The sequence below is a fragment of the Leptodactylus fuscus genome, chromosome 2 (assembly GCF_031893055.1).
Source record: "Leptodactylus fuscus isolate aLepFus1 chromosome 2, aLepFus1.hap2, whole genome shotgun sequence".
In the NCBI taxonomy this organism is placed as follows: domain Eukaryota; kingdom Metazoa; phylum Chordata; class Amphibia; order Anura; family Leptodactylidae; genus Leptodactylus; species Leptodactylus fuscus.
The window spans coordinates 272,984,583-273,128,761 of NC_134266.1; the positions used below are offsets into that span (position 1 = coordinate 272,984,583).

Here is a 144,179-nt window from a genome sequence, read left to right on the forward strand (position 1 = left end):
GGTCCTCAGCTATAGGTTTTACAGCATATTATATAGATCTCTATATAGAATTTTTTGAATTTTTTTTTTTTTTTACAACTTTAAAATTTTTGAATTTTTTTTTTTTTTTATAATTTTTTATTTTATTTTGTAATGTCTGCCGGGGTAGTAATGAGAGGAACCAGCCCCTTAATTCCCTTTATATAACCCCTCCCCCCCTCCGTAACACAGACGCAGCAAATCGGCATATTGCGCTGCAACGTGCCGTGCCGCCATCGGCGTGGGAGAAGCAGGTATCAACGGATTACTTCTTAACAATATACAGATCACTGAAGAAACCAATAATTTTTTTTATCACACATTCCTATGAACACAGTAATATACTGTACTAACACATATGATAGGAGTATTTTACGAGGACTTGCTACGAGCCTCTGCGCGGGAGCTGGGAGCTACCTCTTAGCGCCTCCCTAATAGGTGCAATCTTAGGCCTGTTCCCATGATGTGACGAGGCGCTCATTCTGACACATAAACACGTGTCAGAGTCAGCACTTCAAAACAGAATCCCATTGACTTCAATGGGTTCCGTCCTACGTGCTACACATTGAAATCAATGGGAGGCCTTTTAACCCATTGATTTCAATGTGTTACGCGCGTTAAACGGAACCCATTGAAGTTTTGAAGCGCTGACTCTGACACGTGTTTGTGTGTCAGAATGAGCGCCACGTCACATCATGGGAACGGGCCCTTGTGGCTGGATCACAGCAGTGGTTACCGGCAGAATGTCCGTCTAATTTACAGATACTTTTTGGGAGTTGGAGGTCACATGGCACGGGCTGCACCAGAAAGACGTTCGTGACTCAAGAGCTGACCGTTCCGCAGACTCCAAGAATTTATATATATTAAAAAAAAAAAATAAGAATTGAAAAAAAAAAATAAAACTGATATATTCACGGATGCAGTTGCATTGGAGGAAAAAAAAAATTGTACAAATTTTTGTCTTTTCCTCCTTTTCGCATTTCCCAAATTTAAAAAAAAAAAAAAAAAATTTGATGTATAAACGGTACAATTTTTGAAAAAGGTGTATATATATATATTTTTAAAAGTTATTGAGAATTTTCTTCATATACTTTTTTTTTTTTTTTCAGGGATACTGATGGGTGTAAAGAAATAACTAAAAATCTATATTTCCAGTTCCTATTTTTCCCCACAGCCTTGAGCATCTCTGAATAAAGAGATGTATATAAAAAAATTCTAATTATCTTTAAAAAAATATATATAATAGTAAAAAATTCGATTTAGAATTTTTTTTTTTTTTTACAATAAATTTGTTCACGGCAGCTAAAAATGGAACAGCCCTTTAAAATTCCTACCTTCAGCTTGCAGCATAATTAGGGTTAAGTTCAGATGTGGCAAAAATTTGCATTTGGCAATGCCGCAGCAGAATCCACGTGTGAAATTGCAGACTTGATCCAATTTGATTTTGTAGTGCTGAGGATACATCTTGGATTTCACTCTGTATACTGAAGGCCCTCGGCGTGCTGATTTGTCCACTACGTACCAAACCTGTCCAAAATTCTGCCACATGTGAACCTGACCTACGGGGATTAAAAAAAAAAAAAAAAAAAAAAAAAAAAAAACCCACGAAAAAAAAAATAAAAAAAAAAAAATAAAAAAATCACAAAACCCTCAAATATCGAAATTAGCAGTAGGCGACAATTCTGCATGGAACGTACCGCTGTGATCCTTTGCACGTTAGACCCCATTAGTGTCTGATAAGGGCGGCTACGATACAATTATTAAAACCAAAAAAAAAAATCCAAAAAGGCACAAAATGTCCCAGATATGTTGTGTCTCTCTCTCTCCCATCCTTCAGGGTCTTGACATGCACAAGGTGCAGAAAAGTTTTAGGGACCAAATGACTCATTTGGGCCGGGACTGTAGCAGAGATTTTGGATGCCGTTGTTAAACCAACGTAATTTCCACATCTTCTGTCTTTTCCGGGGGGCGCCGGTGAGCTTGTGTAGGGGGAGGAGGGGCCGCTCGAACCTGGAATATAAAAGTAAAAAATTACAACCCGGTTAGGTCAAAAATTTTAGTGACTCGACCATCTTCTGGCTTCAGCCGGCTATGGATGACTCCAATTTTTGACTCAATTTCCCCTTTTATAGCTATAGAGCTTAAATAAAAATTTCAAAAATTTGAATTTCACAAAATGAAAAATTTCCTAATTGAATGCTGCAGATAGCCTTAAGCCTTACCGGTCGTAACTTGCTCTGGTATCCGTCAGTAGGGATTCGCGGTGGCTGCGATGTGGATGGGGATTCTAGATTGAGATTATTTTCTGGAGAAAAAGAAAGAAGTTCAGAAAACAAAAATGTTTAAAGTTTTCAACCCATTCATAGATTTTACCAAAAATGGGCATCAATGAAAAGTGTATTGAGAAAAAAAAAAAAAAACAATAAAAACACCCCTTCCCGAAAATGGAATTTATTCTCTACTTTCCAGCAAATTAATATGTTCTTGTTTTCATATGCAAAAAAAAAAAAAAAAAACACCCCAAAACCTAAAAATTTTATATAGTGTGATCCAAAAACTGGAGATCTCTCAGGGTTGCCAGTATCATAACTCTCCCCATTTTTTTCCTAGGGTGATACAACTGGATTACCAAAGGAGATCTATACCAAAAATTTTAGCACCAGGGCCCACCACACGATAGTGAATTTGTATATTACCCAATACCCCCCTACAAAAAAGAAAAAAAAAAAAAATTCACACTGAAAATTCTATTTCAAAAAGTGTTAAAAATTCCATAGGCAATTTTAATAAATTCCATAGGCAATTTGAATTTTTTTTTTGTTTTTTTTCAGAAGGTTGTATCAAAGCCTTACCAGTCACAGAAGATGGAGACCGTGGGAAAAATAGGGAGTTCCTCTTGTCCGGACTGAATATGGGGCTGGTGGGAGGCTGGTCATACAATGGAAGTGGTGGGAGAGAATTCTGTGGCTTCGGGGAAGGGGATACCTGTGGTAAAAAAAATTTTAAAAAATTTCATTCATTTTTTAATTGAATGGGCTAAAAAGTGTAAATTTTTGGCCAGAATTTAAAAAACAAAACAAAAACATTGTTTTTTTTAAAGAACGTACAAGTGATTCGCGTGAACTCGTCCACAATGTCAGTGATTTACGTCTTCTCGTACCTGAATGTCTTCGTTCCAATGAGCATCGCCGTTTTCTGACCCGCTCAGCTCTTCCACCAGGACAGAAGGGAAAACGCCGACGCGGCCGTTGAATTCCCCCTCCCAAAATCCATCATCGTCCTGATTTTCCTTGTTCAAGATCCGGATGATGGCTCCCTCGGGGAACGACAGCTCGTCTTCTGTTTGGCCATCGTAATCGTAAAGTGCTTTCACAAAACACACTACGGGGGAGGAGAAAACGAGAACAAAAAGTAAAAAAAAAAAAATTGCCCAGAGGTGACGTAGAGGAATTATCAGGCGACCGCCATGTTGATCTAGTACAGATATCAGTTATGAGGCCTCCCCTGTCTATTGGTAGGAGGTAGAAGCCAAGTTTTTCCAAGCCTTACCAACCCATAAATAGGAATTTCAAAAAGTCCAAAAATTTTCTTCAATTTAGAGTGAAATGACATTTAAAAAAAACCCCCAAAAAACAACAACAACAAAAAAAAAAACTCTTCTAGGCAGGTGTTTATGGTACCTACATTAAAAACCTTCCTCTCCTGGTCTTCTATGGTATTGGAGATCTGGTTTGTGTTTCACGGGGGAGTAGGGGAAGGGAAGGTGGTGGTGGTGGTGGAGGGGGGTTGACACCACAAAATCTCTCTTAGGGCAGTGGTTGTAGGAGGTGCAAATGTAGCAAATCTAACCAAAGGCCCTAAAGATGGGAGCGCCCCGGTCTTTACACCAAGAAGAAACTGGTCAAGAAATGAGACTCTGAGGGTGGAAACTGACTCCTTTTTTCACCCACGGGGACTCCCCACAAATAAAGGCACATTCAGGGGGCTCCGACGTAAACAGACTTTGGCCAGACCTGTCCCCTTAGAACTAACAGTGTAGGGATCATCTGAACTCCCACAATGCAATGGAACAGGAACCACCAGAATGTTGTAAAGATTTAGAAAGAGAATGGAGAAAGGAGACCCAATACCCTCAGGCTCCATGGGTGAAGACTCCTCCCTTCACCCTTGGGGACTCACTGGTGGCAGTAATGACATATAACCCCTTCCTTGGAGCTATAGCTATGGTTACAATGAAGTTTAGCTGGGCATTGTAGTTACCGCTCGTGTCGCCGTTCATGCTCCCGGAGGCCATCTCGGCGTCGTTAGAATTACTGGACGTATGGGATCGGTTGTCTAGGGCGGCCAGAGACTGCAGCATGCTCAGGAGGCTGTTGGATGTCGGGAACTGGAGATATTTTTCAGGGACGTAGCCCACCTGCCCTGATTTATTTCGTGCCTGAGAAAGAGAGAAGACCACTCATCAATGGTGACACAAGAAAGAGTGAATGCGCCCCCTGGGGGGGACCCCACATATCAACCCAATTATAGACACCAAGATCTTGTCTGAATCTCCTAGTGTCTGTCTATTCTTTGGAGGAGAACTCTAAGCTTGGGAGGTCCTTAGACCACCAGAGCAATTCTATGACCTTCCAAGTGCAAAACATTAGATCCCTCAACATTTTGGATTAGGACTTGGTCACATCAAGATACACCCCTGACTCCAATAGACCCCACTCAAAATACCAAGAATGGTTCCCCGGTATAATACTGCATGGCCACAGGCAATAAACCAACATGGAGACATTGAACGCAGACTGTAGATAACGCTGCCGGGGAATGTTTTTGATTTTTTTTAGGATTTCAGGAAAGAGACTGACAGCAGCAGAAACCATCATGTACCCAAACGGATACCGGTATCCCTGGCAAAATTGTTGCAGCACAGTGATGGTTGGCGGTAAAATCTCAGATCTAAAGTATGGGAATAGGAAGGTTACAAAAACAAAAATCAACCAGGAACCGATCCAAAACCACACGCGGAAAAACAAAAAGGCCTCAGTTGCCAAATATAAGACTGATCCTTGCCAAGGTAAAGGATTCGTATTGTGGGATATATTGTACCGCCCCTCGTGTACTTTACTTACATGATAAGCACTAAAAACCGCAAAAACAAAAGTAAACTTTTTGAAGTTCGAAGATATAAATTTGTTAGATTACAAATCCAAAGATTGTAAAATGTAATGAATACAATCTATCTCCATACAAACTGCCCCCCAAAAGGCAGAGGGTCCCCCCTTTCACATCACTAGACTGTATATTGGAGGACGGTCAAGTGAGGTGAGGACCTCATACTTTTAGGTAGATAATAAACATTTCAACAAATTCAAAAATTTCTAAAATAAAAAAAATCTTAGAGAAATTACCTTGACCCAGTCTTCCATATCTCCGTCCTCTATCACTTCGAGCATCTCATGTTCCTCTATGGTCAGCTCGTCCGGCTGAGAGGCCTGCAAAGCAGAGAGGGGAGAGGTCTTTATACTCGAGAGGTTTATCTGGACGGTTTCCTGCCTTGACCGTTCCTCGGCCTTGTGACGCCATCTTGGAAGACTCCCCTACCATCTTACTGACCGGGACATAAATTATCAATTGTTATTTCCTCCATTTCTGCAAACCCAACAGAGTGCAAATCTTAAAAAGAGAACTCCCACTTTTTGTAGAACTTCCACTTTTTGTCATCTCCATTTTTGGAATTCTACTCTACAGTTGGTTCCGATACAAACCAATGTTGGCTTGGTACTAAAAACAAAGGGAATGGATCTGACCACCTTCTCTGGTAGCAGGATGGCCGCCTCTATGACCCCCTTACCCAATGGTTGACCCTTCATACCTGGTAGGAGTAGATGACTTTACAGGTCAGTGGATAATTCCTTAATGTTCCTGAAGGACTGGAGCTGCTGTCATCAAAAGCGTCCATGCTGTCCTCAAGCTCCTCCCCATCCTCCCTGTCCATGTCTGCGCTCCCCTGTACATAATCATATGAAAATCAAAAATTAACCAAAAAAATTCCACAATTCTGCATCAGCGACTCTATACAATCCAGGGCATCAATTTTTGGAACGAAATATCAGCGCCCAAGATCCAAAAATCACAGGACAATTCATGAGCATGTGCTAGATGTTTTTGAACACAGATTTCCAAAACACATTCTTGGCTTCTCGAATCGCTGCCGAGCGGTCGGAAAGGTTTCTTCACCTTGGCCGCTCACATTCTTGGAGATTTCCCTTACAATGTGTTGCTGCTTCTCGTGTTAATCTCAGAAATATGCGGCTGCTGAGAGGCTCAGAAATTTTTTGGAAAAGAGAGAAGGGCAAACCACAAACCAAATAAGTAACAGTCAAAACAACAAGCTTGAAAATGGAGAAGAACTGTGGTCTACAGCCTGTGGAGAACATGGCCGGGCGTAGCTATAGGGGGGACCTCAGCCCTTCGGCAGCATAAGAGGACACCGGAATTATTGAGGGCATCTACTAAGTTGAGGTTGTTACAGGGGCTTTATCAAACTTTATTTAGATTACGAGGCAGATACATTGTCTACCGGGAATGTTCTTGGGACAAGAACTTGGCCTAACTCTGTAAGGCCAGAGCAGATGTCATTGGATGAAGGTACGTTCCATAATTAATGGGCAAGTGTACCTTTTATCACCTTCTTAAACATTGAAAGATGAGAAGAAGTTCTTGAAAATGTCCTTCAGCTGAGGCCTACAGATCCCTATGATGGTAGGATCTTGGCCCATAGTCATTCACAAAGATTTGTAGCTGAGGCTCATGAGCTCAAAGGGACTGTTCACCCGTAGCTGATGGGCACAAGGATAGGGTTCCACCGAGACATATGAAGTTGTTCTTGATTTGAGGCCTACATATCACTATGATGGAGGGATCTTGGCCAATAACCCCTCAAAGAGTTTTTGTAAGTGAGGCCCCATGAGCTCAATGGGACTGTTCACCCATGAACATGGCAGATGGACGCGAGGCTAGAGATCCACTGAGACATTAGAAGAAGTTCTTGGAGGAGTCCTTGATTTGAGGCCTACACATTACTATGATGGACAGAACTTGGCCAATAAGCCTTCAAAGAGTTTTTGTGACTGAGGCCCATGAGCTCAATGGGACTGTTAACCCATGAATATAACCAGGAACCCCCACTACATTTTAGATCTAGATATCTCTGAAGATCTCCACTCATTGTCTCAAACCAATAATTTGAAGTCAAGTCCCCATAATGTTACTGAAGAACTGGAGGGCTATCCTCCAAAAGTAACTCAAAACTTTGTTTTGTGTTGAGAATGACACTGCCCGAGTAGCCATGATGACCCAATATACTGTTATTGGATGGCCTCCATTGGGTTGAGGGTTCTGGGGTTCTCCAATGAGGCTCGTAAACTCGTAAGGAATACCATACAACCATGATGGCTCTCGAGTCTAGCAGAACCTTGTCCCAACTCCACTAATTATGGTCTTGCTCCTCCCTAGACATAACAACCAATGTCTGGCAGATATATTTGGAGATTTTTAGGTTCTGCCACTACTTGGGAAGATAATTAAAGAATTTCACTTTAATTCAGGGTTAATGACAAAGTAAAGAGACCGTGATCCAGCCGGAGATAACAACCCGCAACTCCCTGCAACGTGGTAATTCGATGACAACTATAGAAAACCCATCTCAGATGCCTCCAGTATGGGAGAGGACACCTCATTAACCCCTTATTGGATATGTATGTAAATCCTGAATGTGGGGATTACTATTTATTACACCATGTGCAAAGAGTGTTCATGTGTAATGTATGTACACAGTGACTGTACCAGCAGAATAGTGAGCGCAGCTCTGGAGTATAATACAGGATAAGTAATGTAATGTATGTACACAGTGACTGTACCAGCAGAATAGTGAGCGCAGCTCTGGAGTATAATACAGGATAAGTAATGTAATGTATGTACACAGTGACTGCACCAGCAGAATAGTGAGTGCAGCTCTGGAGTAAAGTACAGGATAAGTAATGTAATGTATGTACACAGTGACTGTACCAGCAGAATAGTGAGCGCAGCTCTGGAGTATAATACAGGATAAGTAATGTAATGTATGTACACAGTGACTGTACCAGCAGAATAGTGAGCGCAGCTCTGGAGTATAATACAGGATAAGTAATGTAATGTATGTACACAGTGACTGCACCAGCAGAATAGTGAGCGCAGCTCTGGAGTATAATACAGGATAAGTAATGTATGTACACAGTGACTGCACCAGCAGAATAGTGAGCGCAGCTCTGGAGTATAATACAGGATAAGTAATGTAATGTATGTACACAGTGACTGTACCAGCAGAATAGTGAGCGCAGCTCTGGAGTATAATACAGGATAAGTAATGTAATGTATGTACACAGTGACTGCACCAGCAGAATAGTGAGCGCAGCTCTGGAGTATAATACAGGATAAGTAATGTAATGTATGTACACAGTGACTGCACCAGCAGAATAGTGAGCGCAGCTCTGGAGTATAATACAAGATAAGTAATGTAATGTATGTACACAGTGACTGCACCAGCAGAATAGTGAACGCAGCTCTGGAGTATAATACAGGATAAGTAATGTAATGTATGTACACAGTGACTGTACCAGCAGAATAGTGAGCACAGCTCTGGAGTATAATACAGGATAAGTAATGTAATGTATGTACACAGTGACTGTACCAGCAGAATAGTGAGCGCAGCTCTGGAGTATAATACAGGATAAGTAATGTAATGTATGTACACAGTGACTCCATTGTGTAAATTAATACTATATATACACAATGTAACGTAATAGACTATAATAAAGGCAGACATATGAAAGGGTTACTCTCCACATTCCTTGTAATACGGAGCATATTGGTGCGGTATGAGGCAGCCAGCTGGAGAGGTGACAGACATTACTTGCTGTTGTCACAGGGAGATGAGACAGACATAGCAGAGTGCAGTGCGACAACCGCTCTGGAGAAACCTGATCCAATGCTCGAGGCTGAACAACAACAATCAACAAATGATCTGACACTACAGATCCCTCCACACTCTCAGAGATTACTATTTGTATTCTGAGGAAACTTTCCTCACCTAGTGATGGTAGAGCCTGTATAATCCTCCAATCACAACCAAAGCTGCATTCTGGCTTTATTATCATTGTCTATGCTGACTCAGTTTGTATAGTCCATCCTGTCCAGTCTTGAATTTTAGGAGGGCACAGGTGTACAATGTAATACTGACTCCATGTGAGAGCCTGCGGGATTATAACTGCAGCTCTGGATGTGACTGGAGTATACAGATACATTATAACTGTTACAGACATCTGATTCTTAAGGCGTGAAACTTCAGAGCTGAGGTTCCTATTATTAGGTGTGAATAGGGACTGTACCAAGTGCGAGGATCCATTGTTGATCATGGTGGGTAGACTGGCCCATCGCTCGTTCTCCAGCTCCTCCATCACTTGGTTCATGGCGCTCTTTAACCACGTGTCCACTGACACCCCAATCTGTCTCAGGAGGTCAAGACGAGCTTCTGCCTTCAGCTTGGTGATCTGCAGAGAGAACCGATGACATCATCAATGGTGTTGTTTCTTTTTTAAACATCAGCACCACGGAGTGCGCAGAATGACTGACCACATAGTAACCACACACAGAGGTGATCAAATACATAGAAGTAACCGAATCTACCGCCCCCTCATGTCATGTGACTTCTATAAATTACCCAGAGGTGACAAAACATCCCTGGGAAAAGCAGTCACCCAATCATCCATGAAATGTCTGATATAAGATCTGTACAGGCCTGTTCACATGATGTAATCTGTAGAATTATCCTACACAAACCTAATACTGTATGTCTCCATAGGGGGCAGTATTATAGTAGTTATATTCTTGTACATAGGAGTAGTATTATAGTAGTTATATTCTTGTACATAGGAGCAGTATTATAGTAGTTATATTCTTGTACATAGGAGTAGTATTATAGTAGTTATATTCTTGTACATAGGAGCAGTATTATAGTAGTTATATTCTTGTACATAGGAGTAGTATTATAGTAGTTATATTCTTGTACATAGGAGCAGCATTATAGTAGTTATATTCTTGTACATAGGAGTAGTATTATAGTAGTTATATTCTTGTACATAGTATTATAGTAGTTATATTCTTGTACATAGGAGCAGTATTATAGTAGTTATATTCTTGTACATAGGAGCAGTATTATAGTAGTTATATTCTTGTACATAGGAGCAGTATTATAGTAGTTATATTCTTGCACATAGGAGCAGTATTATAGTAGTTATATTCTTGTACATAGGAGTAGTATTATAGTAGTTATATTCTTGTTCATAGGAGGTAGTATTATAGTAGTTATATTCTTGTACATAGGAGCAGTATTATAGTAGTTATATTCTTGTACATAGTATTATAGTAGTTATATTCTTGTACATAGGAGCAGTATTATAGTAGTTATATTCTTGTACATAGGAGCAGTATTATAGTAGTTATATTCTTGTACATAGGAGCAGTATTATAGTAGTTATATTCTTGTACATAGGAGCAGTATTATAGTAGTTATATTCTTGTACATAGGAGCAGTATTATAGTAGTTATATTCTTGTACATAGGAGCAGTATTATAGTAGTTATATTCTTGTACATAGGAGCAGTATTATAGTAGTTATATTCTTGTACATAGGAGCAGTATTATAGTAGTTATATTCTTGTACATAGGAGCAGTATTATAGTAGTTATATTCTTGTACATAGGAGCAGTATTATAGTAGTTATATTCTTGCACATAGGAGCAGTATTATAGTAGTTATATTCTTGTACATAGGAGTAGTATTATAGTAGTTATATTCTTGTTCATAGGAGGTAGTATTATAGTAGTTATATTCTTGTACATAGGAGCAGTATTATAGTAGTTATATTCTTGTACATAGTATTATAGTAGTTATATTCTTGTACATAGGAGCAGTATTATAGTAGTTATATTCTTGTACATAGGAGTAGTATTATAGTAGTTATATTCTTGTTCATAGGAGGTAGTATTATAGTAGTTATATTCTTGTACATAGGAGCAGTATTATAGTAGTTATATTCTTGTACATAGTATTATAGTAGTTATATTCTTGTACATAGGAGCAGTATTATAGTAGTTATATTCTTGTACATAGGAGCAGTATTATAGTAGTTATATTCTTGTACATAGTAGTAGTATTATAGTAGTTATATTCTTGTACATAGGAGTAGTATTATAGTAGTTATATTCTTGTACATAGGAGGTAGTATTATAGTAGTTATATTCTTGTACATAGGAGCAGTATTATAGTAGTTATATTCTTGTACATAGGAGCAGTATTATAGTAGTTATATTCTTGTACATAGGAGCAGTATTATAGTAGTTATATTCTTGTACATAGGAGTAGTATTATAGTAGTTATATTCTTGTACATAGGAGTAGTATTATAGTAGTTATATTCTTGTACATAGGAGCAGTATTATAGTAGTTATATTCTTGTACATAGGAGGTAGTATTATAGTAGTTATATTCTTGTACATAGGGGTCAGTATTATAGTAGTTATATTCTTGTACAAGGGGCAGTATTATTGTAGTTATATTCTTGTACATAGGAGTAGTATTATAGGAGTAGTATTATAGTAGTTATATTCTTGTACATAGGAGCAGTATTATAGTAGTTATATTCTTGTACAAGGGGCAGTATTATTGTAGTTATATTCTTGTACATAGGGGGGCAGTATTATAGTAGTTTACTCCTAGAATATAGAGAATATGTAATGATACTAACACTTGAGTAATGATGGGAGGGACTTTAATTAGTAAAATGTGTATTTTCCAAACTCTTATTGTACTTTCCTCATTTTGCACTTCCATTATTGGGATTATTACGTTTGTGTTTTATCCTCTGATTTGTCCCCAATGAATGCAGAGACTCAGTGCGTGACTACATCAGCCATTAACATCTCAGAAACCTCCTTGTCACTCCTGGGGGAGCTGCGGCAATGCTCTAATATTTCTCATGAGAACGTGAACAATATTAAGGTTTAGTAATTAAAAACACTGCAATATCCCCTACAGGATAATTCTAGAACGTGCGAGAGCTGCAGAGAGCTCAGAGTTCATAGTTCATACGAGGAGAACAGACGAGAAGTCATTATACACCTTGTCCGTGGTATTTAGATACAGGGCTGGGGCAGCAAACAATCTTTGCCCTTGATGCTTGTAATCTCTGCGCGTTTCGTGTCCCGCTCCCTCGCAGCTGCCGCAGCTCAGCTCCAGGATGAACATGTTACTAGCATGGGGTTATAATTACTTCTATTTGTAACAGCATTAATTAAAATTTAATTAAAGCCAAGTATAAGGAAACATATGTAACGCCGGAGAGACGCTGGCACGGATCCTGCGCCTGTGACAAAGGGGGGGACGACTGACACAGCCGGGGCCGTAAATTACAACAAAGCGACGAAGCTCAAGCGGGCGACCTCTAATAAAACGTTTATGGCTCCTGAGACGGCGCGAGCGGAAAATGATATAATTGCCACTTCCAGCTCCGACTTATAATTTCATACAATGGCTTATTATGTGAGATTGTGAACCCGTCTCAGGCGCTGCAGCGCAGACAGAATCGCTGGATTGACTTTTATGAGGGTGCGCGGTGACGTGGGAGGTCCGGCGACCGGGAGGTCGGTATTTCTCTATGGTGGACACAATACTGCAGAGCATGGGGAGCAGGTGACACTGCGGATCCGATGGGAGGAGTTGTCCGGGACGTCTCTTACCTAGGGGACCGCGAGGCGTTCTCTGCCGCAGAGTTAAAGGAGATAGCAACGAAGCCGCTCAGGAGTCTGAAGTTTTCTTCTCCATTCACATCTAAAGCTGCATTTAGAGTTCTGTTGCCTGACAGCAGGGCATTGTGGGTGCATAGAGACGGTACGGTTGGAGCTCAGCTATTATTGAGATCCAAGACTAAATCAGCAGCTTTGGTAGTGAATGGAGCAACACTAAATAAAATCATCGCATCCCCGATTTACTGCAGCTTGACACCATGGGGCGCTTTTATCATTATGGAGCCCATGTGCCAGTAGTGTGGGGAAGGATTGGTAACCCCCCCCCCCCTTGTGGATCAGTAATTTCGGTTTCTCACCTCTTATATCCCCCCACGTCGATACATTTATATACAGTCACATCTGCAGATCCGTTACACTGTGCCATACACACCTCCGCCTTGCGAATGCTCTCCTTCACCTCCTCGATCTTCTGCTCCAGATCCAGGCGGCCCTGCTCCGAGGCCGGGGTACTCTGACACTCCAGATCGTCCAGTAACTGCGGGAAGAGGAAGGACGGCCATGAGATGGGATTGTAAGAAGTATAAGCCTGGAAGGGGCCGAGTCCGGGGTCACTGCGGACTTGCTGTAGGGGGTACTGCCGCAAGGACCTTTCTAAGGGGCATCTGCAGTTGATACGATTGTAGAAGGAAGGTGCAGATAACGGCTATGGAACTACGTGAATAGTACGGTTATGGGGGATTCCTACATTCGACAGTGATGGGAGGGTCCCTATAGGTAACTCTTACCACTTACATGGGGAGGTTGCTACAGTCGACAGCTACTGGGGTGGAGGTCCTACACTTATGGGGCCATCTTCACTGCTATAGGGGGCTTTATGACCATCTTTATTAGTGGATCCCTACTTATGGGGTGCTACGCAGATGGCATTGTTATGGGAAGACCTGTGATCTAATAGGACATGGCTGTCTTGGTTATATTGGCCCTCAATGATGGGGGGGCCCTGTGTGCCAGTTTCTGGACTGCACCGGTCACTCATATCTATATTGGTACCCCAAGGATTCTGGCTATGCAGCGACACCCCTGTACCTACCCTCTGACTGTGGATGATGTTCTTGTGCTCCCGTGCCACCCGTGTCGCCCACTTGCGCGCCTCCTTGTTCAGGCTGTGCTCCTCCGTGGTGCCGGTCTCAGACTCCAGCTGCCGGCTCTGCAGAACCAAATAAACACATGAAGCTTATATATAATATATATATATATATATATATATATATATATATATATATATATTTACCCCCGGGGCAGGTATCCTCATCACCAAGGAGTGAATGGTCTGTGATTTACCAGAGAAATGCCATGCACCCGACACCGTGTACCCCCAGCAAGCCAAGCAAGAGATGAAATGCTGCAGAACACCACCCCATTATTATCCGCCCACCGCTGTAGCAAATGGATATAGAGGAAAAGCCATCGCCCCCCCCCCCCCAGAGGTACAAAAAGACTGCTGTTCACTGACAGCAGCCAAAGAGCACCAACGTTGTAGAACATATTATACAACTGAGAAAAAACTCAGAAGAAGTGTCAAAACCAGCTCTGCTACATTGTATGCACTCCTATGGGGCTCACCCTGTAACAAGGTCAGCTCTGCTACATTGTATCCATTCCTATGGGGCTCACCCTGTAACAAGGTCAGCTCTGCTACATTGTATCCATTCCTATGGGGCTCATCCTGTAACAAGGTCAGCTCTGCTACATTGTATCCATTCCTATGGGACTCACCCTGTAACAAGGTCAGCTCTGCTACATTGTGTCCATTCCTATGGGGCTCACCCTGTAACAAGGTCAGCTCTGTTACATTGTGTCCATTCCTATGGGGCTCACCCTGTAACAAGGTCAGCTCTGCTACATTGTATGCACATCTATGGGGCTCACCCTGTAACAAGGTCAGCTCTGCTACATTGTATCCACTCCTATGGGGCTCACCCTGTAACAAGGTCAGCTCTGCTACATTGTATCCACTCCTATGGGGCTCACCCTGTAATAGTCAGCTCTGCTACATTGTATCCACTCCTATGGGGCTCACCCTGTAATAGTCAGCTCTGCTACATTGTATGCACTCCTATGGGACTCACCCTGTACCGTCTGTATCTACACCTTGCACACACCAGTTGGGTTAATGACCACTGCAGATACCTCCTCAGCACCCAGCTTTCCCAGAACCCTGAAGAGCAGATTTTTTTTTTTTTTAAGATTGTGCAGGAATATCTTTACTTTTCCATATAGCTGCTAGATTTACTTTTCAGAGCTCTAGGAAAGCAGAGTGGACCATACCAATGACTCACAGTGCATCTGACCCCTGCTGGGACTGCTTACTGTATGGCAGCTGTAATGGTCGCCATATTGGTCCTCACTCAGCTTTCCAAGGACCAGATCAACAGCTTTCTGGAAAGGATAATTCAAGGACTTCCTATGAGTGGAGGAAAGTCCCTTCCCCCTTGCAGTGTAGACATTTGGAGGAGGCCGTGTTACGTGAAGCCCCCCCAGCGCTCGCCCCTCGCCTCGCACCAGATTTCTTGCGTTACTTTTACTGGCACCTTCCTGACAATCTTGGCACGAGGCGGCGGCCGCTTCTTGCCAGAGACTGTAAAAGGCTGAATTAACAGGATTTTTTCTGGTTTCTCGCAGCCCATAAAGGGTCAGATAACAGCAGAGGCGCTGCGTACAGGTAACGAGTGGCGACAACTTCTGGGACTGAAAGCAGCGAGACCACCGGCGCAGAGACGGGGCGCGTTACAACACTAAACAGTACCCAATGGAGGGCAAGAGCTGCGGAGTCTTAAAGGGAACCAGCCAAATTAGTCTGGGGGGAAGTTTTGTGAGTGTAATAGCGCCCCCTCCAGTACATAAAAAAAATAAGATGCAACCTTATAATATACACATACACCATCCTGACCTGTTACGTCTCACAGCTGAGGGTTTGTTACAGTCGTATCCAGTCCTGACATTCCCCTGTGATACATTTTACCTGCACTGACACATTGTAACAGACTATCAGGACAGGAGACAGACTTGTGCTGCTATGTAGTTTACAGAGGGTTAGATGCAACTGAAACAAACCCACAGCTGTGTTGAGTATACGCTCAGGCTATGTTCTCCCCACCTAACCATGACGTGACCCCCTCCGCACCCCATATAACACCGCCATACGCTCTCCCATCATCAGGATACAGATATTCCAGAGAAAACAGGAAGGCCCCGGCGTCTGAGCAGGAGCTGCAGAGTCAGCGTTTCGGCACAATGTGCGCTATCTCCATAGAGAGGAAGACCAGACCGGGAGAGAAAAGCTGACACAGACAATGGAAATCCTCCCGGATGTGCAGGGGCGATAAAACCTTCCACAACTGGATGCTAACGGTGCAAAATACCCCCCTGAACCCCCTGGAGGTCTCCCCAAGGGTCAGGGCACTAAATGGCAAATCCCTCAAAAATATAAAACCTTCAGTCCTCCTCTCCTGCCAATGGAAACCTAGAGGAACTCCAATATCAACACGGCCACTCAGCTTTTCCAGCATCCGGAATGGCAAGCCTAGGCGCTTATGCAGCTATAAGGCAGCAGAGAAGTACCACTCAGAAGCCTGGAAAGTTTGGTGCAAGTGACAATGGGAGGACTCAGCACGACCATGCATTACACTGACAGCTCATTGATTTCAATGGACAGCATGTAATTCCTCTTTTTGCCAGTGGTGGTGCTGCAGGAAAACAAGGTTTACTGCAAGGTTAGCCAAGGTGGTCATGTTGGGGGAGGAGCTGCAAGGGCATCTCTTACATTGGACGGCCTGGCACGTGCAGGCATTACACAGACAGTTCAATGAAAGATTGTAAGCTCTTGCGAGCAGGGCCCTCAGTCCCATTGTGTGAAATGACATTCTTTGTTATGTATCTGTCTGTTTTTTGAACCCTACAAATTGTACAGTGCTGCGGAATATGTTGGCGCTATATAATTTATTATTATTATATTATTAAGGCCTGTAATTCCTCTTTCTGCCTGTGGGGGTGCTGAAGGAATATTGATCACCTGCTGCGCATACCTCTGCTTATTGCTGAACAATCGTATAGAAGGCGCCATAAGGGCGACATGAGCCCAGCGCATCACTGATACGGGGCCTGTTATTATTATGAGGTGCTGCCACCTGACACCTCCCACAGCGAGAAGTCACAGCGAATCTACAATGTATCAGCCTGGAACATGGAACTTTGTATTCACAGGAATCAAGGTCGATACTAATGACAATTCCGGCTATTTATATAGCACCGACATATGTCACAAGGGGGCGCTGTATAGGGTGGAACAGATATGTGCTGACCCTGGTTGGATTTGAAGCCAGGGGCAACCGGTGACCTACTATGGAGCCTTATATGTCCGTCCCCCCCCTTCATAATTCTTCATATGGTACAACCACAGCACCCAGTTCTTTACACTAAACATACAGAGACCACACAGTGCACATATAGCCCCTATGGTATCACCACTATGGAAAGGTGGGTACATGGCTAAGAGATGGAGGCCGGAAGTGTCAGCCGATACAGGGCCCCCCAGGGGTGGGAAAGAGAATTGCAAGTATGACTGTAGTCCTGACTTTTATTCTTCATGAATCAGGAGGCTCAGGATGATAACACATACAGGCTCATGGTAAAAATAATATATACTATATACAACCCAGCTCCGCTACATGACCTCAACCCAAATAAGTCAAGAGGTGTTAGTCATGTTATACCCAAGTAACACCCCACCAGGCCATGGACGGGCGAGCGATTCTGCTGGTGTGACAGTATGTAGCCCTAGAGTTCTGCAATGGGAGATGAGCTCATCATATACAATGTATACAAAGATGGAAACAATGTATCTAAGGAGAATCAGCAGTAATCACAACGAGGAGTCACATGATCAATGGAAAGCGGGACACAGGGCGAGCGGGATATACCTTGGCTAGAGAAATTCTCATAGCACTGACAGGAGAAGGTTCAATGTCCACCAGAGGAACAGCGCTAAAACTCTGACCGCAGGAAGGACGGAAACAGAGACAGACAGACGGAAGCGGGTTAGAACATAGAGACAGACGTTACCTATAGCCTCATACACTAACACTAACTAACACAGGACATAGGAGCAGTATTATATTCTTGTACATAGGAGTAGTATTATAGTAGTTATATTCTTGTACATAGGGGGGCAGTATTATAGTAGTTATATTCTTGTACATAGGAGTAGTATTATAGTAGTTATATTCTTGTACATAGGAGTAGTATTATAGTAGTTATATTCTTGTACATAGGAGGTAGTATTATAGTAGTTATATTCTTGTACATAGGAGGTAGTATTATAGTAGTTATATTCTTGTACATAGGAGCAGTATTATAGTAGTTATATTCTTGTATATAGGAGCAGTATTATAGTAGTTATATTCTTGTACATAGGAGTAGTATTATAGTAGTTATATTCTTGTACATAGGAGGTAGTATTATAGTAGTTATATTCTTGTACATAGGAGTAGTATTATAGTAGTTATATTCTTGTACATAGGAGTAGTATTATAGTAGTTATATTCTTGTACATAGGAGTAGTATTATAGTAGTTATATTCTTGTACATAGGAGTAGTATTATAGTAGTTATATTATTGTACATAGGAGCAGTATTATAGTAGTTATATTCTTGTATATAGGAGCAGTATTATAGTAGTTATATTCTTGTACATAGGAGTAGTATTATAGTAGTTATATTCTTGTACATAGGAGTAGTATTATAGTAGTTATATTCTTGTACATAGGAGGTAGTATTATAGTAGTTATATTCTTGTACATAGGAGTAGTATTATAGTAGTTATATTCTTGTACATAGGAGGTAGTATTATAGTAGTTATATTCTTGTACATAGGAGTAGTATTATAGTAGTTATATTCTTGTACATAGGAGGTAGTATTATAGTAGTTATATTCTTGTACATAGGAGCAGTATTATAGTAGTTATATTCTTGTATATAGGAGCAGTATTATAGTAGTTATATTCTTGTACATAGGAGTAGTATTATAGTAGTTATATTCTTGTACATAGGAGGTAGTATTATAGTAGTTATATTCTTGTACATAGGAGTAGTATTATAGTAGTTATATTCTTGTACATAGGAGTAGTATTATAGTAGTTATATTCTTGTACATAGGAGGTAGTATTATAGTAGTTATATTCTTGTATATAGGAGCAGTATTATAGTAGTTATATTCTTGTACATAGGAGTAGTATTATAGTAGTTATATTCTTGTACATAGGAGGTAGTATTATAGTAGTTATATTCTTGTACATAGGAGTAGTATTATAGTAGTTATATTCTTGTACATAGGAGGTAGTATTATAGTAGTTATATTCTTGTACATAGGAGCAGTATTATAGTAGTTATATTCTTGTACATAGGAGGTAGTATTATAGTAGTTATATTCTTGTACATAGGAGTAGTATTATAGTAGTTATATTCTTGTACATAGGAGGTAGTATTATAGTAGTTATATTCTTGTACAATAGGAGCAGTATTATAGTAGTTATATTCTTGTATATAGGAGCAGTATTATAGTAGTTATATTCTTGTACATAGGAGTAGTATTATAGTAGTTATATTCTTGTACATAGGAGGTAGTATTATAGTAGTTATATTCTTGTACATAGGAGTAGTATTATAGTAGTTATATTCTTGTACATAGGAGTAGTATTATAGTAGTTATATTATTGTACATAAGAGCAGTATTATAGTAGTTATATTCTTGTACATAGGAGCAGTATTATAGTAGTTATATTCTTGTACATAGGAGTAGTATTATAGTAGTTATATTCTTGTACATAGGAGTAGTATTATAGTAGTTATATTCTTGTACATAGGAGGTAGTATTATAGTAGTTATATTCTTGTACATAGGGGCAGTATTATAGTAGTTATATTCTTGTACATAGTAGTATTATAGTAGTTATATTCTTGTACATAGGAGATACTATTATGGTAGATATACTTGAAGCTAGGGGGCAGTATTATATCACTTACATCTATGTGTTTCTTACCGTATCACTATCACATGGCTGGAACTGAAATGGCTGAGCTTTGTGAAACACTGGATTCTCCTGGATGAATAGCTGGAGGTTGTAGTCCCGCATCACCTACAAATAGTGAGACATTTAGTGATGATCCAGAGACGTCCGCTGCGGTGGATTTATACCCACACACCAGTAATATTACTGCAGGCCCATCCAATAGCGATCCATGTGTGCTGCTTTATTACAAACAAAATTCTGAAAAATGTCTAAAAGGCGGTTAAAAATAAAAAAAAAAAAGCCCCCGATATCTGTGCAGGATGAGAGCAGCGAGCATCGCCCCATGTGACCAGAACGTGATGGAACATGCAGGATGTACAGAACTGGAAAATATAAAGCAAGCAATGGCTGACTGAATCTTAGTGATCTGTGAAGTTCTTACCGAGGAAGGGAATTTCAGCTGCATGAAAGCCTGGAACATCAAAGAGGAGGGGGATGCGTGTGTTAAGTCGGGAACAAGGAGCAGACAGAATGAAGGTTGTTAAAAGGGAGAGCGGAAATAGATTTTTCATCTTATATACTCCAGTCACATCCAAAGCTGCAGTCAAATTTCACAGTTTTTCTTTACTGCCCCCTGCTGGCTCACTGTGAGTAATGAGGCACTTCTTCATAGGTGCACTATAGAGCGGTCCAATGTGTTATAGGGTGGCAGCACTGCACAGACCTGACTGACTACATGAATCAAATAGTAGATTTCTGAATGCAGCTCTGGATGTGACTGGAGTATCACAACCACAATTGCAGATCAGGTTGTGACTACAGCATAAGACAAGTTACAGGTTTCAGTATTAAGACTTAAAGAGGACCTTTCACCAACTCCATCGTCTCACAGGGGTGACTCTTCTGATTCCAGTGCAGTTGGAATGATTTCTCTAGCTCCCACCATTCCTGAAGAATCAGTGCACTTCGTATATTCCCACTAGACTCCCTAATGTGCAGTGGGTGGAGTCAGGCTGGAGCAGGAAAAGGGGCGTGACTCAGCTCTGATTGGATCTCTGAGTCACACCCCTTTTCCCGCTACTGCCTACCAACACCCCACTTGACATTAGGGAGTCTAGATCACATATCAGGGACCAAGACTTACAGCACCGATTGCTCCAGAACGGTGGGGGGGGGGGGGTACAGGAGAAATTCTAGCTTTGTCGTAACAGAAGAGCAGCTCCTATTAAAGGGATGGATATAGTAAAGTGGGGAAGGGTCCTTTATAAGTCGGAGACCACAGTTAGATAGGGCATCAAAATTTACAATAGAGCAATGCACTGGGCTGGGAAACCAGATTAGTGTCAGCCCCACAGTATTCTGACCCAGGACCCCCCTCGACCTGGTCATGTAGACCACTCACCCGGCTGGAGGTCTCCAACAAATACTGGAATGTGCTCTGAACGGCCTGACACGTCTCCAGCTCCGTCCGGCTGAACGCCATGAGATAGTCCTTCAGGTGGTCGTACACGTTACCATCCAGGGTCTATCGGGAAACAAGAGGGGCAGTGAGACCATCAGTGAACAAAACAGGAGCCCAAAGAGCAAAGATTCCCAAAAGCTACCACTGAACATGTGCCAGTCAGACTGCAGCGCCCCCAGCAGGTAGGGCCTGGGTTCAAGTGCAACCTCTGCACCACCTATAGTTGTCCCCACATCAGCAGGTTCACCCAAAATGTATTTCTATACAGATACAATTACAATAAATTCCTGCCGACACAGCTGATGGGTTTGTTACAATGTATCAGTGAACTGTGAACCAAATATGGCAGCAGCACAGAAGTCTCTTTGCTGTGACAAGGGCGTCCTGCTGTCAGAGAATGGAAAAAACCTTGGATTCCCCCACAGGATGTTCTTATAGATGCAGGTTCCTCCTCCAGGTTCGGGACCCCTCCGCCTCGTGGTCACTGGGCATGTGCAGCTCTCTTCATTCATTTCAAGGGGATTTCCAAAAAAACAAACACGCTCACTCTGCAGTTTTTGGAACTGCATCAGAAGTGAATAGAGACACATGCACGCACGCACGGTCACGGCTCAGGGGTCCTCCAACCCTGATTTACGCAATACGCGGTTGGCATCTGCATTTATAAGACATTTATGACGCCACAGCTGAGGATCTGTTACAATTGTATCCAGTGTGAGTAGTACATGGGACCAGCTCGTCCCTTGCACTGATACAATGTAACAAACTGTCTCTATTTTTGTTCATCAAAGTCAGGACCCTGGGGTGTCATGGGAGACTTCTCTAGGAAGCTCCTGGGACGGTGACCTTTGCCCTTTCACAGCTCCGTCATCTGAGCGGTGACATTACCGTCCTAATCCAGCGGGGCTGGAATCTGTAACCGGAGAGAACTTCAAACACTAGAAAAACACTGGAGAGCACCCAACAGGGGGCAGTAGAGACCACACAGCATGGCCGCCCTCAGCCTAGATCAAATGAGCGCCACCCTGCGACATGTACAGAACTACAACCCCCAGCATGCCCTGCCAGCCACAGGTACTATGTACTGAAGGCCTTTCAATGATAGGAACAGTCATTAAATTTTCCTTCAAGTAAGAGAACGTTCTCATCCAGCTGAAGGTTTGTTACAATGTATCAGGCTGCAGTAGAGCCGTGTGCCGATACAGCCTGGACGATAACACATCCACTCTTTATTTTACAGACTAGATTGAACATCAGGGGGCGCTAAAACACACAGAACTGGGCTAGGGGTGCAGTGCATGGGACTCGCCAGCAGAGGGCGCCAGAAGAATCCTCAGTATATGGGGTAGACATGTAGCCAGTGGGTAAGGAGGAGATGTATCCTATAGGTATAGGGGTGCAGATGCGGATCCAAAGACCACCCTGCTATATAAGAGGGCGCTAGTGTTACAGGGTCAGGTGACATTCTGGGGATTGGAGCATTAAGGCTAAAGGGGAAATGCAACAAAACCTTCAGCCGCGTGTGAACAGGTCTGTGAAATGGGTTACTTATTGGAATATCAACACGGTGCAATGTATTTTATTCAGATCAATGAGGTTTGTGACTTAATTGGACAAACCAGCCCCTCACTGTGACATCATCAGTGATTTAAAGATAACCCAACCCCTCACTGTGACATCACTAGTCCTATAAAGTGGGCCCAGCCCCTCACTGTGACATCACTAGTCCTATAAAGTGGGCCCAGCCCCTCACTGTGACATCACTAGTCCTATAAAGTGGGCCCAGCCCCTCACTGTGACATCACTAGTCCTATAAAGTGGGCCCAGCCCCTCACTGTGACATCACTAGTCCTATAAAGTGGGCCCAGCCCCTCACTGTGACATCACTAGTCCTATAAAGTGGGCCCAGCCCCTCACTGTGACATCACTAGTCCTATAAAGTGGGCCCAGCCCCTCACTGTGACATCACTAGTCCTATAAAGTGGGCCCAGACCCTCACTGTGACATCACTAGTCCTATAAAGTGGGCCCACCCCTCACTGTGACATCACTAGTCCTATAAAGTGGGCCCACCCCTCACTGTGACATCACTAGTCCTATAAAGTGGGCCCAGCCCCTCACTGTGACATCACTAGTCCTATAAAGTGGGCCCACCCCTCACTGTGACATCACTAGTCGTATAAAGTGGGCCCACCCCTCACTGTGACATCACTAGTCCTATAAAGTGGGCCCAGCCCCTCACTGTGACATCACTAGTCCTATAAAGTGGGCCCAGCCCCTCACTGTGACATCACTAGTCCTATAAAGTGGGCCCAGCCCCTCACTGTGACATCACTAGTCCTATAAAGTGGGCCCAGCCCCTCACTGTGACATCACTAGTCCTATAAAGTGGGCCCAGCCCCTCACTGTGACATCACTAGTCCTATAAAGTGGGCCCAGACCCTCACTGTGACATCACTAGTCCTATAAAGTGGGCCCACCCCTCACTGTGACATCACTAGTCCTATAAAGTGGGCCCACCCCTCACTGTGACATCACTAGTCCTATAAAGTGGGCCCAGCCCTCACTGTGACATCACTAGTCCTATAAAGTGGGCCCAGCCCCTCACTATGACATCACTAGTCCTCTAAAGATAACCCAGCCCCTCACTGTGACATCACCAGCAATCTAAAGTAGACCCAGCCCCTCACTGTGACATCACTAGTCCTATAAAGTGGGCCCAGCCCCTCACTGTGACATCACTAGTCCTATAAAGTGGACCCAGCCCCTCACTGTGACATCACTAGTCCTATAAAGATGACCCAGCCCCTCACTGTGACATCACTAGTCCTCTAAAGTGGACCCAGCCCCTCACTGTGACATCACTAGTCCTCTAAAGATAACCCAGCCCCTCACTGTGACATCACTAGTCCTATAAAGATGACCGAGCCCCTCACTGTGACATCACTAGTGCTCTAAAGATAGCCCAGCCCCTCACTGTGACATCACTAGTCCTATAAAGTGGACCCAGCCCCTCACTGTGACATCACTAGTCCTATAAAGATGACCCAGCCCCTCACTGTGACATCACTAGTGCTATAAAGTGGACCCAGCCCCTCACTGTGACATCACTAGTCCTATAAAGATGACCGAGCCCCTCACTGTGACATCACTAGTCCTATAAAGATGACCGAGCCCCTCACTGTGACATCACTAGTGCTCTAAAGATAGCCCAGCCCCTCACTGTGACATCACTAAGCATCTAAAGTGGACCCAGCCCCTCACTGTGACATCACAAGGCCTCAAATAAACCCGCCCCTTCACTATGACATCACTAGTCCATCCCAGATATTCCACCTCCCACACTATAGCATCACCAGATCTACCCATATAATTCAACCTCCTAATTGTGACATCACCAGATCTCCACAGATAACCGAGCCCCCACTGTGACATCATCAGATCTCCACAGATAACCCAGCCCCTACTATATGACATCACTAGGCCTTCCCACATAAAGCAGCTCCTCACTATGACATCACCAGTATCCCCCAGATAACCCTGCACCCTCACTATGACATCACCATCACCCCGGCTGTGGTATCCGGTCACCCTATGCACAGTACAGTATAATTGCCCGCTGGCGTCTATTGTACTCACATCTACCTGTCACTCACCAGGCGGAATCCCTTCACCCGCCACAGGTGCAGGACAGTTATGGGAGGGTGCGTTTTTTTTGTTTTTCTTTCTTACTCGGATTACAGGTTTTACATATAATGAATAGAATCCCGTGTCAGTCCTACTGCAGAAGGAAGAGCAAACAAACTGTGCCGTGACAAGTCGCGCTGAGCAAGTCATTCACTGACAGCGAACAGAGATCTCGTGACACGGCGACACATTGAAGAATGTATCATTCCCTATACTGAGCGCCCCCTTATGGCTGTGGTCAGGGTTACACAGACGGTTGGTATATTTAGCCATCTGTCTCACCAGCCGCAGCGGGCACAGGAAACAGGTGGGGCGCAGGGAAGGAAGGGAAGGATGGCGACCCCCCCTCCCCCCAGTGACCCCATAAATCTGTAATCTCTTCATCACTTCTAGACAATATGACTAAATCCAAACAACTGTGCGGCAGCGACAATGAGTCACGGCCAGCAGGACGTCCTATCCTTTCCTGGGAAAGTTGGGTAAAAGCAAATATAGCTCCTACATAGCTCTCACACAGCTTTCCCAGATACCTGAAAGGCAGATTTGCTCAGCAGCCTAGTTATTACATCCCACCCCCATATCTCTTTAGTGGAGCAGAGCTGCAGTGTAAAGCATGGTACAGACTACCTTACACTACACACGCAGTCCCTGATCCTAGCTGTGCCCTAACCTAGCCCTGTGTATACTGACACTATGGCGAGAGCTGGGCCCCCGGGTAGGTCACCTGTCACCCCCACCCCTGACCACATCTGGACGAGACCCTCACACTTTCCTTGCCAATATTAGAACAATCGTACGATGACATCAGCTGGCTCAGTTCCTCGCCCCGTCTCCGACCCTCCGAGTACAAAGGAAGGAGGAAGTGCGATCAGACGAGCCGCCTAAACACGTCCCCCGGCCGCACAATACAACAATGTGACCACCTAAAGCAGTGCCATTGTGTGAGTGGCTACAAAACTGGCACCAATGTAAGGTGCCCCACCCCACAGTATGTAGCGCATGGGGTACCCTCACCTTCATGGTATTGGCCAAGTCCGTCTGGTAATAGCGGTCCTGATGGGCATTGGCGGCTGCCAGGGTGAGGAGATAATCGTTCCGGGCATGGGTGGCTTTGGCGTTACATTCCTGTCTCCGAGCTTTTAACTGGAAAGATAACAAAATGGCGTCAAAATTAGAAACTCGAAACGCGTGACCCCAATGGAATTGAATGGGGAACCACATGACTATCTTGGTCTCCGTTCCCTTCTATTGGACTAATAACAGAATCATTCAAAATTGGCCCACAATAACGGACTAGTGACATGGCCGCCGGCACTCACCTTCACATTCGCCTTCTGTAAACTTATTCTAGACTGGAACAAGCTGAGCTTGGATCTACGAATACAAAAAGAAAAAAAATTAAACAATTAAATTTCAGAATAAATTTTTTAAAAAATAAGGAATTTCATTTTTGTCACTTTCATTAGGCTTAGTGGTCGGAGTGAAAACTGCAGGATATAACCAGATTCATTAAAATTCCTGTTTCTATCAAAAATTCTAAGCTTAACGATAAACACAACCCTTTTAATTGTTATTGTTATGGATCAGCCAACAACCACTTGCTGATGGTTTCCAGATCACAGGTTGTATACTAGGTGGCGCCATACGCTGCTGCAGCGCCTCTTTCTCTATACGGGAGCCCCCACAGAATATAGACGTAGAGATGGGAGCTAATCTCCAGCCGCCTCAGATCGCAGACACTAATCCTGCGCGGGTTCACTCAGAGAGTGAATATAATCCTACAGCTCCTGCATTCCACAGACACAATGCGAGGGGCGGCCGACATTCACAGGCTGCTAATCTGCAAAAGGCGGGTGACGTCAGCGCGACGCACCATGAACTGAACTCCAGCAACCGCATGCAACCTGGTCCAGAGGAGGACGAGGCCATGTAGTGCCGCACCGAGCAAAGGTAAGTCCAGGATATTGGATGTGATAGCTACTGAGCTGTATATCATCCTATTGTTGTGTGCTCTGCAACACTAACACATCCTGAGCTTCCCGATCTATGAACGGAATTCCAGAAATGCAGTAAAGACTGACACAGTCATAAGCAGAAAAAAAAGAGAGAGGATGAGAAAATGATCTACTACTACAATGCAAGACAAGCGCCATGTAAAGTGCACTCAAAATGCCAAATAAAAAAACCCATAAAAAACACAAATATTTCTACTACTTTCTAATAGAATCGGGTTTTGGCTCATCAACTTTAAAACTCCTGTTTGCTGTGAATGAAAGGAAACCTGAAGCTTAACCAGGTGAAATACCGTATAGAGGACACGAAAACGTAATAACCACAGTAAGGGCCACTGCAAAAATATAGATAAATATAGAAAATACGACGCAGGTACGAATAACACCAGTGTATTGTGGGGAAAAATCTGACCTTCAGAAACATAAGGAGGATGAGTGACAAACTTGTTCTACAAGGATAAGTCAGGCGCCACTGTTACCATGACAAGAGGGAAGCGCAATGGTGTTATATAGTAATGTCAGTCACTACTGGTAGAAACAAGATTGATGCAGCATATACTGCCCCTATGTACAAGAATATACTACTACTATAATACTGCCCCTATGTACAAGAATATACTACTACTATAATACTGCCCCTATGTACAAGAATATACTACTACTATAATACTGCCCCTATGTACAAGAATATAACTACTACTATAATACTGCCCCTATGTACAATAATATACTACTACTATAATACTGCCCCTATGTACAAGAATATAACTACTACTATAATACTGCCCCTATGTACAAGAATATAACTACTACTATAATACTGCCCCTATGTACAAGAATATACTACTACTATAATACTGCCCCTATGTACAAGAATATACTACTACTATAATACTGCCCCTATGTACAAGAATATACTACTACTATAATACTGCCCCTATGTACAAGAATATACTACTACTATAATACTGCCCCTATGTACAAGAATATACTACTACTATAATACTGCCCCTATGTACAAGAATATACTACTACTATAATACTGCCCCTATGTACAAGAATATACTACTACTATAATACTGCCCCTATGTACAAGAATATACTACTACTATAATACTGCCCCTATGTACAAGAATATACTACTACTATAATACTGCCCCTATGTACAAGAATATACTACTACTATAATACTGCCCCTATGTACAAGAATATACTACTACTATAATACTGCCCCTATGTACAAGAATATACTACTACTATAATACTGCCCCTATGTACAAGAATATACTACTACTATAATACTGCCCCTATGTACAAGAATATACTACTACTATAATACTGCCCCTATGTACAAGAATATACTACTACTATAATACTGCCCCTATGTACAAGAATATACTACTACTATAATACTGCCCCTATGTACAAGAATATACTACTACTATAATACTGCCCCTATGTACAAGAATATACTACTACTATAATACTGCCCCTATGTACAAGAATATACTACTACTATAATACTGCCCCTATGTACAAGAATATACTACTACTATAATACTGCCCCTATGTACAAGAATATACTACTACTATAATACTGCCCCTATGTACAAGAATATACTACTACTATAATACTGCCCCTATGTACAAGAATATACTACTACTATAATACTGCCCCTATGTACAAGAATATAACTACTATAATACTGCCCCTATGTACAAGAAAATACTACTACAATAATACTGCCCCTATGTACAAGAATATACTACTACTACAATAATACTGCCCCTATGTACAAGAATATACTACTACTACTATAATACTGCCCCTATGTACAAGAATATACTACTACTACTATAATACTGCCCCTATGTACAAGAATATACTACTACTACTATAATACTGCCCCTATGTACAAGAATATACTACTACTACTATAATACTGCCCCTATGTACAAGAATATACTACTATAATACTGCTCCTATGTACAAGAATATACTACTATAATACTGCCCCTATGTACAAGAATATACTACTACTATAATACTGCCCCTATGTACAAGAATATAACTACTATAATACTGCTCCTATGTACAAGAATATACTACTACTATAATACTGCCCCTATGTACAAGAATATACTACTACTACTATAATACTGCCCCTATGTACAATAATATACTACTACTACTATAATACTGCCCCTATGTACAAGAATATACTACTACTATAATACTGCCCCTATGTACAAGAATATACTACTACTACTATAATACTGCCCCTATGTACAATAATATACTACTACTACTACTACAATACTGCCCCTATGTACAAGAATATACTACTATAATACTGCCCCTATGTACAAGAATATACTACTACTACTATAATACTGCCCCTATGTACAATAATATACTACAACTACTATAATACTGCCCCTATGTACAATAATATACTACTACTACTATAATACTGCCCCTATGTACAAGAATATACTACTACTACTATAATACTGCCCCTATGTACAATAATATACTACTACTACTACTACTACAATACTGCCCCTATGTACAAGAATATACTACTATAATACTGCCCCTATGTACAAGAATATACTACTACTACTATAATATTGCCCCTATGTACAATAATATACTACTACTACAATACTGCCCCTATGTACAAGAATATACTACTACTACTACTACAATACTGCCCCTATGTACAAGAATATACTACTACTATAATACTGCCCCTATGTACAAGAATATAACTACTATAATACTGCCCCTATGTACAAGAATATACTACTACTACTATAATACTGCCCCTATGTACAAGAATATACTACTACTACTATAATACTGCCCCTATGTACAAGAATATACTACTACTATAATACTGCCCCTATGTACAAGAATATACTACTACTACAATACTGCCCCTATGTACAAGAATATAACTACTATAATACTGCCCCTATGTACAAGAATATACTACTACTACTATAATACTGCCCCTATGTACAAGAATATACTACTACTACTATAATACTGCCCCTATGTACAAGAATATACTACTACTATAATACTGCCCCTATGTACAAGAATATACTACTACTACAATACTGCCCCTATGTACAAGAATATACTACTATAATACTGCCCCTATGTACAAGAATATACTACTATAATACTGCCCCTATGTACAAGAATATACTACTACTATAATACTACTCCTATGTACAAGAATATAACTACTATAATACTACTCCTATGTACAAGAATATAACTACTATAATACTACCCCTATGTACAAGAATATAACTACTATAATACTACTCCTATGTACAAGAATATAACTACTATAATACTACTCCTATATACAAGAATATAACTACTATAATACTGCTCCTATGTACAAGAATATAACTACTATAATACTGCTCCTATATACAAGAATATAACTACTATAATACTACTCCTATGTACAAGAATATAACTACTATAATACTGCTCCTATGTACAAGAATATAACTACTATAATACTACCTCCTATGTACAAGAATATAACTACTATAATACTACCTCCTATGTACAAGACTATAACTACTATAATACTACTCCTATGTACAAGAATATAACTACTATAATACTGCTCCTATGTACAAGAATATAACTACTATAATACTGCTCCTATGTACAAGAATATAACTACTATAATACTACTCCTATGTACAAGAATATAACTACTATAATACTACCTCCTATGTACAAGAATATAACTACTATAATACTACTCCTACGTACAAGAATATAACTACTATAATACTACTCCTATGTACAAGAATATAACTACTATAATACTGCTCCTATGTACAAGAATATAACTACTATAATACTACCTCCTATGTACAAGAATATAACTACTATAATACTACCCCCTATGTACAAGAATATAACTATAATACTACCTCCTATGTACAAGAATATAACTACTATAATACTACTCCTATGTACAAGAATATAACTACTATAATACTACTCCTATGTACAAGAATATAACTACTATAATACTGCTCCTATATACAAGAATATAACTACTATAATACTACTCCTATGTACAAGAATATAACTACTATAATACTGCAGTAATATACAGTCTCTCCTGGTTGTAGCGGGTCCAGTGTGCGCTCAGTCACATCCACTTCTTCCGCCTCTCAGACTCGGCCAAGTGCAGCGCTCAATGAGTGATTGTGAAGTGGCGGCCTCCTCAGCTAACAACATTGGGCAGCGGGCACTCACTTGGCATCAATGTCGGCTTTCTCTCGCATTCCATGAGCCATCTGCTCGGCCTCATAGTACTTCTTTTTGGCCTTGGCTAAATCCTTCACTGTCTCCTGGAGTTCCGTCTGGATCTTCGTCAGCTGGTCCACGCACTGCAAAACAAAAACCCCCAGCGTGTATTATTGTAGCATCTGACCAGGGGAGGCCGATTCCCATCATCCGAAGCTTCTAACCAAATATTATGCTTGGAGGATGAGAACAAGAACGGGATTATGATAGGAGCAGCCCTATAAAAAGAGCTTACGTACATAAGCTCTTAATATATGAACTCTTACCCAGCTTTCCCAGGCTCCTGAATAACATATATGACTATTTCTACACTCATAGAAACCCCACTGCCACACATCTACACGGAGACAGATTAAGGACAGTGAGCGCAGCTCTGGAGTATAATATAGGATATAAATCAGGATCAGTACAGGATATGTAATGTATGTACACATGACTGCACCAGCAGATTAGTGAGCGCAGCTCTGGAGTATAATACAGGATAGGTAATGTAATGTATGTACACAGTGACTGCACCAGCAGATTAGTGAGCGCAGCTCTGGGGTATAATACAGGATAAGTAATGTAATGTATGTACACAGTGACTGCACCAGCAGAATAGTGAGCGCAGCTCTGGAGTATAATACAGGATAAGTAATGTAATGTATGTACACAGTGACTGTACCAGCAGAATAGTGAGCGCAGCTCTGGGGTATAATACAGGATAAGTAATGTAATGTATGTACACAGTGACTGCACCAGCAGAATAGTGAGCGCAGCTCTGGAGTATAATACAGGATAAGTAATGTAATGTATGTACACAGTGACTGTACCAGCAGAATAGTGAGCGCAGCTCTGGAGTATAATACAGGATAAGTAATGTAATGTATGTACACAGTGACTGTACCAGCAGAATAGTGAGCGCAGCTCTGGAGTATAATACAGGATAAGTAATATAATGTATGTACACAGTGACTGCACCAGCAGAATAGAGAGCGCAGCTCTGGGGTATAATACAGGATAAGTAATGTAATGTATGTACACAGTGACTGCACCAGCAGAATAGTGAGCGCAGCTCTGGAGTATAATACAGGATAAGTAATGTAATGTATGTACACAGTGACTGCACCAGCAGAATAGAGAGCGCAGCTCTGGGGTATAATACAGGATAAGTAATGTATGTACACAGTGGCTGCACCAGCAGAATAGTGAGCGCAGCTCTGGGGTATAATACAGGATAAGTAATATAATGTATGTACACAGTGACTGAACCAGCAGAATAGTGAGCGCAGCTCTGGAGTATAATACAGGATAAGTAATGTAATGTATGTACACAGTGACTGCACCAGCAGAATAGTGAGCACAGCTCTGGAGTATAATACAGGATAAGTGTCACGGGATGGTTAGAGTCTATACTATAGGCCATGTGTAATATATATTTCATGTGGAATGTATTCTCTAACCTGTTGTAAACATCAGTGTGTAGTTGGCTGATTCGGGTCTAGTGTGTTAGCACATTGTATGCAAATACCTCTAACTAGTGAGGACCAGTGAGGACAATGGGTGGAGATAATCTGATCAGTGTCTCCAAGAAGATGTTGGATGGTGCATTGTCCATAGTAGACAGGGAGTCTGCTCTCCTTGGTATAGGTGAGGGGGGAAGGATCTGTGACTCAGCCCTTCCCACCCACAGATATAGGTGTAACAGTTTTAGTATATAGTTATAGCTAGCAGTTAGTATGTGTTAGCCGGCCTGTGCACAGCTCTGCAGAGAGCCAGAATTTAGTTACAGGACCAAGGAACCAAAGCTATCATTGGATTGTGACTTCTGTGGACTTATTGTTATTACGGTTGATGTGACCGCTGCCGGCTACTAACTTTGTGGATTACAATAAATTGCTGTTGTCTCCCGACCTCTTGCGTCCGTGTTGATTCAAAAGACCATCCGGAGGAAGACGTATACCTTTGCTCCGTGACAACTGGTTGGCAGCGGTGGGATCAACAGCGGACAGCGAGATGGACTACAGCAGCTCAGCGATTAATGGAGCCACAACCTCAGAATACAGGAACTGGACTATGGCAAGTCTACAAGTAAGGGCCCGGGAACTAAACCTGAGTTACCAGGGAAGAACGAAAGAGCAACTGATGGAGGCACTGGAGGAGATGACCCTGCAAAGCGACCATGAGGAGGGCTGCCCCCAGGAGACTGGAGAGATACGGGAGTGGCAGGTACAGACCCAAAAGAGCAGATGGGTTGTTTTGTATGAGGAGGAATTGGCAGTGCTGGGGCTAGGAGCAACTGCAGAGCAAAGGAGTAGAGCATTACAGAGGGCTCAGGAAACGGAGAAGGAGGAACAGTTCTTTTCCCAGTGCCCCGCTGAGATCCGTGAGTGGGTGCTGGAACGGAACCCAGCCACAGTGGAGCAAGCTGCTTCCCTTGCAGATGAGGGCCTGACCATCAAGCCGCAGTGGAAGAGGTTGTTTGCAGAGGAGCGGAAAACTACCACAGTCCGCCAGACACCCTTCAGCCAGCCACCCACCTTTCGTGTCCGGCCTCAGGATTACAATTCCCCCTCTACCCCTGCCCCAGCCCATCGGCCTCCAGCTATGAACAACCCTGTCCCTAGACAACGACCCACTGGAAGAATGCTAGAGCGCAGATGTTTTGGGTGCGGGCGGCCTGGACATTTGCAAGCTAGCTGCCCTGCTAACATGGGGGCACGGGCCACCGTGGCATCCCGGCCTATTCACTACCTGGGAACCACCCCTAGGACAGAAAGTTTGGCCCCATTTCCAGATGACTCCATGAATGACCCATCTGTTCCACCTCCAGGGGTCTATGGGATTCAGCCTTCCGCCACACATCCCGCAAACCTTCAGAGGAAGCACTTGCAGGAGGTCCTACTGGATGGCCGAACAGTTGTTGGATTCCGGGACTCGGGAGCTTTCCTAACGGTAGCGGACCCCCGAGTTGTGCGACCCGAGGCCCTAGAGGAGGGCCCTGGCCTTTCTATCAAGTTGGCAGGGGGTACTCAAAGACGTATTCCTAAAGCTACCGTGGAACTCGACTATGGTTATGGACCAAAACGATGCACAATTGGTGTGATGAGCGGGCTGCCGGCCGATGTTCTGTTAGGCAACGATGTTGGAAATCTACAGTGCCACTTTGTGGGAGCAGTGACCCGAAGCCAAGCTCAGAGAGACACCAACATGGATCCACCGGATTTTCTGACAGATGCCAGCCCTTCAACCCTACAACTTTACCATTCAGTACCGCCGAGGGAACCAACACCAGAACACAGATGGGTTATCCCGGCAGGAGGAAATATGAGCTATAGAGACTGATGTGCATTCCCCAATTTACCTGTGTAGGCCAATTGTGTCATGCACATGTTTTGAGAGGGGGAGGGGTTGTCACGGGATGGTTAGAGTCTATACTATAGGCCATGTGTAATATATATTTCATGTGGAATGTATTCTCTAACCTGTTGTAAACATCAGTGTGTAGTTGGCTGATTAGGGTCTAGTGTGTTAGCACATTGTATGCAAATACCTCTAACTAGTGAGGACCAGTGAGGACAATGGGTGGAGATAATCTGATCAGTGTCTCCAAGAAGATGTTGGATGGTGCATTGTCCATAGTAGACAGGGAGTCTGCTCTCCTTGGTATAGGTGAGGGGGGAAGGATCTGTGACTCAGCCCTTCCACCCACAGATATAGGAAGTAACAGTTTAGTATATAGATGTAGCTAGCAGTTAGTATGTGTTAGCCGGCCTGTGCACAGCTCTGCAGAGAGCCAGGATATAGTTACAGGACCAAGGAACCAAAGTTATCATTGGATTGTGACTTCTGTGGACTTATTGTTGTTACGGTTGATGTGACCGCTGCCGGCTACTAACTTTGTGGATTACAATAAATTGCTGTTGTCTCCCGACCTCTTGCGTCCGTGTTGATTCAAAAGACCATCCGGAGGAAGACGTATACCTTTGCTCCGTGACAATAAGTAATGTAATGTATGTACACAGTGACTGTACCAGCAGAATAGTGAGCGCAGCTCTGAAGTATTATACAGGTTAAGTAATGTAATGTATGTACACAGTGACTGCACCAGCAGAATAGTGAGCGCAGCTCTGGAGTATTATACAGGATAAGTAATGTAATGTATGTACACAGTGACTGTACCAGCAGAATAGTGAGCGCAGCTCTGGAGTATAATACAGGATAAGTAATGTAATGTATGTACACAGTGACTGTACCAGCAGAATAGTGAGCGCAGCTCTGGAGTATAATACAGGATAAGTAATGTAATGTATGTACACAGTGACTGCACCAGCAGAATAGTGAGCGCAGCTCTGGAGTATTATACAGGATAAGTAATGTAATGTATGTACACAGTGACTGTACCAGCAGAATAGTGAGCGCAGCTCTGGAGTATAATACAGGATATAGCTTACCTTCTTCAGCTGCTGCTCCTTGTACAGTTTCACCGTCCTGGCGGGTTCGGAGATCAGGTTTCTATAGTTTTCGCAGATGTTGATCCTGGATTGCGCCACTTGTATCGTCCCTTCTAGGAAGGATTTCCATACTGTGTAGATGTTCCTGATAGTGAAGACACGGGTCAGCTCACAGTATATACTGTATGTGTCATGGCTATACACACAGTTCACAGTTAAATACAATCTATTGCTCTCTCTGTTATCAGCCATTTGGGGTTGGGAGAGGAGGACCGCGGTGTTCTTTAGTACAATGATCCTCTCCGCTCCCCATGACCTGGATATTGTATGGTAGAACTCAAATAAACTATCCACAGAACATCTCCATTATTGTGCTTCTTCAAGACAGTGTCGTTACAATGTATCAGCGCAGTCAATCCTCTTTTTCAAAATCCCTCAGCATAAATTGGTGGAAGCATTGCTTTGTACCCCCAGCTGTGTGAGCAGGACTAGACCGGGGTCGTTTTATTTCCCTTGGCACAGAATGTATGGAGGAAGGAGTTCCATTCACTGACAGCCAGCAGTGATAGTGAAGGGATGATACAAAGTGGCAGAACTTTCCATTACAGAGGTTGTACTGGATTATAAAGCATGGCGGCTGGGCTTGTGGGGTGTTCCCAACAGGTAGGGGTCCCAAAGAAGGACAACCTGTGACGTGTGACGGGTCAGGGGCTTCCAAGGTCATCATTGACTTGGGTGGCAAGTGAAGGCAAACCCTTCTGGTGTAACCACAGAGGAGAGCTACTGTAAAGCAAACTGCTGAAAAAGTTCCTACTACCTATAATACGCCAGTGACAGCACAGATAGGACATGACAGCTGGCCGTAGTCGCAGACTGGTCGGCCCATCATTGCTGACCTCCGATGGGCCGGTGAGCACCAGATCTGGACCATGGAACAATGGAAGAAGATGCTTGTCCTGACAGATAACGTGTTACATGATGGGGCCTGCGGGGTGCGTGTGCGGTACTTAGCTGGGAAAGACACGGCACTAGGGCGATTTGGAAATAGATTGCCCACAGTATACAATGTACAGGCAGAGATATAGCGCTATATACCAGGACATTATACAGGTCAGGACTCTTGAAGACAACAGTTGAGTCTGTGGCTCTACTATTAGGGTGCCCGCCTCTCGTATACAGGGCTCTGGGTGCGAGACCCGGAACAGACATGGATGGGGGGATCTCTATGGAACATCTTCATTCGTGCTGATGGGACTATTGTGGTTCCCCGAAAGTAGGACACCCCCTGAAAGTAAGACATGGGCTGCTATGAAGATGGGAAGGGTAAGTAGCCTACCTCCCCCCCTCCACTACACTACACTATCTACTACTGGCAGTCATGCCGGCGCTCCGCTAAGTGCCGGCATGACCGCTGGTTGTCATTAGACATCCCCCGAAAATAAGACAGGTCCTATATTTAGGACGACAATTTAATATAAGACACTGTCTTATTTTCGATGAAACACGGTACTACCTATTAAGGCAGCTGGGAGGAAGTCAATATTACCCGGGTATGGAGGTCCAACAAACCTGAACATGCCTTGGAAACATGGGAGAATTTACATGTCTGGCAGATATTACAGCACAGTCCACAAGGGGCTATTCAGGATTACATGGTGTCAGTGACGTCACTACCGGGGTAGCAGCTGCCACAGAGTCCAGAAAAGTAAGCGGCCCGGCCACAGGCGCTACCGCCGCGTTTTTTAAATTTTTTTTTTTTAAATAGGCCGTAACGGGCCCCATTTACTTACCTCTCCGGGCACGTTTCTGGCCTACTAGTGTGACATCCCGTACTTCATTGAAGATGGCAGACATCAGTGGAGAATGCAGTGGAGCCGGGGATAGGCAAGTAACATTGTTTTTTTATGTTTTATCTCCCCCATTGGGTCTCCGATTATTATACTCTGAGGTCTGAAAAGACCCCAGAGTATAATAATTGTTCATGTGTGTCCACAATGGGACATAATACTGTGTGCAGGGGCCACTATGGGACATAATACTGTGTGCAGGGGCCACTATGGGGGATAATACTGTGTGCAGGGGCCACAATACTGTTGCAAGGGCCACTATGGGACATAATGCTGTGTGCAAGGGCCACTATGGGACATAATACTGTGTGCAAGGGCCACTATGGGGGATAATACTGTGTGCAAGGGCCACTATGGGGGATAATACTGTGTGCAGGGGCCACTATGGGGGATAATACTGTGTGCAGGGGGACACTATGGGGGATAATACTGTGTGCAGGGGGACACTATGGGGGATAATACTGTGTGCAGGGGGACACTATGGGGGATAATACTGTGTGCAGGGGCCACTATGGGACATAATACTGTGTGCAGGGGCCACTATGGGGGATAATACTGTGTGCAAGGGCCACTATGGGGGATAATACTGTGTGCAGGGGCCACTATGGGGGATAATACTGTGTGCAGGGGCCACTATGGGGGATAATACTGTGTGCAGGGGCCACTATGGGGTATACTACTGTGTGCAGGGGCCACTATGGGACATAATACTGTGTGCAGGGGCCACTATGGGGCCATAATAGTGTGTGCAAGGGCCACTATGGGGCCATAATACTGTGTGCAGGGGCCACTATGGGGCCATAATACTGTGTGCAGGGGTCACTATGGGGGATAACACTGTGTGCAGGGGACACTATGGGATATAATACTGTGTGCAGGAGCCACTATGGGGGATAATACTGTGTGCAGGGGACACTATGGGATATAATACTGTGTGCAGGAGCCACTATGGGGCCATAATACTGTGTGCAGGGGTCACTATGGGATATAATACTGTGTGCAGGGGCCACTATGGGACATAATACTGTGTGCAGGGGCCACTATGGGGGATAATACTGTGTGCAGGGGCCACTATGGGGGATAATACTGTGTGCAGGGGTCACTATGGGGGATAATACTGTGTGCAGGGGCCACTATGGGACATAATACTGTGTGCAGGGGCCACTATGGGACATAATACTGTGTGCAGGGGCCACTATGGGACATAATACTGTGTGCAGGGGCCACTATGGGACATAATACTGTGTGCAGGGGTCACTATGGGGGATAACACTGTGTGCAGGGGCCACTATGGGACATAATACTGTGTGCAGGGGCCACTATGGGACATAATACTGTGTGCAGGAGCCACTATGGGGCCATAATACTGTGTGCAGGGGTCACTATGGGATATAATACTGTGTGCAGGGGACACTATGGGGGATAACACTGTGTGCAGGGGCCACTATGGGACATAATACTGTGTGCAGGGGTCACTATGGGATATAATACTGTGTGTAGGGGCCACTATGGGGTATAATACTGTGTGCAGGGGAGGGGGGGGGGAAGAGGATGTTGGTCGGGTGGGGTGGGACCCATGTCAAGAGTTCACCACGGGGCACTGCCATTCCTAGTTACGCCACTGCATGGCGTCTCGTTCTTGTAGTGAGCACCAAAGCTATCAGACGCATCACCGAGTCCAGGGCACCTTGTATTGTCACATTTGTGTTCCATCTGGTGGTAACACAGCAGGTGTGTGTGTGTGTGTGTGTGTGTGTGTGTGTGTGTGTGTGTGTGTGTAAGATTAAACCTAAAACGTGTCGCACTACATTCACAAAAGATCCCACGTTTCTATCATGGAGGACGCAGTAAAACAATCATAATCTATCTCAGAATTATTCCATTGTGTCGGAAGGAAAAGTTCAAAGAAGCAACGAAACGCAGTAAGTGCAGGTAATCCGCGGCGAGCTTTTATCTGTTATTATGTGGCAGGAAATGTAAGCTTATGGGATCCATAACAATATATTATAGGACATGTCAATGCACAGCCCAGTTCACACTCACAGGATTGCTCAGAATTTGTCTCTAACGTTCCCGGAATACAAGTATCTGGATATTAGAATCCTACAGCTCGGATAGGACGTTGCGTTACCTGTACTCGCTGCGCTCCTCCGGTTTCACTACAGGCCACTCTTTCTTCAGGTATTGGCTCGCTAACTTCTGAATGGTCTGCGGAAGGAGAAAGACAATGGATTAGAAAACGGATTGCTCTTAAAGGGGCGACAACATTACCCTTAAGTACAGTATGAGGATGGGGATACAAGTCCAGTCTATCACCCGCCATCATCTATTCTAGTACGGTATATAACATATCGCCATCTATAGGTTCTTCTGTGAGATACGGCGCCATCATCTATTCCCAGCCCTACAGAAATATTCGAACCCTTCTCTGCCATTGCGCGTCCGTCTCCGCAGCGGATTTATCTGCGCAGAATGACAGACAACGTGGTGGCTGAACGGCGGACTCAAGAAGTGTGCGACACCCAGACACAGTGTCAGCACAGACCGTATCACGTGCTATAGGCTTGGACTCGGGTACACTGGCAGATCAGCGGCACAGACACGACACCTCCATGATCCGAATTAAAGGGACGGCAAAATCTGCTGCCTGGCCAAAACATCCAGCGCGGTCAGCAGCCTCGTGGTCACACAGGCAGGAATACCTGACAAAGCAAACACCATTCAGACGGGCACAAGGGCGAAATCTAGAACCTTAATGTGTCTGCACCGTATACAGGAACTATGGAGGGGGGAGGGGTGACCACAGAGGGGCTCGGCTCTACACCCACACGAGTAACCAGAAAACTTGGGCCACAGTCCAAAATCTAACAGGTCCCCTCCTACCATGTGCAGCGAGTGAGGTCAAATGTAAGATTATATAGTACCGCACTGTAGGGAAAGACACAGAACCAACAGGCAACGACAGGTAGATATGAAGTCTCAGATGGAGCTACTGGAAAGACTACACCGCCATCTATACCCAGCTTTGTGTAAAATACGTCGCCATTTATATGGAGCCTATAATAAAACAGGTCGCCATCTATACCCAGCTTTGTGCAAAACACGTCGCCATCTATATCCAGCTTATAATAAAACACGGCGCCATCTATACCCCAGCCTATAATAAAACACGGCACCATCTATACCCAGCCTACAATAAAACACGGCGCCATCTATACCCCAGCCTATAATAAAACACGCCACTATCTATACCCCGCCTATAATAAAACACGGCACCATCTATACCCAGCCTACAATAAAACACGCCACTATCTATACCCCGCCTATAATAAAACACGGCGCCATCTATATCCAGCCTATAATAAAACACGTCGCCATCTATATCCAGCCTATAATAAAACACGCCACTATCTATACCCCGCCTATAATAAAACACGTCGCCATCTATATCCAGCTTATAATAAAACACGTCGCCATCTATACCCCAGCCTATAATAAAACACGGCACCATCTATACCCAGCCTACAATAAAACACGCCACTATCTATACCCCGCCTATAATAAAACACGGCGCCATCTATACCCCAGCCTATAATAAAACACGTCGCCATCTATATCCAGCCTATAATAAAACACGCCACTATCTATACCCCGCCTATAATAAAACACGTCGCCATCTATATCCAGCTTATAATAAAACACGTCGCCATCTATACCCCAGCCTATAATAAAACACGGCACCATCTATACCCAGCCTACAATAAAACACGCCACTATCTATACCCCGCCTATAATAAAACACGGCGCCATCTATACCCCAGCCTATAATAAAACACAGCGCCATCTATACCCAGCTTATAAAACATGTCGCCATCTATACCCAGCCTACAATAAAACACGTCGCCATCTATACCCAGCCTACAATAAAACAAGTCGCCATCTATATCGAGCCTATAATAAAACAAGTCGCCATCTATACCCAGCCTATAATAAAACACGTCGCCATCTATACCCAGCCTACAATAAAACAAGTCGCCATCTAGATCGAGCCTATAATAAAACAAGTCGCCATCTATACCCAGCCTATAATAAAACACGGCGCCATCTATACCCAGCCTATAATAAAACAAGTCGCCATCTATATCCAGCCTATAATAAAACAAGTCGGCATCTATACCCCAGCCTATAATAAAACACAGCGCCATCTATACCCAGCTTATAAAACATGTCGCCATCTATACCCAGCCTACAATAAAACACGGCGCCATCTATACCCAGCCTACAATAAAACACGTCTCCATCTATACCCAGCCTACAATAAAACACGTCTCCATCTATACCCAGCCTATAATAAAACACGTCGCCATCTAAAAAGCATAATGTTGAAAAATCTAAATTTTTTTTTCCCTTAACCACACCTAAATCCACAAACCGCAGAATTTTTGCTGCAGGTTTCGGCTATTTATCTAGTTCTAGAGATGGTGGTGACGGACGACTCACCATCGCCATTGAGAAGTGAATGACATTGATTTATGGACTAATAAATATCTGCCCCCCCCCAATAACAACAACCACCCCGCACGCTATTATGTGCTGCAGCTGTACGCAGGTCTGGCGCTGCCCAGGAATGTCCCCGCACATTGTGCTGCCATTCCACCGCCGGAGTCACAGGCCTTCTGGGCTATAAAGAGTCTACATGACAAGGAACGACCAGAGGAGACATTTATGGGAATGAACTTTAATTGAAGGATGTGAGAAGCTCCGGGGAAGCCGACAACAAGTGACTGGTGTTCCCAGGCCTGAGGAGCATAAACACATAGGCAACAGATGGGACCCAATCCCCCCCCCCCCCCCATTCCTATAAACTACAATATAGGATAGAGGATTACAAGCCATCCATGGACAAATTCTCAGCTCCATAGAAAAATGAGATTATTTTCAAATTTTCCAGTAAAATCGATTTTTTTGGCTAAAAATCTGATTAATAAGGCAGAGAGAGAAATCTAGAAGTAAAGAATTTCCTCTTACGCTTTCATTTGAGATCAATTTGAGATTTTCATTGCCTTTAATTCACTGGCCATTCAGCCTTATGCTGAAGATACGCTATAGACTAGAGCCCCGATTCAGTCACACCAGGTCATTCCCAACCTCGTACAACTTTATTAAATCACATTTTTCTACAATATTAATACAAAAATTTCTAAAAAAAAAAAAAAAAAAAAATCCTTGGAAAAAAAATAAATTTCACGTCAAGAATATATTTTACTAAATCTAAGATCCACTAAAATAGATGTTTTTGTGCAAAAATCTACTTAATAGGGCCGAGAGAGATCAAGTCATAAAATTTTTTTTCTCATCCTCTGGATTTGGGACATTTACTCAATGGGAATTGAGCCTTATCCTCAAGATATAATGAAGGAGTATTCGCCCGATTCAGTCACGTAGGTGATTTTTCCATCTCAGGCGGCTTTATTAATCAGATTTTTCAAAGAACACTTCTGAATAAAAATGTTTTTCCAAATTAATGAGGCTTTCCACATTTTTGTGCAAAAATCTGATTAAAATTGCAGAGATATAGTAATAGATCAGGTTTGTTTTTGTTTTTTGTGTGAGCCCCATATAGGGATCACAATGTACATTTTTTTTCTTTTTTTTTATCAGTATGTCTTTGTAGAATGGAAGGAAATCCACACAAACACGGGGAGAACATACAAACTCCTTGCAGATGTTGTTCCTGGCAGGATTCAAACCCAGGACTCCAGCGCTGCATGGCTGCAGTGCTAACCACTGAGCCACCGTGTTGCCCCTTGTTTTTTGGTTTCTAATTTGGGACATTCACTCTACATTACCTTTAATTCATTGGAAATCGAGGATTGAAATGAAGATCTGATACAGACCATGTAATTTCGCAACTCAGCTTTATTAATCAGATTTTCTTAAGAATACATCTATAAGAAAAACTCAATGTATATGTTATTTATAAAAAAAAATTATCAGGTTTGGATTTTCAGTGACGGTCATGTCATGGTTTAGTGCTTGCGTAAGTAATATTATGCTGACAGTGCAGGAGTGGGGGCTGAGGTCATGTCATTCCTAGGAAATAAGACGGAGGAGGCGCCTGTGACCGGGTCACTGATGTAATAACACAAACACTAAGAAGATACATAGTAACAAGGAGGTCGGCACAAGGAGCGGTCAGCTGATCCATGGAGGATAAACACACCACCTATATATTACACAATGTATCCGCACACCACTAGAGTGTCATATATGGGACATTGAGTCCATAGACCGACCTCAGGCTAGGAGAGTCATCCAAGATTACTCAGACCACTGCAAATCTATGAAAAATCACAGATGGCGCCAATGAGCGAACACGTTGTGACCAAACATTATGTATAAAGAGCGCGGCCACGTAAAAGGGGGTTGTGTATAGGGGGATGAATGTTACTGGGGGTCTGACCATTGGGAGAACGGGTGACCAAAAGCTGTCCTAAAGCTTTGTGAATGGAGCACCAATTGGTTTGTGCGAATGGCGTTCTATTCACTTGTATATGAAAGAAGTGAACGGAACACAAGTGAACAGGGGTCCATTCACAAGGAGGAGGCCGTTCTCCTGATCGCTGGGGGTCTCGGTGGTCAGACCTCCACCAACTGGACCCTTATCCACTATCCTGTACCATAATGGCACTACCGTCTCCCATCGTAAAGGGGCGCAGGCCTCTTTCATTACTTTAGGAATGATGGTGGGTCCGACCTCTGCGACCACCGCTGATCGTGAGAATAAAGGGACCAAAGGGCGAGTTTAGAGCTAGGCCCACCTTGTAGCGAATTGCAGGGCGTCCCCAAGGAGTGTCCATGGATTGGTCAGATTTACAGGCCTCAACCCGACGTGGATGAACTGAATTGACACGTTGCGCTCGGCTCTCAGCCTGGCTGGTGCAGGACATCGTCTCCTTATGACCGGTGTAGTCAGACGACTAATACGTCATCATATTGTAAAATGGGAAGACTTTGCTCTTTATTAACATATTCCACAGCGCTTTACTGACATGGTCATCACTATCTAAATATCGCCTTTAATAAGTCTTTAAACTCCCCCGAAGATCGGGAGAACACGCAGACGAAAGATGGATTCGAACCCAGGACCCTTATACCGCAAGGCTATAGAGCGAACCCCTGAGCCACACAAGAACAATCAGAAACAAAGTCACAAATATCAAAAATAGCAGTTTCGATCATTTTGAAGTTATTTTTATCCATCAATGGCATTTCTAACAGTAAAGATTTGGGGTTGTGGTCTTCTCGCTCCCCTCCCCCATATCCAGATTCTCAGACAATCGCCTCAATAATGAACGTCGTCTTGTCTTGATAGAAGGAACAAATTACCGACACATTGCAGACAAAATTAATAGATCGTTCCAATGTAGACGTATGTAAATGACCCATTATTATACCCCTTCTGCGCTCCCACCCCCCTAATTCATATTCATGAGGAAGGAAGAACAAAGAGACCCCTCAGCATTCGTGCAAATTCCTACAGAGGTAAAGTAGTGGCGGCCATGGCGAGAGCAAGGAAGGAGAGGAGAGAGTCTGGGAGGATGAGGATTGTCCACGTGACCTGGTGCTATGGCCATCCTTAAAGGAGATGGTCACCTAAAAGGATCTGCACTGGGGTGTGCAAAGTGTCCAAATGACAGATTCATCAAGTAATCCCCAAATGTAGCAAAAATCACAATCACTTCCTGTACAAGTAGATTCCCCAATTATAGTAATGGGGCGACTACAAGAGGGGCCAAAAAAACTGTAACCACTTATCTCCTTCCATTACAGATTACTGGGGCTGAGCTGAGGCGGCCGCCATGTAGGGCATTACCCCGTAATATCCACCGCTAACCCTGTGTCTGATGTTACCAAGTAATTCCTATTCATGTAGCACATAAGGGGTTAATAAGAGGATTCGGGAGAATAACCCTGACACAGAAACCCAGATAAAGTCACACAGTCAGAGGATCATTTGTTCTGGCCAGGTGGCAGCTCTGCCCGTCCATATAATGCTGCCATCCAAAGCCTGCCCACAACGCTCTTAAATACGATTATGTTAATTCCTGGTATTTCCTGCCAGATTCCCAGGAACTGCTGAATGATAGAAGATACAAGTGTCAGTACAGACAGGGAAGGAAACCTAGCGTCCTGTTATTACAGGTTGTATCTGAGGGAAGGACTACTATAATACTGCCCCCCTATGTGCAAGAATATAACTACTATAATACTACTCCTATGTACAAGAATATAACTACTATAATACTGCCCCTATGTACAAGAATATAACTACTATAATACTACTCCTATGTACAAGAATATAACTACTATAATACTACTCCTATGTACAAGAATATAACTACTATAATACTGCCCCTATGTACAAGAATATAACTACTATAATACTACTCCCATGTACAAGAATATAACTACTATAATACTACCTCCTATGTACAAGAATATAACTAGTATAATACTACTCCTATGTACAAGAATATAACTACTATAATACTACTCCTATGTACAAGAATATAACTACTATAATACTGCTCCTATGTACAAGAATATAACTACTATAATACTGCTCCTATGTACAAGAATATAACTACTATAATACTGCACCTATGTACAAGAATATAACTACTATAATACTATCTCCTATGTACAAGAATATAACTACTATAATACTATCTCCTATGTACAAGAATATAACTACTATAATACTGCTCCTATGTACAAGAATATAACTACTATAATACTACCTCCTATGTACAAGAATATAACTACTATAATACTACTCCTATGTACAAGAATATAACTGCTATAATACTACTCCTATGTACAAGAATATAACTACTATAATACTGCTCCTATGTACAAGAATATAACTACTATAATACTGCTCCTATATACAAGAATATAACTACTATAATACTACTCCTATGTACAAGAATATAACTACTATAATACTGCTCCTATGTACAAGAATATAACTACTATAATACTGCTCCTATGTACAAGAATATAACTACTATAATACTACTCCCATGTACAAGAATATAACTAGTATAATACTACCTCCTATGTACAAGAATATAACTAGTATAATACTACTCCTATGTACAAGAATATAACTACTATAATACTACTCCTATGTACAAGAATATAACTACTATAATACTACTCCTATGTACAAGAATATAACTACTATAATACTACTCCTATGTACAAGAATATAACTACTATAATACTGCTCCTATGTACAAGAATATAACTACTATAATACTGCACCTATGTACAAGAATATAACTACTATAATACTATCTCCTATGTACAAGAATATAACTACTATAATACTGCTCCTATGTACAAGAATATAACTACTATAATACTACCTCCTATGTACAAGAATATAACTACTATAATACTACTCCTATGTACAAGAATATAACTGCTATAATACTACTCCTATGTACAAGAATATAACTACTATAATACTGCTCCTATATACAAGAATATAACTACTATAATACTACTCCTATGTACAAGAATATAACTACTATAATACTGCTCCTATGTACAAGAATATAACTACTATAATACTACTCCTATGTACAAGAATATAACTACTATAATACTACTCCTATGTACAAGAATATAACTACTATAATACTACTCCTATGTACAAGAATATAACTACTATAATACTGCTCCTATGTACAAGAATATAACTACTATAATACTGCACCTATGTACAAGAATATAACTACTATAATACTATCTCCTATGTACAAGAATATAACTACTATAATACTGCTCCTATGTACAAGAATATAACTACTATAATACTGCTCCTATGTACAAGAATATAACTACTATAATACTACTCCTATGTACAAGAATATAACTACTATAATACTGCTCCTATGTACAAGAATATAACTACTATAATACTACTCCTATGTACAAGAATATAACTACTATAATACTGCTCCTATGTACAAGAATATAACTACTATAATACTACCTCCTATGTACAAGAATATAACTACTATAATACTGCTCCTATGTACAAGAATATAACTACTATAATACTACCTCCTATGTACAAGAATATAACTACTATAATACTGCCCCCTATGTACAAGAATATAACTACTATAATACTACTCTTATATACAAGAATATAACTACTATAATACTACCTCCTATGTACAAGAATATAACTACTATAATACTACCTCCTATGTACAAGAATATAACTACTATAATACTGCTCCTATCTACAAGAATATAACTACTATAATACTACTCCTATGTACAAGAATATAACTACTATAATACTGCCCTATGTCATGTTCGTATAGACTAAGCCCTTAGTTACAGATCTCTGGCCGGTATCCGCAGTGCAGTGGATCAGGTTCTTCCTTGTCGCTTCTTATTGAATTTTGGACATTACGGTTTTTCATTTGCCTCCAGTAATAAGATTAACCCCTCGTCTGGCAATTCCTACCCACAACATAAAACACAATCAGCTAAAATGGTTTATTATGAACAATTTATAATATGCCGAGGACACGCGACGCTACACGACTGTAAGTAGACAGTAAGTAACGGTAGATAGAACTATTCTTTTAACAAAATAAATAGAATAGATTTTTTTTTTTTTTTTTATTACCCAAATTGATTCTCTATTTTGTGACCTCTCCAGGGTCCTGGAATCTTCTAGTGATCAGGCAGCGCTGTTTCTGACATCAGCATCAAAAATTGATTTGGGGCTGGAGAACCCCTTTAATTTTTGTTACCCCCCCCCCCACACACACACACTACTACAGGACTTGAGTTATATTCTGTAAATCTCCCATTTTTAAAAAAATTTCAATGACACCCAAAGAGTAATTATGTGACCCCCCCCCCCTGAAAAAAAAACAAACAAAAAAAAAAACGAACAACACCGTCTGCACAGGATATCGGTTTCCTATGAACGTCGGCAGGCTCGGCCTCAGGGGCGTTTACCCCACATAGACGGGCGATCAGAGGGATCAGCAGATTTTTGGTTTTTTTATTCTGCAGAATGTTTGCACGTTGCACAATGTGTCGTTCCTGTGTAATGTGCTCAGCAGAGCGGAGGCTTCTTCAGAACATGTGTCTGACATCTGTGCGGGGTCTCTAAGAGGAATATACCAGAATAGCCGGGTGCTGCACAGACCTGCCAGGACAGATGGTAACAGGGGGAGTCTGCACCCACTAAATAGCCCCCTACCCATAATGCTCTCTGATCAGGATGTTATGTAGGATAGGCAATGGGTTGCACCCACCACCTTAGTCTAGAAGTCTGACCTGGGCAGCAACCAGTGCAATCGAAATCCAACAGCATCCGGAGGGTTGTCACTCAGCTTTCCTTGCACCCTGTGTGGCAATGCTTGGTAGTGACACATGCTCCCTGTCCACATGACTAGTCAGATGTGACATTCAAAGGCCCTGGAATCCAGAAAGGCAGCTGTGACAGTCACACTGGGCCTCACCCAACTTTTCTTGACTACTGAACGGCATACACCATGTCAGTATAATAATGGCAATATAAGTAGTTACGCAGCATTCCTAAGTTCCTGAATGGCAAAACATTATAGTAATGCATACTGCACTCCCATACCAATAGGTCACTGCAAAACTGTCATTCAGGGGCCTTGCAAAGTTTGGTACTGACCTAATTTTCCATTAATACACCGCTCACCCAGCTTTCCTTTCAAATTTCCCTTGTTATGCACAGATAAGGGAGTAGGGCATCCATTGCTGTAAAACACTGCCACTCAGGGTGCAAGAAAAGCTGGGTGACAACCTGTATCACCATCACAGAGGCCACTCAATCTGGCAAATATGCATTGCAATGCAGTGACACAAGCGCGGATTGCAAATCACATGTCATTCCGGATGCAAAGAAAGCTGGGTGATCATTCCTTTCACTATAGTTACAGAGCATAGCCAGCTTTCCCAGGGCACAGAGTGGCACATCTCACTAGTTACACATTGATATGGGAGCGGAGCATGAAATAAGGCAGATGTGCCATTCAGAACCCTAGGAAAGTTGGTTATACTTTGTAACTACAGCAAAGGGATGATCACCCAGCTTATTCCAAATGGTAGGAAACTTTCATTGAGGAATACATGTATGTATATGGACCTAACCCTTGCTATTCAGAAACCTAAGAAAGCTGTGTTGACCATACTAATGGCTGTCACCCAGCTTTCCCAGGAACAGATAAAGGAATGATCGGCGATGTTCTGCACATTCACAGCCTGCTGAGGTCAGCACATGGAGGGGCTGTCTATTAATAGCCTGGACGGCTTGGGATTGCGCAACGTCTTTTGGCATCTGGGCAAAGTTCTCATGCTGTTCGGTTATCGACGTCACCGAGATGAGCCCAGAATCCGTCATACGGGGAGGGGCGGCGGCGACCGCCAAAATCTGGGAATATAGATTCCACCGAGCAGAAACCCAACGCTGCTTGTTACATCCAGATTCCGGGAAGAAACTTTGTTCCTGGCAATTCCCGTCTAATTATATCCAGGCAGAACATCGCAGCACGAAGGAAACCAAGACTCACACCCAGCTGTGCGCCCCCTGTCAATATTTGCATGTTAGTAGAAGGGAGAGAAGTCGTTTGCATCATGTTGTGAGCTGCTGGTGTGTGCATGTGATGTATGGCTATAGGGTGAGAAATACAGCCATGGAAAGAGGAGCCGTCACCTCTGCAGATATGTCTGTGTATACTGTAATGGGACTATCCTGCAACGTCTTATAACTATACAGTGTGCTGCTCATACACTACAGCACAGGGATCCAGAGAGGTTATGTAATATGGTATACAAGGATATAGGAAAACAGCCCTTTAGAATATAACTACTATAATATATAATACTGCCCCCTATGTACAAGAATATAACTACTATAATACTGCTCCTATGTACAAGAATATAACTACTATAATACTGCTCCTATGTACAAGAATATAACTACTATAATACTACCTCCTATGTACAAGAATATAACTACTATAATACTGCTCATATGTACAAGAATATAACTGCTATAATACTACCTCCCATGTACAAGAATATAACTGCTATAATACTGCTCCTATGTACAAGAATATAACTACTATAATACTACTCCTATGTACAAGAATATAACTACTATAATACTACTCCTATGTACAAGAATATAACTACTATAATACTACCTCCTATGTACAAGAATATAACTACTATAATACTACTCCTATGTACAAGAATATAACTACTATAATACTACTCCTATATACAGGAATATAACTACTATAATACTGCTCCTATGTACAAGAATATAACTACTATAATACCGCTCCTATGTACAAGAATATAACTACTATAATACTACTCCTATGTACAAGAATATAACTACTATAATACTACTCCTATATACAGGAATATAACTACTATAATACTGCTCCTATGTACAAGAATATAACTACTATAATACCGCTCCTATGTACATAACCCGTACCACACATGCCGGGCTTAGCTACTTCGCACCCTCAGTAATACACCCATTGTAATACCATAACAGTCAGTATATTGGGTCTCCGATGCCATGTTGGCACAGTGCTGCCCCTCTGGTGTATACATGTGCTCAGGTACTTGCTGGGTACAATAGCCTCCATTTGTTGGGCCTGTGCTGATGCCAAGCCTGTATGAATGGCGCCCTTCACTGGCCAGGCCTGAAGAGGAGCCACTGACCTAAACTCTTCATCCTATGGAAACATTCCTGTGGCTGAGGCCGGAGTCTCCTCCGCGCACTGACTGCTCTCTGTCCCCGGCACACTCCTGTATTTTGGTTGGGTGGAGGCAGGATACAGCCGCTTGCTCAGTACAAGGCCCCGAGTGTGCCAAGAGACAAGCCGAGCACTGTCAGCCGGGGCGTTCCATGCCCACCAGCCATTATTTACGCTTGGCTTTAAAGCCTCAGCTCTTCGATTTCAGCTCAGAAGTTCTGTCATCCAAATATCTCCAGGAAAAATGGAGCTTTTGTTTCCCCGTGACTAAGACATACATGTGACGTAAAGCGAGGAGCCGCCCGTAACGCAACGTGCAGGACTGGGAGGAAAGTCAGAATGAAAACAAACAGCAGCAAGTGACGACATCACCCTGAGGTGACCACAGGGGGCGCTACTAGCACATATATACACCTGATAATGTGTGGCCGTCACTATAATCCAGCAATGGTTGGAGGTATTGCCGTACATAGGCCGCAGGACTACAACCATCAGGCTTCAGTTAGGGCCCTGCTGGGGGGTGTAGTTTATGGGTCGGCGGAGGATGGAGACCACTGACCAGTCAGACAATAGACGAAGGAAAGGAGGAATACACAACGGCAGGATCAGACTACACAGGGATGGTTTGTAGTCTGTTACCATTGAAAACAATGGGAGCGTATATGGTCCACAAAAGCTCCCGCGGCGTCTACGTAGCAAATCACGAGCCAAAATACTCTGTGTGAACCCGGCCTAAAGGGATCCTATCATTTAAACTCAATTTTTTCTGCTTATCACTTAGGAATAGCCTTAAGAAAGCCTATTCTTCTCCTACCTTTAGATGTCTTCTCAGGGCTGCCCTTCGGTATATAATCTGGTGTTCGCCGGTATGCAAATGAGTTCTCTCACAGCACTGGGGGCGGTCCTCAGTGCTCAAACAGCACTGGGGGTGTCCCCAATGCTGCTGTACCGCCTCCATCTTCCTCACGTCTTCTTCCGGGGGTTGGCTTCAAACTTCTAGGCCTCGGGCAGCCGACTGGCTTTAAGTGGCTGCTTACAATACTGTGTAAGCGGCCATTTTCTTGTGGCCTAGAAGTTTGAAGCCACCGCCGGAAGAAGATGCGCAGAGAGCCCATTTCTGAAGAAGATGGAGGTGGTGCTGGAGATTTTTCTCACAGCATTGGGAACACCCCCAGTGCTGTTTGAATGCTGGGGCCCACCCCCAGTGCTGCGAGAGAACTCATTTGCATACCGACATAAAACGGGATTTCTACCGAACGGCGGTGCAGAGAAGACAACGAAAGGTAGGAGATGAATAGTCTTTCTTAAGGCTATTCCTACATCATAGGCAGAGAACATTGAGTTTATATAATAGGATCCCTTTAAAACCGCCGGAGATTTTTAATGAAGATTATAGATGATGTTGCTTAACTTTTTTTTTTTTTTTTTTTTTTTTTATTTTAGATGCACAGATGAAAAAAAAATGGACATGCCCTTTAAATGAACTGTAAGCACAGACAAGTGACTCATAGTTCACCCAACAACAAGACGTCTGACACCACCAGCAGATTTCGAGAGAGGAAAGACAGGTAACACTCCATACGAAAGTCTCTGACCTTAATGAGTCTTAGCTATGTTCACGAGACAACCCCTTTAAGGTCATGGCTCCTGCTGCGTTGCATTCAAGGAGATGTAGTGCTTTCACTCTCAAACATCACGTAGATCATAGCAGGGTGTACTTGCTGTAGATCCACTAAATCAGGCAAGGACAATCGGCGAGATACAAAATTCTGCAGCCAGGTAAAGTAAACGGATTACGCAGCTTTGGTTGTGACTAGAGGAGAAGATACGATACAACTCAATATCAGGGCAAGAAATATATTTAAGTTATTGGCCACGATATACAAGTTTCACCTGTACAATTACATTCCTAGGTGGAGCACGGTTTAAAGGGGCAGCCACGTCACACGATTTGGGTTACGGCTGCAAAAAGGTCTTAAAGGGACGGTACAGAAGATCGTTCCAAAGCTGTAAAATGATCAATAAAAAGTGATAAAAAGTCGGAGTTGTTGTGTCACATTGGGTGGAGCTCCTGAGCAGCGCAGGGCTATATCTGGATCTCACACACCTTTACTCAAACATAGGCCGGGCCCAAAGTTTACATGACATCATTTATTACCAGCGCGGCGACACGTGAACCCCGCACATTCCCAGCAGTCTACGGTTACACGGTCGCCTATATAAAGAATAGAATTGTGATACAGGATATCCAAGAGCTGTTACATTGTAACATTCCGAAAAGTACAAGCCCCTCCCTCGGAGGTAACAATGCATGCCCCATATGGGGGGGTTGGAAATGAAGAGGGCACATCCTGTCACACCGCATCAACCGTAAAATCGGCTACGGACCATTAGGTCTGACCTAGGTATCCCATGTATAAATCACAGGACTATAGCATATTCTCTTAAAGGCACAGGGACCCCATATTTAAAGGGGAAGGTCAATTATTCAAAATTTCTTCTCGTTTTGATTCTTTATACATGATGAGTTTCCAAAAAATAAAAAAAAAACCCTAGACACAACCATCAGTGGTGACTTTCCCAAATAAAAATATCCCAGGGACTTCCCCTTTAAGCAAATTTGGCAACAATTATCATTGACACTGGCTACATGACTGTTACATATTAAGCCAGGGGTGATTTAGGTGCGCCGGCCCTTTAAATGGCGTCTTGCCCTCGGTCCCCTCCACCCGAGACTTGAGCAAGCGGAGCCAAGAATGACCAAGCAGATCCAGTGTGTCACTTCCAATAATAGGCGCCGGGTTCTGGCTCGGCCCGAGCTGTTGCCTTTGGCTGAAACGAAACATTCCAGCGCTGGAGAAAACAGCGTGCAAAGCGAGCACAGAAAGGAGCGGAGAAGACGGCGACTTTGTGGCTTCGGTGGCCTCTTCTGACCCCGTCACAGGGTCAGAGGGTGACATTAGCGCTCCTGAAGTCTAACACTAATGTCCTGACCCTAGAAAGCATGAAGACCCACTGGGACCTCCAGAACACTGCCACACATGGCCACAGGTGGAGTTTGGCATTACAGTTCTGCTCAGTTCACATCCATGGAACCGAGCTGCAATACCAGACACAACCCACTGACAGGGGTGGCGCTGTTTCTGGGAGAAAGCGACCACATCTTGGACAATCCATTTAATCGCCTTCAACAAGGCATTGTGAAAACATTATGTACATGACCCCCTCCCCTCTGGGGTATACACAGAGTGATACTGTCTGCAGACTCCATGACAGTCCTGTATACAGGTACTGTACTAAATATAACAGTATAGATAATAACGGAAGAATTTTCCTAACATACGGGAAATGTGACGCAACAAAGATGAGACTAAATTCCTTCCTGCATTAAATATTTACATCCACAAGAGGCCGGGGATTATAGGTAACGACATGGGATAATCAGAATGTGTCACAGGAACGAACCCTCAGTCGTAAACAGGAGCTTATATACTGACAAAGGGTGACAATCATTAAGAGCGCCATCCGACAACTTTGATAAACAGCGAAGGGGACCAGAGCTCACCTAGCCCTGGTCAGAATCAGCGACATAGCAACTGGTCGGTCATTGTCTTTCTCTCTAGATTTTGATAAAAAATTAAGCATTATTTACCACTGACCGTTTCGGCCCTTAAAGGGCACCTTTCACCAGCTCCATATTTTTGCATCTTTCAATAGGATCTGTTTTACAGATTCTGGAGCAGTTGGAATTTTCTCTCTAGCCCCCACCGTTCCTGAGCAATCAGTCCTGTTGGAATTAGCACTAACATTAGCTATTAGTGGGCGGTCCCAGGCTAAAGCAGGTAGTCAGGAACTGCCCACTTAGAAAAGAGACTAAATTACCATATCAAGCACCAAACGTATCAGCATCAATTACTCAGGAATGGTAGGGGCTAGAGAAAAAATTCCAACTGTTCCGGAATCAGCAGAGAGGCGACTATTACAGGATGCAAAAAGTTGGAAAAAGTGGAGATGGTGAAGGGTCCTCCTTAAAGGGTGGGCTTGTTTCTTTTAAAGTATTTGAGCTTAAATTATACCCCCCCACCCATAACCTATTGGTGAGTCTTCCTGTTTTCAGACGCGTCTCGGCACCTTCTGTCTGCTATCTCCGCGCACACGCACACACCGCCTTCCTTTTATTTGATGTTCAGCATATGTCTCGTGTCTGACGACTGAAATTAACACATTTTTTTTACGAGGGGAAACAAACTGTTACATTCACAACAGAAAAAGAAAAAACACATCCGAAGGTGGAGAAAAGCGAAAAGATTTTGCACATCATTTAAGGTGTCAAAAAACTTTGTTATTTTTTTAAATTACAAAACAGTATCCTTATCTGCCCCTACGATATGGAAAAGTATACATTGTAAACGGCAAAACATGTAACAAGGGCTTCCTGGATCAGGAATAAAATGCAAGAGCTACGGTGCAGACTGACACACAGGCAGCCATAGTAGGAAAGAGGATGAACAAACCTCGGGAACAGGAATTCACATCCTACTATGAGACTAGGAGTCTTCAAATGCTACCCTTTAAGCAAAGCAATGGCTGCCACAAGGAGAAGTCACCTATGTCAGAGGGTCAAGGGACCCTTAATTATAAGTTGGGGTACAAGAAGGTACGTGCCAACCTGACATACAGTTGACCTAATATTTTCAGTGAGAAGTGTAATACCTTATTTCGCCAGTGGAGGAGCTGTAGTGAGCACATGATACAGGGCTTCTCCCTGATCGCAGCTGATCGCTGGGGATTCCAATAGCAAAGCAGATTGTATTGTTTTATTTTTAACCCAAATAAATGACTAATGAATGAGCCGCTCATTCTGCGGAGACATAAAAAGACTGAACGACCCACAGAAACATAACGTATCTCTAATTAAAGCCGTCCCTGGCAGGTGACACTGGCACAGATCCCCCTGGCATGTGAAGCCGTCACTTTCTCATGGAGCCGGGGACAATCGCCGCTCTGGGCCAGAACAAAGACGGAATTTCAGCTCGCTCATAGGTATTCATTGCAGGATGCAGGAAGCAGTTTCCCCTGCTGTGTAGGTCAACAACGCTTCCCTTTATGAAGGACTCGTGCACCAGCTGAAGAACGCCAGCCAGCGCCAATGAATGCAACCAGAGAGCGCACAGACAGCTGCCGCTTATAGGTGGCACCGAGACAAAAAGCAAGAAGCAGATCAGCCAGAGGTCCACCCCCAAAATACAGACGAGGGCACCAGAGAGTGAGGACCACAGGATATAGCACAGACACAATCCAGGAGAACTATAGGGGGCAGTATTATAGTAGTTATATTTTTGTACATAGGAGCAGTATTATAGCAGTTATATTCTTGTACATAGGAGTAGTATTATAGTAGTTATATTCTTGTACATAGGAGTAGTATTATAGTAGTTATATTCTTGTACATAGGAGCAGTATTATAGTAGTTATATTCTTGTACATAGGAGTAGTATTATGGTAGTTATATTCTTGTACATAGGAGCAGTATTATAGTAGTTATATTCTTGTACATAGGAGCAGTATTATAGTAGTTATATTCTTGTACATAGGAGCAGTATTATAGTAGTTATATTCTTGTACATAGGAGTAGTATTATAGTAGTTATATTCTTGTACATAGGAGGTAGTATTATAGTAGTTATATTCTTGTACATAGGGGCAGTATTATAGTAGTTATATTCTTGTACATAGGGGCAGTATTATAGTAGTTATATTCTTGTACATAGGAGGTAGTATTATAGTAGTTATATTCTTGTACATAGGGGCAGTATTATAGTAGTTATATTCTTGTACATAGGAGGTAGTATTATAGTAGTTATATTCTTGTACATAGGAGCAGTATTATAGTAGTTATATTCTTGTACATAGGAGTAGTATTATGGTAGTTATATTCTTGTACATAGGAGCAGTATTATAGTAGTTATATTCTTGTACATAGGAGCAGTATTATAGTAGTTATATTCTTGTACATAGGAGTAGTATTATAGTAGTTATATTCTTGTACATAGGAGCAGTATTATAGTAGTTATATTCTTGTACATAGGGGCAGTATTATAGTAGTTATATTCTTGTACATAGGGGCAGTATTATAGTAGTTATATTCTTGTACATAGGAGGTAGTATTATAGTAGTTATATTCTTGTACATAGGGGCAGTATTATAGTAGTTATATTCTTGTACATAGGGGCAGTATTATAGTAGTTATATTCTTGTACATAGGGGCAGTATTATAGTAGTTATATTCTTGTACATAGGGGCAATATTATAGTAGTTATATTCTTGTACATAGGGGCAGTATTATAGTAGTTATATTCTTGTACATAGGAGTAGTATTATAGTAGTTATATTCTTGTACATAGGAGGTAGTATTATAGTAGTTATATTCTTGTACATAGGAGTAGTATTATAGTAGTTATATTCTTGTACATAGGAGGTAGTATTATAGTAGTTATATTCCTGTACATAGGAGGTAGTATTATAGTAGTTATATTCTTGTACATAGGAGTAGTATTATAGTAGTTATATTCTTGTACATAGGAGTAGTATTATAGTAGTTATATTCTTATACATAGGGGGGCAGTATTATGATTACATTCTTGCAGAATAGAGATATTGTTATATATAATGCCCCAGTTTAGGGCATTATACTTAGGTTATACTTCGCACAGTAGTCTTGTCTCTTTCCCAGTCTTCCTGGCACCATATAAACAGTATATTTTATATAACATTAGTGAGGTTTCCATCCTTGTGACTGGAGTCGCCCTCTCTGGCTGTACGGTATGACCAGTACCTGGGCTTTGTTCTTACCTGTGCGTAGTCTCTCTCCACTGCGGCCTTTTTCTGACTGAACGTCCTGAAAAACAACCCAAAAATAAAACGGTTAGAGGAGCAGCAAAATCTATACAATTAGTCAGCGGTATAGGAGCAGATTATTATATTAGCATTTCCTAAATAATAGCACCAAACATTGGTTAAATTAAATGTTTATACCCCATGCCCAAACAAGAATGCCGGCACCATACACTGCAAAAACTGGACTGAGGTGCCAAAAGGACCCAGTTTTGATCTCCCCTGGGTTAAAGAGGGCTTGGAGCTTTCATGAAATGTACAATCAAAGAAAAAGAGCACAATATCGCCATACTGTGCTCAACTAGCGGCTCTATACAAAAAGCAATATAATAATATTAATACATTGTATAAATAATTCTGCATTATGTAATTATTCAAATAATAAATACTACTGCAATACCAAGTACAAATATTACTGCTATACAATATATTAATACTGCAATACAATGCATAAATAATACCGTTATATATGATAACAGTAGCTGTGGAGTTGCCATGCCTGGGGCATATGTCATCCCATATCACCTGACAGACTGGACAGCTATAGCGGTATATAGAATCATTTTTGCACAATGGCCCCGGAGCTCCACGTTTCACCGCTGTGCACACAACGTCACACCCACCGCCACACACTGTACACAGTCATACTACAATAGAAGCTATATAATAATAAATGAGACTGGTGTGGGCGTTAGGAGGGGTATATACACCCCTATATAATACACACATATAGCTGCCTGGAAGGTAAAGGTTATGTTCACACTGGTGTTTACTGACCACCACCTAAACTGGTTCTTCATGTCCACAGCAGCATTCATCATAAAGGTTTCCACAATGGACGCCAGGAACAAGATTCTTCTGGGGGACTACAAGTCCCAGCAGGCTCTACACCACACCCAGCAGTGGAACTATACGGATAACGTAGCCTCCACAGGGGGCTGCAATGGCGGACAATATAAGTGGTCACCCAAAACCTGTTACACCTGGAAATAGCCGAGATAATAGCCCAGTAGAAAATGGAAGGATTTCTCACTGAAGGACAGGACGTGCGAGGAATAATACCGCCAAATACTTCTCTAATGTCAGGTCACAAAGTGCAGGATGGAAACACAAATCCAGATATCAGCAAACGCAGGAGCAATGACAGAAGGTCAGGGATTGGAAACGTGCTGCAACCTGGACCACAGAGAGTGCACTGAGGGAAGCCACGTACAGAGAGGGCGAAGGGGTAATGGGGGACAGGAGGAACACCCCAAATACTCAGCATCTGAAGGGTTAAACGGCGGTGATCTAAGTTATCGCATATACAGTGTCATATACTGCATCACTAATATATTGATGTACACCAAGCAGTAACTACTGCCATAGAGTACTCATTATTGTAGTTATATCCTTGTACATAGGAGGTAGTATTATAGTAGTTATATTCTTGTACATAGGAGCAGTATTATAGTAGTTATATTCTTGTACATAGGAGTAGTATTATAGTAGTTATATTCTTGTACATAGGAGTAGTATTATAGTAGTTATATTCTTGTACATAGGAGTAGTATTATAGTAGTTATATTCTTGTACATAGGAGTAGTATTATAGTAGTTATATTCTTGTACATAGGAGCAGTATTATAGTAGTTATATTCTTGTACATAGGAGCAGTATTATAGTAGTTATATTCTTGTACATAGGAGCAGTATTATAGTAGTTATATTCTTGTACATAGGAGCAGTATTATAGTAGTTATATTCTTGTACATAGGAGGTAGTATTATAGTAGTTATATTCTTGTACATAGGAGGTAGTATTATAGTAGTTATATTCTTGTACATAGGAGCAGTATTATAGTAGTTATATTCTTGTACATAGGAGTAGTATTATAGTAGTTATATTCTTGTACATAGGAGTAGTATTATAGTAGTTATATTCTTGTACATAGGAGTAGTATTATAGTAGTTATATTCTTGTACATAGGAGTAGTATTATAGTAGTTATATTCTTGTACATAGGAGCAGTATTATAGTAGTTATATTCTTGTACATAGGAGGTAGTATTATAGTAGTTATATTCTTGTACATAGGAGGTAGTATTATAGTAGTTATATTCTTGTACATAGGAGCAGTATTATAGTAGTTATATTCTTGTACATAGGAGTAGTATTATAGTAGTTATATTCTTGTACATAGGAGTAGTATTATAGTAGTTATATTCTTGTACATAGGAGTAGTATTATAGTAGTTATATTCTTGTACATAGGAGTAGTATTATAGTAGTTATATTCTTGTACATAGGAGCAGTATTATAGTAGTTATATTCTTGTACATAGGAGCAGTATTATAGTAGTTATATTCTTGTACATAGGAGTAGTATTATAGTAGTTATATTCTTGTACATAGGAGTAGTATTATAGTAGTTATATTCTTGTACATAGGAGTAGTATTATACTAGTTATATTCTTGTACATAGGAGGCAGTATTATAGTAGTTATATTCTTGTACATAGGAGCAGTATTATAGTAGTTATATTCTTGTACATAGGAGCAGTATTATAGTAGTTATATTCTTGTACATAGGAGGTAGTATTATAGTAGTTATATTCTTGTACATAGGAGTAGTATTATAGTAGTTATATTCTTGTATATAGGAGTAGTATTATAGTAGTTATATTCTTGTACATAGGAGTAGTATTATAGTAGTTATATTCTTGTACATAGGAGTAGTATTATAGAAGTTCTATTCTCATACATAACAGGCAGTATTATAGTAGTATACAGAATAGAGCTCTATATACTGTATATATAACACTATAGGTAAACAGACACCAACTAGTTAGAACATAAATTCCAGATGCTGAAGGGGAAATTTTACAAAATTCCTTCATAACATAATACGGTAATAAGCGAGTCTTGTTTTTACAGATGTGCATTAGTTTGGTTTTTTATGTAATTTCTCAGAAATCTGACAGATCTCGGCTGTCTCAGCTTCACGTGTCTAATGATTTTATAGCCTTTCCTGTATCTGCCGTCACTTTACATGTCAAATTAAAATTCCAGCTGGATTGTTTCTCGAAATATCAGGACCTCAGCGCCAAACTACAGGTCTCCATTGACCCACAGATCATTGTGGGTGCGGGGCAGAGCTGATACGGTAGTATTATGGGGTACTGTACGGAGGTATTATATATGCACTGTGTGGCGGAATTATTTGCTTATTTACATGTTTGCAGTGGGCATTGTATATATTATATGTGCGTGACCTGCTGGAGGTTCTACCTTGTCTGTTGCTCCGGGTCCTATAGTGTGAGGTACGTCACCGGCTTCACTAGCCATACAATAATGAGTTTTAGGTAATAGGTCAAGGCAAAGAAGAAGAAGGTTACACGAGAGAATCGTCTTAGGACTGCATTGCCTCACCTTGCTCCACTTATACAACCAAGACTTGTTTTTTGTGTCTTGTAGGACATGTTGGTATGACATCAATAAGACCGGAGATTTTGGCCTAGGGGGCAGCGAGGAGCAGAATGGACTCTGGGAATAACCCCGGCTCCCATGGGAATCACTGCCTCACTTATCCTTGAGGAAATTTCACTGACCTCAGTCTACGAGGGTCATCGCGTCCGCAGAACCGAAACGGATTGAAGTTACAAGACAAGATCTGCGCATCGCCCTCCAATCCTCCCACCCAGTGACCCCAATGGCCCCCTCACCCACCCAATGAAAACAAGCCGACCCGCACCAATCCATCGGGGTCTACCTTAGTCTTTGTTTATCTGCAAAATTGCTGATCCCATCTCTGCTGCCTCCCAATGGCCGAACAGGCAGAATTAACCAATTCACTTCCAGCGAGCAATTACCATAGGTCTGCAGCAATGTGACATTTAAAGGGACAGGACTTCTAATCCTAGGGGTGACATGATTGGGACGATGGGGTAAAGATTTGATGCAAGACACATCCCAAATCCTGTAAATGTCCAGCCCGTTCTCAAAGGTGGGAAAAGATGACGGAAAATTTGGTGCTGGTTATCGCCCGCTGTCGGTTTTGGGAACTCAGTCACAGGTAGGTATAGGGGACAGTATTGTTGGGCTTTGAGGCAGCTGATGACATCAAGGGGCACCGATGCAAATAATACTGGTGTTTACTTATGGGAAGGGGGCATCTGGGCCCCACGTGTAGTGACTGCCACCTCCGCACCACTATAGCCCCGCCATGCCATCGCGGGCAGTCCCGGATTCTGGGAACCAGTGACGAGTGATACTGGTTAGACCATGGACTGTGACATTGCGCTGCAGCCTCAGCTGTAAATACTTCACATTCCTGCGCTGGCTTTCTGCTCGGCCCCTTGTGTTTGCTTTACATCCGTTTCCAGTGTCAAAAAGCCAAGTCAGCGGCCAAACTCCAACCGAAAAGCAATAATGGATTTGGCAGCTGCGAGTTCTCAGACTCATAGATATCAGGTTCCTATATACGGCCTGTAATATACCCGACACTATGCCATGTGACTGTATACAGCCTGTAATATACCCGACATGCCGCCATGTGACTGTATACAGCCTGTAATATACCGGCATAATGCCATGTGACTGAATAAACAGCCAGTGGCGTAACTAGGTATGGCGTGGCGTCCTGTGGCGAAGTTTTGACATGGGGGCCCCTCCCCCTGACAGATATGGACACGGAAGACCTTGATTGATCGACCGACCCCCCCCCTCCCCGCGTGTTCTATTATGCCCCATAGTGGCCCCTGCACACAGTATTATGTCCCATAGCGGCCCCTCCACACAGTATTATGTCCCATAGCGGCCCCTCCACACAGTATTATGCCCCATAGCGGCCCCTGCACACAGTATTATGTCCCATAGCGGCCCCTGCACACAGTATTATGTCCCATAGCGGCCCCTGCACACAGTATTATGTCCCATAGCGGCCCCTCCACACAGTATTATACCCCATAGTGGCCCCTGCACACAGTATTATGCTCCATAGTGGCCCCTGCACACAGTATTATGCCCCATAGTGGCCCCTGCACACAGTATTATACCCCATAGTGGCCCCTGCACACAGTATTATGTCCCATAGTGGCCCCTGCACACAGTATTATGTCCCATAGTGGCCCCTGCACACAGTATTATACCCCATAGTGGCCCCTGCACACAGTATTATGCTCCATAGTGGCCCCTGCACACAGTATTATGTCCCATAGTGGCCCCTGCACACAGTATTATGTCCCATAGTGGCCCCTGCACACAGTATTATGTCCCATAGTGGCCCCTGCACACAGTATTATGTCCCATAGTGGCCCCTGCACACAGTATTATGTCCCATAGTGGCCCCTGCACACAGTATTATACCCCATAGTGGCCCCTGCACACAGTATTATGCTCCATAGTGGCCCCTGCACACAGTATTATGCCCCATAGTGGTCCCTGCACACAGTATTATGTCCCATAGTGGCCCCTGCACACAGTATTATGCCCCATAGTGGTCCCTGCACACAGTATTATACCCCATAGTGGCCCCTGCACACAGTATTATGCCCCATAGTGGTCCCTGCACACAGTATTATGTCCCATAGTGGCCCCTGCACACAGTATTATGCTCCATAGTGGCCCCTGCACACAGTATTATCCCCCATAGTGGCCCCTGCACACAGTATTATGCTCCATAGTGGCCCCTGCACACAGTATTATCCCCCATAGTGGCCCCTGCACACAGTATTATGTCCCATAGTGGCCCCTGCACACAGTATTATGCCCCATAGTGGTCCCTGCACACAGTATTATGTCCCATAGTGGTCCCTGCACACAGTATTATGCCCCACTGGGACGCAGGTCCCAGTCATGTGATGTCAGGCACGTCACACAACTAGGCCCGAAGCCTGTCTGGAGCCTGGGGAGGTAAGTAACAGAGCTAGTTCACATGTAAATTATGTGTAGCTTAATTTGGTGTGGGGAAAAAAAAAAAAAAGCTTCCTAAATAGGAAGCGAATTTTGGATCTTGACGCATTTTGGAGCGGCTTTTGGCAAAAACCACTTCAGAAAATGCCAACCGGTTTTCCCCTCCCCTAAAGTGAATGGACCGTAAAAAATAAGTGACGTGGTTTCCGCCTTCCATTCACTTCTATTGCTTTCCTCAGGCAGAATCCACCTGAAGAAAGGTCATGTCGCTTCTTTTTTTTCTGCTAGCAGCAAAAACGAACGCTAGCGGTCTCCATAGGCCACCATTGTATGGAGACGGATTTTGAGGAGAAATCAGAGGGCAAAATCCGCCTCATTGCCCCCGTGTAAACTAGCCCTAACACGGTTTATATTCCCTTACCTCTCCTGTGTCTCCGATCATTATACTCGGGGGTCTGAAAAGCCCCCCCCCCTCCCCCTATGGGGATTTACAAGCTGCAGTTACAGTCACATGACATTCGTGTCATGTGACAGTAGCGCCCCCCCCTCCATAATAACGTCAGTACTGTCCCAACAGCCTCGCTGACATGGGAAGCTAAATCCCGCCGTGACCCATCCCTGACACCTCCGGCCACCCACAAGGCCATTTCAGGCACCGGGCCCAATATCAGGGCTGCTGGTGATTGTAGAAAGTTATTATGGAAAATTCCAGAAAACTGAAGGTCCCGGCAGCAGTAATTGTGTTCAGATTCCTAGAATGTGAAAAATGTATCCGAGCGAGGAAAGTCAGGTCAGATTTATACACGGCGGCCATTCCTTCCCCCTGACGTAGTCCATAGGGAAAGTCTAGTGCAAAAAGATGTCTGTCATGGTCAGTCACATGGCAGATAACGGGGGGCGGTGCCAATGGGAACCAAATCTCCAACAACCACATGTGCTCCCGGACATTGACCACCATATACATTGACCTTTGCAGCGTCACGACCTGCGTTACGTTCCCACACCCATCCCAGAAATGCAACCTTACGATCCTCACAAAGTCCACTCTTCTGCAATGTTAGGAATTTTTGCTTTATGGGATCAGTCATCTCCCGCTGACCAAATACAAGTCCGGGATTGAGTTCTATCTTCTCATACAATGGTCCCCAAACCATCAACCTGCTCATCCTGGGCCTCCTGGTTCACAAAGTCTACATTAAAGACCCTTAATGTTAAAATGCCACAGAGGAGCTAAAAAGAGCCTTCCCGTCTTCTAACCAAATGACTCGGCATTATACCGATGGACCAGGCAGCTCAGGATGAGCTGGTTCAATAAACATTAAGACATTACGTCTGATATCAGTGCGATCTGCATTTTTTCCGGTTAATTATTTTCGCGTCGTCACAGCTCATTGGTAAAGGATCAGTAATGTAAGATACGGAAGGATTGTACAGCAGATAAAGGTTTATTACTAGCTATAAAAGCTGCGTAACATATCACAGTATCCGACCGCCCCAAGGACAAATACGTGTCTATGCTAAGAGATCAACGTGTCACACTGGCATTTATTGTAACCCAACACCACATGTATCAGTGCGTACTGGAATAGCTAACCTATATAAAGGAGTCACTGTGTACATACATTACATTACTTATCCTGTATTATACTCCAGAGCTTCGCTCACTATTCTGCTGGTGCAGTCACTGTGTACATACATTACATTACTTATCCTGTATTATACTCCAGAGCTGCGCTCACTATTCTGCTGGTGCAGTCACTGTGTACATACATTACATTACTTATCCTGTATTATACTCCAGAGCTGCGCTCACTATTCTGCTGGTACAGTCACTGTGTACATACATTACATTACTTATCCTGTATTATACTCCAGAGCTGCGCTCACTATTCTGCTGGTACAGTCACTGTGTACATACATTACATTACTTATCCTGTATTATACTCCAGAGCTGCGCTCACTATTCTGCTGGTGCAGTCACTGTGTACATACATTACATTACTTATCCTGTATTATACTCCAGAGCTGCGCTCACTATTCTGCTGGTGCAGTCACTGTGTACATACATTACATTACTTATCCTGTGTTATACTCCAGAGCTGCGCTCACTATTCTGCTGGTACAGTCACTGTGTACATACATTACATTACTTATCCTGTATTATAGTCCAGAGCTGCGCTCACTATTCTGCTGGTACAGTCACTGTGTACATACATTACATTACTTATCCTGTATTATACTCCAGAGCTGCGCTCACTATTCTGCTGGTATAGTCACTGTGTACATACATTACATTACTTATCCTGTATTATACTCCAGAGCTGCGCTCACTATTCTGCTGGTGCAGTCACTGTGTACATACATTACATTACTTATCCTGTATTATACTCCAGAGCTGCGCTCACTATTCTGCTGGTACAGTCACTGTGTACATACATTACATTACTTATCCTGTATTATACTCCAGAGCTGCGCTCACTATTCTGCTGGTGCAGTCACCACAAATGACCAAAGTGAAGCTTCATGATGAATACATAGCTACTCTTTTCCTAAAGCAGCGCCATCTCTGTCCACCCCTGAGTTCTATGGCTGAGCTGCAGTACCACATACACCCTGTGCCCCGGTGTGGGGCTGTTTCTTGCATCTTACAGTGCCCAGATACCAGATAGAATGACTGTAATAACTGGGCGCTATCCCTTTAACGCTGCGCCTGCCTGCTCCTTACGTCTACATTTTCCAGCTGTGTGACAGCTCTGCAGCCACCGACAGGAAGGACGAGAGGAAATTCCACTGACAGTTCCTGGAGTTTGCTTAAAACCAACTGTTCTTCCAAAATAAAGATGAGGAGGAGGAGGAGGCCGAGCAAACAGGACAGGAATCCGGCGGCGGGCGTGCTGGAATAACGTCTTACCTCATATCTTCGAGGAGATCACATTCTGCCTGATGCTTGGCTTGCAGCTTAGTCATCTGTTCGGCCTGAATGTTTTTCAGCTCTTGCGTAACTTTCACCTGAAATTGCAGAAAAGAAGAAAATTACAAAAAAGTCCCAAAAGGGATTGATGTGTCATGTGACCGGGGCTTGCGCAGCAGGACTGGTCTGCTTTACGGCAGGTGTAAAAAAATGGAGGGAATAGCCCTGTAGCCTCTCGCAGACAGTACAGGCGCTCAGCACCGATACCGCCCCCCCGTTCTGTACAATCGCCCCAATGTATTAACACACAAATTCAGAATTCTTAAAATTCTAATTTTTTAGGATTTTGTTTGTAGCAAAGAAGTAAAAGTGAGCGGCGACTCCGCTGCTAATCCCTGTTATCAGCCACACGGAGCACATGGCCGGGCTATTCCTGGAGAGAAACGTCATCCATGTACCGCGCCCTGACAGGCCCTGCAGGTGGATCAAAGGCCAGCGAGGACTTAAGTGACACCAAGGAGTGCAGGGAAAGTCTTTAAGAGGACTACAGTCACCTGAAGAAACCGAACACGCTCGGGTTGCTTTAAAGGGAAAGTGTCACTAGAAAGTGACTTTTTTTTCCTTCATTTTCCTTGTCATTTGCAAAAAAATAAAAATAAAAATACAAAAGCAAAAAACATTCTGCAAATTTATAATAGACTGACAGTTGTCTATTGTCATCACAGACATGAATAGAAGATAACACCTCTATAGAGAACACCACTGACCTGTCATTACATCACTACTGACGATAGATGATGTCACAGCTTATCTCCTCCCCCTTCCTGCACTGAGCATGGGGGGCGTCCCCAATGCTGCGAGAGAACTCTCTAGCGCCGCCTCCATCTTCTTCAGGAACAGTCTCTTCGCACGTCTTCTTTCGGCGCTGGGGGTCAAATTTCTAGGCCTCGGGCAGAGCCGACTGCGCATGCCCACAGGCCACAAGAAAATGGCCGCTTACTTACTGTATAAGTGGCCGCGGACATGCACAGTCAGCTCTGCCCAAGGCCTAGACGTTTGAACCCAGTGCCGGAAGAAGATTCGTGAAGAGGCCATTCCTGAAGAAGATGGAGGTGGTGCTGGAGAATTCTCTCGCAGCATTGGGGACGCCCCCAGTGCTGTTTGAGCACTGAGGCCCGCCCCCAGTGCTGCGAAAGAACCCATTTACATACTGACGAAAACCGAGATTTCTACCGAACGGCGGCGCGGAGAAGACATCTAAAGGCAGGAGAAGAATAGCCTTTCTTAAGGCTACTCCTACGTGTCAACGACAAAAAAAATTTGATTTTAATGGTAGAATCCCTTTAACTGTGAGGTCATCAGTGGTCCAATAGATACCATGTAGCAAGGTCTCCCTATAGAGAGATCCAATGCAATTGTACTGTACTCCAAACACATGCAAAGCTGCATCCCTTACTCTATATGCTTCTTTCCAGTGCCCTTGTTATTGGTGGTTCAATTACGATTATAGAGAACCCATGAGATTCTGAATGCAGCTTTGGATGTGACTAGAGCATATGGTGAAATGCAGCGACTGCTTCTAAAACAAGTAGTGGAAGCTGCACCACAACCCACCGTAGTATTGTATTCTACTCCAAACACATACAAAGCTGCATCACTCTGTAGGCTGCCATTCACAGCGCAGCAGGATTTCGGCTTTTGCTCTGGTGCCTTACTTGGTGTGACTGAGGATCCCGCTGTGCAATGGTCATCCCAACTCCGGATTACAGGGAACCAAGAATTCTAAACGCAGCTTTGGGTGTGACTAGAGTGTACAGTAAGAAGGGTTAAGTGTTCATAAAACTAAGCGTGACCGATCCCTAGGTCGCTGCTCACTTTGGTCGGGAGATGTGTGGCGGTATTATACGCACAAAAATCCATGTGGGAAAATGGCAATCAAAAGCTAACTGTGAACAGTGTCCTCCGGTAGTAGGAAACACTCCAGTCACACCCAAAGCTGCATTTAGAATTTTAAGACTTTGTTCCATCCATATCGCTGAAGTGTATAATGTCCCCGCGGCTACAGACATCCTCCTACCGCCGCGTCACCTGCACGGAGCGGAGAGGAAACGTGCCTGTCACACGAAACCAGACGAGCAGGTGGAAAATGGAAAGCAAAAATGACTCATCCCGAGAAACGAAACTGCGGCCGCTGTGATCTGCGAGGAGATCTAACGGCAAATAAACATGAAAGGGAAGGCGAATATAATCACTGCGCAGATCAGTAAAGACTGACACTGCAGCAGGTGGGCGCTGTAATAATACAACATTACATTATCACCTTATTAGAGAAGATTGGCAAGTCATGGCGTGATGCCCTGACCCCGGGTGACACCCCCGCTTTATACTCCACTCACAGCCAGAGCTGCATCCACATTGTGTCACTTGTACCTGAACTGACAAACACTAGGTGAACTGTAGTCTGTGGAGGAGCCTGCAGAAAGTGCTTAAATCCTGTACAGCGCCACCACAGGTGAAAATTGGTATTGCATTAAACATTTTTGGAATCAATTGATTCACCTGTTACTGTGCACATGGCTGAAAAGGAGATCGGGAAAGGGGCAACCTCTGACTACATCGGTTTGTAGTCTGTTACCATTGAGACATAGCCGATCAGAGGGAAGGGATTATATTTCAATAGATACCATTGCAAAATCACTTGAAAAATTTAGATGTATGGGATAAATGAAAACCTGGCTACAAAAGTATATACACCTTGTAGGAGGATACAGCAACTGGAAGGGACATTAGAGAAATAATATAATCTCCAGGGAGACTCCTGGGAAGAAAGCGCTCAATGCGGAAGCAACACTGACTACAGGAGGGGACGTCCTCCGAATATAAATCCTGCATTTCCACAGTATGTGCCCTCATGTCATCTACAGAAGTAATGTATGTACACAGTGACTGCACCAGCAGAATAGTGAGCGCAGCTCTGGAGTATAATACAGGATAAGTAATGTATGTATGTACACAGTGACTGCACCAGCAGAATAGTGAGCGCAGCTCTGGAGTATAATACAGGATAAGTAATGTAATGTATGTACACAGTGACTGTACCAGCAGAATAGTGAGCGCAGCTCTGGAGTATAATACAGGATAAGTAATGTATGTACACAGTGACTGCACCAGCAGAATAGTGAGTGCAGCTCTGGAGTATAATACAGGATAAGTAATGTATGTATGTACACAGTGACTGCACCAGCAGAATAGTGAGCGCAGCTCTGGAGTATAATACAGGATAAGTAATGTAATATATGTACACAGTGACTGCACCAACAGAATAGTGAGCGCAGCTCTGGAGTATAATACAGGATAAGTAATGTAATGTATGTACACAGTGACTGCACCAGCAGAATAGTGAGCGCAGCTCTGGAGTATAATACAGGATAAGTAATGTATGTACACAGTGACTGTACCAGCAGAATAGTGAGCGCAGCTCTGGAGTATAATACAGGATAAGTAATGTATGTACACAGTGACTGCACCAGCAGAATAGTGAGCGCAGCTCTGGAGTATAATACAGGATAAGTAATGTATGTATGTACACAGTGACTGCACCAGCAGAATAGTGAGCGCAGCTCTGGAGTATAATACAGGATAAGTAATGTAATGTATGTACACAGTGACTGCACCAGCAGAATAGTGAGCGCAGCTCTGGAGTATAATACAGGATAAGTAATGTATGTACACAGTGACTGTACCAGCAGAATAGTGAGCGCAGCTCTGGAGTATAATACAGGATAAGTAATGTATGTACACAGTGACTGTACCAGCAGAATAGTGAGCGCAGCTCTGGAGTATAATACAGGATAAGTAATGTATGTACACAGTGACTGTACCAGCAGAATAGTGAGCGCAGCTCTGGAGTATAATACAGGATAAGTAATGTATGTACACAGTGACTGTACCAGCAGAATAGTGAGCGCAGCTCTGAAGTATAATACAGGATAAGTAATGTATGTACACAGTGACTGCACCAGCAGAATAGTGAGCACAGCTCTGGAGTATAATACAGGATAAGTGATGTAATGTATGTACACAGTGACTGTACCAGCAGAATAGTGAGCGCAGCTCTGGAGTATAATACAGGATCAGTAATGTAATGTATGTACACAGTGACTGCACCAGCAGAATAGTGAGCACAGCTCTGGAGTATAATACAGGATCAGTAATGTAATGTATGTACACAGTGACTGCACCAGCAGAATAGTGAGCGCAGCTCTGGAGTATAATACAGGATAAGTAATGTAATGTATGTACACAGTGACTACACCAGCAGAATAGTGAGCGCAGCTCTGGAGTATAATACAGATAAGTAATGTAATGTATGTACACAGTGACTGTACCAGCAGAATAGTGAGCGCAACTCTGGAGTATAATACAGGATAAGTAATGTAATGTATGTACACAGCGACTGTACCAGCAGAATAGTGAGCGCAGCTCTGGAGTATAATACAGGATAAGTAATGTATGTACACAGTGACTGCACCAGCAGAATAGTGAGTGCAGCTCTGGAGTATAATACAGGATAAGTAATGTAATGTATGTACACAGTGACTGTACCAGCAGAATAGTGAGCGCAGCTCTGGAGTATAATACAGGATAAGTAATGTAATGTATGTACACAGTGACTGCACCAGCAGAATAGTGAGCGCAGCTCTGGAGTATAATACAGGATAAGTAATGTATGTATGTACACAGTGACTGCACCAGCAGAATAGTGAGCGCAGCTCTGGAGTATAATACAGGATAAGTAATGTAATGTATGTACACAGTGACTGCACCAGCAGAATAGTGAGTGCAGCTCTGGGGTATAATACAGGATAAGTAATGTAATGTATGTACACAGTGACTGCACCAGCAGAATAGTGAGCGCAGCTCTGGAGTATAATACAGATAAGTAATGTAATGTATGTACACAGTGACTGTACCAGCAGAATAGTGAGCGCAGCTCTGGAGTATAATACAGGATAAGTAATGTATGTACACAGTGACTGCACCAGCAGAATAGTGAGCGCAGCTCTGGAGTATAATACAGGATAAGTAATGTATGTATGTACACAGTGACTGCACCAGCAGAATAGTGAGCGCAGCTCTGGAGTATAATACAGGATAAGTAATGTAATGTATGTACACAGTGACTGCACCAGCAGAATAGTGAGCGCAGCTCTGGAGTATAATACAGGATAAGTAATGTATGTACACAGTGACTGTACCAGCAGAATAGTGAGCGCAGCTCTGGAGTATAATACAGGATAAGTAATGTAATGTATGTACACAGTGACTGTACCAGCAGAATAGTGAGCGCAGCTCTGGAGTATAATACAGGATAAGTAATGTATGTACACAGTGACTGTACCAGCAGAATAGTGAGCGCAGCTCTGGAGTATAATACAGGATAAGTAATGTATGTACACAGTGACTGTACCAGCAGAATAGTGAGCGCAGCTCTGAAGTATAATACAGGATAAGTAATGTATGTACACAGTGACTGCACCAGCAGAATAGTGAGCACAGCTCTGGAGTATAATACAGGATAAGTGATGTAATGTATGTACACAGTGACTGCACCAGCAGAATAGTGAGCACAGCTCTGGAGTATAATACAGGATCAGTAATGTAATGTATGTACACAGTGACTGCACCAGCAGAATAGTGAGCGCAGCTCTGGAGTATAATACAGGATAAGTAATGTAATGTATGTACACAGTGACTACACCAGCAGAATAGTGAGCGCAGCTCTGGAGTATAATACAGATAAGTAATGTAATGTATGTACACAGTGACTGTACCAGCAGAATAGTGAGCGCAACTCTGGAGTATAATACAGGATAAGTAATGTAATGTATGTACACAGCGACTGTACCAGCAGAATAGTGAGCGCAGCTCTGGAGTATAATACAGGATAAGTAATGTATGTACACAGTGACTGCACCAGCAGAATAGTGAGTGCAGCTCTGGAGTATAATACAGGATAAGTAATGTAATGTATGTACACAGTGACTGTACCAGCAGAATAGTGAGCGCAGCTCTGGAGTATAATACAGGATAAGTAATGTAATGTATGTACACAGTGACTGCACCAGCAGAATAGTGAGCGCAGCTCTGGAGTATAATACAGGATAAGTAATGTAATGTATGTACACAGTGACTGCACCAGCAGAATAGTGAGCGCAGCTCTGGAGTATAATACAGATAAGTAATGTAATGTATGTACACAGTGACTGTACCAGCAGAATAGTGAGCGCAGCTCTGGAGTATAATACAGGATAAGTAATGTAATGTATGTACACAGTGACTGCACCAGCAGAATAGTGAGCGCAGCTCTGGAGTATAATACAGGATAAGTAATGTAATGTATGTACACAGTGACTGCACTAGCAGAATAGTGAGTGCAGCTCTGGAGTATAATACAGGATAAGTAATGTAATGTATGTACACAACGACTGTACCAGCAGAATAGTGAGCGCAGCTCTGGAGTATAATACAGGATAAGTAATGTAATGTATGTACACAGTGACTGCACCAGCAGAATAGTGAGCGCAGCTCTGGAGTATAATACAGGATAAGTAATGTATGTACACAGTGACTGTACCAGCAGAATAGTGAGTGCAGCTCTGGAGTATAATACAGGATAAGTAATGTAATGTATGTACACAACGACTGTACCAGCAGAATAGTGAGCGCAGCTCTGGAGTATAATACAGGATAAGTAATGTAATGTATGTACACAGTGACTGCACCAGCAGAATAGTGAGCGCAGCTCTGGAGTATAATACAGGATAAGTAATGTATGTACACAGTGACTGTACCAGCAGAATAGTGAGCGCAGCTCTGGAGTATAATACAGGATAAGTAATGTATGTACACAGTGACTACACCAGCAGAATAGTGAGCGCAGCTCTGGAGTATAATACAGGATAAGTAATGTAATGTATGTACACAGTGACTGTACCAGCAGAATAGTGAGCGCAACTCTGGAGTATAATACAGGATAAGTAATGTAATGTAATGTATGTACACAGCGACTGTACCAGCAGAATAGTGAGCGCAGCTCTGGAGTATAATACAGGATAAGTAATGTAATGTAAGTACACAGCGACTGCACCAGCAGAATAGTGAGCGCAGCTCTGGAGTATAATACAGGATAAGTAATGTAATGTATGTACACAGCGACTGTACCAGCAGAATAGTGAGCGCAGCTCTGGAGTATAATACAGGATAAGTAATGTAATGTATGTACACAGTGACTGCACCAGCAGAATAGTGAGCGCAGCTCTGGAGTATAATACAGGATAAGTAATGTATGTACACAGTGACTGTACCAGCAGAATAGTGAGTGCAGCTCTGGAGTATAATACAGGATAAGTAATGTAATGTATGTACACAGTGACTGTACCAGCAGAATAGTGAGCGCAGCTCTGGAGTATAATACAGGATAAGTAATGTATGTACACAGTGACTGTACCAGCAGAATAGTGAGTGCAGCTCTGGAGTATAATACAGGATAAGTAATGTAATGTATGTACACAGTGACTGCACCAGCAGAATAGTGAGCGCAGCTCTGGGGTATAATACAGGATAAGTAATGTAATGTATGTACACAGTGACTGCACCAGCAGAATAGTGAGCGCAGCTCTGGAGTATAATACAGATAAGTAATGTAATGTAATGTATGTACACAGTGACTGTTCCAGCAGAATAGTGAGCGCAGCTCTGGAGTATAATACAGGATAAGTAATGTATGTACACAGTGACTACACCAGCAGAATAGTGAGCGCAGCTCTGGAGTATAATACAGGATAAGTAATGTAATGTATGTACACAGTGACTGTACCAGCAGAATAGTGAGCGCAGCTCTGGAGTATAATACAGGATAAGTAATGTAATGTAATGTATGTACACAGCGACTGTACCAGCAGAATAGTGAGCGCAGCTCTGGAGTATAATACAGGATAAGTAATGTAATGTATGTACACAGTGACTGTACCAGCAGAATAGTGAGCGCAGCTCTGGAGTATAATACAGGATAAGTAATGTAATGTATGTACACAGTGACTGCACCAGCAGAATAGTGAGCGCAGCTCTGGAGTATAATACAGGATAAGTAATGTAATGTATGTACACAACGACTGTACCAGCAGAATAGTGAGCGCAGCTCTGGAGTATAATACAGGATAAGTAATGTAATGTATGTACACAGTGACTGCACCAGCAGAATAGTGAGCGCAGCTCTGGAGTATAATACAGGATAAGTAATGTATGTACACAGTGACTGTACCAGCAGAATAGTGAGTGCAGCTCTGGAGTATAATACAGGATAAGTAATGTAATGTAATGTATGTACACAGCGACTGTACCAGCAGAATAGTGAGCGCAGCTCTGGAGTATAATACAGGATAAGTAATGTAATGTATGTACACAGTGACTGCACCAGCAGAATAGTGAGCGCAGCTCTGGAGTATAATACAGGATAAGTAATGTAATGTATGTACACAATGACTGTACCAGCAGAATAGTGAGTGCAGCTCTGGAGTATAATACAGGATAAGTAATGTAATGTATGTACACAGTGACTGCACCAGCAGAATAGTGAGCGCAGCTCTGGAGTATAATACAGGATAAGTAATGTATGTACACAGTGACTGTACCAGCAGAATAGTGAGTGCAGCTCTGGAGTATAATACAGGATAAGTAATGTAATGTATGTACACAGTGACTGTACCAGCAGAATAGTGAGTGCAGCTCTGGGGTATAATACAGGATAAGTAATGTAATGTATGTACACAGTGACTGCACCAGCAGAATAGTGAGCGCAGCTCTGGAGTATAATACAGGATAAGTAATGTAATGTATGTACACAGTGACTGCACCAGCAGAATAGTGAGCGCAGCTCTGTGGTATAATACAGGATAAGTAATGTAATGTATGTACACAGTGACTGCACCAGCAGAATAGTGAGCGCAGCTCTGGAGTATAATACAGATAAGTAATGTAATGTATGTACACAGTGACTGTACCAGCAGAATAGTGAGCGCAGCTCTGGAGTATAATACAGGATAAGTAATGTAATGTATGTACACAGTGACTGTACCAGCAGAATAGTGAGCGCAGCTCTGGAGTATAATACAGATAAGTAATGTATGTACACAGTGACTGCACCAGCAGAATAGTGAGCGCAGCTCTGGAGTATAATACAGGATAAGTAATGTAATGTATGTACACAGTGACTGCACCAGCAGAATAGTGAGCGCACCACTGGAGTATAATACAGGATAAGTAATGTATGTACACAGTGACTGTACCAGCAGAATAGTGAGTGCAGCTCTGAAGTATAATAAAGAATAACATATACATACCATTAAATCACTTCACACCTTATAGCCAGTACAAACCCACCTGTCCTGCACCGTCCTCATCACCCACTTCAGCCATACACATCGAAGAAACCAAGAACTCCATGATGTTCTGACTACGAGGAGAGACCAGATCAGAACTGGAGGGTTCTGTGGCCGCCTCCTCTATTAAGGGACAGATGTCCCAACCTCATGTGCCCTCATTTCTTGGACTTGTTAAAATGCAGACAATTGATTCTTCTGTTAGACAAGAAAAATTCCCAAAATCTTACAAGTGTGTGATCTTGTAACAAGTTCCCCAAAGTGACAAAGCTTTCACAACTGAGAACAGGAGAGAGATCCCAGACAGAGACTCACTACAATATAGATGGTGCCATTATAGAGACCCTTCATGAGAAAACGGCCACAACTCAGGTCGGTTCCTCTCTGGATGGGTCGCACTTGCCACCTCCAGGACACCAAGATCTGCAGGTCCTGGTAAGAGACACCATACTTACACCTTAGGGACATGGCACCCGGATGGTCTAAGGCAGGAGGACTTAGAGGGGTATGCCAATAAATACCAGCCATTATATACAAGGGGATAATTCGTCTGATCGGCAGGGTCCAGATACCGCCCCATCAGCCAATCACAGAGCAGCGCAGACACGGATGTGACATCATCAGTTATCAGCTAATGACAAAGCATGACGTCATCAGTTATCAGCCAATCACAGAGCACATACTATATCACCAGCTCCTCTATGATTGACTACTGGGATGCCGCGGTGTATGTAAGGCTACGTTCACACTAGCGCTATTACAATCCGTTGTTGTCCTCCATCATGTTTACTTACTTCTAATGGCGACTACCAGGTGGCCTCCTGATTTGGGGGGGTGGAACGCAGATGTTGGGCGATCCATGGGCATTAAATGACGATAGTGTAAACCTAGCCTAGCCATGGAGAAGGGAACACTAGTATGGAAATCCCTACGGCCTGAGCAGCCCTCTCCTCCATCACAACCAATCACAGCGCAGCTTCCATCTTGTACAGCCTGTTTGAAAAATGAAAGCTGTGCTGTGATTGGTTGTTATGGGCAACAAACAGGCCTTCAAGGCCTTACAGTATCTGAGGCCTGTAACAAGCCTAATGCACGCAAAATAGAATAAAACACCTGCAAGTTGTCCAGGACACACACCTTACTGGCCTAATGCTCCAGTATAACGCCCCCTGTTGGTAGCGAGAATAGTGATAGTGGTGGATATGCCATAAGTGGGAAAATAACTTTAGCCCTTAAAAAATGTGTCATGGAAACAGCACTAGAAAGGGGGCGCAGAATTACAGTGTCTGACAGTTCCCGGAGGGGGTCCAGGTCTTACCGTCCGACTAGTCCAATTCTATTTCCGGATTATAGTCAAGCTGAATGACAGTCGCCATATTGACGGTAACCCAGCTTTCCCGGAAACAGACAACAAAGACAGCAGGATAGAGTCTGCAGAATCTTATAGAAATCTGCACAATGCAAAGGGAACAAGGGTTTTACTACAGTTTCCTAAACTTTATTAGCGCGTGGGTTGTCGGGTGTCTGACCCCGTGAGTTATAGTAAGTCAAGGCGCCTAAGCCAGAGGCGAGCGAGGCGCAGAAGGAATAGCGCGGCCAAGATGCACCACAATAACACCCACCTATGCCGAAAATGGTGCAGACGGGTTAATATAGGATTCAGCAGAATCTCCAACACAGCGACCCCGTGGATAAACAACACGCTCAGCTCTGCTACATCTGCGTGTTTAGTACGTGGCAGGTGAGTGCTGCTTATCACAGAGAGTCATGAGAGCGCTCCTTTCATGCAGCACAGTGTGCACAGCGCACCCAGGGACACGGCTTTCCAGAAATAGCTCCTTTCACCACATGCAGGAAATGACAGGTGGAGCGAGAGCTCGTCAGCGCCACAATTATCACATTGTCCTGCGGAAACATCCTGGAAAACAACACCGCACAATACACACCTGACAGCCGACAACACTCTGCACAGGGCCCAGTGTAGCGCAGGGTTCGTTACGGCTGTTTCCAGTTTAGACAACGTTAGCAACGCAAATCTGTGTCCTATCCTGAGACACTGTAGGAAACCCTCAGCTGTGAGCAGTACTAGGTCTATACAGGATTTCTGGATATATACTAGAGCAGGGATATTCAACTGGATTTGGACTGTGGTCCATCAGGAATGCCCGCTCCCCGGGCCGGCCAGATCTGCCCCCAGATGCTAAGGAGTAGGGCAGAGCGTCCACCAAAGCATCTGTGATCACAGGTGCGGGGCCCCACATACAAGGTCCTGATAATGGCCACCCCCACAATGTGATATGCAGCAGGACCCCTATATATGGTCCTTAGTACAGTCTGCATGAGTCTAGGGGCCAGAGTGAGCTCTGGGGCCCCGAATATGTTTAGAGGGTTTAGGTTGGGCGCCCTAAGTGTATACACACATTTCTGTTCTGCCTCATGGGGTCTTCATGCGTCTGCCCCAGGGGTCTGCCCCAGGGGTCTACATGCACCCCAGGGGGTCTACATGCGTCTCAGGGGTCTGAACCAAGGGGGTCTACATGCTCCCCAGGGACTCTACATGCGTCTCAGGGGGTCTACATGGCTTTCCACTAGGTGACATCTTTACTGTTGGTGCGGGGTTCAGAGCGTCACCTGACCACAGGGCCCCCCACCACATTGAGCCCCCATATATTGACAACAGCGAGGATCCGAGACATTAATAATATTAGTCAGTCCCAGCTATAGAGGTATACAGAAAATAAGATATCATATAATACAGAAAGCCTTCTCCGCCCTGACAAAAATCGCGCACAATAAGCGACACATTGTAACAACACCGCAGCACATTCCTGTATGACTGCTCTGCTGACATTGAGGCTCCATAGTGTGATCACAACCTATAGAAAAATCCATCATGTGACCTAGAAACAGCCAATAGGATGCAGCGGTGAATGTAAGGGCTGATAATGAGTGTTGTGTCCCCTGCCTCACACATATTACAGAACATACCTCAGGTCCGTCCTCGCCAGGAGCGCTGCTCTGCAGGTAATGACTACGTATGTCACACGGCCCTCCATTATTATCTGCATTGTAATCTACATGACACAAGAGACAGGAATAGAGCGTACAGCGCCTGAGGACAAGATACAAGGCGATACGGGTAACCCTTTACAGGCCATATATCGTGTACATGTTAAGGAGTCTTCAGACGTTGCCTTCCTATCACTTATTGTGCAGATCTCTGCTTGCCGTCAGTGAATGAGAGGCCAAAAACTCCATTATGGCCTTATTCACATCTGTGTTCGAGGAGTCCGCTTGGGGACACGCCAAATAGAAACCTAAACACGTAAAAAAGCGGTTACCTAAGGGAACCTGTGAACCCCATAGACTATAATGAGGACCGTGCTTGAGGAAAGTGCTGCTTGAAACCACACTGTGACTGCCACAGCTCTGCTACGCCGAGGGCCACAGCTCTGCTACGCCGAGGGCCACAGCTCTGCTACGCCGAGGGCCACAGCTCTGCTACAATGACGGCCACAGCTCTGCTACAATGACGGCCTCAGCTCTGCTACAATGACGGCCTCAGCTCTGCTACAATGACGGCCTCAGCTCTGCTACGCTGACCGCCACAGCTCTGCTACGCTGACCGCCACAGCTCTGCTACGCTGACCGCCACAGCTCTGCTACGCTGACCGCCACAGCTCTGCTACGCTGACCGCCACAGCTCTGCTACGCTGACCGCCACAGCTCTGCTACGCTGACCGCCACAGCTCTGCTACGCTGACCGCCACAGCTCTGCTACGCTGACCGCCACAGCTCTGCTACGCTGACCGCCACAGCTCTGCTACGCTGACCGCCACAGCTCTGCTACGCTGACCGCCACAGCTCTGCTACGCTGACCGCCACAGCTCTGCTACGCTGACCGCCACAGCTCTGCTACGCTGACCGCCACAGCTCTGCTACGCTGACCGCCACAGCTCTGCTACGCTGACCGCCACAGCTCTGCTACGCTGACCGCCACAGCTCTGCTACGCTGACCGCCACAGCTCTGCTACGCTGACCGCCACAGCTCTGCTACGCTGACCGCCACAGCTCTGCTACGCTGACCGCCACAGCTCTGCTACGCTGACCGCCACAGCTCTGCTACGCTGACCGCCACAGCTCTGCTACGCTGACCGCCACAGCTCTGCTACGCTGACCGCCACAGCTCTGCTACGCTGACCGCCACAGCTCTGCTACGCTGACCGCCACAGCTCTGCTACGCTGACCGCCACAGCTCTGCTACGCTGACCGCCACAGCTCTGCTACGCTGACCGCCACAGCTCTGCTACGCTGACCGCCACAGCTCTGCTACGCTGACCGCCACAGCTCTGCTACGCTGACCGCCACAGCTCTGCTACGCTGACCGCCACAGCTCTGCTACGCTGACCGCCACAGCTCTGCTACGCTGACCGCCACAGCTCTGCTACGCTGACCGCCACAGCTCTGCTACGCTGACCGCCACAGCTCTGCTACGCTGACCGCCACAGCTCTGCTACGCTGACCGCCACAGCTCTGCTACGCTGACCGCCACAGCTCTGCTACGCTGACCGCCACAGCTCTGCTACGCTGACCGCCACAGCTCTGCTACGCTGACCGCCACAGCTCTGCTACGCTGACCGCCACAGCTCTGCTACGCTGACCGCCACAGCTCTGCTACGCTGACCGCCACAGCTCTGCTACGCTGACCGCCACAGCTACAGTCACCTACAGCAAGGACGGACCTGCACACTCAGCACAAACCTGGTAAATCCCCTGCAGGGCCAGACAGAAGCTCCAGCAATGGACGTGGATACATAGAAGATGCCGGATCATTCCGCCCTGTTACAATGTAACACCGCACATTAACCCCTGCAGGGCTAACACTCACCCAAGTCATGATATAATGTATATGGGCAGCCTTAGGATGGTTGGTGCTTTATACAGAGACTATTGATGCCCCCACACCTTATGGCCAAAATGGTTTAGGTATCGGTGATGTCACTGCTTATAGGCCACTGGTACCCAACATGTGACTACTGAGACCAGCGATGGGCCACAGTGGTCACCTGACCTAGCCAGTTGAGAGTATGGAATGGGAGACCATCTTTTTTTCAGGGGACCCTTGTGGATTTTCATCTTAAGGGGGCCATAAATCAGCTAAATACCCACTAGGTCAACAGCGATTCCTCCCAGCACCCCCATACACATGCACACCTGGTACCTCTGGGGACATCTCAATAACAACAGGATCGGTACTGAGGACTTTCTCCTCCTCCAGGTTCAGTTTTAAAGCAATAGACACCATTAGGGTGTCCTCCGGGGTCAGTGTGTTACCGCCATTACAACAGCCCAGCTGTCCGTTGTTCTGATCCTTTGACAAACCAGCACCAGTGTGATCCTAGTGCAAGATGGTCCGCCAGTCCAAGCAGCATCAGTCATTATAATGCCAGGGACAGAAACCTTGCACACCCCCAGATGTTCCATGAGCAGGCTGGGAGTAGTAGTTCCACAACAATTGGAGTGATGAAGATTGATGACACCCCCCCCCCGTACCTATATGGCAGTATTATAGTTTATAGAAAAATACAACCATACATTACACAGAGGGCATACTGACCAGTTGTGTCTCCATAGGTGCGGGCACCACGTATGGTATCAGGGGTGCAATCTTTGGGTGCCCTGGTCATGAGGGCAGATTACCAGTAAGCACCCGGCTCTAAGACAATAATGGACGAGTAGAAGACACCGAAATTACAGGGGAACTCCGGTTTATTGGAGGGTGGGCGTCCTGCATCATTTTATCTGGTGGGCCCAAGAATCCTCAGTCCCACACTGCCTGTGTCACCCCAATAAGTAGAGACAGGTGACGCCCCCTGTGGGTCTATAGGGTTCATACCACTAAGATCAACCCTAAAATGACACCATATCAAATAAGTATTGGATAGACACCTAGACCCACAGTATGTACGGCCGCTATATGGCCCCTCAACGTATCAAGGGTCAAACAGGGAGCAGCTGCAGTACAATACACCGTATACAGGCAGATATGGCCGCCATGATGGCCAGCTGACTACAGGTGCCATAATACCTGGTGCCGCTATATTACAGTGCGATAGCGGCCTTATACCAGGACAGAAACATCTGCAGGCCCAGGGTGTAATAATCTGCAGCATCCTGCAGGCCCCATCCATCCAGCCTGATACACGGTCTGGTGTGCGGAGGATATAATCCCTGTGTATACAGTCTGCGGCTCACAGGGAGATTAATACACAAGCTACACTGTATCCTATGTGGAAGCAGAAGCCGAGAGAGCGACGACTGAAGGGATCAGGAAACGGGAAGATGCTGCGGATTAGAATCCCTGCTACAATGTATCAGAAACTGCAGCAGCTCCACATACCGCAGGTCACTGTGCACACTGGCCAATGGGGAACCTGCAGCCTGCTAGATACAGCAGCAACCTACAGGAGCAGAGAGCGGCCAATAGCCGCAGGCCGAGCCTGGAATCATCTGCATTCATGTGACAGTATGCAATGGCTGCAGCAGCAACCGCAGCCCAGGCCGTTCCAATGTATCATCAGCATGAGAAGGCCGAGCGGCTCAGGTAGCCAAAATGTATCAGCCTGCTGAGATAGTCCCAATGTATAGAAGCAGATATATGTATACTACCTGTGTATACAGAAAGAGAACAAGGTCTCAGTCTGCAGCGGCCATAAACTCTGTGTATAATCCATAGACAGAGAAATACAGAGCTCAGGTCACCATGTATCAGACTGCATCAGCAATCAAATCAGGTTGTATCATGGCTAGAATCAGATCATACACCTAGAGATCAGTCCACACTATGACAATGTAAGAGTCTGACGCCGACACACAGGTTATACTCATCCTGTACAGTGTTACATCCAGAAGCAGATCCTGTGTGTATATATATAGAGATCAGATCACACTGTGACAATGTATCCACTCAGCTTGTTACAGTGACAACTAAAATCAGATCTATACTCCCCGTGTATACAGAGAGCAGTTTAGATTGTTACAATGTATCAGTCTGTATCACATCCAGAAGCCGAGATACTGTGTGTGTATGTATATGTATATATATATATATATGTGTATATGTGTGACAATGTATCACTCTGCAGCCGCCATCAATTCAGATTATTACAATGTATCGAGTCTAGAAAGTCTGCAGCTCAGTCACATTGTGACAAAGACTCAGCTGTAACTGGCTGCCCATTACTAGGTAACTTTCCGGTGTCATCAGCTAATGCCAGGCAGTCTTTACAGTGTAACGTAGGCCACCGGGATGTCGTCACAGTGTACCAGGGGCCACCGAGCTGTCGTCATAGTGTACCAGGGGCTGCCAGGCTGTTGTCACAGTATACTGGGGGCCACTGAGCTGTCATTACAATGTACCAGGGGCCGCCGGGCAGTCGTTACAGTATATTGAGGGTCGCCGGGCTGTTGTTACAATGTATCGGGGGCCACCGGGCAGTCGTCACAGGGTGCTGGGGGTCGCCGGGCAGTTGTCACAGTATATTGGGGGCTGTCGGGCAGTCGTCACAGTGTATCGGGGGCCACCGGGCAGTCGTCACAGTGTACCGGAGGCCGCAGGGCTGTTATCACAGTATATCGGGGGCTGCCAGGCAGTCGTCACAGTGTATCGGGGGCCGCCGGGTAGTAGTCACAGTATATTGGGGGCCGCCGGGTAGTAGTCACAGTATATTGGGGGCCGCAGGGCTGTCATTACAATGTATCAGGGGTTGCTGGGTTGTCGTTACAATGTATCGGGTTGCTTGGTTGTCGTTACAATGTATCAGGGGCTGCTCCAGCATGCAGCCAGCACACACAATGCACACAACAATGCAGCCTCCAGCATGCAGCCAGGGGGAGGGCCTGGGCAGCAGCCCCCACCCCTCTATTTGCCCCTCTTTCCCCCCTCCCTCCTCCTCACCTTTCTTGGAGGGGGCTGCATGGTGCCTGAGGAGGGCCGAGGAGCCACCATAAATCCCAGGGGTGTTGGTGTGAGAGGTCCGGGGGGCAGCCTCCCTCCTGCCCCAGGCTGCTCCAGCTCGGGTCCAGGCAGGGCAGTGATGGGCAGCTGGATGTGGCTTCTTTGTGTCAGGAGGAGCAGACAGAGCGCAGGAGTCCGGGGGGCTCCATGAAGGGCCGACAGACTGGAGACTGGGCACAGCAGACACGCAGCCGGGGAGGAGGGGGAGGGCTCGCCGAGGATGGGGGAGGGGGCACCAGGCTTGTAATAGGAGCAGGAGCGGGGGCGGGGCCAGGGGAAGGCCCGACCACTGCAGTCAGGGCTGCCCGGCTCTGCAGCGACACCTGCTGGACACTGGCCGGGACTGCACCAGAGCACAGGCCTGTTAACCCCTTCATGTCTGCAGGCCAATTCCCAGGAATCTTCCATGAGTGATATCACTGGATCGATGGATTTTATAGCACATTTATTGGTTATATGACCCCTCATTAAAGGATTATCTTATCTTATCTCTTATTATATTCTATAGGTTGTGACCCCGAAATGAGTAGGAAGCTGAAGAAATGGTCAACTCTACCCCAAAATGTGTCTCAAGCCGTATCCCCTATCTAATCTATATGAAACCGGGGTCATTGAGGCCACCCTGAAACATGTCTAACGAATAACCTGTATCTGATCTATATGACACTAAAGAAAGGGTCAACTGGACTCCGAAACGCGTCTCTGGCAATGACCGTATCGGATCTACAGGAAACTGAAGACATTGAACCAACCCTGAAACATGTCTAAAGAATATCAGTGTATAATGTATATATGGACTGGGGGAAATGGCTGCCGTACCCCAAAAATACATCTCAGGTTAGAATTCTATCGGTGGATGAGCCTACCCTGGAACATGTCTAAGTAATAACCCAAATCTGAGCTCTATGAAGCTGAAGACACTCAGTCAACTCTGCAATGGAGTCAACCCTATCCTGAAACGCGTCTCCAACAATAGCCTGTGACTGATCTATAGGAAGCTAGGAAAGGGTTAACCCTATCCCTAATTGTATCCAATCTGAAGTGCGGACCCTACCCCGAAACGTGATAACTAGAATACAGTGTAAATCATGAGCCGACCATGAAACGCGTCAGTACAATAACACGTACCGAGATGAATAGAGCTTATGAGGTTGAGCCGACCCAAAAATCTGCTGCAGCAATTACCTATACCCAGCCTACGAAACCGAAGAGAGGGTCGCTCCGACCCCAAAACGCGTCTCAAGCTGTGGCTGTATCTAATTTAAATAAATATTCTATCACATCTGATAGAGCTAACAGCTGCTGCAGAACCTCTTCCTGCTCCTGTGCGCTCTGCCGTCCCCGCCTGACCTTTCATTATGACCCTGAGATGATCTTCTCATCAGTCTGCGGCTTGATCCGGTCCTGGCAGCTTGTGGCCGCGGTATTAGCATGTGAATGGTCTGGCGGGTGACGGTCATTCCTAGGGGAGATGTCTTCACACTTGTGTCCATCTTATCCTGTGTGGGAATGGCTGCCCTCAGGCCGGAACACAATGTCCTATTATAAAGGTCAGACCAGACGCCGATGATGATGATGATGATGATGACAGGGTTGCCGACAGAGTGAGCCACAGCCCTTTGTTCAACTGATCTTTCCACCAAACTTTCCCAGAATCCTGATTTGCAAATCACAGGGTCCCCATAACAATGACGAGTAAAAGGGTAACAATGTTTAGCACTTGTGACTTTCAGGCTCCAGATCTCACCGTCCACTACAGCTTGGAACGTGAGAGTCCCATCATCTTATAGACCACCATCTTGGCTAGCTGATACATAAATGTGACTAGTGACTATTTGGCCTATGATCAGTTCTGCAGATGGACAACTTGTTCTCACATTCCCGATAGCTCAGGGTGTTATTAGGAGGTCACTGGATATATAGAGAGAATCAGCCATGAAGAAGAAAGAGAAATGGCGTCATCCAGCTCATCGATGGCGGTGTCTGGGCCAAGAAGATGCCAAACAACAAGCATCATGTGACGCCATGACAGGGGGAAGAAACCAAATGAAGTCCGTCCATTCAGAAGCCAAGAGGTGCAAAATATCAGGGGTCAACAAGTTGGGTCTATCCGTTCTGGAGGACAAACATGATGGTGGAGGAGACTCGTGTGCTCCATAATAGTGAGATCACAGACGTCCGTGCAGGCGCATTACACAAGTCTGGAATGGTGGCCCGAATAAAGGTGAAGAAGCCTCAACTGCAATATCATCATAAGAAGCGTCAGCTCAAGTCTGCAAAGAAGTACGAAAAAAGGGAACAAGAGAAGATTGGAGGATCTGGAGCCATGAGACAAAACTCAATAGACTGGGCTCTGATGGGGCAAATGGGATCTAGAAAGGAAAAGGGATTGAGAAATTGAAGTCAAATTTGGTGGAGGACACCTGAGGATATGGAGTTGGGTCACAGCCAAAGGTGTTGGACACTTGAGCAGGATCGATGGTGGTCTCCATGCTGAGCTATAGGTGAGTATCCTACAAGATGAGTTACTTCGTATACTCGACTACTATCAGTATGAAGAGGACGCCATAGTGTTCCCGCAGGACAACGACCCAAAGCTACGCCAAGATTAGTGACAAAATGGCTCAATGACAATGGAGTAGAGGGGCGGGATTGGCCCCCACAGTCCCCAGACCTCAACCCAATCCAACACTTGAAGATAAAGCTGTATTCATACCCAAGTGAGTCGTCCAGTATGTAACAACATTGGGAAGGTGTAGAAGAGACCCGGGGTCAGATGTGCTTGTATCTGATGGAGAACATGCCCAGAAGGATTCAGACAGTGAAAGCCAAAGATGGATGTATCTCTTTCTCTTATGTATATAAAAATGAGTTTCTGTCTGTCCATCTGTCTGTTTGTTCTTTATGCGCGACCGAACGACTGGACCGATCCTCACCAAATTTGGCACACAGGTACATCATGTGTCCTGGAAGGTTTTAGACTGGGTCTCAGCTCTCTAGGACGTACCATTCCTGAGATACAGTATTCCCAAAAAAATTACCTGCATTAGCCAATACAAGCCTGTAAGTCTTTCACTCATATTCCATCTGCCATACACACAGTCACATGTCCCTTATCAGCCAATAGAAGCTTGCACGTGCTTAGTCTCCACATGCACACAGCTTTACTCCAGGTTTCCTTCACTACTGTAGGTCAGCTTTAAAGGGGCAGGGCGCTGTGCATGACACTGTTACACAAGGTCACATACACACAGCTTTACTCCAGGTATCCATAACAACCGATTGCAGGTTTTTCACTGATATCCAAACTGAGATATACATGATCACATGACATTTATGGACTAATGGAAACTTGTAGGTTCTTCAATCTTCACATACACACAGCTTTACACCAGGTTTCCATATCAGCCAACCTTTTCTTATGCGGCCATTACACAAACAAAAAAATGAAAGCCGAGTCCTTTTGCTTGTTTTAGGAGCAAAACAGTAACAATGAGAAGAATTTGCAGAACTAATCATATGCTAAATAGTCAATAGTCAAATTTATGTATGAGAGAGCCAAGATGGTTGTCTATAACATGATGGGAGTCTCATGTTCTAAGATGTGGTGGATGGTGAGATCTGGAGCCTGAAAGTCACAAGTGCTGAACATTATTGTTTGGTAACAATCCATACAATACAGTGAACCCAATATTCATAGTGATCGGCCTATGGGAACCAGAAGGTTATTGTAAACCTGGAGCTGACCCTGCCACCCTGACCCCCAAGATGCTTCTGCTCCTAGACAGATAATAAGTAAGTTATATATACACCGCCACTAGAGGGCGCTCACACTCAATGCACCTGCTCACATCTAGGATAGAGAGAAGGGGACTCTGTACAAGATCGGCACCGTGGGGGAGATTAACTAAGCAAAATGTATCAGAAATCTAGATCCCATTACTCCCCACCCTCCATCATTTAAGTTCCAACCAAATATCTTACATGTGTCATAGAAACGCTTTACACCTCACTGATTGTGTTTCATTGGTTAACTATGTAGAAAAGGGGAGGGGCTAAGAGGAGTCGTAAACTGCGCCAGATCTGTCAATGGCATCTCCTGTTATTTTGGCGACAAATATTAGTACAAAATAAGTCAACGAGGAGGTGGCAGAAGGAAATCAGATGATATACTGTATACGGCCTGACCTAGAGGGGTAAATGTGCCGCAGTCTCTGCCCCTCTGGTTTATGTCTAAGTTAAGAGAATAATAAATCTCCCTCGTGTTCTCTGTATCAATAGCAAATAACTTTACTAGAGCCGAATCTTTATGTGAAAGATGTATGAATTATAACATAGGGGGATGGGCATTGTTGTGCCCCCTCTATATCATTGACAGGTGGAAAAGCTGTATCCTAAATTATATAGAACTCACCACAGGTAACCTCAGGAAACACAAAAACATGAAATAGCAACGCCATCTAGTGGAGAAAGGAAACATTACAGGTATACTATACACAAAGAGATGTGGGAGTAATTGTTCACCCTAACAATCATCACAATGTACACAAAACTGCTAAATAATATATACATACACACACATATAGATACAGTATTATACTCCAAAGCCGCGCTCACTATTCTGCTGGTGCAGTCACTGTGTACATACATTACATTACTTATCCCGTAATATACTCCAGAGCTGCGCTCACTATTCTGCTGGTACAGTCACTGTGTACATATATTACATTACTTATCCTGTATTATACTCCAGAGCTGTACTCACTATTCTGCTGGTACAGTCACTGTGTACATACATTACATTACTTATCCTGTATTATACCCCAGAGCTGTGCTCACTATTCTGCTGGTACAGTCACTGTGTACATACATTACATTACTTATCCTGTATTATACTCCAGAGCTGCGCTCACTATTATGCTGGTGCAGTCACTGTGTACATACATTACATTACTTATCCTGTATTATACTCCAGAGCTGTGCTCACTATTCTGCTGGTGCAGTCACTGTGTACATACATTACATTACTTATCCTGTATTATACTCCAGAGCTGCGCTCACTATTCTGCTGGTGCAGTCACTGTGTACATACATTACATTACTTATCCCGTAATATACTCCAGAGCTGCACTCACTATTCTGCTGGTACAGTCACTGTGTACATACATTACATTACTTATCCTGTATTATACTCCAGAGCTGCGCTCACTATTCTGCTGGTACAGGCACTGTGTACATACATTACATTACTTATCCAGTATTATAATCCAGAGCAGCACTCAGTATTCTGCTGGTACAGTCACTGTGTACATACATTACATTAGTTATCCTGTATTATACTCCAGAGCTGCGCTCACTATTCTGCTGGTACAGTCACTGTGTACATACATTACATTACTTATCCTGTATTATACTCCAGAGCTGCGCTCACTATTCTGCTGGTGCAGTCACTGTGTACATACATTACATTACTTATCCAGTATTATACTCCAGAGCTGCGCTCACTATTCTGCTGGTGCAGTCACTGTGTACATACATTACATTACTTATCCTGTATTATACTCCAGAGCTGCGCTCACTATTCTGCTGGTGCAGTCACTGTGTACATACATTACATTACTTATCCTGTATTATACTCCAGAGCTGCGCTCACTATTCTGCTGGTGCAGTCTCTGTGTACATACATTACATTACTTATCCTGTATTATACTCCAGAGCTGCGCTCACTATTCTGTGGTGCAGTCACTGTGTACATACATTACATTACTTATCCTGTATTATACCCCAGAGCTGCGCTCACTATTCTGCTGGTACAGTCACTGTGTACATATATTACATTACTTATCCTGTATTATACTCCAGAGCTGCGCTCACTATTTTGCTGGTACAGTCACTGTGTACATATATTACATTACTTATCCTGTATTATACTCCAGAGCTGCGCTCACTATTCTGCTGGTACAGTCACTCTGTACATACATTACATTACTAATCCTGTATTATACTCCAGAGCTGCGCTCACTATTCTGCTGGTGCAGTCACTGTGTACATACATTACATTACTCATCCTGTATTATACTCCAGAGCTGGGCTCACTATTCTGCTGGTACAGTCACTGTGTACATACATTACATTACTTATCCTGTATTATACTCCAGAGCTGCGCTCACTATTCTGCTGGTGCAGTCACTGTGTACATACATTACATTACTTATCCTGTATTATACTCCAGAGCTGCGCTCACTATTCTGCTGGTGCAGTCTCTGTGTACATACATTACATTACTTATCCTGTATTATAGTCCAGAGCTGCGCTCACTATTCTGCTGGTGCAGTCACTGTGTACATACATTACATTACTTATCCTGTATTATACTCCAGAGCTGCGCTCACTGTTCTGCTGGTGCAGTCTCTGTGTACATACATTACATTACTTATCCTGTATTATAGTCCAGAGCTGCGCTCACTATTCTGCTGGTACAGTCACTGTGTACATACATTACATCACTTATCCTGTATTATACCCCAGAGCTGCGCTCACTATTCTGCTGGTACAGTCACTGTGTACATATATTACATTACTTATCCTGTATTATACTCCAGAGCTGCGCTCACTATTCTGCTGGTACAGTCACTGTGTACATATATTACATTACTTATCCTGTATTATACTCCAGAACTGGGCTCACTATTCTGCTGGTACAGTCACTGTGTACATACATTACATTACTTATCCTGTATTATACTCCAGAACTGGGCTCACTATTCTGCTGGTACAGTCACTCTGTACATACATTACATTACTTATCCTGTATTATACTCCAGAGCTGCGCTCACTATTCTGCTGGTGCAGTCACTGTACATACATTACATTACTTATCCTGTATTATACCCCAGAGCTGCGCTCACTATTCTGCTGGTACAGTCACTTTGTACATACATTACATTACTTATCCTGTATTATACTCCGGAGCTGCACTCACTATTCTGCTGGTGCAGTCACTGTGTACATACATTACATTACTTATCCTGTATTATACTCCAGAGCTGCGCTCACTATTCTGCTGGTACAGTCACTGTGTACATACATTACATTACTTATCCTATATTATACTCCAGAGCTGCGCTCACTATTCTGCTGGTGCAGTCACTGTGTACATACATTACATTACTTATCCTGTATTATATTCCAGAGCTGCGCTCACTATTCTGCTGGTGCAGTCACTGTGTACATACATTACATTACTGATCCTGTATTATACTCCAGAGCTGCGCTCACTATTCTGCTGGTGCAGTCACTGTGTACATACATTACATTACTTATCCTGTATTATACTCCAGAGCTGCGCTCACTATTCTGCTGGTGCAGTCTCTGTGTACATACATTACATTACTTATCCTGTATTATAGTCCAGAGCTGCGCTCACTATTCTGTGGTACAGTCACTGTGTACATATATTACATCACTTATCCTGTATTATACTCCAGAGCTGCGCTCACTATTCTGCTGGTACAGTCACTGTGTACATACATTACATCACTTATCCTGTATTATACTCCAGAGCTGCGCTCACTATTCTGCTGGTACAGTCACTGTGTACATACATTACATTACTTATCCAGTATTATACTCCAGAGCAGCACTCAGTATTCTGCTGGTACAGTCACTGTGTACATACATTACATTAGTTATCCTGTATTATACTCCAGAGCTGCGCTCAGTATTCTGCTGGTACAGTCACTGTGTACATACATTACATTACTTATCCTGTATTATACTCCAGAGCTGCGCTCACTATTCTGCTGGTACAGTCACTGTGTACATACATTACTTTACTTATCCTGTATTATACTCCAGAGCTGCGCTCACTATTCTGCTGGTGCAGTCACTGTGTACATACATTATATTACTTATCCTGTATTATACTCCAGAGCTGCGCTCACTATTCTGCTGGTACAGGCACTGTGTACATACATTACATTACTTATCCTGTATTATACTCCAGAGCTGCGCTCACTATTCTGCTGGTGCAGTCACTGTGTACATACATTACATTACTTATCCCGTAATATACTCCAGAGCTGCACTCACTATTCTGCTGGTACAGTCACTGTGTACATACATTACATTACTTATCCTGTATTATACTCCAGAGCTGCGCTCACTATTCTGCTGGTACAGGCACTGTGTACATACATTACATTACTTATCCAGTATTATAATCCAGAGCAGCACTCAGTATTCTGCTGGTACAGTCACTGTGTACATACATTACATTAGTTATCCTGTATTATACTCCAGAGCTGCGCTCACTATTCTGCTGGTACAGTCACTGTGTACATACATTACATTACTTATCCTGTATTATACTCCAGAGCTGCGCTCACTATTCTGCTGGTGCAGTCACTGTGTACATACATTACATTACTTATCCAGTATTATACTCCAGAGCTGCGCTCACTATTCTGCTGGTGCAGTCACTGTGTACATACATTACATTACTTATCCTGTATTATACTCCAGAGCTGCGCTCACTATTCTGCTGGTGCAGTCACTGTGTACATACATTACATTACTTATCCTGTATTATACTCCAGAGCTGCGCTCACTATTCTGCTGGTGCAGTCTCTGTGTACATACATTACATTACTTATCCTGTATTATACTCCAGAGCTGCGCTCACTATTCTGTGGTGCAGTCACTGTGTACATACATTACATTACTTATCCTGTATTATACCCCAGAGCTGCGCTCACTATTCTGCTGGTACAGTCACTGTGTACATATATTACATTACTTATCCTGTATTATACTCCAGAGCTGCGCTCACTATTTTGCTGGTACAGTCACTGTGTACATATATTACATTACTTATCCTGTATTATACTCCAGAGCTGCGCTCACTTTTCTGCTGGTACAGTCACTCTGTACATACATTACATTACTTATCCTGTATTATACTCCAGAGCTGCGCTCACTATTCTGCTGGTGCAGTCACTGTGTACATACATTACATTACTCATCCTGTATTATACTCCAGAGCTGGGCTCACTATTCTGCTGGTACAGTCACTGTGTACATACATTACATTACTTATCCTGTATTATACTCCAGAGCTGCGCTCACTATTCTGCTGGTGCAGTCACTGTGTACATACATTACATTACTTATCCTGTATTATACTCCAGAGCTGCGCTCACTATTCTGCTGGTGCAGTCTCTGTGTACATACATTACATTACTTATCCTGTATTATAGTCCAGAGCTGCGCTCACTATTCTGCTGGTGCAGTCACTGTGTACATACATTACATTACTTATCCTGTATTATACTCCAGAGCTGCGCTCACTGTTCTGCTGGTGCAGTCTCTGTGTACATACATTACATTACTTATCCTGTATTATAGTCCAGAGCTGCGCTCACTATTCTGCTGGTACAGTCACTGTGTACATACATTACATCACTTATCCTGTATTATACCCCAGAGCTGCGCTCACTATTCTGCTGGTACAGTCACTGTGTACATATATTACATTACTTATCCTGTATTATACTCCAGAGCTGCGCTCACTATTCTGCTGGTACAGTCACTGTGTACATATATTACATTACTTATCCTGTATTATACTCCAGAACTGGGCTCACTATTCTGCTGGTACAGTCACTGTGTACATACATTACATTACTTATCCTGTATTATACTCCAGAACTGGGCTCACTATTCTGCTGGTACAGTCACTCTGTACATACATTACATTACTTATCCTGTATTATACTCCAGAGCTGCGCTCACTATTCTGCTGGTGCAGTCACTGTACATACATTACATTACTTATCCTGTATTATACCCCAGAGCTGCGCTCACTATTCTGCTGGTACAGTCACTTTGTACATACATTACATTACTTATCCTGTATTATACTCCGGAGCTGCACTCACTATTCTGCTGGTGCAGTCACTGTGTACATACATTACATTACTTATCCTGTATTATACTCCAGAGCTGCGCTCACTATTCTGCTGGTACAGTCACTGTGTACATACATTACATTACTTATCCTATATTATACTCCAGAGCTGCGCTCACTATTCTGCTGGTGCAGTCACTGTGTACATACATTACATTACTTATCCTGTATTATATTCCAGAGCTGCGCTCACTATTCTGCTGGTGCAGTCACTGTGTACATACATTACATTACTGATCCTGTATTATACTCCAGAGCTGCGCTCACTATTCTGCTGGTGCAGTCACTGTGTACATACATTACATTACTTATCCTGTATTATACTCCAGAGCTGCGCTCACTATTCTGCTGGTGCAGTCTCTGTGTACATACATTACATTACTTATCCTGTATTATAGTCCAGAGCTGCGCTCACTATTCTGTGGTACAGTCACTGTGTACATATATTACATCACTTATCCTGTATTATACTCCAGAGCTGCGCTCACTATTCTGCTGGTACAGTCACTGTGTACATACATTACATCACTTATCCTGTATTATACTCCAGAGCTGCGCTCACTATTCTGCTGGTACAGTCACTGTGTACATACATTACATTACTTATCCAGTATTATACTCCAGAGCAGCACTCAGTATTCTGCTGGTACAGTCACTGTGTACATACATTACATTAGTTATCCTGTATTATACTCCAGAGCTGCGCTCAGTATTCTGCTGGTACAGTCACTGTGTACATACATTACATTACTTATCCTGTATTATACTCCAGAGCTGCGCTCACTATTCTGCTGGTACAGTCACTGTGTACATACATTACTTTACTTATCCTGTATTATACTCCAGAGCTGCGCTCACTATTCTGCTGGTGCAGTCACTGTGTACATACATTATATTACTTATCCTGTATTATACTCCAGAGCTGCGCTCACTATTCTGCTGGTACAGGCACTGTGTACATACATTACATTACTTATCCTGTATTATACTCCAGAGCTGCGCTCACTATTCTGCTGGTGCAGTCACTGTGTACATACATTACATTACTTATCCCGTAATATACTCCAGAGCTGCACTCACTATTCTGCTGGTACAGTCACTGTGTACATACATTACATTACTTATCCTGTATTATACTCCAGAGCTGCGCTCACTATTCTGCTGGTACAGGCACTGTGTACATACATTACATTACTTATCCAGTATTATAATCCAGAGCAGCACTCAGTATTCTGCTGGTACAGTCACTGTGTACATACATTACATTAGTTATCCTGTATTATACTCCAGAGCTGCGCTCACTATTCTGCTGGTACAGTCACTGTGTACATACATTACATTACTTATCCTGTATTATACTCCAGAGCTGCGCTCACTATTCTGCTGGTGCAGTCACTGTGTACATACATTACATTACTTATCCAGTATTATACTCCAGAGCTGCGCTCACTATTCTGCTGGTGCAGTCACTGTGTACATACATTACATTACTTATCCTGTATTATACTCCAGAGCTGCGCTCACTATTCTGCTGGTGCAGTCACTGTGTACATACATTACATTACTTATCCTGTATTATACTCCAGAGCTGCGCTCACTATTCTGCTGGTGCAGTCTCTGTGTACATACATTACATTACTTATCCTGTATTATACTCCAGAGCTGCGCTCACTATTCTGTGGTGCAGTCACTGTGTACATACATTACATTACTTATCCTGTATTATACCCCAGAGCTGCGCTCACTATTCTGCTGGTACAGTCACTGTGTACATATATTACATTACTTATCCTGTATTATACTCCAGAGCTGCGCTCACTATTTTGCTGGTACAGTCACTGTGTACATATATTACATTACTTATCCTGTATTATACTCCAGAGCTGCGCTCACTTTTCTGCTGGTACAGTCACTCTGTACATACATTACATTACTTATCCTGTATTATACTCCAGAGCTGCGCTCACTATTCTGCTGGTGCAGTCACTGTGTACATACATTACATTACTCATCCTGTATTATACTCCAGAGCTGGGCTCACTATTCTGCTGGTACAGTCACTGTGTACATACATTACTTATCCTGTATTATACTCCAGAGCTGCGCTCACTATTCTGCTGGTGCAGTCACTGTGTACATACATTACATTACTTATCCTGTATTATACTCCAGAGCTGCGCTCACTATTCTGCTGGTGCAGTCTCTGTGTACATACATTACATTACTTATCCTGTATTATAGTCCAGAGCTGCGCTCACTATTCTGCTGGTGCAGTCTCTGTGTACATACATTACATTACTTATCCTGTATTATAGTCCAGAGCTGCGCTCACTATTCTGCTGGTACAGTCACTGTGTACATACATTACATTACTTATCCTGTATTATACCCCAGAGCTGCGCTCACTATTCTGCTGGTACAGTCACTGTGTACATATATTACATTACTTATCCTGTATTATACTCCAGAGCTGCGCTCACTATTCTGCTGGTACAGTCACTGTGTACATATATTACATTACTTATCCTGTATTATACTCCAGAACTGGGCTCACTATTCTGCTGGTACAGTCACTCTGTACATACATTACATTACTTATCCTGTATTATACTCCAGAGCTGCGCTCACTATTCTGCTGGTGCAGTCACTGTACATACATTACATTACTTATCCTGTATTATACCCCAGAGCTGCGCTCACTATTCTGCTGGTACAGTCACTGTGTACATACATTACATTACTTATCCTGTATTATACTCCGGAGCTGCGCTCACTATTCTGCTGGTGCAGTCACTGTGTACATACATTACATTACTTATCCTGTATTATACTCCAGAGCTGCGCTCACTATTCTGCTGGTACAGTCACTGTCACGGGATGGTTAGAGTCCGGCAATAGGCAATGTGTAATATATATTTCATGTGGAATGTATTATCTAACCTGTTGTAAACATCAGTGTGTAGTTGGCTGATTCGGGTCTAGTGTGTTAGCACATTGTATGCAAATACCTCTAACTAGTGAGGACCAGTGAGGACAATGGGTGGAGATAATCTGATCAGTGTCTCCAAGAAGATGTTGGATGGTGCATTGTCCATAGTAGACAGGGAGTCTGCTCTCCTTGGTATAGGTGAGGGGGGAAGGATCTGTGACTCAGCCCTTCCCACCCACAGATAGAGGAAGTAACAGTCTTAGTATATAGTTGTAGCTAGCAGTTAGTATGTGTTAGCCGGCCTGTGCACAGCTCTGCAGAGAGCCAGGATATAGTTACAGGACCAAGGAACCAAAGTTATCATTGGATTGTGACTTCTGTGGACTTATTGTTATTACGGTTGATGTGACCGCTGCCGGCTACTAACTTTGTGGATTACAATAAATTGCTGTTGTCTCCCGACCTCTTGCGTCCGTGTTGATTCAAAAGACCATCCGGAGGAAGACGTATACCTTTGCTCCGTGACAACTGGTGGCAGCGGTGGGATCAACAGCGGATAGCGAGATGGACTACAGCAGCCCAGCGATTAATGGAGCCACAACCTCAGAATACAGGAACTGGACTATGGCAAGTCTACAAGTAAGGGCCCGGGAACTAAACCTGAGTTACCAGGGAAGAACGAAAGATCAACTGATCGAGGCACTGGAGGAGATGACCCTGCAAAGCGACCATGAGGAGGGCTGCCCCCAGGAGACTGGAGAGATACGGGAGTGGCAGGTACAGACCCAAAAGAGCAGATGGGTTGTTTTGTATGAGGAGGAATTGGCAGTGCTGGGGCTAGGAGCAACTGCAGAGCAAAGGAGTAGAGCATTACAGAGGGCTCAGGAAACAGAGAAGGAGGAACAGAGAATGGCGCATGAAAAGGAAAGAATGGCGCATGAAATGCGAATGGCTGAGATAACTACGCGGAATTATAATCAAACGCCGACCCCCAGCCCAACAGTGAGAGAACCACCATATGTCTCCCATAAACACTTCAAGACCTTTGATGAAGCGGCTGGGGATGTTGATGGATATTTTCAGGACTTCGAACACCAGTGCCACCTGATGGAAGTCCCAGAGAAGGATTGGGTCCGGTATCTGGTGGGGCACCTACGAGATGGGGCTGCGGAAGCTCTCAGAGCTATGGACCCTAGTGATCAGCGGGACTATGAGGCCATTAAAAGAGCGGTGCAGAAGTATTATGCAGTCACTCCAGAGACCTACCGAGTTCAGTTCCGCTCTTTGTCTTACAATGGGGGAAGCTCCTTCCACATGTTCGCCCACAAGTTGAAGCAAGCATGCAAGCGCTGGCTAGAAGGAGAGGAGGCTGTCACAGTCGATAAGATCCTCCAAGTCATACTTAAGGAACAGTTCTTTTCCCAGTGCCCCGCTGAGATCCGTGAGTGGGTGCTGGAACGGAACCCAGCCACAGTTGAGCAAGCTGCTTCTCTTGCAGATGAGGGCCTGACCATCAAGCCGCAGTGGAAGAGGTTGTTTGCAGAGGAGCGGAAAACTACCACAGTCCGCCAGACACCCTTCATCCAGCCACCCACCTTTCGTGCCCGGCCTCAGGATTACAATTCCCCCTCTACCCCTGCCCCAGCCCATCGGCCTCCAGCTATGAACAACCCTGTCCCTAGACAACGACCCACTGGAAGAATGCTAGAGCGCAGATGTTTTGGGTGCGGGCGGCCTGGACATTTGCAAGCTAGTTGCCCTGCTAACATGGGGGCACGGGCCACCGTGGCATCCCGGCCTATTCACTACCTGGGAACCACCCCTAGGACAGAAAGTTTGGCCCCATTTCCAGATGACTCCATGAATGACCCATCTGTTCCACCTCCAGGGGTCTATGGGATTCAGCCTTCCGCCACACATCCCGCAAACCTTCAGAGGAAGCACTTGCAGGAGGTCCTACTGGATGGCCGAACAGTTGTTGGATTCCGGGACTCGGGAGCTTTCCTAACGGTAGCGGACCCCCGAGTTGTGCGACCCGAGGCCCTAGAGGAGGGCCCTGGCATTTCTATCAAGTTGGCAGGGGGTACTCAAAGACGTATTCCTAAAGCTACCGTGGAACTCGACTATGGTTATGGACCAAAACGATGCACAATTGGTGTGATGAGCGGGCTGCCGGCCGATGTTCTGTTAGGCAACGATGTTGGAAATCTACAGTGCCACTTTGTGGGAGCAGTGACCCGAAGCCAAGCTCAGAGAGACGCCAACATGGATCCACCGGATTTTCTGCCAGATGCCAGCCCTTCAAACCTACAACTTTACCATTCAGTACCGCCGAGGGAACCAACACCAGAACGCAGATGGGTTATCCCGGCAGGAGGACATATGAGCTATAGAGACTGATGTGCATTCCCCAATTTACCTGTGTAGGCCAATTGTGTCATGCACATGTTTTGAGAGGGGGAGGGGTTGTCACGGGATGGTTAGAGTCCGGCAATAGGCAATGTGTAATATATATTTCATGTGGAATGTATTCTCTAACCTGTTGTAAACATCAGTGTGTAGTTGGCTGATTCGGGTCTAGTGTGTTAGCACATTGTATGCAAATACCTCTAACTAGTGAGGACCAGTGAGGACAATGGGTGGAGATAATCTGATCAGTGTCTCCAAGAAGATGTTGGATGGTGCATTGTCCATAGTAGACAGGGAGTCTGCTCTCCTTGGTATAGGTGAGGGGGGAAGGATCTGTGACTCAGCCCTTCCCACCCACAGATATAGGTGTAACAGTTTTAGTATATAGTTGTAGCTGGAGTTAGTATGTGTTAGCCGGCCTGTGCACAGCTCTGCAGAGAGCCAGGATATAGTTACAGGACCAAGGAACCAAAGTTATCATTGGATTGTGACTTCTGTGGACTTATTGTTATTACGGTTGATGTGACCGCTGCCGGCTACTAACTTTGTGGATTACAATAAATTGCTGTTGTCTCCCGACCTCTTGCGTCCGTGTTGATTCAAAAGACCATCCGGAGGAAGACGTATACCTTTGCTCCGTGACAGTCACTGTGTACATACATTACATTACTTATCCTATATTATACTCCAGAGCTGCGCTCACTATTCTGCTGGTGCAGTCACTGTGTACATACATTACATTACTTATCCTGTATTATATTCCAGAGCTGCGCTCACTATTCTGCTGGTGCAGTCACTGTGTACATACATTACATTACTGATCCTGTATTATACTCCAGAGCTGCGCTCACTATTCTGCTGGTGCAGTCACTGTGTACATACATTACATTACTTATCCTGTATTATACTCCAGAGCTGCGCTCACTATTCTGCTGGTGCAGTCTCTGTGTACATACATTACATTACTTATCCTGTATTATAGTCCAGAGCTGCGCTCACTATTCTGTGGTACAGTCACTGTGTACATACATTACATTACTTATCCTGTATTATACCCCAGAGCTGCGCTCACTATTCTGCTGGTACAGTCACTGTGTACATATATTACATTACTTATCCTGTATTATACTCCAGAGCTTCGCTCACTATTCTGCTGGTACAGTCACTGTGTACATATATTACATTACTTATCCTGTATTATACTCCAGAGCTGCGCTCACTTTTCTGCTGGTACAGTCACTCTGTACATACATTACATTACTTATCCTGTATTATACTCCAGAGCTGCGCTCACTATTCTGCTGGTGCAGTCACTGTGTACATACATTACATTACTTATCCTGTATTATACTCCAGAGCTGCGCTCACTTTTCTGCTGGTGCAGTCACTGTGTACATACATTACATTACTTATCCTGTATTATACTCCAGAGCTGCGCTCACTTTTCTGCTTGTGCAGTCACTGTGTACATACATTACATTACTTATTCTGTATTATACTCCAGAGCTGCGCTCACTATTCTGCTGGTGCAGTCACTGTGTACATACATTACATTGCTTATCCTGTATTATACTCCAGAACTGGGCTCACTATTCTGCTGGTACAGTCACTCTGTACATACATTACATTACTTATCCTGTATTATACTCCAGAGCTGCGCTCACTATTCTGCTGGTACAGTCACTGTGTACATACATTACATTACTTATCCTGTATTATACCCCAGAGCTGCGCTCACTATTCTGCTGGTACAGTCACTGTGTACATACATTACATTACTTATCCTGTATTATACTCCAGAGCTGCGCTCACTATTCTGCTGGTACAGTCACTCTGTACATACATTACATTACTTATCCTGTATTATACTCCAGAGCTGCGCTCACTATTCTGCTGGTACAGTCACTCTGTACATACATTACATTACTTATCCTGTATTATACTCCAGAGCTGCGCTCACTATTCTGCTGGTACAGTCACTCTGTACATACATTACATTACTTATCCTGTATTATACTCCAGAGCTGCGCTCACTATTCTGCTGGTGCAGTCACTGTGTACATACATTACATTACTTATCCTGTATTATACTCCAGAGCTGCGCTCACTATTCTGCTGGTGCAGTCACTGTGTACATACATTACATTACTTATTCTGTATTATACTCCAGAGCTGCGCTCACTATTCTGCTGGTGCAGTCACTGTGTACATACATTACATTACTTATCCTGTATTATACCCCAGAGCTGCGCTCACTATTCTGCTGGTACAGTCACTGTGTACATATATTACATTACTTATCCTGTATTATACTCCAGAGCTGCGCTCACTATTCTGCTGGTACAGTCACTGTGTACATATATTACATTACTTATCCTGTATTATACTCCAGAGCTGCGCTCACTTTTCTGCTGGTACAGTCACTCTGTACATACATTACATTACTTATCCTGTATTATACTCCAGAGCTGCGCTCACTATTCTGCTGGTGCAGTCACTGTGTACATACATTACATTACTTATTCTGTATTATACTCCAGAGCTGCGCTCACTATTCTGCTGGTGCAGTCACTGTGTACATACATTACATTACTTATCCTGTATTATACTCCAGAGCTGCGCTCACTATTCTGCTGGTACAGTCACTGTGTACATACATTACATTACTTATCCTGTATTATACTCCAGAGCTGCGCTCACTATTCTGCTGGTACAGTCACTGTGTACATACATTACATTACTTATCCTGTATTATAGTCCAGAGCTGCGCTCACTATTCTGCTGGTACAGTCACTGTGTACATACATTACATTACTTATCCTGTATTATACTCCAGAGCTGCGCTCACTATTCTGCTGGTGCAGTCACTGTGTACATACATTACATTACTTATCCTGTATTATACTCCAGAGCTGGGCTCACTATTCTGCTGGTGCAGTCACTGTGTACATACATTACATTACTTATCCTGTATTATACTCCAGAGCTGCGCTCACTATTCTGCTGGTACAGTCACTGTGTACATACATTACATTACTTATCCTGTATTATACTCCAGAGCTGCACTCACTATTCTGCTGGTACAGTCACTGTGTACATACATTACATCTAAAGCTATCCTGCAATACGACAGACTCCATATAAATAATTGGGTATAACTTACCTAAAGTACAGTGAGAGTCTTTCTTTAACAAGTAATACTGAGCCAGGTTTTCTGGGTCTTGTCCTAGAGAACTGTATAAAAATGCTACTATAAGTCCGGACATGGGATCACTGCCCGACAACAGAACAAACAGAATAGGGCTTATCACTAGTACGGCACCAATCATGTGCACGGTATGAAAGTCACACAAGGTTGTTATAACACTGACTTCTGGGGATCCGGATATTACACTATATAATCAAAGAGGAGCGACATTAAGAATAATATTCAAGACTATACCGAGGAAACACCAAATGTACTAACAATGAGAGACCTCCTAACATGTTCATGTACATAGGAGTAGTATTATAGTAGTTATATTCTTGTACATAGGAGTAGTATTATAGTAGTTATATTCTTGTACAGAGGGACAGTATTATAGTAGTTATATTCTTGTACATAGGGGGCAGTATTATAGTAGTTATATTCTTGTACATAGGAGCAGTATTATAGTAGTTATATTCTTGTACATAGGAGGTAGTATTATAGTAGTTATATTCTTGTACATAGGAGCAGTATTATAGTAGTTATATTCTTGTACATAGGAGGTAGTATTATAGTAGTTATATTCTTGTACATAGGAGGTAGTATTATAGTAGTTATATTCTTGTACATAGGAGGTAGTATTATAGTAGTTATATTCTTGTACATAGGAGGTAGTATTATAGTAGTTATATTCTTGTACATAGGAGCAGTATTATAGTAGTTATATTCTTGTACATAGGAGTAGTATTATAGTAGTTATATTCTTGTACATAGGAGCAGTATTATAGTAGTTATATTCTTGTACATAGGAGTAGTATTATAGTAGTTATATTCTTGTACATAGGAGCAGTATTATAGTAGTTATATTCTTGTACATAGGAGTAGTATTATAGTAGTTATATTCTTGTACATAGGAGGTAGTATTATAGTAGTTATATTCTTGTACATAGGAGGTAGTATTATAGTAGTTATATTCTTGTACATAGGAGGTAGTATTATAGTAGTTATATTCTTGTACATAGGAGTAGTATTATAGTAGTTATATTCTTGTACATAGGAGTAGTATTATAGTAGTTATATTCTTGTATACAGGAGTAGTATTATAGTAGTTATATTCTTGTATATAGGAGCAGTATTATAGTAGTTATATTCTTGTACATAGGAGCAGTATTATAGTAGTTATATTCTTGTACATAGGAGCAGTATTATAGTAGTTATATTCTTGTACATAGGAGTAGTATTATAGTAGTTATATTCTTGTACATAGGAGCAGTATTATAGTAGTTATAGTCTTGTACATAGGAGTAGTATTATAGTAGTTATATTCTTGTACATAGGAGCAGTATTATAGTAGTTATAGTCTTGTACATAGGAGTAGTATTATAGTAGTTATATTCTTGTACATAGGAGCAGTATTATAGTAGTTATATTCTTGTACATAGGAGCAGTATTATAGTAGTTATAGTCTTGTACATAGGAGGTAGTATTATAGTAGTTATATTCTTGTACATAGGAGCAGTATTATAGTAGTTATATTCTTGTACATAGGAGCAGTATTATAGTAGTTATATTCTTGTACATAGCAGCAGTATTATAGTAGTTATATTCTTGTACATAGGAGCAGTATTATAGTAGTTATATTCTTGTACATAGCAGCAGTATTATAGTAGTTATATTCTTGTACATAGGAGCAGTATTATAGTAGTTATATTCTTGTACATAGGAGCAGTATTATAGTAGTTATATTCTTGTACATAGCAGCAGTATTATAGTAGTTATATTCTTGTACATAGGAGCAGTATTATAGTAGTTATATTCTTGTACATAGCAGCAGTATTATAGTAGTTATATTCTTGTACATAGGAGCAGTATTATAGTAGTTATATTCTTGTACATAGGAGCAGTATTATAGTAGTTATATTCTTGTACATAGGAGGTACTATTATAGTAGTTATATTCTTGTACATAGGAGCAGTATTATAGTAGTTATATTCTTGTACATAGCAGCAGTATTATAGTAGTTATATTCTTGTACATAGCAGCAGTATTATAGTAGTTATATTCTTGTACATAGGAGCAGTATTATAGTAGTTATATTCTTGTACATAGGAGCAGTATTATAGTAGTTATATTCTTGTACATAGGAGTAGTATTATAGTAGTTATAGTCTTGTACATAGGAGCAGTATTATAGTAGTTATATTCTTGTACATAGCAGTAGTATTATAGTAGTTATATTCTTGTACATAGGAGTAGTATTATAGTAGTTATATTCTTGTACATAGTAGTAGTATTATAGTAGTTATATTCTTGTACATAGCAGCAGTATTATAGTAGTTATATTCTTGTACATAGGAGCAGTATTATAGTAGTTATATTCTTATACATAGGAGCAGTATTATAGTAGTTATATTCTTGTACATAGGAGTAGTATTATAGTAGTTATATTCTTGTACATAGGAGTAGTACTATAGTAGTTATATTCTTGTACATAGGAGGTAGTATTATAGTAGTTATATTCTTGTACATAGGAGTAGTATTATAGTAGTTATATTCTTGTACATAGGGGGCAGTATTATAGTAGTTATATTCTTGTACATAGGAGGTACTATTATAGTAGTTATATTCTTGTACCTAGGGGCAGTGTTATATTTGAGGAGGTGGTCCTCATGTGCTGTCTATGGTCTCTTCCTTTTATCTGATCTTGCCCCATGACTCCCTTCTCTTACACATTACTTGTCTCTATTTTGGTGAGTACAGAAGTTTTTTCATACCGTAGGTGCCAGTAAATAAAATGAAGTTTATATTGCCCCCTTGTGGTTATAAATATGTTTCCAGCTATGATTTCACTGGTTGTGGATCGTTTCTCACTTGTGTAGTTTCTCCATTGTACAGAGCAGTATTCGGAGAAGGAATGAGGGGTCTTTTGCTCACAATCTATGTATGTCCTTGGCTCGATGTCACCTACCAGGTAAGTACTACAAGTCTCAGCATGTCACTTCCATATATACTATAATAATTAGGCTATTAACCCTCTTACCTTATTCCCTGCCTTAGGTCTGTTTTGTTGTGAGTCCAAGGAAACTCAATAAATAAAATGTAACCTAATAATAGGACGCAACGTAACAACCGGTGACCAAAAATAACATCAGGATCTCTGGGGAAAGAGACCGAGCAGAAAAAACTGGAAAGACACGCCTGCAAATCGTGAAATTCCAGGGCGGATTTTATTTATGGAACATCATGTCTTTAAGGACACAGGAAAGATCTGTAATGTATTGGCAATAAAGGAAGGAACATGTCTACGGAGGAACGACAGGTGAAGACTGGGGTCACATATGGCGGGGAGATCTGTGAAACCTGTGAAGTGACCTGTGGGCTGTAATCCTGTAACCTGCCAAATATTGCTGCGAGTTTCAGCTGGTGCGATATAAGGTTTCGGATATGGGGTCTGCAGTGACACCTGCAGGAGAAACCATGTCACTGCGAGAGGATTGTGCTGCATCGATGGGCAGAGGAACCTGAAACAGAATGTCCCTAATAAAAATTCTGCGGCTTATTTGTTCCCGTCGCCTCCTAGAGGATTATGTGTGTATGACCATATTATGAACCCGTAATGTTGTACCGTTGGGGCTTTGTTTTTGTGGGACGGGATGCATATGACTTTTCAATCACATTTCTTGGGATGTATAAGATACATGTTATATTTTTATGTGTTCTCAATGTTCGGTTAATAATATGTATTTTACTTATTCCTATAGCGCCATCATATTCCGCAGTGCTTTACAGACACGGGGATATCATTGGGGTAACAGAGCACGCCCCTTCTTCTTCTTTCTATCTGCTTAAAGGGGTTTTCCAAGCGAAATATAAGATGACCTATCCTTGAGATAGACTATCCATTAAGGATTGGCAGGGGTCTGACACCCAGGACCCTACAGATCAGCCATTTGTAGAGGCTGCAATGAATGCTGCAGCCTCTTCTCCACTTACTAAGGACAGCGCCAAACATTGTAGAGTGGCTGTACATGGTATTGTAACTGAAGGGTCATAAATGTTAAGTTACATGGACTGTGAAACAGAAGCTTGAGCTCTGCTGCCTCTTCAAACATCTGATCCTTGACGGTTCTATGTGTGGGACCTCCGCTGATCTTCACTTCATTGTTATCTCTGATCGTGACCATGGCAGTTCAGGGTCAGCTCTAATATAACACCCATTGCAGATGCCCCCTACCTACAGTGGGGCAAAAAAGTATTTAGTCAGTCACCAATAGTGCAAGTTCCACCACTTACAAAGATGAGAGGCGTCTGTAATTTACATCATAGGTAGACCTCAACTATGAGAGACAAAATGAGAAAACAAATCCAGAAAATCACATTGTCTGATTTTGTAAGAATTTATTTGCAAATTATGGTGGAAAATAAGTATTTGGTCAGTAACAAAATTTCATCTCAATACTTTGTTCTCTCTCCTTTGTTGGCAATGACAGAGGTCAGACGTTTTCTGTAAGTCTTCACAAGGTTGGCACACACTGTTGTTGGTATGTTGGCCCATTCCTCCATGCAGATCTCCTCTAGAGCAGTGATGTTTTGGGGCTGTCGCTTGACAACACGGACTTTCAACTCCCTCCAAAGGTTTTCTATAGGGTTGAGATCTGGAGACTGGCTAGGCCACTCCAGGACCTTGGAATGTTTCTTACAAAGCCACTCCTTCCTTGCCCTGGCGGTGTGCTTTGGATCATTGTCATGTTGAAAGACCCAGCCACGTTTCATCTTCAATGCCCTTGCAGATGGAAGGAGGTTTGCACTCAAAATCTCACGATACATGGCCCCATTCATTCTTTCAAGTACCCGGATCAGTCGTTCTGGCCCCTTTGCAGAGAAACAGCCCCAAAGCATGATGTTTCCACCCCCATGCTTTACAGTAGGTATGGTGTTTGGATGCAACTCAGTATTCTTTTTCCTCCAAACACGAAAAGTTGTGTTTCTACCAAACAGTTCCAGTTTGGTTTCATCAGACCATAGGACATTCTCCCAATACTCTTCTGCATCATCCAAATGCTCTCTAGCAAACTTCAGACGGGCCCGGACATGTACTGGCTTAAGCAGTGGGACACGTCTGGCACTGCAGGATCTGAGTCCCTGGCGGCGTAGTGTGTTACTGATGGTAGGCTTTGTTACATTGGTCCCAGCTCTCTGCAGTTCATTCACTAGGTCCCCCCCGCGTGGTTCTGGGATTTTTGCTCACCGTTCTTGTGATCATTTTGACCCCACGGGGTGAGATTTTGCGTGGAGCCCCAGATCGAGGGAGATTATCAGTGGTCTTGTATGTCTTCCATTTTCTAATTATTGCTCCCACAGTTGATTTCTTCAGTCCAAGCTGGTTGCCTATTGCAGATTCAGTCTTCCCAGCCTGGTGCAGGGCTACAACTTTGTTTCTGGTGTCCTTTGACAGCTCTTTGGTCTTCACCATAGTGGAGTTTGGAGTCTGACTGTTTGAGGGTGTGCACAGGTGTCTTTTTATACTGATAACAAGTTTAAACAGGTGCCATTACTACAGGTAATGAGTGGAGGAAAGAGGAGACTCTTAAAGAAGAAGTTACAGGTCTGTGAGAGCCAGAAATCTTGATTGTTTGTAGGTGACCAAATACTTATTTTCCACCATAATTTGCAAATAAATTCTTACAAAATCAGACAATGTGATTTTCTGCATTTGTTTTCTCATTTTGTCTCTCATAGTTGAGGTCTACCTATGATGTAAATTACAGACGCCTCTCATCTTTTTAAGAGGTGGAACTTGCACTATTGGTGACTGACTAAATACTTTTTTGCCCCACTGTAAACAGTAAGTTGAGGGGACCCCTCGCAGATAGTGTTGTGTATAGATATAGGCGGTCGGTAAGGGGTTAATTTGGCTATCACGGCTGAGGTTATACTGCCTTGCGTAGGTTGTTTTTTTTTCCATGGTGGTTAATTGAGCAGGGTAGAACTGAGAATTCCTGCTTGGATGCAGATTGGGTAGGGTGTGCTGCAATTAACAGAGCTTGCATTAATTAATTTGCATAATTAAATGACTTCCCGGTTGTCAGTAGGAATGTGACGGAACCCCTTTAAGTCTTCCTGATGTTGTAGCAGCTGTGAGCGTTTGCTGCGTGGGGTTGGCTTTGGTGAGTGCTTGTTACTGATCACCTGGCAGATGTAATGCAGCATATGTGCGGCCGCTGGTATCTGTATGGACAGGAACCTCTGAGACTCAGGACACCAGGTCTGTATAGCAGATGGAAAGAAGTCGGCCATGTTGGGTTTTTACCTAGTTTTGGACTCCTCTTTTCTTCTTACTTTACCTTTCTACTTGAGCGCTACTGAAATATTTTTCCCCATTTGATTTTTCCCTTAATTTTTGATATTTTTGAATGTATTTTTCGATATTTTTCCCTTCTGTTTCTTTGTTTCCTTTCTGATTATGGCCCATAAGTTGTGGGTTCATGGGGTACCGCCATGGGCTCACACCTACCCCATTGGCACATTATCTTGTTCTAATGTTTTACTTGTTTACAATCATTATTTGAGCAATTTTGTCCAACACATGGGAACCTTTGGATTCTGAATTTGGTTGTTTAGTATTAAAGGGGTTTCTTTAGGATAGGTCATCAAGGTTACATCTACTTTCTGCAGCTTGTGTCCCTTTCATCTGTATGGGAACTGGACTGCAATGATTACGCTCAGCCAGTCCACAGAGTGCAGAGATTTGCTTCTAAGGGAGCGTTCACACTACCGTCAGTGTCCGACATGTAGTGTCCGCTCCTAGTGTCCGCTCAAAATCTGGCATGGACATTAGGAGCGGACACTAGCTGTGTCCGTGACACCTGTCATTTATTTCAATGGGCATCGGGTGCGTTCTTTTGCACTCCGTGCCTGTCCTTTCCTGTCCGCAAGAGAAGATGTCCGACTTCTCAAGCGGACAGAGGAACCCTGCATGCATCTTCACTTGCGGACAGGGAAGGACGGGCATGGAGTGCAAAAGAACGCACCCGATGCCCATTGAAATAAATGACAGGTGTCACGGACACAGCTAGTGTCCGCTCCTAATGTCCGTGACAGATTTTGAGCGGACACTAGGAGCGGACACTACCTGTCGGACACCGACGGTAGTGTGAACGCCCCCTAACTCAGTTTATCCCCAGCAGCTGCGGATGGCCATCCATCACTGAGATGATATCGATGACTTCTGCTACCTTTATCTTAAACTCCTAAGCCCTTGTAATGCTATCCAACCAAACACGGAAACCAAAGTTTTCTTTTTGGGATACATAAGGCTAAATTCACACTACTGTCATTGAAGTCTTATTCTTATTCTTCTTATTCTTATGGTAGAGTTGGAAGGGACCTCAAGGGCCATCGGGTCCAACCCCCTGCGAGTGCAGGTTTTCCTAAATCATCCCAGCTATATGTTTATCCAGTCCATTGTTCTGATTCCTCATAGTGCCCTCTGCCTGAATCCATTTCTACTCACCATAATGTAAAACACAAGACTAGTTTGCTTATTCTTCTTACATTAAAGCTGTTTCTACAGACGGATCAGAACAAAGGACTTCAATGTCAGCAGTATGAATATAGCCTAAGTGTTAGAATGTTTCTAATATACTATACAATGTCTATGTCTTGTTGGGCAATGAAAGACATTAGAACAAGAGAAAGTGCTAAAGGGGTTGGTTCGGACCCATGGCGGTCCCCTATGAAACTTACCCATATAGATTTCTATAATAACTATAATATTAGAGGGAACCTATTTGGCAACTGCATTGCTATAATGATATCACCGCAATATCATGTTGATGAATAGACAGCGAGACTGCGGGAAACTAATGAATCACTGACAATTGTGATGGCTGAAGTGCAAGGATGATACAAATAACGTCTACTCGGCCATATCTTACTCTAACTTCCTTCTAATGGGGAAGGACACATTTTATAGCTGACTGATACATATTGTATATGACTTCTGTTATGGAATTCCGTTGTTCTGATCCATCATAGGAGCAGAGCAATGGACTGAAATTCTATCAGAATGACTGATACAAACAGATCCCCTCTGTCTATGGATGTCTCCGTTCATTGTCATGTAAAACCAAGACTGAAGCTTCCTTCCATCTGGTTTGCTAACTTTTTAATGGAAGATAATGGTGTGCCTTCAGACGGATGATAACAATGACAGCAGTGTGAATGGACCCTAAGTGTTTTATATAAATACATTGTGTAGCTCATGTCAGGCAATTAAAAAATATAAGAACCAAGAAAAAGTGCTAAGGGGTTGGTGTGAACCCATGGCGGTTCCCTATGACATTCAACCATATAGGCTGCCATTGCTATAATCATAAGCCTCTTTGGCAACTGCATTGCAATAATAATACCGTCATAGGTCATGGTGATGAATAGGCAACGAGACTGCGGGACAAATAATGAATCACTGACAATCCAAGGCAGTACAAATTCTGTCTGCTCAGCCATATCTTACTCTAGCCTCCTTCTAATGGAGGAGGATACATTTTATAGATGACATCTTTTCTAGGTTGACCATCTATGTTGGACCATCTATGTTGGATTCCTTGGAGTCTTGGTTGACTTTATCTCTAACTTCCTTCCTTGTTCTATCTTCCAGTCATTTGTCCTGCCAATGGATAACATTACTAAGGAGAAGAACTTGACCTACAGATGTATATTTGAAGAAGACTTCAAGTACATCCTCCTTCCTTTGTGTTATGGAATAATATTTGCCTTCGGTTTCATCCTCAACATCCTCGCCCTCTACATCTTCATATTTCGGATCCGGCCATGGAAAGTGATCAACGTCTTCATGTTTAACCTGGCCCTCTCGGACTTGCTGTATGTCTTGTCCTTGCCCTTGTTGGCCTATTATTACTCCAAAGCCAATGACTGGCCCTTCAGCGAGCCCTTGTGTAAGATTGTCCGCTTCCTCTTCTACACCAGCCTGTACTGCAGCATCCTCTTCTTACTCTGTATCAGTATTTACCGCTTCCTGGCCGTATGCTACCCCCTGCGGTTTCTACGTTGGCGTAATATTCGTTATGCAAGGATCGCCTCCGTCTGCATCTGGTTTGTCGTGATTGTCATACAATCCCCTACGTTCTATTTCGTCTCCACCAGTATAAATGGTGACAGCACCGTCTGCCATGACACCTCCAACATTGAACTTTTTGATAATTTTGTCGTCTACAACACGGTCATCTTGGCCGTGCTCTTCTGCGTCCCCTTCACCATCCTCATTCTTTGCAACTCCTACATGATTTATGTTCTCATCCAGCCATCGAAGAGCGTGAATCAGACCTCCGAGTCCAAGAAGAAGTCTATCAAGATGATCATTACCGTAATGTTGGTCTTCATCATCGCCTTCTTACCATTTCACATCACCAGGACTTTGTACTACTACTTCCGGAAAGTGGACCTCGCCCCGTGTCCTACTTTGAATGTGGTTAATGCGGCCTACAAGTCCACACGACCCCTGGCCAGCGTCAACAGCTGCATCGACCCAGTTTTGTATTTTTTGGTTTGGAGGTTCCGGTTAAGAAGACCAAACAATTCTTCTTAAATGGGGTGGAAAGATCTATGAACTGATACAATGTTATTGTTATTATATAAAAAGGTTTATTAAGTTTGGGCAAAAATTGTCCAATTATCTGGCATGCTTGGAATTATTATTATTATTATTGTTTATTTATATAGCACCATTAATTCCATGGTGCTTTACATTTGGGGGTTACATACAATTCACAAAATATACAGGTAGATATAATACTAACAGTGATTGGCTGGCACAGTGGGGTAGAGGGCCCTGCCCGCGAGGGCTTACAATCTATGAGGGAAGGGGGTAGAGACAGAATGAGAGGGGGAGACTGTACAGATGGGGGTGCGGTGATAGTGTTATTGGTGGTTGTAGGCCTTCCTGAATAGGGGAGTCTTCAGGACCTTCTTGAATCCTGTGATTGTGGGGGGTCAGTCTTATGTGTCGTGGTAAGGAGTTCCAGAGTATGGGGGATGCACGGGAGAAATCTTGGAGACGGTTGTGTGAGGAGCGGATGAGGGCAGAGCGGAGTAGGAGGTCATTGGAGGATCTGAGGTTACGTGTGGGCAGGTAGCGGGAGATGAGGTCAGAGATATATGGAGGGGACAGGTGAGGATGAGGTCAGAGATATATGGAGGGGACAGGTGAGGATGAGGTCAGAGATATATGGAGGAGACAGGTGAGGTCAGAGATATATGGAGGGGACAGGTGAGGATGAGGTCAGAGATATATGGAGGGGACAGGTGAGGTCAGAGATATATGGAGGGGACAGGTGAGGTCAGAGATATATGGAGGGGACAGGTGAGGTCAGAGATATATGGAGGGGACAGGTGAGGTCAGAGATATATGGAGGGGACAGGTGAGGTCAGAGATATATGGAGGGGACAGGTTGTGGATGAGGTCAGAGATATATGGAGGGGACAGGTGAGGTCAGAGATATATGGAGGGGACAGGTTGTGGATGGCTTTGTGTGTTAGCGTTAGTAGCTTGAACTCAATTCGCTGGGCTATAGGTAGCCAGTGGAGGGACTGGCAGAGGGCAGCAGCCGATGAGGATCGGGGGGTGAGGTGGATTAAGCGAGCAGCGCAGTTTAGGGTGGACTGGAGGGGGCGAGGGTGTTAGCTGGGAGTCCATGGAGAAGGGTGTTGCAGTAGTCTAAGCGGGAGATTATGAGGGCCTGGACGAGCATCTTGGTAGTTTCCTGGGTGAGGAAGGAGCGGATTCGGTGGATGTTCATGAGCTGGAGGCGGCAGGAGGTGTTGAGGGTTTGAATATGTGGTTTGAAGGATAAGTCGGAATCCAGGGTTACCCCAAGGCATCGGGCCTGTGGGACAGGGGTAAGTGGGGTTCCATTAACTTTGATAGATGGGTCAGGAGGAGGGGCCATACAGGATGGGCTGAAGATGATAAACTCTGTTTTCTCCATGTTGAGTTTGAGAAAGCGGGAGGAGAGGAAGGAGGCTACGGCCGCTAGACAATCTGGAACTCTGGCCAACAGGGAGGCAATGTCTGGTCCAGAGATGTAGATTTGGGTGTCGTCGGCATAGCAATGGTACTGAAAGCCATGAGATTCTATGAGTTGGCCCAGGCCAAGGGTGTAGATGGAGAACAGGAGGGGTCCTAGGACGGAGCCTTGGGGGGACACCTGCAGAGAGAGGGCGAGGTGAGGAGGTGGTGTGCGAGTGGGAGACGCTGAATGTGCAGTCGGTGAGGTATGAGGAGATCCAGGAAAGGGCCAGGTCTGAGATACCAAGGGATGAGAGAATTTCTAACAGGAGGGAGTGGTCAACTGTGTCAAAGGCAGAGGAGAGGTCGAGGAGGAGGAGGACAGAGTAATGGCGCTTGGCTTTGGCGGTTAGCAGGTCGTTAGTGACTTTTGTTAGGGCAGTTTCAGTGGAGTGCCGGGGTCTGAAGCCTGACTGAAGTCTGTCAAAGAGCAGGTTGGACGAGAAATAGGAGGAGAGTTCTGAGTGGATGTGTTGCTCGAGAAGTTTTGAGGCGTACGGGAGCAGTGAGATGGGACGATAGTTGGCAGGAGAGGACGGAATTTCCAGGGTGACAGAATGTAGCAAAATGTTTTCGGTTGTGGACAACTCAGACCATTGGACATTGGAAGGCACCAAGATAACTTTTTTGAGGCTTGGTTTTTACTGGAGAAATTCTATTCTTTGACACCACTTGTGACGACATCCGGCCGTGTAGTTGTCACTTGCACGAAGTCTGGAAACTGTATTCAGTGGCGCAACAATCACTGTCTTAGGGGTTGCGGCTGGGCCCAGAGCGGGGCCACCATGATAGTGGTCGGGGAAAGCCTGGTTCCCCAACTGCTAGACATATTGTTAATGGAAAGGGGACCAGAACGTCTGCTCAGGGGAGGTGACTAAAAATAAGAAATACAGCTCTCTTGGGCTTCAGACGATCCCTGACATCCTCACCAGGGCTCTTTCAGGCCCAATGGGGGTCGCAGGCAGAAGAGGACCAAAGAAGATGTTGAAAAGAACCAGAGTGAGGTGAAACAAGGTGACTAACGGTGTTTGTTATCTTTAATCCTTTCTCCTGGGCCTCTAATGTTAAGTTACCCTGAAGTGGCTCTTGGAAGGATTTTATACTGTGTGGGGACACTGTGAAGCATGTTATTTCATATGGGGTCACTGTGGAGCATATTATACTGTGTGTGGGCTGCTGTGGAGCATATTATATAGTGTGGGGCCCCTTCATTATTCACACATCATCTGTTTTATAGTAGCTGTGCACTATTATTACAGGCTGTAACCATAATGTATTACAATGTAAGTAATGAAGGAGTCACGGCGGCGCAGAAGAACCATCTTCAAACCATTGACCATTAGGGGCCCCAGGTGTTTTACCTCCACTGATCTGTTACATCTCTTAGATTGTTAGCACCTTGCAGATCAGATGTCCCAGTATTATTTACATGCCGGGCGCTGCTCACTCACCATATTCTTGATACCTACAGTATGCAGCACCTGTAACGGTCACTATCAAGAATACGCTGTAGGGACAAAAGTCAGCATCGGGGCCCACAAGACTTTAACTATGTCACTGATTGTATTAACACCCCACTCACATTCCCTGGGGGGAGGGGCAGGGGTGCAACTTGATATCCTGACCTCAGCCTGTTTTGCAGTATTAATCAGATTTTTCTATCTTCCATATATAACATGGCACAGACATGACCTGAGTATACAGAACGTGACACAGGGATTGTCTTTTTGGAATGTTTTGCTCCCCCGAGTATAATACATTGTATCAGTTTGTAGCCTGGTCCTGTATACATTACTTATATACATGGTACGTTCAGTATTATCTATGATCCTCCTATATAGTCCTTCTCCTTACAATGCCCTGAAGGACCTCGAGGTAAGTGAACCAGCTAAGCCGAGTGCACGGTGCACAGACAGAGCAACGGTCACTTGTCCCCGGTGAACCACCTTAAAGGGGAAGGATCACCATTAAATACCATTGTACAGTCAACAAACCTGTCACCTCTAGCAGCTTAAAGGGTCTGTCCAGGATTCAGGATCTTTAGGACTATTAATATCCGGGGACAGCTGATCGGTGCGGGGGATGGCTGCCCTTGATCAGATACGTATGGCTGATGTCTCCTAAATCTTGGACACCCCCTTTAACCCATTCCAGGGGGGGCAATTCATTTTTCCTCCCCCAGGCGATTGTATAGGCCTATATATAAATGGAGTGCTTGTGTATACGGGGAGACGTTAGCTCTGAAGTCAGCAGAATTGCAAATGCAGCTCTGAAGTCTCGTATTTTCTGATCGACTTTCTCATGCCATAAAGTGAAAGTCTCAATCATTGTATTTATTTATTTATTAATACCAGATAATGAAATAAATTAATTTTTTTTTTCTAACCTGATTTTTAATTTTATTTCCTGTCCATGATTATGGGGGCGGCCATCTTGCCTGAGCTTCTCCTCTGCCTTGTGAACAGCATTTAGTGATCTGCTTTACAGCACAGTCATGGCCCTAGGCAGCAATAGTCTGGAGCCGATGCATTGTGGTCTATGGGGTCTATGGAGGGGGAGGAGATAACCTGTGACATCATCTATAGCCAGTAGTGATGTAATGATGGGTCAGTGGTGTTATCTATAGAGGTGTTATCTTCTAGTATAGTCATATACGGTCACTGTTTCAAAGAAAAAAAAAAGTGTAAGTCTATTATTTGGTTTCATGGTCAGAGTGAAAATTGCAGGATATAAAAAAAAAAATACAGATAGTAGTGGCAAATTTAAAAAAAAATATTAAAATTCTTAAGAAATATTTCTGGTAAGATTTTCCCTTTAGATTATATGTGTTTTGATCCCTAATACTGAATACCACACACACCACAATCTGCCGACAGATCTGGCCACCAAAAGTTCTGGATTCTTCTATGAATATTTATATTATTACTAGACAGTGTAAGGGAGGGGGGGGGGCACAAACTTTATCAAACACTAGACTATCCACATAAGAATATATTATAGCTACACTGTAACATTTGGTAATCTAGTGTCTATGGGCCTAGTGGTAAGATCTCTGCATTTTTCTAAGGCGCCGCCGCTTATCTCCATAGAAATACCAACCATACATGGCCTAGAGGATATTGGTGTTACTCGACCTACCATTGCTGGGGTTGTTACTTACCAAGCACAGCGCCGTATATTGTATTGTGGCTGTGCTTGGTATTGCAGCTCAGCCCTCCTCATTGGAATGGCCATGTCACAAATGGAGGAGCTTTCAATTGTCTGCGAAGAGGCATGGAGCTCAATATTACAGTCCTGGACAATCCCTTTAAATCAGGTATCTCATGTGAATGGGCAGCCTAAGATTTGGCTTATGCTCCAATAGACTCACTGTGAGCCGGGCAGCCCTGCATTCAAATCAGCGTGTTACTCTGAAATACTCTGTGCTGCTGTGGTTGTTCTATAAATATAGAATAGGCTGCTCCTCCAGGATAAACAGAAATGTAACAAGAAGCGTCCGGATCTCATCACCGCCTCAATTATAATATCGTAAAACCTCAGGCTGCCTTGTAAAAGCCTTTACTGTGTCATGTCTGCAGGGGAACAGAAGACTGTCAGACGCCCGCAGATACAACGCTGATACAATGTGACAAAACAGCATTCACATACAGTAGTCACTCCCATGAGCTGGGGGTTATGATCCGTCTGTGGATTCCTCGATTTCTCTGCCTTGATAAATTCTGGCTGCCTGCAGTCACCACTAGGGGGAGCTAATTGATTTATACAGCAGGTATGTGCTTGCAGTGAGCTCCCTCTAGTGGTGACAGCAGGTATGTGCCTGCAGTGAGCTCCCTCTAGTGGTGACAGCAGGTATGTGCCTGCAGTGAGCTCCCTCTAGTGGTGACAGTAGGTATCTGCCCTTACAGGTGATATAATAGGGGCGAAGCTATTCTATTAATCTCCTAGCTATCATTATCTATCAGATCTCTCCCTGCTGCCCCCTGCTGGTTACAGGTCTGCTCAGTACTGGCTGTAATGCATTGTGGGAGATGTAGTGTTAACGCCAAGTGTTGTATAGTCATCTGAAGCAGTAAAATGATACCACCCCCAAACTATAGCGTATTATGGGATTCAGCGCAGGCGTTGGGGCCGGATCACGATGTAACTCAAGGTCGCTGTGAGATAAGAGATTATAGTAGATTTATAGAGACTTTTATGGCATTCACATCCTCGGCTGGAGACCTGACCTCCATTCCCTTAGTCACAGGATCTCGTTAGTCCTTTAGCTCCGCCCACGACAAGACAACCTTATTTACATACTTGCGGCTTACTTATGCAATGATATTTGTTCTCTTATAAGGTGACGTCCGCCATCTGCTTCATAAATAGCCATGTTGGTCTAAGGCAGTGAATGGGATACAGATTGCATCCCGGGCTGCCCAGGACACTGAAGGGGTTAAAATCGTCAGCTCTGGTGGTCTAGGTCAGTGAAGGGGTTAACGTTTAGAACCCTGGTGAGCTAGTGAGTGGCAGAACGTTCACATCCTGGGGGATGAAAAGGGTTAATATCAGCATCTCCGGGGTCCAGGGCAGAGATTGGTATTAATATGGCGATTTCTGGTGGTCTAGGTCAGGGAAGGGGCTAAGGTTTAAATATTTGGTGGTCTAAGGTACAGAAGGGTTAAATGTTGATGTCCATGGTGGTCATGGGCAGTAAAAGGGGGTTAATATCAACATCTCCAGGGTCCAGGGTAGAGATAGGAATTAATATGGCGATTTCTGGTGGTCTAGGTCAGGGAAGGGGTTAAGGTTTAAATGTCTGGTGGTCTAAGGTACAGAAGGGTTAAATGTTGATGTCCATGGTGGTCATGGGCAGTAAAAGGAGGTTAATATCAGCATCTCCGGGGGTCTAGGGCAGTGATTGGTATTAATATGACGATTTCTGGTGGTCTAGGTCAGGGAAGGGGTTAAGGTTTAAATGTCTGGTGGTCTAAGGTACAGAAGGGTTAAATTTTGACGTCCATGGTGGTCATGGGTAGTAAAAGGAGGTTAATATCAGCATCTCCGGTGTCCAGGCTAGAGATTGGCATTAATATGGTGATTTCTGGTGGTCTAGGTCAGGGAAGGGGCTAAGATTTAAATATCTGGTGATCTAAGGTACAGAGGGGTTAAATGTTGATGTCCATGGTGGTCTAGGGTAGTAAAAGGGGGTTAATATCAGCATCTCTGGGGCTCCAGGGTAGAGATTGTTATTAATACGGCGATTTCTGGTGGTCCAGGTCAGTGACTGATCATCGTTGTGTGATCACCTCTATAAAAACAGAAGTTTTGGCAGTTTGCTGGTCTGGAGTATTCAGGTATGTATCAACAATACCAAGGAGGAAAGACATCAGCAATGATCTTAGAGATGCAATTGTTGGTATCAATCTGGGAAGGCCATTTCCAAACCATCTGAAGTCGGTGCTCCATTTCCCTACAGCGCCATCACAGGAGAAACTGAGTATTACACAATGTCCATTTACATCAGTACAATCACTATGCAGTGCAATAGTCCAATTACATCAGACAGGTTGGGTCCTCTAGAGACAGAGACACTCTTTATAACCCATCTCCATTTTTGCACAGTCCACGTATAAATCCGCCATTGTTGACCATGTTCCGTATTACCGGAACGTACTGTATTCCTGAATCCCCCTGACTCGGCTTGATGGGAACGTCGCCTCTAAATTCTGGCACGACGTGTCGCTATTTAACCCCTGGGATGTCCTTCAGTTCCCGTCACTTATCACCCAGATGACAAGCGATACTTTATGGCTGGGTTTTCCATCCCTGGGCGCCTTGTAATGTGTATTTGGGCTCCATTCCACCGCCCGCACTACTCAGTGTCCCTCAGAGCAGCGCTCCCTATTGCAGCAGCATCCTCCAATAGTCCCAGAAGGTGGAGCCAGTGAGTCAACGTGATGAGAGGTGAATGATCAACTTCTCTGTTTGCCCAGAGCTGCCAAACTTTGTCTGTGAAAGTTCACGGGATAAAACCGGAGCGGCAGGATGGCAGGTAAGTGGCGGAGCGCGGCGCTCTACACCGTCACCTATAGATCTATCCGTTTACCCTACAGCCCATAGATCACACTGTAAATGCTTTTTCTTGGATGTAGCGTATGCAGATGTAGCAGTGCTGAGTTTGTCATTCCTATCTTCAGTGCATGGCGATAAGATCACGATTATCCCTGCTTGTCCTTGCATGTAGTATATATAGATGTAGCAGGGAGGAGTTTGTCATTCATATCTTTAATGCCTAGCGATAAGATCAAGATGATACATTAAAAATATCCAGAATGCAACGACGCAACACAGTGTAACAACATGGATTACATGTAAGGACACATTCGGCTCTGCTACATGTGGAAAACTCAGCAGTTCAGCATATGGGGTGTATTCACGCTTGTCATATATAAGAAGAATTGTAAGACATCAATCACACAGCGGATCGTACTGACTGCGCAGATCGAGTCCTAACACAATCAGCTCTGCTGCACCGACAAACCCAACTCTGCTGAATCTACCGACTCAATTCTGCCAATGTTCTCTGCTGCATCTGACAAACTCAGCTCTGCTACATCCAACAACATTCTGCCATGTTGCAATTGACCTAACTAATTTCCCAGATAACAAGGGTAGCCATACTCAGCTCTGCTACATTGGACAAACAAGATTCCTCACCAATTGACAAACTCATCTCTACTTCATCACATAAACTGATGTCAGGAATAGCTCTGCTACCTCTGATAGATTCCCATGCTGTTACAGCGGATAAGCCTTGTGCTTTTCCTACAAGCTCAGCTCTGCTACATCTGGGACATCTGACTACTTGGGCAGCCGGGGCCGAGCTCTTGTCATGTTTCTGATCTATATCTAGTGTGTATGCCAAGAAAAGCCTCAGATATACAAGATACACATGTAAAATACTGATGTAGCAGAGCTGAGTGATCCATGTGGATGGGTAGCACAGAGAATGGGCGACATACGACCCGCAAACAGTTGGACATGACAAACCCATCACTGCTACATCACTATATATAAGCCTAGTAAAGTTTCTTGTAGCCGGGCCCCGGCAGTAATTCCTAAGGATGGGGTGTAACGTTTGTGGCTTGCAGCTTGTGTAATACCGGAGGAAACAGATTATTAAGTCACAAGTGTTTCAAAACAAGAGACTATGACAAAGACTTCATAGAGCGAATGTATCCGAACCACCTGCAGAGCCGGTATATATAGTATATAGCTGGTGTATGTATATATAGTATGTAGCTGCTGTATGTATATATGTAATAGATATTGAGCACATGTATGGAAGTCTGACTGCTGAGCTGTGTATCTAATCCTATCCTGTGTGATACTGTATACTGAGCTGTGTATCTAATCCTATCCTGTGTGATACTGTATACTGAGCTGTGTATCTAATCCTATCCTGTGTGATACTGTATACTGAGCTGTGTATCTAATCCTATCCTGTGTGATACTGTATACTGAGCTGTGTATCTAATCCTATCCTGTGTGATACTGTATACTGAGCCGTGTATCTAATCCTCTCCTGTGTGATACTGTATACTGAGCTGTGTATCTAATCCTATCCTGTGTGATACTGTATACTGAGCTGTGTATCTAATCCTATCCTGTGTGATACTGTATACTGAGCCATGTATCTAATCCTCTCCTGTGTGATAATGTATACTGAGCTGTGTATCTAATCCTATCCTGTGATACTGTATACTGAGCTGTGTATCTAATCCTATCCTGTGTGATACTGTATACTGAGCTGTGTATCTAATCCTATCCTGTGTGATACTGTATACTGAGCTGTGTATCTAATCCTCTCCTGTGTGATACTGTATACTGAGCCGTGTATCTAATCCTATCCTGTGTGATACTGTATACTGAGCCGTGTATCTAATCCTATCCTGTGTGATACTGTATACTGAGCTGTGTATCTAATCCTATCCTCTGTGATACTGTATACTGAGCCGTGTATCTAATCCTCTCCTGTGTGATACTGTATACTGAGCCGTGTATCTAATCCTCTCCTGTGTGATAATGTATACTGAGCTGTGTATCTAATCCTATCCTGTGTGATACTGTATACTGAGCTGTGTATCTAATCCTATCCTGTGTGATACTGTATACTGAGTTGTGTATCTAATCCTATCCTGTGTGATACTGTATACTGAGCTGTGTATCTAATCCTATCCTGTGTGATACTGTATACTGAGCTTTGTATCTAATCCTATCCTGTGTGATACTGTATACTGAGCTGTGTATCTAATCCTATCCTGTGTGATACTGCATACTGAGCGGTGTATCTAATCCTATCCTGTGTGATACTGTATACTGAGCTGTGTATCTAATCCTGTCCTGTGTGATACTGTATACTGAGCTGTGTATCTAATCCTGTCCTGTGTGATACTGTATACTGAGCTGTATCTAATCCTATCCTGTGTGATGCTGTATACTGAGCTGTGTATCTAATCCTATCCTGTGTGATACTGTATGCTGAGCTGTGTATCTAATCCTATCCTGTGTGATACTGTATACTGAGCCGTGTATCTAATCCTATCCTGTGTGATACCGTATACTGAGCTGTGTATCTAATCCTATCCTGTGTGATACTGTATATTGAGCTGTGTATCTAATCCTATCCTGTGTGATACTGTATACTGAGCTGTGTATCTAATCCTGTCCTGTGTGATACTGTATACTGAGCTGTGTATCTAATCCTGTCATGTGTGATACTGTATACTGAGCTGTATCTAATCCTATCCTGTGTGATACTGTATACTGACCTGCTGTATCTAATCCTATCCTGTATGATACTGTATACTGAGCTGTGTATCTAATCCTATACTGTGTGATACTGTATACTGAGCTGTGTATGTAATCCTATCCTGTGTGATACTGTATACTGAGCTGTGTATCTAATCCTATCCTGTGTGATACTGTATATTGAGCTGTGTATCTAATCCTATCCTGTGTGATACAGTATACTGAGCTGTGTATCTAATCCCCTCCTGTGTGATACTGTATACTGAGCTGTATCTAATCCTATCCTGTGTGATACTGTATACTGAGCTGTATCTAATCCTATCCTGTGTGATACTGTATACTGAGCTGTGTATCTAATCCTATCCTGTGTGATACTGTATACTGAGCCGTGTATCTAATCCTATCCTGTGTGATACTGTATACTGAGCTGTATCTAATCCTATCCTGTGTGATACTGTATACTGAGCTGTGTATCTAATCCTATCCTGTGTGATACTGTATACTGAGCTGTGTATCTAATCCTATCCTGTGTGATACTGTATACTGAGCTGTGTATCTAATCCTATCCTGTGTGATACTGTATACTGAGCTGTGTATCTAATCCTATCCTGTGTGATACTGTATACTGAGCTGTGTATCTAATCCTATCCTGTGTGATACTGTATACTGAGCTGTGTATCTAATCCTATCCTGTGTGATACTGTATACTGAGCTGTATCTAATCCTATCCTGTGTGATACTGTATACTGAGCTGTGTATCTAATCCTATCCTGTGTGATACTGTATACTGAGCTGTGTATCTAATCCTATCCTGTGTGATACTGTATACTGAGCTGTGTATCTAATCCTATCCTGTGTGATACTGTATACTGAGCTGTATCTAATCCTATCCTGTGTGATACTGTATACTGAGCTGTGTATCTAATCCTATCCTGTGTGATACTGTATACTGAGCTGTATCTAATCCTATTCTGTGTGATACTGTATACTGAGCCGCGTATCTAATCCTATCCTGTGTGATACTGTATACTGAGCTGTGTATCTAATCCTATCCTGTGTGATACTGTATACTGAGCTGTATCTAATCCTATCCTGTGTGATACTGTATACTGAGCCGCGTATCTAATCCTATCCTGTGTGATACTGTATACTGAGCTGTGTATCTAATCCTATCCTGTGTGATACTGTATGCTGAGCTGTGTATCTAATCCTATCCTGTGTGATACTGTATACTGAGCTGTGTATCTAATCCTATCCTGTGTGATACTGTATACTGAGCTGTGTATCTAATCCTATCCTGTGTGATACTGTACACTGAGCTGTGTATCTAATCCTATCCCGTGTGATACTGTACACTGAGCTGTGTATCTAATCCTATCCTGTGTGATACTGTATACTGAGCTGTGTATCTAATCCTATCCTGTGTGATACTGTATACTGAGCTGTGTATCTAATCCTATCCTGTGTGATACTGTATACTGAGCTGTGTATCTAATCCTATCCTGTGTGATACTGTATACTGAGCTGTGTATCTAATCCTATCCTGTGTGATACTGTATACTGAGCTGTGTATCTAATCCTATCCTGTGTGATACTGTACACTGAGCTGTGTATCTAATCCTATCCCGTGTGATACTGTATACTGAGCTGTGTATCTAATCCTATCCTGTGTGATACTGTATACTGAGCCGCGTATCTAATCCTATCCTGTGTGATACTGTATACTGAGCTGTGTATCTAATCCTATCCTGTGTGATACTGTATACTGAGCTGTGTATCTAATCCTATCCTGTGTGATACTGTATACTGAGCTGTGTATCTAATCCTACCCTGTGTGATACTGTATACTGAGCTGTGTATCTAATCCTATCCTGTGTGATACTGTATACTGAGCTGTGTATCTAATCCTATCCTGTGTGATACTGTATACTGAGCTGTGTATCTAATCCTATCCTGTGTGATACTGTATACTGAGCTGTGTATCTAATCCTATCCTGTGTGATACTGTATACTGAGCTGTGTATCTAATCCTATCCTGTGTGATACTGTATACTGAGCTGTGTATCTAATCCTATCCTGTGTGATACTGTATACTGAGCTGTGTATCTAATCCTATCCTGTGTGATACTGTATACTGAGCCGCGTATCTAATCCTATCCTGTGTGATACTGTATACTGAGCTGTGTATCTAATCCTATCCTGTGTGATACTGTATACTGAGCTGTGTATCTAATCCTATCCTGTGTGATACAGTATACTGGGCTGTGTATCTAATCCTATCCTGTGTGATACTGTATACTGAGCTGTGTATCTAATCCTATCCTGTGTGATACTGTATACTGAGCTGTGTATCTAATCCTATCCTGTGTGATACTGTATACTGAGCTGTGTATCTAATCCTATCCTGTGTGATACTGTATACTGAGCCGTGTATCTAATCCTATCCTGTGTGATACTGTATACTGAGCTGTGTATCTAATCCTATCCTGTGTGATACTGTATACTGAGCCGTGTATCTAATCCTATCCTGTGTGATACTGTATACTGAGCTGTGTATCTAATCCTCTCCTGTGTGATACTGTATACTGAGCTGTGTATCTAATCCTATCCTGTGTGATACTGTATACTGAGCTGTGTATCTAATCCTATCCTGTGTGATACTGTATACTGAGCTGTGTATCTAATCCTATCCCGTGTGATACTGTATACTGAGCTGTGTATCTAATCCTATCCTGTGTGATACTGTATACTGAGCCGCGTATCTAATCCTATCCTGTGTGATACTGTATACTGAGCTGTGTATCTAATCCTATCCTGTGTGATACTGTATACTGAGCTGTGTATCTAATCCTATCCTGTGTGATACAGTATACTGGGCTGTGTATCTAATCCTATCCTGTGTGATACTGTATACTGAGCTGTGTATCTAATCCTATCCTGTGTGATACTGTATACTGAGCTGTGTATCTAATCCTATCCTGTGTGATACTGTATACTGAGCTGTGTATCTAATCCTATCCTGTGTGATACTGTATACTGGGCTGTGTATCTAATCCTATCCTGTGTGATACTGTATACTGAGCTGTGTATGTAATCCTATCCTGTGTGATACTGTATACTGAGCCGTGTATCTAATCCTATCCTGTGTGATACCGTATACTGAGCTGTGTATCTAATCCTATCCTGTGTGATACTGTATATTGAGCTGTGTATCTAATCCTATCCTGTGTGATACAGTATACTGAGCTGTGTATCTAATCCCCTCCTGTGTGATACTGTATACTGAGCTGTATCTAATCCTATCCTGTGTGATACTGTATACTGAGCTGTATCTAATCCTATCCTGTGTGATACTGTATACTGAGCTGTGTATCTAATCCTATCCTGTGTGATACTGTATACTGAGCCGTGTATCTAATCCTATCCTGTGTGATACTGTATACTGAGCTGTATCTAATCCTATCCTGTGTGATACTGTATACTGAGCTGTGTATCTAATCCTATCCTGTGTGATACTGTATACTGAGCTGTGTATCTAATCCTATCCTGTGTGATACTGTATACTGAGCTGTGTATCTAATCCTATCCTGTGTGATACTGTATACTGAGCTGTGTATCTAATCCTATCCTGTGTGATACTGTATACTGAGCTGTGTATCTAATCCTATCCTGTGTGATACTGTATACTGAGCTGTGTATCTAATCCTATCCTGTGTGATACTGTATACTGAGCTGTATCTAATCCTATCCTGTGTGATACTGTATACTGAGCTGTGTATCTAATCCTATCCTGTGTGATACTGTATACTGAGCTGTGTATCTAATCCTATCCTGTGTGATACTGTATACTGAGCTGTGTATCTAATCCTATCCTGTGTGATACTGTATACTGAGCTGTATCTAATCCTATCCTGTGTGATACTGTATACTGAGCTGTGTATCTAATCCTATCCTGTGTGATACTGTATACTGAGCTGTATCTAATCCTATTCTGTGTGATACTGTATACTGAGCCGCGTATCTAATCCTATCCTGTGTGATACTGTATACTGAGCTGTGTATCTAATCCTATCCTGTGTGATACTGTATACTGAGCTGTATCTAATCCTATCCTGTGTGATACTGTATACTGAGCCGCGTATCTAATCCTATCCTGTGTGATACTGTATACTGAGCTGTGTATCTAATCCTATCCTGTGTGATACTGTATGCTGAGCTGTGTATCTAATCCTATCCTGTGTGATACTGTATACTGAGCTGTGTATCTAATCCTATCCTGTGTGATACTGTATACTGAGCTGTGTATCTAATCCTATCCTGTGTGATACTGTACACTGAGCTGTGTATCTAATCCTATCCCGTGTGATACTGTACACTGAGCTGTGTATCTAATCCTATCCTGTGTGATACTGTATACTGAGCTGTGTATCTAATCCTATCCTGTGTGATACTGTATACTGAGCTGTGTATCTAATCCTATCCTGTGTGATACTGTATGCTGAGCTGTGTATCTAATCCTATCCTGTGTGATACTGTATACTGAGCTGTGTATCTAATCCTATCCTGTGTGATACTGTATACTGAGCCGCGTATCTAATCCTATCCTGTGTGATACTGTATACTGAGCTGTGTATCTAATCCTATCCCGTGTGGTACTGTATACTGAGCTGTGTATCTAATCCTATCCCGTGTGATACTGTATACTGAGCTGTATCTAATCCTATCCTGTGTGATACTGTATGCTGAGCTGTGTATCTAATCCTATCCTGTGTGATACTGTATACTGTAGCTGTGTATCTAATCCTATCCTGTGTGATACTGTATACTGAGCTGTGTATCTAATCCTATCCTGTGTGATACTGTATACTGAGCTGTGTATCTAATCCTATCCTGTGTGATACTGTATACTGAGCTGTGTATCTAATCCTATCCTGTGTGATACTGTACACTGAGCTGTGTATCTAATCCTATCCCGTGTGATACTGTATACTGAGCTGTGTATCTAATCCTATCCTGTGTGATACTGTATACTGAGCCGCGTATCTAATCCTATCCTGTGTGATACTGTATACTGAGCTGTGTATCTAATCCTATCCTGTGTGATACTGTATACTGAGCTGTGTATCTAATCCTATCCTGTGTGATACTGTATACTGAGCTGTGTATCTAATCCTACCCTGTGTGATACTGTATACTGAGCTGTGTATCTAATCCTATCCTGTGTGATACTGTATACTGAGCTGTGTATCTAATCCTATCCTGTGTGATACTGTATACTGAGCTGTGTATCTAATCCTATCCTGTGTGATACTGTATACTGAGCTGTGTATCTAATCCTATCCTGTGTGATACTGTATACTGAGCCGCGTATCTAATCCTATCCTGTGTGATACTGTATACTGAGCTGTGTATCTAATCCTATCCTGTGTGATACTGTATACTGAGCTGTGTATCTAATCCTATCCTGTGTGATACAGTATACTGGGCTGTGTATCTAATCCTATCCTGTGTGATACTGTATACTGAGCTGTGTATCTAATCCTATCCTGTGTGATACTGTATACTGAGCTGTGTATCTAATCCTATCCTGTGTGATACTGTATACTGAGCTGTGTATCTAATCCTATCCTGTGTGATACTGTATACTGAGCCGTGTATCTAATCCTATCCTGTGTGATACTGTATACTGAGCTGTGTATCTAATCCTATCCTGTGTGATACTGTATACTGAGCCGTGTATCTAATCCTATCCTGTGTGATACTGTATACTGAGCTGTGTATCTAATCCTCTCCTGTGTGATACTGTATACTGAGCTGTGTATCTAATCCTATCCTGTGTGATACAGTATACTGGGCTGTGTATCTAATCCTATCCTGTGTGATACTGTATACTGAGCTGTGTATCTAATCCTATCCTGTGTGATACTGTATACTGAGCTGTGTATCTAATCCTATCCTGTGTGATACTGTATACTGAGCTGTGTATCTAATCCTATCCTGTGTGATACTGTATACTGAGCCGTGTATCTAATCCTATCCTGTGTGATACTGTATACTGAGCTGTGTATCTAATCCTATCCTGTGTGATACTGTATACTGAGCCGTGTATCTAATCCTATCCTGTGTGATACTGTATACTGAGCTGTGTATCTAATCCTCTCCTGTGTGATACTGTATACTGAGCTGTGTATCTAATCCTATCCTGTGTGATACTGTATACTGATCTGTGTATCTAATCCTATCCTGTGTGATACTGTATACTGAGCTGTGTATCTAATCCTATCCTGTGTGATACTGTATACTGAGCTGTCTTATCTAATCCTGTCCTGAATATACCATCTTTGGTGTGGGTGTATCTAAGCCATTCACATGTGATTCTGTTTGCTATGTTGGTGTTATGTAAGTCTATCTTGTGTAATTCTGTCTGCTGAGAAAGTATATCTGAGTCTTTTCATTCTGTCTGCTGTATCTAATTCTATCCTGTGTGATACTTTCCATATAGCTGTGTATCTAATCTTCCATGTGTGGTACCGTCTGCTCGGATGGAATATTTTCTGCCTCCTCAGGGTTCTCCTTCTCATACACAAAGTGATTCTGTATAAATGTGTCCATGATCCCCTGCCCGCTCCATCCATACCCTATATAATAAGCCCCTGCCCGCTCCATCCATACCCTATATAATAAGCCCCTGCCCGCTCCATCCATACCCTATATAATAAGCCCCTGCCCGCTCCATCCATACCCTATATAATAAGCCCTGCCCGCTCCATCCATACCCTATATAATAAGCCCCTGCACGCTCCATCCATACCCTATATAATAAGCCCCTGCCCGCTCCATCCATACCCTATATAATAAGCCCCTGCCCGCTCCATCCATACCCTATATAATAAGCCCTGCCCGCTCCATCCATACCCTATATAGTAAGCCCCTGCACGCTCCATCCATACCCTATATAATAAGCCCCTGCCCGCTCCATCCATACCCTATATAATAAGCCCCTGCCCGCTCCATCCATACCCTATATAATAAGCCCCTGCCCGCTCCATCCATACCCTATATAATAAGCCCTGCCCGCTCCATCCATACCCTATATAATAAGCCCCTGCCCGCTCCATCCATACCCTATATAATAAGCCCTGCCCGCTCCATCCATACCCTATATAGTAAGCCCCTGCACGCTCCATCCATACCCTATATAATAAGCCCCTGCCCGCTCCATCCATACCCTATATAATAAGCCCCTGCCCGCTCCATCCATACCCTATATAATAAGCCCCTGCCCGCTCCATCCATACCCTATATAATAAGCCCCTGCCCGCTCCATCCATACCCTATATAATAAGCCCTGCCCGCTCCATCCATACCCTATATAGTAAGCCCCTGCACGCTCCATCCATACCCTATATAATAAGCCCCTGCCCGCTCCATCCATACCCTATATAATAAGCCCCTGCCCGCTCCATCCATACCCTATATAATAAGCCCTGCCCGCTCCATCCATACCCTATATAATAAGCCCCTGCCCGCTCCATCCATACCCTATATAATAAGCCCTGCCCGCTCCATCCATACCCTATATAGTAAGCCCCTGCACGCTCCATCCATACCCTATATAATAAGCCCCTGCCCGCTCCATCCATACCCTATATAATAAGCCCCTGCCCGCTCCATCCATACCCTATATAATAAGCCCCTGCCCGCTCCATCCATACCCTATATAATAAGCCCTGCCCGCTCCATCCATACCCTATATAGTAAGCCCCTGCACGCTCCATCCATACCCTATATAATAAGCCCCTGCCCGCTCCATCCATACCCTATATAATAAGCCCCTGCCCGCTCCATCCATACCCTATATAATAAGCCCTGCCCGCTCCATCCATACCCTATATAATAAGCCCCTGCCCGCTCCATCCATACCCTATATAATAAGCCCTGCCCGCTCCATCCATACCCTATATAGTAAGCCCCTGCCCGCTCCATCCATACCCTATATAATAAGCCCTGCCCGCTCCATCCATACCCTATATAGTAAGCCCCTGCACGCTCCATCCATACCCTATATAATAAGCCCCTGCCCGCTCCATCCATACCCTATATAATAAGCCCCTGCACGCTCCATCCATACCCTATATAATAAGCCCCTGCCCGCTCCATCCATACCCTATATAATAAGCCCCTGCACGCTCCATCCATACCCTATATAATAAGCCCCTGCCCGCTCCATCCATACCCTATATAATAAGCCCCTGCCCGCTCCATCCCTACCCTATATAGTAAGCCCCTCACCCCTTACCTGTGGGCCACCACTGTGCAGATGTCAGGCCGCTGCGCCCTCTGACTACTTTCTACCGACTACTTTCTTTCTATTATTGTCAGTAAATTGGTGGGTGGAGAGTTTCATTCGATACAAATCAATAAATAGAACGTAACGTGATAAGTGATGACAACCTGGTGCTGCGGGTGTGGAGCGATCCTGAGCGGGCAGAACCGGATACAGGCAGCGGCACATGGCTTACTTATAGGACGCACATGTAGGATACTCAGATATGACATAATGCGGCATGGCTACAGGGGAGTCGCATACTTAAAGGGAAGGATCCTAACTCTGCTGCTCTCCAGTTAGCTCTCAGGCTGCAGCGCCTTACTGTAGTCTGTTCACCAGTATTGTGAATGCAGCTTTGGATGTATCTAAGGTGTAACATGTACTGACAGCAGGGACGGGTACATCAAACAGGGGAGGGGTCCAGAATCTTATTGTCAGAGGGGCTGCAGTTATGTCATCATTATCAGAGGACGGGATTACTATGACATAGTCAGATACATTATAAAACCATTGACAATAGATGACCGCCGTTTCGATGTTATTGCATCTCGTCAGCCCGATGTAGAGAAGACTAACCTGGTAGAGGTGAGAGGCTTAGACAGGGTAAGAGCGGTATCGTCACTCCGTCACTACATCGGGCTGACGAGATGTAATAACATCGAAACGGCCGTCCTTGGTTGAGAGACTATACCTGGTAATAATCCCAGCATCATTGCAAAACAAAGGCCTCTTAGAAGGTCGAGCATGATGTTAATGGGAGCGCCCTCTATTGGGCTATATCACTGAGATTCTGTCTTCCTAATTACATCAGGGAAGACAGGCTTGCACATTCCAGTGAACGCCCTCTATTGGTTTGCAACACTGAGGCACCTGACTTCCTAATTACATCATGGAAGACAGATTTGCATAATCTTTCCATAGACTATAGCCATGGCAGTCTATAAGGGCTGGATCCATAGGGCACCGCCATGGGTCTACACCAACCCCTTTAGTGCTTTTTCTTGTTCTAATGGCTGGAGCAGGTGGTATAAGGATGTGTAAGGTTGTGCAGGCTCATGGTGTTATGTGACTAGAGGATCATGGCTCCTTCTTTCTACAATCAATATCCAATCTCTTCATGGGTTATGCTCCATTGAGTTAAATAGAACTGAGATGCAATACCACACACAACCTGTCTACAAGGGTGGAGCTGTTTTTGAACTATAGGACTAGTCAGATAATGTTGAATCGACTTCCAACTCATCATTGTCTCTGTTGTGTGATCAGGACTATGAAAAGCAATAGAAGCAGATGGAAGCAATGAAACAGCGACTCTCAAATTCTGCCAGTCATATAAAGTGATATAAAGGTGAGTGTCTGGGGTCGGGTCGTCTCCTTCCCAAATATAAAGGTGGTTATTTTATTGTCTAGTGAGTGGTGTACAAGAGGGGAGGTCGTAGGGTCCTTACACACCCCTTGATCACTAGCCATATGGTATAGGCATCATGTGACCTTACCTTCATTTTGACCCATATGTTTACTGAGTCTTAAGGTTCTGACACACTTTGTGGATCCAAGGAGAGTATGTTTAGTGGTCATGGAAACCTTAAGGAGCTCGTACACCTGACCGTACTGAGAAACCTTAAGGAGCTCGTACGCCTGACCGTACTGAGAAACCTTAAGGAGCTCGTACGCCTGACCGTACTGAGAAACCTTAAGGAGCTCGTACGCCTGACCGTACTGAGAAACCTTAAGGAGCTCGTACGCCTGACCGTACTGAGAAACCTTAAGGAGCTCGTACGCCTGACCGTACTGAGAAACCTTAAGGAGCTCGTACGCCTGACCGTACTGAGAAACCTTAAGGAGCTCGTACGCCTGACCGTACTGAGAAACCTTAAGGAGCTCGTACGCCTGACCCTACTGAGAAACCTTAAGGAGCTCGTACACCTGATCGTACTGAGAAACCTTAAGGAGCTCGTACGCCTGACCCTACTGAGAAACCTTAAGGAGCTCGTACGCCTGACCCTACTGAGAAACCTTAAGGAGCTCGTACGCCTGACCCTACTGAGAAACCTTAAGGAGCTCGTACACCTGATCGTACTGAGAAACCTTAAGGAGCTCGTACGCCTGACCGTACTGAGAAACCTTAAGGAGCTCGTACGCCTGACCGTACTGAGAAACCTTAAGGAGCTCGTACACCTGACCCTACTGAGAAACCTTAAGGAGCTCGTACACCTGATCGTACTGAGAAACCTTAAGGAGCTCGTACACCTGACAGTACTGAGAAACCTTAAGGAGCTCGTACACCTGACCCTACTGAGAAACCTTAAGGAGCTCGTACACCTGACCCTACTGAGAAACCTTAAGGAGCTCGTACACCTGATCGTACTGAGAAGAATTGGCGGAAGCCACAGGGCAAAGGTCACACCAAATATTGATGACATTTACATTTCTCTCCTTCATTCATTTCATTTTGTATAATTGACTAATCTAAGCATTCTTAGTCGTCTTACTGGACATAAAGTCTTCTAGAACTTGAGGAAGCATGTGACATGTACTTTTTCTATAACATCCTTCCTTGTTAACTCTTCCAGTTACTGTCTTCACCCATGGATGACCTGTCCAATGAGGAGAACTTGACCTACAGATGTATATTTGATGAAGACTTCAAGTACATCCTCCTTCCCGTGTCTTACTCCATTGTGTTTGCCATCGGCTCCATCGTCAACATCCTCGCCCTCTACATCTTCATATTTCGGATCCGGCCATGGAAAGTGATCAACGTCTTCATGTTTAACCTGGCCCTCTCGGACTTGCTGTATGTCTTGTCCTTGCCCTTGTTGGCCTATTATTACTCCAAAGCCAATGACTGGCCCTTCAGCGAGCCCTTGTGTAAGATTGTCCGCTTCCTCTTCTACACCAGCCTGTACTGCAGCATCCTCTTCTTACTCTGTATCAGTATTTACCGCTTCCTGGCCGTATGCTACCCCCTGCAGTTTCTACGTTGGGGCCATATTCGTTATGCAAGGATCGCCTCCGTCTGCATCTGGGCCGTGGTGGTCGTCATGCAATCCCCTACGTTCTATTTCGTCTCCACCAGTATAAATGGTGACAGCACCGTCTGCCATGACACCTCCAGCATTGAACTTTTTGACAATTTTGTCGTCTACAGCACGGTCAACTTGGCCGTGCTCTTCTGCGTCCCCTTCACCATCCTCATTGTTTGTTACTGTTACATGATTTATGTTCTCATCCAGCCAATGGACAGCGCGAATCAGACCTCCGAGTCCAAGAAGAAGTCTATCAAGATGATCATCACGGTAATGTTGGTCTTCATCATCGCCTTCTTACCATTTCACATCACCAGGACTTTGTACTACTACTTCCGGAAAGTGGACCTCGCCCCGTGTCCTACTTTAGATGCGGTTAATGCGGCCTACAAGTCCACACGACCCCTGGCCAGCGTCAACAGCTGCATCGACCCAGTGTTGTACTTTTTGGTTTGGAGGTTTCGGTTGCGAAGACCAAACAATTCTTCTTAAATGGGGTGGAAAGATCTATGAACTGATACAATGTTATTATATATTGTTATTATATAATGAGAGCAGTCACACTATGGGATTCTCTACAGTAAGAGCAGTCACACACTGGGATTCTCTACAGTAAGAGCAGTCACATATAGGATTCTCTACAGTAAGAGCAGTTATACTATGGGATTCTCTACAGTAAGAGCAGTCACACACTGGGATTCTCTACAGTAAGAGCAGTCACATATAGGATTCTCTACAGTAAGAGCAGTCACACTATGGGATTCTCTACAGTAAGAGCAGTCACACACTGGGTTTCTCTACAGTAAGAGCAGTCACACTATGGGATTATCTACAGTAAGAGCAGTCACACACTGGGATTCTCTACAGTAAGAGCAGTCACACTATGGGATTCTCTACAGTAAGAGCGGTCACATATGGGACTCTCTACAGAAAGAGCAGTCACACTATGGGATTCTCTACAGTAAGAGCAGTCACACTATGGGATTATCTACAGTAAGAGCAGTCACACTATGGGATTCTCTACAGTAAGAGCAGTCACACTATGGGATTCTCTACAGCAAGAGCGGTCACACTATGGGATTTTCTATAGTAACAGTAGTCTCACTATGGGATTCTCTACAGTAAGAGAAGTCACACTATGGGTTTCTTTACAGTTAGAGCAGTCACATATGCGATTCTTTACAGTAAGAGCAGTCACACTGTGGGATTCTCTACAGTAAGAGCAGTCACACTATGGGAATCTCTACAGGGAGACCAGTGACACAATGGGATTCTCTACAGAAAGCGCAGTCACACTATGAAGCTTCCTTGCAGGACATTGTGATGGTTGGTTCTTCAGCTTTCTTTATTCTCTGGTGTCACCCCCTTCAGTTTTGCTTTAAGGCTTTGGACTGACCTCACATAGTTGTCAGACTTAGTCACAAGGAAGGTGATATCCTGAACGTTTTGGGTTAATGACCGTTAAGCCTTAATGATAAAGAAGATTTCGACAGACGTGACGCGGATGTTCCACCGGCTCTGTTTACCCTGGTCACATGACTTTATTTCATCACAGAGAAGTTTGTTCGTATTTACTACCATTATTTATAGACTTGATCATGTTTTATATATACTGTACAGATTGTATGTTCAGTATACTCAGCACCTTACACCACACCTTCATTAAAAAAAACCCTGCACTTTTTCTATAGAGCGCTGTATTCTGCGATCCTGTGGACAGAGGACTGGCATAGCACCCCCTAAAGCCGAACCGCAGTGTCTGTCTTGCCCAAAGTTTTGCAGCATGGTAACCCTTTCCTTACTTCCAGTAGTCACAGCAGTTCCCTTCAGGTCCCGCATGTACAATCAGTATAGTATCCAGGCTTCTCATTTCCCAGTAGTCACAGCAGATCTCTCATGTACAGTCAGGCAGGGGCGCACCGCTAATAAGGAGAGGTGAGGCAGTCGCCTCAGGCGGTACTTTTAGTGGGGCGGCAATTATATATATATATATATATATATATATATATATATATATGGGAGTCAGGTGCGTGGAGAAGTGAGGAGTCAAAGATGTCTGTGTTGCAAACTTTACGGAGTCAAGTCACAGCTGGAAGAAGTGGTCATGGTGGTCCAAAGGGAAGAGACGGGAAATGATGGTTCTATTATTGGGTTGACATGGATGGTGCTGTCAGTGGAGTGACTCTGATGGTGCTATTATTGGGGTGACTCTGATGGTGCTGTCAGTGGGGCCCTTTGGCTGCTGTCATGTGTTGCGTCTTATATTTATGTGCAGGTTCCCCATGAGTAACGTTTTTCAGTCTATATGTCCAGTCTATATGTCCCGGCTATATGTCCAGTCTATATGTCCCGGCTATATGTCCAGTCTATATGTCCAGTCTATATGTCCCGGGTATATGTCCTGGCTATATGTCCAGTCTATACGTCCCAGCTATATGTCCAATCTATATGTCCCGGCTATATGTCCCGGCTATATGTTCAGGCTATATGTCCAGTCTATATGTCCCGGCTATATGTCCAGTCTATATGTCCCAGCTATATGTCCAGTCTATATGTCCAGTCTATATGTCCCGGGTATATGTCCTGGCTATATGTCCAGTCTATACGTCCCAGCTATATGTCCAATCTATATGTCCCGGCTATATGTCCCGGCTATATGTTCAGGCTATATGTCCAGTCTATATGTCCCGGCTATATGTCCAGTCTATATGTCCCAGCTATATGTCCAGTCTATATGTCCCGGCTATATGTCCAGTCTATATGTCCCGGCTATATGTCCCGGCTATATGTTCAGGCTATATGTCCAGTCTATATGTCCCGGCTATATGTCCAGTCTATATGTCCGGTCTATATGTCCAGTCTATATGTCCCGGCTATATGTCCCGGCTATATGTCCCGGCTATATGTCCCGGCTATATGTCCCGGCTATATGTTCAGGCTATATGTCCAGTCTATATGTCCCGGCTATATGTTCAGGCTATATGTCCAGTCTATATGTCTCGGCTATATGTCCCGTCTATATGTCCCGGCTATATGTCCAGTCTATATGTCCTGGCTATATGTCCAGTCTATATGTCCCGGCTATATGTCCAGTCTATATGTCCTGGCTATATGTCCAGTCTATATGTCCCGGCTATATGTCCCGGCTTTATGTCCAGTCTATATGTCCAGTCTATATGTCCCGGCTATATGTCCAGTCTATATGTCCCGGCTATATGTCCAGTCTATATGTCCCGGCTATATGTCCAGTCTATATCTCCCGGTTATATGTCCAGTCTATATGTCCTGGCTATATGTCCAGTCTATATGTCCCGGCTATATGTCCCGGCTATATGTCCAGTCTATATGTCCAGTCTATATGTCCCGGCTATATGTTCAGGCTATATGTCCAGTCTATATGTCCCGGGTATATGTCCTGGCTATATGTCCAGTCTATACGTCCCAGCTATATGTCCCGGCTATATGTTCAGGCTATATGTCCAGTCTATATGTCCCGGCTATATGTCCAGTCTATATGTCCAGTCTATATGTCCCGGCTATATGTCCCGGCTATATGTCCCGGCTATATGTTCAGGCTATATGTCCAGTCTATATGTCTCGGCTATATGTCCCGTCTATATGTCCCGTCTATATGTCCCGGCTATATGTCCAGTCTATATGTCCTGGCTATATGTCCAGTCTATATGTCCCGGCTATATGTCCAGTCTATATGTCCTGGCTATATGTCCAGTCTATATGTCCCGGCTATATGTCCCGGCTTTATGTCCAGTCTATATGTCCAGTCTATATGTCCCGGCTATATGTCCAGTCTATATGTCCCGGCTATATGTCCAGTCTATATGTCCCGGCTATATGTCCAGTCTATATCTCCCGGTTATATGTCCAGTCTATATGTCCCGGCTATATGTCCAGTCTATATGTCCCGGCTATATGTCCAGTCTATATGTCCAGTCTATATGTCCCGGCTATATGTTCAGGCTATATGTCCAGTCTATATGTCCCGGCTATATGTCCAGTCTATATGTCCCGGCTATATGTCCTGGCTATATGTCCCGGCTATATGTCCAGTCTATATGTCCAGTCTATATGTCCCGGCTATATGTTCAGGCTATATGTCCAGTCTATATGTCCCGGCTATATGTCCAGTCTATATGTCCCGGCTATATGTCCAGTCTATATGTCCTGGCTATATGTCCAGTCTATATGTCCAGTCTATATGTCCCGGCTATATGTCCAGTCTATATGTCCCGGCTATATGTCCAGTCTATATGTCCAGTCTATATGTCCCGGCTATATGTCCAGTCTATATGTCCCGGCTATATGTCCAGTCTATATGTCCTGGCTATATGTCCCGGCTATATGTCCAGTCTATATGTCCCGGCTATATGTCCAGTCTATATCTCCCGGTTATATGTCCAGTCTATATGTCATGGCTATATGTCCCGGCTATATGTCCAGTCTATATGTCCAGTCTATATGTCCAGTCTATATCTCCCGGTTATATGTCCAGTCTATATGTCCAGTCTATATGTCCAGTCTATATGTCCCGGCTATATGTCCAGTCTATATGTCCTGGCTATATGTCCAGTCTATATGTCCAGTCTATATGTCCCGGCTATATGTCCCGGCTATATGTCCAGTCTATATGTCCCGGCTATATGTCCCGGCTATATGTCCAGTCTATATGTCCTGGCTATATGTCCCGGCTATATGTCCAGTCTATATGTCCAGTCTATATGTCCAGTCTATATCTCCCGGTTATATGTCCAGTCTATATGTCCCGGCTATACGTCCAGTCTATATGTCCAGTCTATATGTCCAGTCTATATGTCCCGGCTATATGTCCCGGCTATGTGTCCAGTCTATATGTCCTGGCTATATGTCCAGTCTATATGTCCAGTCTATATGTCCAGTCTATATGTCCCGGCTATATGTCCCGGCTATATGTCCAGTCTATATGTCCAGTCTATATGTCCCGGCTATATGTCCCGGCTATATGTCCAGTCTATATGTCCAGTCTATATGTCCCGGCTATATGTCCCGGCTATATGTCCAGTCTATATGTCCAGTCTATATGTCCAGGCTATATGTCCAGTCTATATGTCCCAGCTATATGTTCTATATTCCTGTCTCTTATTTCTATATGTCAGTAAATATAGGTTTATCTGGATTATTTTGCCGAGCAAACAGCCTTGTGACCCGGTGACTTCTGCAGGCGGTGTAATCTCTGTGCAGCTGCTGCATTTCTCTCCGCCTGGTGACAATGACGCTCATGGCCGCCGCCGCTGTTTGCATTCAGATTATTCAGACGATTGAGTGTTTGCTTTGCTGTCGAGGGCTATCGGGGGGTGCAGACCCCAATGGGACCACAGAAATGGCCAGAAATGATGAATAGAATAGAATTTCACCTTGTTTTGTCGCTCAGGTTTTCTTGTACACCTGTAACATAGATGGAAAGGCGACAGCAGCGCAACTCGGAGACCTCAAGAGATAAAACCAGTTACTTTTTACTACAAAGAGGATTTGTAAAGGACAGAATAGAATGAAGATCTTCTATTCCATGGAATTCCTCCATCTTCGGCAGCACTCCTGCAGGAAGGGAGACTCCTTCTCCTCCTCCATGTGTTTTCTTGGGGTTGTCTTGACACATTGCAGTCAGCAGCATCCACACTTGTGTAATGTAGTTACAGCCTACAACTTCTGGACCACAGCCCTGGAACAACGGAGAATATAGGCACCCACCCTACATATCTATATACAGGTCTCTCAATAAGAAACAAACTAACCCCTAGTTGGGCAAACCACTGGAGACCAATCTGAGCTATAACTGGAGATGGCGTCACTCCGCCTACTATTGGGAACCTCCTCTCCACCTACCACAACACTAACCACTAAGATTAACACCCTCGAAATATATACTCACGTTTATACCACGTATAGATCCCACGTATTGGGAAGAGGAAGGTTAAAGGAATATAGAAGACCTCTATGGTAATAACACGTTCCTTCCCTTCTCTGAACTAAGGGTTAAATATCAACTTCCAAGACAGGATTTCTTGAAATACTTGCAAATCAGACATGCGCCATCCTCGAAACAAGCAACACATTGTCTATAACCTAAAATAACACACCTATTCTCTTAGAACATATCTATAGCCATGATGGTATACATATATACATATGGTAGAATACCTATCTACAGGCATGGTGGTATACATATCGATACGCATGGTGGTATATACTGCTCCTGAGTGCGCCCCTCAAACCCCAGGCTGTAGTTACACAGAAGGGTGTAAGAAGGGTGCAAATCCTAAAATAGCCACTAGATGGCAGACTGTAACCTGCAAATCTGTCATAGAACCCGGAAATGTAACATAAGTGAATATTCATCATTACAGTTTGCCAGACTCCACCTCCTGCACATAGACTATCTGCACAGCGTCTGTCTGCTCCTGTACAGCCTATTGCGGGGTGTCCTATGTACAGTGGGGCAAAAAAGTATTTAGTCAGTCACCAATAGTGCAAGTTCCACCACTTAAAAAGATGAGAGGCGTCTGTAATTTACATCATAGGTAGACCTCAACTATGAGAGACAAAATGAGAAAACAAATCCAGAAAATCACATTGTCTGATTTTGTAAGAATTGTAAGAAATTGTAAGAAAGATTTTGTAAGAAATCTGCAAATTATGGTGGAAAATAAGTATTTGGTCACCTACAAACAATCAAGATTTCTGGCTCTCACAGACCTGTAACTTCTTCTTTACGAGTCTCCTCTTTCCTCCCCTCATTACCTGTAGTAATGGCACCTGTTTAAACTTGTTATCAGTATAAAAAGACACCTGTGCACACCCTCAAACAGTCAGACTCCAAACTCCACTATGGTGAAGACCAAAGAGCTGTCAAAGGACACCAGAAACAAAATTGTAGCCCTGCACCAGGCTGGGAAGACTGAATCTGCAATAGGCAACCAGCTTGGATTGAAGAAATCAACTGTGGGAGCAATAATTAGAAAATGGAAGACATACAAGACCACTGATAATCTCCCTCGATCTGGGGCTCTACGCAAAATCTCACCCCGTGGGGTCAAAATGATCACAAGAACGGTGAGCAAAAATCCCAGAACCACGCGGGGGGACCTAGTGAATGAACTGCAGAGAGCTGGGACCAATGTAACAAAGCCTACCATCAGTAACACACTACGCCGCCAGGGACTCAGATCCTGCAGTGCCAGACGTGTCCCACTGCTTAAGCCAGTACATGTCCGGGCCCGTCTGAAGTTTGCTAGAGAGCATTTGGATGATCCAGAAGAGTATTGGGAGAATGTTCTATGGTCTCATGAAACCAAACTGGAACTGTTTGGTAGAAACACAACTTTTCGTGTTTGGAGGAAAAAGAATACTGAGTTGCATCCAAACACCATACCTACTGTAAAGCATGGGGGTGGAAACATCATGCTTTGGGGCTGTTTCTCTGCAAAGGGGCCAGGACGACTGATCTGGGTACATGAAAGAATGAATGGGGCCATGTATCGTGAGATTTTGAGTGCAAACCTCCTTCCATCACCAAGGGCATTGAAGATGAAACGTGGCTGGGTCTTTCAACATGACAATGATCCAAAGCACACCGCCAGGGCAAGGAAGGAGTGGCTTTGTAAGAAGCATTTCAAGGTCCTGGAGTGGCCTAGCCAGTCTCCAGATCTCAACCCTATAGAAAACCTTTGGAGCCCCAAAACATCACTGCTCTAGAGGAGATCTGCATGGAGGAATGGGCCAACATACCAACAACAGTGTGTGCCAACCTTGTGAAGACTTACAGAAAACGTTTGACCTCTGTCATTGCCAACAAAGGATATATAACAAAGTATTGAGATGAAATTTTGTTACTGACCAAATACTTATTTTCCACCATAATTTGCAAATAAATTCTTACAAAATCAGACAATGTGATTTTCTGGATTTGTTTTCTCATTTTGTCTCTCATAGTTGAGGTCTATCTATGATGTAAATTACAGACGATTCTCATCTTTTTAAGTGGTGGAACTTGCACTATTGGTGACTGACTAAATACTTTTTTGCCCCATTGTATGTGTGTGCGGAGGTTTTCTCTCCTAGGGGCAGGGCTTTCTTATACTTACCTTCTTATGATATTAAAGGGCTAGGATAGGAGATAACTTGTGGATCATTTTGGGTCCAACCAATGGGACCCCCACCAATCATGAGAATGGGAGTTTCTTGTACCCCATCTACAGCCGCTCCATTGACTTCTATGGAAATATTAGTCATATCATATGTACAGTATGGCGGTATAGTCTGACTGTATAGTGTTATCACTTATGTGTACTGTATGGTGGTATTAGTTATATGTACAGTATAGCGGTATAATGTGTGTACACAGAATAGTGTTATCACTTATGTGTACTGTATGGTGGTATTAGTTATATGCACAGTATAGCGGTATAATCTGTGTACACTGTATAGTGTTATCACTTATATGTACTGTATGGTGGTATTAGTTATATGTACAGTATAGCGGTATAATCTGTGTACACTGTATAGTGTTATCACTTATATGTACTGTACGGTGGTATTAGTTATATGTACAGTATAGCGGTATAATCTGTGTACACTGTATAGTGTTATCACTTATGTGTATTGTATGGTGGTATTAGTTATATGTACAGTATGGCGGTATAGTCTGACTGTATAGTGTTATCACTTATATGTACTGTATGGTGGTATTAGTTATTTGTACAGTATGGCGGTATAATCTGTGTACACTGTATAGTGTTATCACTTATATGTACTGTATGGTGATATTAGTTATATGTGCAGTATGTTGGTATAATCTGTGTACACTGTATAGTGTTATCACTTATATGTACTGTATGGTGATATTAGTTATATGTACAGTATGGCGGTATAGTCTGACTGTATAGTGTTATCATTTATGTGTACTGTATGGTGGTATTCGTTATATGTACAGTATGTTGGTATAATCTGTGTACACTGTATAGTGTTATCACCTATATGTACTGTATGGTGGTATTAGTCATATGTACAGTATGGCGGTATAATGTGTGTACACTGTATAGTGTTATCACTTATATGTACTTATGGTGGTATTAGTTATTTGTACGGTATGGCGGTATAATCTGTGTACACTGTATATTGTTATCACTTATATGTACTGTATGGTGGTATTAGTTATTTGTACGGTATGGCGGTATAATCTGTGTACACTGTCTAGTTTACAAATCCTCTGTAATCTGAATCTAAGAAGACACTTTTCTTCATAGTCACGGATCTGGAGAGCGGCCTAATAGTAATCAATATCCTTGTGTACGCAGCTGCTCAGCCAATGGCAGATCACTGTGAGGCGCTATACGGATAACGGAGGCGTCTCATGTCTTCATCGTGTATAAATCCACATCTGACCTCGCCATGACTGTCTTCTACAAATAATACTAATAGGCAGGATCCATAATCATAGGTTGTACAACTCTCCGGAGCTGCGAGTAATCTTATCCGTCCTAGACATGACGCCATGAGATTATGTAAGACGGGATAATGGGAGGTGATGTGTGGGGAACGCTTAAAAAAATACTTAGTTAGGTGATGGGTGTTTTAACACATGTCAACTGTGAGCAATTGTAACACAGATTTACCGCCATTAATCGCTAGGCCCATTGAAATCTATGCGGCAGTGAAGCAGTACCTAGACTCGCTGCGACACTCCC

General features: G+C 43.5%; 3 protein-coding genes across 6 annotated transcripts; 2 read left to right on the top strand and 1 right to left on the bottom strand.

Annotated features, from left to right (window-relative positions):
- Positions 1–1,632: 1,632 nt before the first annotated feature.
- On the bottom strand, positions 1,633–84,891 carry FCHSD2 (FCH and double SH3 domains 2). Of its 3 annotated transcripts, XM_075266279.1 has the most exons (22): positions 84,655–84,891; positions 67,258–67,355; positions 58,420–58,465; positions 39,847–39,923; positions 35,869–36,013; positions 31,385–31,518; positions 26,386–26,440; positions 26,081–26,209; positions 21,321–21,443; positions 20,361–20,390; positions 19,949–20,044; positions 17,833–17,904; positions 13,944–14,060; positions 13,284–13,388; positions 9,438–9,599; positions 5,885–6,019; positions 5,421–5,504; positions 4,279–4,456; positions 3,179–3,399; positions 2,871–3,003; positions 2,241–2,323; positions 1,633–2,028 (listed from the first exon to the last, which is right to left on the bottom strand). In XM_075266279.1, the coding sequence occupies exons 1-22, from the start codon at positions 84,703–84,705 to the stop codon at positions 1,945–1,947; spliced, it is 2,358 nt and encodes a 785-aa protein (XP_075122380.1). In that variant the 5' UTR covers positions 84,706–84,891; the 3' UTR covers positions 1,633–1,944. The 3 variants fall into 3 exon arrangements, with proteins under 3 accessions (XP_075122380.1, XP_075122381.1, XP_075122382.1); XM_075266280.1 differs by lacking the exon at positions 20,361–20,390; XM_075266281.1 differs by lacking the exons at positions 17,833–17,904; positions 20,361–20,390.
- A 21,608-nt stretch (positions 84,892–106,499) lies between these two features.
- Positions 106,500–112,815, top strand: LOC142196093 (P2Y purinoceptor 2-like). 2 transcript variants are annotated; one of them, XM_075266306.1, is made up of 2 exons: positions 106,500–106,524; positions 111,865–112,815. In XM_075266306.1, exons 1-2 carry the CDS (start codon positions 106,504–106,506, stop codon positions 112,810–112,812), a joined length of 969 nt encoding a protein of 322 aa, XP_075122407.1. In that variant the 5' UTR covers positions 106,500–106,503; the 3' UTR covers positions 112,813–112,815. The 2 variants fall into 2 exon arrangements, with proteins under 2 accessions (XP_075122407.1, XP_075122406.1); XM_075266305.1 differs by lacking the exon at positions 106,500–106,524 and adding an exon at positions 106,700–106,793.
- Positions 112,816–134,001: 21,186 nt separating this feature from the next.
- Positions 134,002–134,934, top strand: LOC142194139 (P2Y purinoceptor 2-like). Its single transcript, XM_075263156.1, has one exon. The coding sequence runs from the start codon at positions 134,002–134,004 to the stop codon at positions 134,932–134,934; it is 933 nt and encodes a 310-aa protein (XP_075119257.1).
- The last annotated feature ends 9,245 nt before the right edge of the window (positions 134,935–144,179 follow it).

Bases quoted from the DNA above. Each gene is read 5' to 3' on its own strand.
- FCHSD2 (XM_075266279.1), bottom strand. From the start codon at position 84,705: ATGGTGGCTCCTCGGCCCTCCTCAGGCACCATGCAGCCCCCTCCAAGA. The intron at 20,045-20,360 runs GTAAGAACTTCA...CACTATTTGTAG, and splicing joins AGCTGAAATTCCCTTCCTCG to GTGATGCGGGACTACAACCT. The intron at 2,324-2,870 runs GTAAGGCTTTGA...CTTTTTCTCCAG, and splicing joins GTCTCCATCTTCTGTGACTG to AAAATAATCTCAATCTAGAA.
- LOC142194139 (XM_075263156.1), top strand. From the start codon at position 134,002: ATGGATGACCTGTCCAATGAGGAGAACTTGACCTACAGATGTATATTT.
- LOC142196093 (XM_075266305.1), top strand. From the start codon at position 106,737: ATGTCCCTAATAAAAATTCTGCGGCTTATTTGTTCCCGTCGCCTCCTA. The intron at 106,794-111,864 runs GTGTGTATGACC...TCTATCTTCCAG, and splicing joins GTCGCCTCCTAGAGGATTAT to TCATTTGTCCTGCCAATGGA.